Source organism: Scomber japonicus, chromosome 12 (genome assembly GCF_027409825.1).
Source record: "Scomber japonicus isolate fScoJap1 chromosome 12, fScoJap1.pri, whole genome shotgun sequence".
In the NCBI taxonomy this organism is placed as follows: domain Eukaryota; kingdom Metazoa; phylum Chordata; class Actinopteri; order Scombriformes; family Scombridae; genus Scomber; species Scomber japonicus.
In genome coordinates, this window is record NC_070589.1 from 24,355,534 (window position 1) to 24,481,839 (window position 126,306).

At 39.0% G+C, this 126,306-nt stretch overlaps 8 protein-coding genes across 11 annotated transcripts in view; 5 read left to right on the forward strand and 3 right to left on the reverse strand.

Moving 5' to 3' along the window:
• Nucleotides 1-1,029: 1,029 nt before the first annotated feature.
• LOC128369191 (transcription factor BTF3 homolog 4-like) lies at nt 1,030-6,135 on the forward strand. 2 transcript variants are annotated; one of them, XM_053330191.1, is made up of 6 exons: nt 1,030-1,112; nt 1,561-1,620; nt 2,926-3,039; nt 3,747-3,948; nt 5,259-5,318; nt 5,641-6,135. In XM_053330191.1, exons 2-6 carry the CDS (start codon nt 1,567-1,569, stop codon nt 5,685-5,687), a joined length of 477 nt encoding a protein of 158 aa, XP_053186166.1. In that variant the 5' UTR covers nt 1,030-1,112; nt 1,561-1,566; the 3' UTR covers nt 5,688-6,135. The 2 variants fall into 2 exon arrangements, with proteins under 2 accessions (XP_053186166.1, XP_053186167.1); XM_053330192.1 differs by having other exon boundaries at nt 1,036-1,112; nt 1,557-1,620.
• A 4,210-nt stretch (nt 6,136-10,345) lies between these two features.
• Nucleotides 10,346-43,610, forward strand: zfyve9a (zinc finger, FYVE domain containing 9a). Its single transcript, XM_053330172.1, has 19 exons — nt 10,346-10,481; nt 22,821-22,926; nt 24,123-24,230; nt 25,692-27,136; nt 28,561-28,660; nt 29,741-29,917; nt 30,019-30,182; nt 31,894-32,023; nt 32,427-32,549; nt 33,582-33,737; nt 34,772-34,996; nt 37,222-37,304; nt 37,462-37,566; nt 38,669-38,819; nt 39,018-39,098; nt 39,864-40,026; nt 41,262-41,367; nt 41,628-41,804; nt 42,725-43,610. The coding sequence occupies exons 3-19, from the start codon at nt 24,161-24,163 to the stop codon at nt 42,884-42,886; spliced, it is 3,618 nt and encodes a 1,205-aa protein (XP_053186147.1). The 5' UTR covers nt 10,346-10,481; nt 22,821-22,926; nt 24,123-24,160; the 3' UTR covers nt 42,887-43,610.
• Nucleotides 43,611-50,254: 6,644 nt separating this feature from the next.
• On the reverse strand, nt 50,255-68,783 carry cc2d1b (coiled-coil and C2 domain containing 1B). Its single transcript, XM_053330173.1, has 26 exons — nt 68,752-68,783; nt 68,367-68,471; nt 67,136-67,280; nt 64,042-64,145; nt 62,935-63,054; nt 62,382-62,528; nt 61,316-61,658; nt 60,644-60,762; nt 59,679-59,757; nt 59,272-59,352; nt 58,337-58,482; nt 57,763-57,835; nt 57,392-57,531; nt 57,146-57,272; nt 54,969-55,141; nt 54,707-54,832; nt 53,874-53,932; nt 53,470-53,586; nt 53,006-53,079; nt 52,505-52,563; nt 52,350-52,401; nt 51,833-51,932; nt 51,080-51,170; nt 50,743-50,865; nt 50,583-50,633; nt 50,255-50,437 (listed from the first exon to the last, which is right to left on the reverse strand). Exons 2-25 carry the CDS (start codon nt 68,427-68,429, stop codon nt 50,622-50,624), a joined length of 2,673 nt encoding a protein of 890 aa, XP_053186148.1. The 5' UTR covers nt 68,430-68,471; nt 68,752-68,783; the 3' UTR covers nt 50,255-50,437; nt 50,583-50,621.
• Nucleotides 68,784-70,113: 1,330 nt separating this feature from the next.
• si:dkey-222f8.3 (Poly(U)-specific endoribonuclease-C-like) lies at nt 70,114-77,814 on the reverse strand. Its single transcript, XM_053330188.1, has 7 exons — nt 77,741-77,814; nt 74,860-74,959; nt 73,473-73,584; nt 73,266-73,387; nt 71,996-72,108; nt 71,055-71,208; nt 70,114-70,851 (listed from the first exon to the last, which is right to left on the reverse strand). Exons 1-7 carry the CDS (start codon nt 77,749-77,751, stop codon nt 70,591-70,593), a joined length of 873 nt encoding a protein of 290 aa, XP_053186163.1. The 5' UTR covers nt 77,752-77,814; the 3' UTR covers nt 70,114-70,590.
• Nucleotides 77,815-79,113: 1,299 nt separating this feature from the next.
• pak1ip1 (PAK1 interacting protein 1) lies at nt 79,114-82,177 on the forward strand. The gene is made up of 10 exons (XM_053330185.1): nt 79,114-79,397; nt 79,812-79,974; nt 80,258-80,375; nt 80,484-80,558; nt 80,651-80,703; nt 80,812-80,957; nt 81,079-81,176; nt 81,354-81,453; nt 81,570-81,699; nt 81,937-82,177. The coding sequence occupies exons 1-10, from the start codon at nt 79,320-79,322 to the stop codon at nt 82,041-82,043; spliced, it is 1,068 nt and encodes a 355-aa protein (XP_053186160.1). The 5' UTR covers nt 79,114-79,319; the 3' UTR covers nt 82,044-82,177.
• Nucleotides 82,178-83,082: 905 nt separating this feature from the next.
• LOC128369046 (transmembrane protein 14C-like) lies at nt 83,083-84,996 on the forward strand. 2 transcript variants are annotated; one of them, XM_053330001.1, is made up of 5 exons: nt 83,083-83,116; nt 83,264-83,359; nt 84,340-84,441; nt 84,545-84,632; nt 84,758-84,996. In XM_053330001.1, the coding sequence occupies exons 2-5, from the start codon at nt 83,284-83,286 to the stop codon at nt 84,813-84,815; spliced, it is 324 nt and encodes a 107-aa protein (XP_053185976.1). In that variant the 5' UTR covers nt 83,083-83,116; nt 83,264-83,283; the 3' UTR covers nt 84,816-84,996. The 2 variants fall into 2 exon arrangements, with proteins under 2 accessions (XP_053185976.1, XP_053185977.1); XM_053330002.1 differs by having other exon boundaries at nt 83,100-83,116; nt 83,261-83,359.
• A 3,087-nt stretch (nt 84,997-88,083) lies between these two features.
• On the reverse strand, nt 88,084-94,703 carry LOC128369685 (serine/threonine-protein kinase MAK-like). The gene is made up of 11 exons (XM_053330764.1): nt 94,603-94,703; nt 93,324-93,378; nt 92,666-92,787; nt 92,456-92,535; nt 91,514-91,646; nt 90,515-90,686; nt 89,959-90,126; nt 89,278-89,547; nt 88,999-89,189; nt 88,735-88,912; nt 88,084-88,089 (listed from the first exon to the last, which is right to left on the reverse strand). The coding sequence occupies exons 1-11, from the start codon at nt 94,701-94,703 to the stop codon at nt 88,084-88,086; spliced, it is 1,476 nt and encodes a 491-aa protein (XP_053186739.1).
• A 4,709-nt stretch (nt 94,704-99,412) lies between these two features.
• LOC128368834 (guanine nucleotide-binding protein G(olf) subunit alpha) overlaps nt 99,413-126,306 on the forward strand; it is a 50,718-nt gene continuing 23,824 nt past the window's right edge. Inside the window, exons 1-5 of one of the 2 annotated variants that reach the window (XM_053329720.1) lie at nt 99,413-100,043; nt 111,565-111,637; nt 112,643-112,697; nt 112,911-113,030; nt 119,991-120,088. In XM_053329720.1, coding sequence (XP_053185695.1) covers nt 99,539-100,043; nt 111,565-111,637; nt 112,643-112,697; nt 112,911-113,030; nt 119,991-120,088 — 851 coding nt within the window. In that variant the 5' untranslated portion in view covers nt 99,413-99,538. Of the gene's footprint in view, nt 100,044-110,651; nt 111,159-111,564; nt 111,638-112,642; nt 112,698-112,910; nt 113,031-119,990; nt 120,089-126,306 lie in introns of those variants that run through there. The other variant, XM_053329721.1, reaches the window with a different exon arrangement.

Consider the following 126,306-nt stretch of genomic DNA (forward strand, 5'->3'; position numbering starts at 1 on the left):
AAAACATAAAAACATGCAATTTGAGAAATAAAAGTAAAACCCAATAATAGTAAACACATGGAAACATTAAAACATACCCTCCCCCCACACACTAATAATAAAAACTAAGTACAGAAAAATAGAAAGAGAGAGAAATAAAATACTAGAATAGAGCATTAAATATAAGGTTGCAGCATAAAATAATGATTTGCTTTAAAATCATTGAAAGGACATAGAGTGCAAATGAAAGATTTAAATGTAAAGTGCTTTGAAAGAGCTCAATCATAAGCACAGAAGAAGAGAAGTGTTTTTAACCTGGATTTAAAAATGTTCACAGTTGGGATTGATTTCAGTTCTACTGGTATGTAAACTATACATACTTGTATCATATAACAAGCAGCAAAGGCATTAAAGGAAAATATTTGAATTCTTCAGTCAATATGTTTCAATATAGTGTCTGATTTCTATTTTTAGTTGTATGTGTTGTATGTATTTCTTTTCTTAGTCCATTTGCAGCAATGATTTTTTTTTAATTATTATTACTTTTTTTTTAAAAGCAGTGATTTATTTATTTATTTATTTGTATTAAGTATTCATTTTTTTCAGTAATTATTTATTTAATTTTATGTTATTTTAGGGTTAGTATTAATTTATTTTATTTTATTTTATTTCAACAGTAATTTAACAGTGATTAAAGTGATATTTAGCAGCGATTAAATTCCCCCTGTAGGGGGGCGGTACATATGACGTCACATCCACACAACCTCGTGTTCCTGTCTGCAGCTTGAAACGGTCAAGCTAGACAAGACGACGTGAGCCGCAAACCGAAAGTTTGCACCAAAATAAAAGCCCGAAGCCATAAAAATGCATCAAAAATAACTTATTGAGGATTAAGCGTATAAAATCCTATCAATATAATACTTCAGAGCTCATTTTCTCTTTTTATATGTAATATTTTCATTACTTAAATTAAAAAACATTTCTTTATTGTCATTTTTGAGGATTTTAGTTTGAAACCAGAGTCGGAAGTGAGCATTAAATTGCCGCTGACTTAATAGCTGGTGTTAGCCGTGTGTCAGCCTCATTAGTGGCGAGAAGAACAGTTAAACGGACTGTCACTTTATTTAACAAAGGTAAAAACAACATCTTTATATTTCTAACTCTGGATTACACTCAAGCCGATTTGTTCTATGTTTTTAATTGACGTCTGATGTTTGCTAAGCCAGGAAATGAAAATTTAAAAAACGCGTTATTCCCAGACGCTATGCTAACATTAGCTCAATTAGCTTCCAGACGCTAGATAACAGTATAACTACTAGATAGCTGCTGTGACATTAGACATACATGTAATTAATATATTTCTCTTTTAGTCAAAACTGTTGTCTTTTGGTCAATATTATCAGAGTGGCTTCAGTGTTGGCATGCTGCTAGCTCAGTGCTAATGTGCGGAGATGAGTGATATTGCAGGTCTGATTGCCTAACACATGCTGTCTTAAAAAAACAACAAAAAAAACTTGTCCCGTTATATGAACCATGTGGTGATAAATTCATGTTAACAAAAATGTTTTTCCTCTCACACAGAACACTATGAATCAAGAGAAGCTCGCTAAACTTCAGGCACAGGTCCGGATAGGTGGAAAGGTTAGTATAATTGTGTGCAATTTTCATATAATATACATATATATTTATTTTACTTTAATCTGTGCAATTAGAATATCACCTCTGATATATTACCACTCAATACCAATATTACTCTTGTAAATAATGTCACGATTTTTTTTATTACATATTTTTACTATTATTGTTCTTATTGTTTTTGTAGTTATTATTTATGGTTTATCTTTTCTTATTGCTGCTCTTATATTCTATTGCTGTCCACTGCTCCTGGAACAATGCAAAGTTACCCATTGTGGGACTAATAAAGGAATATCTTATCTTAATACAGATATTTTACATGTTAATGCAAGATATACAAATTAAACCTTTAATTAAATCTACTGAGCAGCAGCCTCCATCAGGACTTTCAGAGAGGCTGCTCACTTTTGTCCTTGCCCTGTCGTCGGCTCAGTTGCTGCTTGTTTTAAGGAGTGTGATGGCATTCAGCATCTGCCAGGTCTTTCCTCCTGACCTCAGCATATCCTTTATAGTAGGAGAGCATTGGGCCCTCCATCTGTGGCCTCTTTGGCTTTGTTCACATTTGTTGTGAGGTCTTTACCTCGGCTGCACACTTGGTGGCGTCATTTGTCTAGAGAAAAGCTGGCTGTGCCTCTTTACAGATTACATCAGTGTCTCTCTTAAATCAACTTATTTATAGAGCACTTTAAAAACAACAAAGGCTGATATAAAGTGTGTTACAGAGACTGAGAAATACAATGAAATGACAGCATGGACATAATAATGAAGATTAATTATCTAGAACAATATACATGAAAATGAGATTTCAATCATTAAAACACAACCTTGCACAGAGAACTAATAATGATAAAAATAATAATAATAGAGAGTGAAAATAAGTTATATAAAAATAGAGTGACCAATGACATTCATGTCTTCTTGATGAGTATTGAAATATGTTTTTAAATGTCAGCTGTGGAGAGGATCTAATAACGAGAGACAAACTGGTCCACAGTTTAGTGCCAGTAGTATAGTTACTATGGGGTGAGCATGATGTAGTATGTTGACCATGTAGTTAGAGCTGCAATGAGTAGTCGATGAGTGTCTGACTTTAAAAGCACTGTGAGAATTACATAAACTGTGCTCATTTAAAAACAGTTCTTGGCCATTTGTTATGTTAACCAGGTTTAGTTTTATGCTTGTAACATCCTTTCAAAGAATGTCCTCCATAGATTAAAAAGTCTCTGACCTATCATTATGAAAATGTTTGACATTTTGGTCCATTCAGTCATCTCATCCTTTCTTTGGCATGTACACCTGTTCTTTCTTCAGGGAACGGCCCGCAGGAAGAAAAAGGTTGTTCACAAAACAGCAACAGCTGATGACAAGAAGCTCCAAGGCTCACTGAAGAAACTGGCTGTGAACAACATTGCAGGGATTGAAGAGGTGAGGCATCTCAGATAAGACTCAAAGGAAAACTAAAGTCACTGTTGTACTGTAGCTGCACTGTTTTTGACTTTGTCATGTTATGAAGAAAAGATAACAAACTAAAGTGTTCTCCTGTCACATCATCACCAGGTTTATTTTAAGTGCTTTTATCAAAGTGGCTTCCACAAAGTGTTCATCAGATAAATCAAAGCAAACAAACAGATAAAGCTTTTCACTCAAAATTCATTTAGTCTCATTTATTCATGTTTAGGCTCAAATTAGCTTGTTTTATTTTAAAGTAAATTATTTAAATAGCTAATGTGTTTACTGCTGAGTTGACAAAGATCTAAATTTTAGGACACACTGTTTTCGGTGCAGTTTTTTGGGGAAATTGTTCTTATCCAATCTGAGGGGTTAAATTTGATTGAAGGTTATCTTTTGTGTTAAGTAAAATCAACTTGAATGTTTTGTTTTATGCTCAGAAGCTTCTTACATTTTGTGCTGTTAAAATTGATGGTCAGCTATGTTTTCCATGTCAGTTTACTTCTGCACCAATTTATCTCTGTGTGAACAAGTTCATCACCTTTTAACACAGACACCAAATTTAGGTGTTAAAACATTAAACGGCACAGACGTAATCTCTTGACAGTTCGTAATCTTGTGTCAGACTAACGGTTGAGGCTCTAAATCCAACTGCCGTCTCTCTCTCTCTCTTTCTCTCTCAGGTGAATATGATAAAAGACGATGGGACGGTGATCCACTTCAACAACCCCAAAGTGCAGGCGTCTCTGTCTGCCAACACCTTCGCCATCACGGGCCACGCTGAGACCAAGCAGCTGACAGAGATGCTGCCAGGCATCCTGAGCCAGCTGGGGGCTGACAGCCTCAGCAGCCTGCGCAAGCTGGCCGAGCAGTTCCCACGGCAATGTGTGTACACGCGCGCATGCACACACACATACACACACACATGCACACTCGCTCTGACACGCTCTCACAAGGTCAGGGCTCTCTGCAGCCGTGTATGTAATCTAAGGAATATTCATTGAGGTTTGAGCGATCTGCTTTGCAAAAAACACGCGTCAGCAGATTTCATGAATACTTAAGAGGAGAGAACAGAAGCAGCAGGGCGGCGTCACCTTCCAGGACTTCATGTGGGGAACCATTATCCTGTTGGCATGTAAGGGTCGGTGTACACTCGACCAGAACTAGTTTATATAATAAAATCAAAAGTTCCTCTAATGAGTCACGATTTGAAGGCAGAGCAAATAACTGACCGTCATATATTAATATTGTTGCACTTTGGTTTTTTTAACATAAGTGTCAGAAATGGTTGTGTAAGACTGACAAAAGAGATCTGACCAATCAGGGTGTGCCATTGATTTAAATGTCAGTTCACTGGTTTCGATCAGTTACAGAAATAGCCGTACATAGATTCTGACATCAGCAAGGTGTGTGAGGAGGGGGAAGAGGTCTCTGAAGCTTTGAAACTCCCTGACAAGCAGTTCTGACTTGAGTATACTAAAGCTTTTACTGACATTTACTTTACCATTACACATACATTTCTATGTACTTAAGCAGATTAGTGTGACAGATTCTTTCAGCAGCGTTTTGTTTGTTTACAATCACTGGAGCAGTGGTGGAGATTAAATCAGTAAATGTTACACAGGGGAGAAACTGGTTTTTAGCAGCAAGGACGCCGGTGAAAGGAATGTAAGAGACTGGTTGATTGTTCAGAGGGGTGTAGACATCTTCTAGTCCATCGCTGTCTGTGTGTGTGTGTGTAAGCATCGAGATGATTCAGTTTGATGCGGTGGGCCTCGATGTGCGTGTAGATGAAAATAAACTCAGTGAAGCAAACAACAGAAATAGGAGCAGCTTTTTCCACATGACAACACAACTAATCGTGTAATGTTAAAAAAAACTGATAACACAGTGGAGTTACACTTGAGTACAGTTTAAGACCACCACCTCACCATTTAATAGCTGTCATGGAGCTTTCAGTTGTATCAAGTGAGTTTTTGCAAAAGCACAAGAAAGTAGAATTTATAGCTTTAGAAATTTTGGGAATGAAGCCATAAATTTGGGTGGTGGGGGTTGTCAAGAAAATGCAAGCAATGCAAAAAGCACTGAATGGAACACACACACACACACACACACACACACACACACACACTAAATCTGTTTAATCTATTAATTTATCCATTTTGCAGCTTAACTTTTGATTTTCTATTTTGCAGCAATGGACATGAAAGCAGTCAAGGAGGAAATCGCTGAAGAAGAGGATGATGATGTCCCAGGTAAAGATTTTTGTAATGTTGGTCATTTAAGACTTCCTCCTTTTTAAACATCAACATGGTAGAGTTTATCAGGTTAGTTTCAAAAAATGATAAACTTCATCAAATTTTAGTGTTAAAAAATGGTTAAATTATGCGGACAGTCTCGAGTTGGGAGCGTTAACACGGTCAGCCAAGAAAGAAGGACTTTGGATATTTTGATATATATCAGTGTTTTTCAAATAGTTTGTAAAAATGAAGAATAATCAGTCGTCACTTTTTAGTGTCACTTTTTTAAAATGCTGTGAACAAAACCCTGATCTACTTTATTTTTTCTCCGTTACAGATCTCGTGGAGAACTTCGACGAAGCCTCAAAGAACGAAGCAAACTGATGAATCCCCTTAGTTTTTCTTTCTCCTTCTTCTTCCATCAACCGTTTGTTTTTGTTTTTTTTCTTTTAAACCTCCTGGCAAACTCACAAAGGGCATTTCCTCTTGTGGGGAAAAACGGTTGTTAAAGGTGCAATGCATCCTCTTTGGAGACGTGAACCACTTGGGTTTTAGCCAGCCTCAGCAGCACGACACCAACAACATGCAGATACAGTAGGTTTATGATTTGTGTAGGCTGTGACATCGTGGACACGCAGAGAGAACGAGACCCAAGATCTGTGCCACTCTCAGCACCCAAAGGACTCGAACCGCATTAAAAATAAGCTTTCTACATGGTTTAAACGTGGCTAGTATTTAAGAGATTGTTTATTAAATTACAATAAGAGTGAATTAAAAGTTCATTTTACATATAGTGGTGATTATGAATTTAATAAAACATTTTTGGGCTATTGATGTTTCTCTTTTATTACTTGACTTTTTTTTTTGGCCGCTAGAAGAAACACTTGAGATGAATCCAAATAAACATAAAAGCAGTAGTATTTCCTACTTGTCTGCTTTTAATGGGCAGTCTTGAGTTAGTGAGTTATGTAGACCTTTATGTGTAAAGTATTTGTAATTGATTGCTCAATTTATAAATAGAATAAACACATAAGCCTATAAAAAAGCCCCACAGTGCGCCTCTTCCTTTACACTTCCTTGAATTCACAGATATCTGAGCTGTTACGTAACACAGTGCTGCATGGTCAATTATTAGTTCATACAAGCAAAATCAAGTTTTCTAACTACACTGAAGTTCAAACTACTTACTTTTTATATTAGTTTAATACTTACTCACCTACTCTGAATTTACAGCAGTGGAAAAAGTATTCAAATCCTTAACTTAATTAAAAGTAGCAATTATAGAACAACACCAAAATATACTTTTATAAGTATGAACCCTGCATCAACACCTTTACTTGAGTACATGTATAAAAAGGTATTGTCTGCAAAATGTACGTATGCAGCAGAATGCCCCACTGTCAGTGTAGTATTATATATTTTATTATTATTACTACAGCATTAACAGAATTTTGGCAAAAAAGAAGTACTTTAAACCTTTATATTTGATTATTTTAGTATTATTTTAGCTATTATGCTGTTGGGTGGTTCAATCTATAATCATACTTACATTAAATCATAACTATAGCTGTTAAATTAAGTGAAATGGAATTAAAAATGCATTATAGTGCAGTAGATAAGTAAACACAGCTGTTAATAACTTCCTGTTTTGGTTATTGCTTTTCATTTATCAAGTAAAAAATCTAAACTTTGTTGTTATAACTTTACAAAATCTGTAATTTTGGATTTTAGTTGCATCACTTTGGGTTCTTTTATCTTGAGCAATGATTAATCAACAATGAGAATAACTTAATTTACATCAGTAAAGTGCAGTTTGGGTCTTGTCTGTAAAAAAAAAGGAAGGGTTAACAGAGTTTGGGTGGGATGCACAGATCAGCTCATCCCACCACTGTCACATCCTGTTTCATTGATCATCTGTGCTGTTGCGCCGTGCTCTGCTGCATCGTGCTGATCAATGGGCCACTGCTGTCATCCCCTCCCTGTGTCAGCGGGAGAGCTCTGACAAGGTTACCGGAGGATCAAATGTGCCATTTTGGCTCAGGGGGGTGTAAGTACCGGGAGCGGGGCAGAGCTGCGGACCCGCCCCGGGGCTCATAGCACCATCTTCTGCCCGATCAGAGCCAAAATGTCCCTGCTGCTGCTGCTGCTGCTGGACACAGTACAGGCTGGATGAACCTGCAACAAGTCAGACAGAGACAGCAGAGTCCAAACAGGAAACTACAGGCTGTAAATAAGAGCCCGAAGACTACACTCAGTATTAAATGGAAAAAAAACAAGTCTGTGAATGTTTGTTTTTTTCTATTTCCTTCTAGAGTCAACAATTAAATAACCTGAGAGAAAATAATTGGCAGATTAATTAAAGATCCCTTATGCACCTGTTTTAAGATATAACAAAATACTCTGATTTATAAAAGTGTGTCTGATATGGTTTTTCCAATATGAAAAAGTTCAATTATCTCATTAAAATCTTTAAAATGACATCCAGAATCTATGGATATACAAATATACGTCATTTCAAAGGTTTAACAGCTGGATATAAAAAAGGTTTCCTACTTCACTGAAAAGTCAGCTCTCAGTATTTGTGAACTAGAGGCTTCAAGTTTCCATATAACACTTGTGTAAGTTGAATATTGGACCAGGATTGGCTCTATGGTCGTTGTGATGTCACAAATCAGGCAAATAAATCCACCCCTTAACATTTGATTTGTAATAAGCACAGAGAAACTTTTCTCACTTTCAGCAGATTGATGTGAAAACAGCCTTTAATGTCAAACTCTGCACATACACCATTCTGCACAGTGAAGCACAAACATCTGACTCAAGGAACAAGAATACAAACATTTTTAAGTGGAGGTGGAGTAAGCCTATATAAGTGTCATCCTAAATATGGATGTAGTCACTGTGATGTCACTGTCATTACTTTTGGAGCCAGAGGTGGTTGGAAATAAACTTAGTGCTTGCTTCTAGTTTCTTTAGGCATATCAAAATCTATGGTTAACTGTGTTAATACCAATACTTTGACAAACAGGCCTAAAAATATTAAAACAAAATGTACTCAACAGAAAAACTAAACATCCGACTCCTAAGAGGGACTTTTAATAAAACTGAAAGCTGAACAAGCCTTTTTTTAGGCCACAGAAATGTTAAAATTAGCATTGATGAACTGAGAACATGCTCCAATAGCTACGGCTATGCTTCACAAGGTAGTCACACCCGAAAGCGTACCCTGCTTTATCATCTATTTTACTTTAAATGGAACCATTATTTACCCAATTAAAATCACGCTGTATTGAAGAAGATTTGAAACTAGCGATTGAGACCATAAACTCATGAGGAAACTCTTTACTGAGGTAATAAATTAAGTGAAGTAGGGCCATTTTCTCATAGACTTCCACACAATCTGACTTCTTTTTGTGGAGTCTTCCTCTGAGGACCATTAGAAAGAAAGCAGGTTTAAAGCACTTTCACATTGGCTTCACTTTTCAGACCAGGAGCTACCAGCAACACTAACTGTGAGTAAACATGTATTATCAGTCAAATTTATTCAAAGTATCAAAATTACTCATAAAGCAGCAGAATTATATATCTTATTGCATTATTAGAAGATGCATCACTGCTACTAGCTACTATGACTATTAACTGATCACATGTTTGTACTTAATGTCTGAATCTGCAAGTTAACTATTAACTAAAGCTGTCACATAAATGTAGTGGAGTAAAAATGTAAAGTAGTATCAACTTTCAATTATAATTGCTGACATCTAGTGGGGATGAATGTTGTATTTCGCATTTTTCAGATGATATTTAAATAGATTTACTTTAAGCCGTTTCTTCAACTGAATGTTTGCGTTTCACTGTGAAGAATGATGCCTGTGCAGAGCTTGACACTTGAAGGCTATTTTAACATTAATCTGCTGAAAGTGGAAAGTTTCTCTGCACTCACTGAAAGCCTGATGCCTCAAAGCATGATTTATGCCATCACGACCGGTTTGGAGCCAATCTTGGTCCAATATTCAGTTTATACAAGTGTGATGTTGAAGCCTCAAGTGAACAAATACTGAGAATGGACTTTACAGTGAATAAACACATTGTCCCCAGCAGTTAAACTAAGTGAAATACATTTGCATATTTATATATTTTGAAATGTTTAATGAGGGAGAAGGAGAAGATGCAACTTTATGGATTTAATGAGATGATTTAACTTTTTTTGGCAGAAAAACCACATCAGCCACAGGGGCGGAGATAGCGGTGGCTTTTGGGCTTTTGCAGCCCCTAATGTTTTCTCAAAAGTCCCATATCTGTTTATACAAATCTGGTTAAAGTACATTTTTCTGAACAGTGACTTCAACCAGCTACTGACTGATTTTGAGTGAGTTTATAACAATTATGATTAAGAGTGAAACTTCTGAAAACATTCCAGTTAAGATAGTGTTACTGAGTGAAATGTTAAATAAAAAATGATTTTATTATGTTTTTGTTTTCCTTTTGATTGAATGCCTTATTTATTCTCTTATTTCTATGTGTATTCTATTTGTAAATAGTTAATAAGAACCAAGATAAATCATTACCATTACCACTAATGTTTGCAGTAGTCATACAATGCCATAAAATCAAAGTCTGCACAAATGAACCATCAACAAATAAAACTAGATTTTTAAACTTTTATTGAGGGAGAAAGAGGAGATTTTAATGAGATAATTTCACTTTTGTTGTTGTTGTTAAGAAAAACCACATCAGACATACTTTATTATTCAAAGTAGAGTATTTTATACACATCTGAAAACATGTCTGTAGAGGATATGTTTAAGTATTTTAATGCTCTTTATTCATCAGTAAAGGTTTGCGTTGAAACACATAACCGGACGTCACATGCTTGTCCTCCTGGTAGCTTGACGCTCCTCCTCATCTTTCCCAGTATTGAACCATCAGGGGAGGAGGAGGAGGAGGGGGAGGGATCCATGAGTGCTGTTGTCGCCCAACTACGACAAGCCTGACTACGAGCTGTACTTTCCGAGCTGCGCTGTTTGAGTCAGGCAGCAGAGTGGAGGGGGTCCTAACACCACACGGGGATAAATATATATACATACACTCAATAATAGCACCCAAAGGAGATTAGAGTATGACGGACACTGACGGAGGGGCTCCGCGGGGCCGCGCGTAAAGATGAGGATTCCTCCGGTGAGTAACTGACTCTGTTTTTATGACATTTCACAGGTCTGTTGTGGCTCTTACTAACGTTTCACCGCCATTGACCCACGAAGTCAGATGTGTGTGTATGTGTGCGTGTGTGTGTGTAGGTGTTACGGTATTTTAGGGTTTGTTTGAAGGTGGTCGTCAATTAAATTACACAACACGTTAACACAGCCTTGTTATATATATAATACGAGCTGTAGCTAAACACTGAAGCATAGCCAGCAGCAGCAGTAACAGCAGTAAGTAAGGGAGGGAGGAAGGTTAAAAACACGTTGAGGGAATTGGTTTGAATAATAATAAAGATGACTGCATTTTTTAAAATAGCGTCTCAAAACCGTTTAAAACTGGTCGTTAGCCTGTGGAAGCCAACCGACTCTCAGTAACGGTCACTCGGCGCACGACTGCCGGTGTTATGTGGAATTCTGTCCCCCTGTCGATACATGTTCCCTCTCTCACAGTGACGGTCACTCGGCTCACGGCTACCGGTGTTATGTCGAAGAATGTTCCCCTGTCAAAATGTGTTCCTTCTTCTCCAGTATAACCCCAACACCAGTCGTCTTCTGGGGAGGGGGGGTACTTAACCTTAACCTCAACCCCCAACCAGCTAACCATAACCTAACTCCAAATAGAAACACATTTTATTAAAAGGAGGGGAACATTAGTCGAGGGAGTAACAGACTTCGACATAACACCCGCTTTAACCATTGAGGCTAATAAACCAGCTACCTCATCCCACTGCTGCAGCCTGCAGCCTGCTGCTTCTTCACGGTTATTATTCGCCCTCTAAAAATCACACATTCTCACCATATTGTTCAAGCCACTTATTATTTTGTTCAAACTTACTTGTGGCCTTATTTAAGCGTTAAATTTCAGCTAGCAACTCTTTAGCTAACACAACTGTACACAAGTTTTTAGTGCAAACAAATCTCAACTGTGCAGGGTTTTTTTGCTGCAGGTTTAAGGTTTAAGGTTTAAGTCACCTCCTGCTTTAATAACACAGAGCAGTTCCCCATATGTTTACCCAGTCTACCTGTGAATAATATTTACCATCTGAGGCTGTGTTTGGCCTGTAGGCAGCAGGCACAGCCACAGGGTTGCATAATCCAAGCTAATGGTCATCTATCTACCTCATCATTTTATTAGTGTTTTTTTTTCTTCCTTTTTTTGTTGTTGCTTTGCTGGGCCTCAGTTGAAGCTCTGGAAGATGTATTTTTAAAGAAGTGGGGCCCATCCCATCCCCAGTGCCACCTTGAATAGTCATCACCAGTGAGAGAAATTGAATTTGTCATGAAGAGAAAGCCAGATCAGATAATATCAAAGTGTGCCCCCCCTCCACCCCTCCAACACACAGACACAAATCAGTGTAACATTCACATTACAGGCACGGTTTAAGCTGTGAATACCCATAATTGTCATGTCTGGTCCTGTTTGGCATCTGCCCCTCAGCCTCATCGCTCTGATTATCACATGTTGGATGTGAAATACATACATGAGGACATTCGATGAGGGTTTTTTTAACTACAGCCGTGAGAAGATGATATCCCAGTGCATCTTCAAGTGGTATTAAATCCCAGGGGGGTTGATTGAGTAGACTGATCCAACAGGCTCTCGTGTGTGCGCGCAGACTTCCCAGATGTAGGTTACTGTATGCTTTCAGAAAGTATTACAAGTCTCTCCCTGATGGCAGCCCAGCAGCCTGTCTCCTTTTTTTTTTTTGCTGTTTTTTTGTCTTGTGGTAGTTAAATGTAGATCAAAACATGAGGGAGAAAGGAAGCTCATAATAGCTTTTGACACTTGCTGTGAAGCAGAGCAGCTCTTTGTAACAAGAGGACAGCTACTGTCTCTTACATTTTTTTTATAACTTTCTTCTACAAACCTTCAACGGTTTCACTATTTCAACATGTCATCAAAGAGATTATCTCTTTAAATTTTTTTTGGAGGAAGTGTGACCTCTGGGGAGGATATAAACCTGTGGCTTGTTATTCTTTTATGAGTTTTTTTTTTTTGCTTTTATTTCTTTTAATCTCAAGCAGCGCCTGCAGGCAATGACAGAAATTAAACTTGCTTGTGGAGGTAAAACGGCTCCCAGTGCGCTCCCAGTCAGGGCGTTGATACGTTACGTAATTGTGTGTCATTCAGTCATGCGATCATGTTGTTAGAAAGTGATGTCAGTCCATTCTTAAAGGGAGGAAGTGATTATTTGAGGTTTCCTGTGTTCACCCTGAGTAGACGGCGTCTGGAGCACAGCGGTGTCTAGTATGGATCTTGGAGCGCTGTTTATCAGGATGTGAGCCTGCAGCCCGTGGAAGTTTATAGCAGAGGAGGAGGGAAACCTGATCCAGAGCTCTGATTTCTTTAAAGAAATATTTAAGAGGGGTACTTTTAATCCCAAACTATCCATGAATGAAGCTTTAAGTAGTTAGCTATTAGCTTTGAACTCATCCTTTATAATTATAGTACTTTATGTGCTGGATTATGCTTTACTTATATGATGGTTTTATTATTATTATTTTGAGGCTGTGCTGCATATTATCCTGTTTGTCCTGCACTAGTAACTTCACCAAGACAAGTTTCTAATAATGTTTGTTGTAATAGTGTAATTGGTGTAGAAAATTCAGGACCAATATGCATACATTTAAGAAAAAAGAATTAAGAATAATCTTAATTTACAAGTCAAAAATGATTTGAATTATACTATTAAAGTATTTTTAGAAAAACTAGATCCAAAACATGTTGCATAAAGGTGCAATTTTCAGCATGATGCTCACTTGCTGACTCCAGTGACACCCGAGTGTTGTGAAACGAGGAGCGCACAGTGATGTCTGCCCAAATATCCTCCCTTATGTATCAACTCAGCCAATAGCGGCCCTCTTGAGGTTATGCGTCAGCGCTGCATCACACCATTCATCATGCTTTAATGCACAGCTTGTCATGATTAATCCTCTGAAAGCTTCCTCCTCATCCTTCAATCTTACATATGCTTCAATATCTTTTTGAAGCCTGCGAGTAAAATGAGCTTATGATAAGACGCATTTATCCAAATTATAACAGTGTGTTGTCTGAAGGCTATTTTAGTGTAGTACATAGAAATACTATATATGTTTAAAGTAGTGTGGATTTTCAAAGTTATGTAGTGTTTTGAGTATGGAAGCTCATTCCTAGTCAACTCAAAGGACACTTACTAGCTTTTTGACAAACACATCACATGGTCTTCACGTGTTATGATACTGGAGCTAGTTTACATATGCTGATAAAGACTGTTCAATGTGGTTCAATGCTCCAAAAATGCATGTAGTAATCATAGTTATTGTTGTTATTTATATGTAGTGTTGGTTAAATGTACACTTACTTGCTTTTTTGACTGAGTTATCAAATCTATCACATGATCTTCACCTGGGTCAGTTTATGGCGACTGTTATTATGAATTTTATTATGTATTATGCATTTATAAAGACTGTTAGATGTGATCAAATGCTGGTTTAGATAATTTAGTCATTTATATGTAGTGTTTGTTAATGAACAAAATTGATTTTAAATAGTTTTTTCAGAGCATAAAATACATGTATTTATCTACAAAATTGAAAATCTTCCTTTTAAATTTTGAGGCAGGAAAGCTTTCGGAGACACTGGGACACTTAATAAGCCATTGTAATAATTCTTTCCAAATATATTTAGTTTTTTTATGTGAAACAGGAAGAATTACTGCAAGGTCAATTAAACACGTTGAGGAAGGCTGTGGATGACTTGAGCCATGTTGTGGTTTATATCATCATCATCATATATTTCCAAAACATCTTTCTCCCTCTTCGGAAAGCGTTTGGTCTCCACCCTCCCAGACATGAGCTGGTGACTCGTAACGGGGTTCGGACGCCTCTGGAGTTCTCATTAATACTTGAGGAGCCGAGACCAGAAAGTCTGAACGCTTAAGGAAGGCATTTATTCTTAATTTGAAGAAGAAAGTCAACCTCAGAGTTTAGATTGTAAAACAGCTTTAAATATACTTGCCCCAGATAAGTGTTTTTCATAATGGGTGTTTTAGAGTTGTTATGGCAACGAAAAGCACAGGTGTAATTCATTTAAAAGTGGCTTTGTGAGGCCCTTTTGTAAGCCGTGCCAGTAAACCAGCATGGACCACTAAGACCATGATCCTGGACATAATGCTTTTAGATTTGCATGGAAGCATTTCTAATAGTTTTAATTACACCTGTTTGATTTTCTTGCTGTGAAGTCAAAATGTTCACATGGAGAAAAAACCCCAACTATACTCAGGAGAACATAATGAGTCTCGTCTAGAACATTTTCGTAAACTACGCTTAATGTTTTCTGTGCCGTTTGCTCGTAGTTCCCCGTGTTCCCCGAGGGATTTAACAAATAGTTTTAACTCAATAAACGTGTCGTAGATTTCTCATTTCAGCGAATGAATGTCAGCTGTGCTTGAGGATTCTTATTGTTCGCTTAATTAACACCTGAAACTATGAGGCATATAAGGGAAAGTTTCAGTTAAGGCCCGCCCACACCAAGAACCAGAACTATAACGATAACTATAAATATATAGTTTTAAATATCGTTCTTGGGTTAGGGTTACTTAACTACAGTGGATGGTGGAGTCCACACAGCAACTATAATGACAATGACAGTGGTGAACGATAGGGCTGGGCAATAAATCCATATTATATCGATATCGTGATATTTTATAGCTATCGTCTCAGTTTTTGAATATCGTTATATCGTCATATGGAATAAGTGTTGTCTTTCCCTGCTTTTAAAGGCTGCATTACAGTACAAATGTAACTTTCTGAGCTTAAAAGACTCTTCCTTTTACAGTAAACCTTCAAACCTGTAAATATCAATTTAATTTTGAAAACTGACTGATGACTTAATTTATTTGAATGCAGCTTTGCTCCTCTCTCACCACGAACTGAGGCGCTTTTACAACATGTGGGTTGCAACACACTGAATCAGCACCCGCCTGTGAACCCATCTGGTTTTTCTTTCTTTGTACAAAGTACAGCAGCAACAGCTCGTCAATAATCAATTTTCGTTAGCTGCCGACACAGCTTCGTAAGTGTGGACGCTCACATCATTGTCGTCATAGTTATCGTTGTTAGTGTGGACCAAAACCAAACTAAGCAGTGTCAGTAGTGATGTTAGACTTGAAACAATTAGAGGATATACAGCTGCAAACAAGTTATATTAAAAAAAAACATTTCTACGGCAAAGCAGCCTGTAACTGATATAAGACGGATCATTTTCTACCCTGAGCTGTACGTCTTGGTAAACAGTCGAACAATACTGAGCTGTAAAAGTTGCTGTGTTGAAATATGCAAATAAAAAAATACGGACAGGGACGTTTCAGGGGGGTTTAACCCTCCCTACAGCCTCATTCAGACGCTGAGTCTTTCAGTGAAAACACAGAAAGAGGAACCAAATTTTGACCCTGGGAAAGTTCAGTGGTGGAAATGTTGCAAGCAGTAATAAAGAAGATGATGATAATAATAATCCAGTGAAGTTTGTTTTAGTCATGAGTTTCATTTCAGTTCATTTATGTATTTTAAATCCAGATTTGTTTATAATAAAGAAAGAAAAGAAGAAATCATTTTAAAAACATTCAAAATGAAGCTAAATCTAAAATATTGTAGATAAATATGGATAACAGCCAAAAGAAATGTCAAATAATCCCGATGATTGAGGGATTTCCACCTGACTGCTGAGGAAGTGAACGCAGCTCCACACAGGAAACAACAACAGGAAGCGGTCTCGTTCTGACAGCAGGGACTTTAATGAAGTGCCTTAGTGAGTCCGAGCCTCCTCGCTGTTTATGTCCTTGTCTTGTTTAATTTCGCCGGCATGTCAGGCCGCCCGGTCAGGCGTGGTTCATCGTGTTAGTAGTCCGTTAGGCCATTTCATTATTAACATGTCTGGTTTACACTGACTGCAGGCTGGAGCATGACGACTGGAGTGAGCGGAGGTCAACCGAGTTCAAAGTTTCTGTTTTTCTTTCTCAATTTGAATGTTACAGATCATCCTTATAGATATAGAAACATTTATTTTATTAGCACAGAAAAGTGTAGATAATCAGAAAATGAAATGATGAGTATAAGTAAACGGGTGAGATTTCCCTATTTATTCTCTCAGTGGCGACTTTGATGAAATCAGTCTTTAAAGTTCAACAAACTGTGTCGATGGAGCCGAAACAGTTAATTGATTATTTTATTTGTTGATCCAGAGAAAATAATTGATTGATTAACAGTTAATTGTTTAAGTAATTTATGAATTCATAGTTACCAAACTGTTTTTTTATAGCAATGTAAGCTGAGTGTCTTCAGTTTTGGTCATCAACTTGAACCCTGAGTAAATGTAAATGCATTTTTTCTTTTTACTATTTTTTTTCATTCTTCATTTAAAAATGTGTCGATTGAGAAAGTGATTTGCTGATTAATTGATAATAGAAATGATTAATAGAGAGTTTTTAAATATTCCAGTCCAGTTAGTTTATAAAATTAATTACAACTTTGATAATAACTGCACCAAACATGCATAGCAGAGTTTTGAGCTAAATGCTAACATATAACAACCGAAACAACGCCCCCCATCAAACGATACCTGCAGTCGATCCTTTTAGCACCCAGAGCTACAAGGCTACAAAATTTTACTTTTTATTTGGAACTGCTCACAGCCAATCAACACAAGCGTTCTTCGATTTAATGCGACGACGTGTGATTGGCCCTTTGCCACCGATCAGAGCGGACACGAGTATTAATAATTTGAAAACTTTAAAAATGCATTTGTGTAAAAATTTAGATATGGAGGAGTGGTGACATTTTATGCAATTTAATGCTTCTATTCACATGATGGGTATCAAATGAAGTATCAGTATCACTTTAAGGGTACTTGGATTGGTACTGGTATCGTAGTTTTTTAAACGCTACTCAGCCCTCGTGATAGCATGCTATCATGAAGCACAGCTGAGCCCGATGGTAATGTTGTTGGTGTTGCAGCTCTCGGGCTGGTGTCCAGATTATTGGACAATCCCAAATTTGGATGTAGAGATGTCACTGGAGGACAAGCTGAGGGATCACCGAGGCTCGTACAGTTCATGTTAAGGGGATCCAAACATCTGTATAAAAATTTCCTGGCAGTCTGTCTGATTAGTTGTTGAGACATTTCAGTCTGGACCAACCAAACATCACCGCTAAAAATAAACTTTTCATGGTTACAAGTTCAAATGAAGACATTGTAGTGGCTACTTGTCCTTAACTTGACATTTTTTTTTATATATATATGAATAAGAACAAATAAACTCACCTAAGGAATGAATCTTACATAGAGGGAAACATGCCTGCTGGTCCTTTACCTGCCCCAAGCTGCCCAGTACCTTCAAAATAAGTCACTAACCAGTACTCACATTAACTAAAATAATACTAATATTATAATCACACTAATTATGCTACATTCTTCAAAACAAACAGCAACAAAAAAATACATAAATTAACATTTAATTATTAAATCTAGCAAGAAAAACAAATAGCTCCAACACACATAATAAACATAACAAATGGACTCTTTTCTCTATTTTGCTGCTTTAGACTTTTAAACATTAGTCTGTAAAATAGTTAAATTTCTAATAAATGGGAGTATTTGTCAGTTTTGTTTGATGCAGCGACGTCTGTTACCATAATTACATTATCGACTTATCGTACAATACGTGGACATGACCTTGATCATTTTTGCTGACCTCGATGTCGCCCATTGTGTTTACATGCAGAGAGAGGTGTGTAGAGAGAGGGGGTTAACCTAGCGTGGCCAGGCTCACTTAAGGTGGACTGTTTCCCTTTGTCATTTTTATTATGCACTTCCATACACAAGAAAACAAAATATTTAAATTAAAAAGTCCGGTATAGACCTGCTCTATGTGTAAAGTGCCTTGAGATGACTTTTATTGGGATTTGGTGCCATATAGATAAAGATTGATTGATTGATTGAATATTATTGACCTTTTTTAAAAGATGAGAAAAAATTTAAATGATAAAAAATATCAATCTAAAATGAATAGGCCTGACTAAAAGCCATGATTTAAAGTAATTTTAAAAGAAATTCTCATTGTACTAAACTAAGAGTGGAGAAACGTCCGGCTGCTGAGTCTCTCCTGAGTTTTGCTGCTGCAGTGGTCGTAAATCTGTGTTTGTTTCTTTTTTTAAGACAGAAAAGAACTCATGTTTATATGAACTAGGGCCCGACTGGATTTTACTGGGTTTTAGGGGCCGATACTGATATTAGGGAGCTGGCCGATACTGTTACATGTACAGAATATTCACACAAACACACATTTTCTTTTGCATCGTATTAAAGTTGATTTAAGGAAATGGATCAACTATAGATAAAATGCTTTCTACATAACTTTCGGACTTACGGATATACCTGTGATAGGTCAATATCAGCCGATAATTTGAACTATTTAACTCATAAAATCCCCTTCTTTTTTTTTTTCTCGCCCCAACATTTAAAAATGGCTCCTGACCAACTCTTCTGGCACCTCCCAAATAGGCAAGTATGAGATTTTGGTCTTAAAATGACAATAATATAATTTATTGCAATTCTGGGGCCAGTATATCGTCCAATAAAAGTAGTCATGGTGACAGGCCGAGACGCAGCTTTAGTGCATTTTTTATAGTGAGTCATTTAGTGTTAAAGGCCCAGCAGCACGGCCACACAGGTGATTTCATGTATTCTGGCTCATGTTCAGGTGGAAGTCCGACAGAGTCGTGCTGCAGATACATCAGATCATCAAACTTTATGAACCAATGGGAGCGAGGAAGGTTCAGTTTCTCCTGAACGCTAACAGGATAGTTAGAGAGACACAAGCTGTACACACCCGACCCGTACCGTCCGAGGGAGAGGCAGCGGTAATAAAAACACGGGTGTGTGTGTGTGTGTGTGTGGATTATACTGTAGGTGTGTCGTACCTTTCATTTTCTTGTTCTACTTCACTCCACGTGTAATTGTTTGCTCCTCCAGCAGTTTTTGATGACTCATTAGTTGAAGGTGAGAGAGTCAGGAGTAGCTTGTTTTTACACATTTTCTGAAGATTGTCGAGGTCGCTGTAGGATTATTTTTCTCTCCACAGCTGAGGGTTAGGGTTAGGCTGACTCTCTCTCTCTCTCTCTCATGCACATATGTCTCTTTTAAAGCGTCTTCCTAAGTTTACACGTCTAAAAATACGACTCCTTCACGCACTTTGACTAAAGATGCATTATTCAGCTCCTCTGCAGAGTAATTAAATCTTAATCAGGGACTGGCTCCTGTCCTCATGTAGGTGTGTGTGTGTGTGTGTGTGTGTGTGTGTGTGTTGTGTATGTGTGCGTTTGTGTTTGTGTTTATGTGTGCACTATGTCCTCTTCAGGCTCACACATTGGGGGTGACAGGATTTAAGAAGTCTTGTTGAATATAGAGTGAAACCTGAACTGAGGTCGGTGTTGTTCGTCATGAAAAGGTTCAACTTTGGTGTTTGGATGTTTCTCCCAGTCTGTGACGGGGTCAGCTGATGTGAAGCTAATTTACTATTTATCCAAACTGGATCATCTCGAGCACTTTGTTGCCAGCAGATTTTTTTAAAATGCCTGCGTTCAGTTTTCAGTGGTACAAGAAAAACAAGGGTGTTACTGTTGTTATTGTTCAAATCTAAATGCACACATACCTGGCTTAAATTCCTGCATGGTTACGATCTGTGTAATCTAATAAAGTATTAAAACACCTAAAAATAAAACTCATTAACCCTCACATACAGTTCATATTCTGATTCATAATTAGTCTCTACATCCATTCATATTCATAAATTCCCCATCAGTCATTAATAAATGTTTGGTTAGTAATTAATGAAGCTGTCAGAGAGCAAACTGAGTGTATTCTGTTTATTTATGGGGGGAAAAGGACATTCACAATCACTATTTTATGATTAGATAACATTTTAAATAGAATATGAAGAATTTGAAGTAATATTTGTACATTTGCATGTACCACAAGGTTTTATTTCCATTTTTGTAAACTGTAGTTGACATTAGGTAAGGTGTTTAAAATTAGCCAAATTTGACCCTGAACAATATGTGTAAGGGTTAAAGGTCAATGCTGTGATTATTATGAGTTGAGCCAATACTACTACTTTGGTCAACTGGACCAAAACGGTCAAATACAGAAAGCTGGCATCAAATGTTTGATCACGTTGTTCCTCATTTAATTAAAATCTTGACAATATTTGAATATTATTACTTTGGCTTTTGTCAAATAAAGAGAAATAAAGAGGAGAAACAGTTCAGAAATTTTGTTGTCTATACCAAAAGTCAGGTACAATATAGTGCCACCAAGTATTGCTACATTTCACATGATACCCAGCGCTAATTATAGGACTTAATTCATATCATAAAGTATCATTATCTGACTCATTTAGCTAAAAATACATGTTATTATCAGACTGGTGTCATTGAATAGTGTTTTAATGTTCGGCAACTCAAGTGGTTAGCCTCAAACATCTTATTTCTTCTTTCTTTTTATAAATCTGAATTAAATAGCAAGATAAAGTGTATTTCTTTAAGATTTCACCAAATTTGTGAAACTAATACAATTACTTCTTTAAACTGAGATCGACTGACGTGTTTTGTTGGATGTCTGCACACAAACACATGCACACAGAGGTTTAATGAGTTAGTTTTAGGTTGAATCAGTGTTATTACCTGCACCTACACAGCTGAGAAAAAAAGGGCCATCGTATGAAATTCTTATTAAAGCGTTATTTGTTTTACTGAGTGAAGAGACGGCTCAGCGTGAGTTGTGCTTAAACTGACTCATCATATCCCATCTGGACTGTGCTTGCCTAAAGGTTTGTTATGTGCTCTAATTAAAGCTTTGTTGCTTTGTTCCTCTCTCACTGCTGGATTATTAATTTTGTGGATTTTTTGAATTGTCAGTGCTTCTTCTTTTCCTTATTTAAATAGCAGAGCTCTCCTTCAGACGTGCTCCCGATGTGGCTCCGACCCCGTGATGCGCTGTACATGTGTAGCTTCTTCCCTCCTCCGGTGCTGTCCCCCCCCCCCTGTCCTCGTGTCGTCGTTGTCGTCGTCTCTCTGTGCTTTGTGCTGACATCCCGCCCCGGCTTGCATCTTAAACTAAGCGGAAAATGTGTTGACTCTGCTCCTTTTTCTCCAAGGCCTTTTGCTCTGCGGAATATTTGGTCTCTGGTGTAATCCCTCGGTCGCTCTCGTCCTTATGAGAATGACCCTGAAGTTCAGCCTGGCTGTTACTCACTCGCAGCATCTCCACACACACACACACTCACATTCACATTCACACTCACACACACACACACACACGTACGTCATGTCACATCCCCGCTCCAAGGTCTCCTCATCAGCAAGGACAGCCTGGGCAGGTTTACTGTGCAGTAATTCAGGCTTTAGCTGTTTTCCATTCATGACTCTTGATTGCCTCGTCGACCTCGGACGGCTAATGGCTCGCCGTGTACGATAATGTACGACGCGCGCTGCCGAGCACACGTAAGACAGAAGCTGGGCTGTTTCATCAGCAGCTGAAGCGTCTCAGACTGATCTAAAATGTTCTGATTCATCGTCAGCCTGCCGCGTGGGAACGTCGATGTCGAATTGTTACATGTTTTTATTTGAACTGTGATTCATATTCTTGAAAATATCAAGATTACACAAAGATTAGTTTGATTTTGGATGATCTCACCTCGTGTTTTAAAGGTAGATTAAAAATAAATAAATAAATAAAAGAAAGAAACAGCCATGACTTAAATTTCTAATTTTACCCATTTATTTTAGCGACTTTTCATTTATTATATTTTATTAATCTTTTATTATCTTTTATTTTATTTGGGTGTTTTGATTTTTCACTTTTTGATCCGACCTCTGGTATTTCCTCATTGCAGATTCATGAGAGTTATGATAGCGTTTCCTCACTTCCCGTTTTTATTTTATTTATATTTGATTTATGTTACACTACTATGTCTAAAAAGTGCTTTACAAATAAAGTCTGATTGATTGATTGGAAGTTGGACTTACAATAGAGACGAACATTTCAGCCTTCAAAACTAACAACCATCAGTGTGTCCAGAAAAAAAGATCACTTTGAGATAATAAGTCCAACTTTTACTCTCCTATAATCTTCATATTTTGTATCTAATCATGTTGGGAGTTCCGTGTTTTTGCTCATCGTATCATCTAGTAGTAAAACCAGCAGTCAAAACAACAACATGCTTCATCACTTCACAGGTTGAAAGCAGCTCTTTACTGAATGGTGTTTCCCCTCCCCGTCTAGGTGTGGGCGCTGGGCGCTTGCCAGACTGGGTGAAGTGAGAACGGAGAGGGAAACCTGCTGAGAGAAAAAACACCGCCTGGGACTGCTGAGGAGGACCTCTGTGCAGGTGAGCACTGACGGAGGGAGGAGAGATATTTCGTGGTTTAAATGTACGCATGTTGTTCTACAGAAATGATCGACAATTAAAGTAAAGTTATTCAAAACTGTCCTCATGACGAAGGTGATTTTTACCTGGAATTTTTAGTTTTTATGCTTCACATGGAACAAACTCCCAGATGACTGCAGGTCCACTCAGTTCTTTTAAATCAAGGCTAAAGACTCCAAATTTATATCCTGTCTTGATGCATTTTATGTTTTATGTAAAGCACTTTCAATTGCCTTGTTGTTGAAATGTGCTCTGCAAGTAAATTTGCCTTGCCTAGATTACTTAAAGCGTGAACAGCGTGTGAAGCTCCTGTGATAAGAATTAGCAAATTATTGCATAATTATTATAACTCTTAGTAGTCGTAGTTTCATGTTAAGTCAGAGGCAGCCAAGTCCAACACCTGTCCGTGTAAGCACAAAGAGAATATGAGAAACTATCTACTGTCAAGGCAAACTAAAATCATGCTTAAACCCATCGCATACAGCTACATTTGGATTTAATATTTGCTCAGTGAATAGAGAGATTATCGTAGTCCTGATGGCTAAATCTCCAACGTCAAAAACAGAGAGTATAAAAACACAATCAAAAATACATCAAACGCTAAAACTGAATAGTACACAAAATGACGTCCTTTACTTTATAGTTAAATATTATAAGAATCTGCTTTGAGAAACTAAGAAAAGGAAAACCACAGTTCTCACAGAATATGGCTGAACTAGTAAACCACATAATCCTAAGAATTACACAGGTGGGTACATAATCTTTAAAGTGTTGCTCTCAGCAAAATCTGAGACGACAGTATCTCATTTTTTTGTGTAAAGGGAGGTTTTGTGCATGCTTGGCATAAGAGGAACATAAAGCACTTTGTTATTGCATTGAGTTTTTTTTGGACCATCATCGCTCTACTTGCCTTTTTATTATCACTGTGACACCAGAATGGTCACAAAAGAGAGGACAGCTTGAGCGGGAGATGAGAAATAAGAGCAAAAGATAGTCAAGAGGGGATGTTTCTGCTTAAAGAAGTCATATTAAAGTGGAAGAGAGGAGAAATATATGAAAAAAAGGAGATATGATTGAGGCCACGAGGGCACATCTGCATACAGTATGGAAATGTGAGCGGAGTTGTTATTGAGGACACATTTTTCGTCTGCTTCTAGGTTCACACGGCCGTCGGCAGGGTGGAGCTTCCTGACCCATGGAGAATTACTTCCAGGCAGAGGCCTTCAACCTGGACAAGGTGCTGGACGAGTTTGAGCAGAACGAAGGTGAGCTACAGGGCGAAGGACGGGCGCTGTGATGAATGTGGAGAGGAGACGGGGACGAGCAGTGTGAGTCAGTGCATCAAAAAGGAGGATGGGATGAGACAGATCCCAGGATTGAAGCTCCAGACGAGCTGCGGTTAAGATTCCATTATGTAACCCATGAGTAAACCATCAAGGTGTCAGACGACGTGAACCACCGCCCGATGAGTCTGAGTAACATTTATAGGTGGTGACTGAGGGTGGGCACTGGGCAGACAGGAAAACAAGGGACTAATTGGATTATCTGTTTCCCTCTTGGCTCGTGTGAGACTGTGTAATTGCTGCAAGACAAGAGCGTTGTCTTTTTTTTCTTCCACACTTAATGCTCACAACAAGTAAGGAGATTGTATTAGAGCCTTTCTGAAGCGGTGGTTCCGCTGTATTTATGGTAATTGTAAAAGTAAACTGAAGCTGTTCATCTGCACAGACTCCCAGCTCCCCATTATGAGCACTCAGCTTTATTTCAGAGGAACAACAACCGCTCTTTTTCTGGATTTATCGCCGATGACCCCAGAAAAATGCTGATTCACAAACACGAACACACACAAACACACACACATACACACAATGTATTTTAATGGTTGCTGTGAGCTCAGTGTGTATTTTGGCTGTGAGTGATTATCTGTGTGTCCTCTGCCAGAGATCCAGCTTGGCAGATTAACTGTGTGTTGTGTGTTGGTGTGTTAGTGCATTTGTGTGTGTGTGTGTGCTTGTGTTTGTGTGAGCTTGAACCTGGTACAGCACATAGTAAAATAGCTTAGCATGAATTCCAGTGGAGGGCGGAGAGGGGTTACACAGTCGCTGCTGACATGGCTACACCGTGTGAGACAGCCAGTTTGAATAAATATAAGAACTTCTGCTCATTTTACACAGCGTTCATATGTCGGCCTGACTGATGGCTCCCAGGGGTGATGGAGACGTTTGGCCCACTTTCTCAGAATTTCCCAGTCCATCCACACACTAATTTCCTATTCCATGCCAACCTCATTTCTCAATTTGTCCCCTGGTTTGTTCCTGCCATTTTTAGCTCTTTCGATCACTCGGGAGTGTGCATCTTTGTATTAGTTCTCTGTGGCAGTTCATTTGTGGCTTCCTGTCTCTTTATTGAAGGTTCATGATCGCTTTCCTGGTCGCCGTTTCCTCTTATTTTTGTGTTTCATGTCATGAATGTGACAAGAAATCTGCAAGCTATTCAAAAACAGAGGGACAATGCCACTATTGGATCAGCTGATGTTGTTTCAGGACTGTTTTTTAGACAAATGTCCGTCTAATACTTTTTTAATTTTTTAATTTTTTATTAACATTCACGATACAAGTCCAAATATTACAATAAATGAATACTGAAAAATAAATAACAAAACAAGACAAAATAAATCTGCAAATTATCATCTAATTCTCAGTTTTCCTCTTTTCTTTCTCCGCCAGATGAGACGGACACCCCTATTCTCTCAGATGCCAAGTGGACCCAGATCCTGGCCCCGCCGGCCCACCTGCTCTCTCTGAACCCTGCCCTGGCCCACGCAGACCTCAGCCCCCGGGAGAGTCCGCTGCCCTTCAAGACCCTCCCCGACTCCACATCCAGCGCCACCCCGGGGGCCGACCCTAAAAGAAATCCCGGCACGGAAACTCCATCCTGGGTCGAGGAGAGGCCGGCAGACGTCCACAGCCCACCGCTCCCCCAACCGAACATCGGCAAACTGGTGGGCACAGACAACCTTTCGCCGCCGCCCGAGACGGCCTGTAGCGCTGTGGAGAACGGCTGCCCTGCCAGCCCACAACTCGACGGGCTCAGCGAGGAGATAAATTCTTCTCCAGACAACCAGCCCACCGCCTCTGACCAGGAGGCTAAACCTCATCAGGAGGAGAGAGCTGCACCAGGAGGGGGAGGAGGCTCTGCCGTCAGTCACACTCACTTTACCTTTGAGGTAGGATTAGGACAGGAAGAAGCGCCGTCTGAGAAGATTCATCCAAATGTGGAACCGGTAACACAAAACGGGGAAGGTGTCAAAGAAAGTGTTAGTACAGCTGTTTTACAAGAAAGACAACCTGCAAACTCAAAGGAGGAGCAGGGAGAAAGTCTGCTGAATGGAGGGAGAGACGTTCAGGCTGTTTGTGAGGTGGAGGAGAACGGTGTGTCTCCTGACGGGGTGCGAGAGGAGGAGAAGGAGACGAGATGTGGTCCAGAGGGACAGACAGACCAGCTGCTTAGGATAATAAGCCTTCCTAATGGTTTGGAGCAGGAGAGTGGGAACCATTCCATGCTTAAGGAGACTGAGGAGGAGTACGAGGAGGAGGAGGGGGGATTTACTCCCTCTCCTGTCCCCTCCAAAGAGGACTCTGTAACTGAGGAGAAAGAAATGGAGGAGAGCAAGCAGGAGAGCGGTGATGGAGGAGCAGTGGGGTCAGGTAGCACTCAACCAAAACTCAACAACAATCGGCTGCAGCCGGTCAGCGTTCCCTACGGAGGGGCGCGACCAAAGCAGCCGGTCGCCCTCAAGCTGCAGATCCCACAGCCGCTGTCGGGCCAAGTACAGAATCAGCTTGGCCCGTCCGCCGTTAGCAAGAACAAGAACCTTGAGAACCAGTGTCGGAGAGGCACGCCGTCCGAAACGACGGTCAGTGTGACTGATCAGACTGCAGCTGGGGTGAACGGAGACAGTGTTGTCCACTCTCCTTCCCTGATGCCCTCAGAGAGCCCAGACAATGACCTCCAGGCGGGTCAGCAAGGTGCTTTGAGCAGGAAGCCTGCCAGCTCCCTCGGAGAGGTCGCGCCTGTGTGGGTGCCCGACTCACAAGCTCCTGTTTGTATGAAGTGTGATGTCAAGTTCACCTTTACCAAGAGGAGACACCACTGCAGGGCCTGCGGAAAAGTCAGTGGCTAATCTAAGAACACAAATAAGTACAAGACAGTCATTAGTGCAATGTGCCGCCGTGCTTTTCTGGGACAAGTTAGTAAAGTCAATTTAGAGTGTTTTTAAAAAAAAGTAGACTGTGCCATCAGAGAAACATTTCCAGTATAACCGCATTAATAATCATGAGTTTCTACAGTCTACATCAACAGTAAAGTTTAGTTTAGGTTTTCAGAATCAGAAACTCTATTCTAACAAATGTTAAACAATCGTTAAGGTAGAAATCCATCAAAAAAAGAGGCTGTGATGCAACTTCTACCCCTACAGTACTCTCCTTACAGACCGATTGATCAGAAGATTTAACATAATAACATCTGTTACTTTGATGTTATGTTATGAGTGATGCCTGCTGTCACTCTCAACATGTTCACACTTCTCCTTTGCGGTGTAACTAAGGACATTCTGGGAACTGAAGTCAGCTTGTCAAGGCAGGTTTTTAGAAAGTTTGGTACACTCAGACTTTGCTTAAATAATGCCATTGAAATGTATTAAAAACCACATTCTGGCAACCGTTTAATATTGTACTAGTTAGAATGAGGGGGAAAAGGGAGTGGCATCAGTGTTTCAGTTGAGGAGTGCTAGTTCGAATTTTCAGTGTAGTTCATTTAGAGCATAATTAACAAAATGTACTAATGACACCTTTTTAAAGACAAAACAAGATAAATAATGGGTAAGTGTGAGGGCCAAAAATTATGATTTGTGTGCAAGAACAACAGATAAGAAATACAGTGCAAGTTAATATCCCATCACTTCATCATCACTGTTCCTATTGTCTTTGTAGATAAACCCTCTGTGTGTGTTTGTGTGTAAGAAGCTTTTTAGCATTATGGCCACCAACACGTGCAGCGGGGTGTCGGCACGCTGCTTTAAAGCCAAGTCGTGGTCGCTGACACTGCACTGGAAAACTGCCGGACTGCTACTTAATTTCCCATGGTGGTAAACAAACAACACTCTGCCACTGGAGCAGGGAGGAGCTGGCACTGCAGTAATACTGACACCAGCACTGGGGCCGCAAACAATAGACGCAGCGGGATCCTCAGTGCATCCACCACACTGGTAGATCCACAAAAGCCAGCTCATGATGATGCTGTGAGGCTCCGAAATTAAAAGGATCCGCTGCCCTGTTAGTGGATAATGATGTATAATGAGCTGCTAATCCATTGAAAATAAAGTGCGCTGTAGTCAGCTGCAAGCTCCGGATAAGTACAGGAAATCAATATCCATAAAATGCTGCATTTGCTGCAACTTATTTTCAATTCTTCACTCTTTTAGTATCTGCACAGTGGGGAAAAACATGATTTGTATTGCAGTTTTGACCCTTTGTAGGAATGTGGTATAAATTATGTTTCTTTGTGTGTGTGTGTGTGTGTGTTTCTCTCTTAAAGGTCTTCTGTGCGACATGCTGCAGTCTGAAGTGCCGGCTCATGTACATGGACAGGAAAGAGGCTCGGGTCTGCATCACCTGTCATTCTGCTCTGACAAGTGGTGAGCACCTTTATCCAAAGTTAATTATTAACAGCTTTATATTTATGTAGCAAATGATATACTGTATGTTTAAATGCAGCTAAAGGGACTGCTCCATTAAAAATGAATCAAAAAAATAACTGAATTATTACAATCGAATGGAAGAGAAACGGAAGAAAAATAAATCGAATTGGTCGAAAAACATTTAAAAGATTCACATGGAAGTATTTGTATTTATTTGATCTACTCAACCTCTTGAGATTGAGTCTAATTAAAAGGTTAATATACAAAAATGGTGGTATTGGAAATGATCCACTGTAGAAATACACCTTTTTATCACTGTAGACACTGTAGCAAAAGCACAGGTGTAATTAATGACATTAATCATGACTCCCATTTCATACAGGTGAAATATTGTGTTTGTTATGAACTGAAACGGCTCATTTGGGCCACTTATTGAAACAGAACCTGATAATGAAATTAGTAACACCTCTAAATTTCTTACTGTGACAGGTTAAAGTGTCTGCAGTGAAAAATATTTACAGTATATGGACTTATTATTATTATTATTATTATTATTATTATTAGTAGTAGTAGTAGTATTGTACAGTATCAGCCTTAAAACAGTAATAGACCTGTGAAAATGACCCTTATTTGTTTTGGTCTATTGAATCATTTTATTGCAGATATTGGGCATTTTTGTAACTCATCTTCAACATTAACATTACTTTACTTGTTTAATGTGCTGCACAACAGTTAAAGCTAACAGATGTTTGCTGATAGATGCTCATCAGCTGTGTGTAAAGATTGAACACATGATCTTGACGTCAGGGGAAGAACTCTCTGATCTGTATGGAGTATCTTTAGATATCACACACTAGGCTTTTTGAGGCCGATCACCGATTAGTGAGTTTAAACAAATCGTTCACCGATCCGATCACGTGAGGGAGCAATATGTGTATTTAAATAACTTGTTAATTTACTGTTTACTGAGTATAAACAAAAGTATTCTTAAGCATTTTTGCCAATGTTTAACAATCAAGCACAAAGCACTCAGACTTACATATACACACTTTAATCTTTTATTTTTATCTCTGTCAGCTCAATCATGGGAGTCACAGGTAACTGGAAGCAACCAGAGTCCAAACCCCAACAACCCAGCAGAGTACTGCTCCACCATCCCCCCTCTGCAGCAGGCTCAGGCCTCTGGGGTGCTCAGCTCTCCCCCTCCCACTGTCATGGTGCCCGTGGGAGTCCTGAAACAGCCTGGCAACGAGGGTACGACCTTTATGGGGAATAAAAATACAGTTTTACATTGTGTTCCCATCACATTAAGTGTGACACAGAGATAAAAATATTGTGTGTTTGTCACCTTTTAGGGTCCCTCACACGGGAGCAGAGGAGAGTCTGGTTTGCTGATGGCGTCCTACCGAATGGAGACACAGCAGAGTCCCCCAAACCTCTGACGTCCAGCCCCGCCCCCTCGCAGTCACTGGCCATCTCCACATATTCGAACAAAACCTCCAGTTCAGAGTCCTCGGAGGTAGGCTTGGCACGAGAAGCATTCAGCCACATATAATGCTATTACGACTGCTTGTATGGTCATATTAGCTTCTCCATAGTTAGCTGAGGAGAGATAAAGAGCTCCTTCTGTGGGATTGTTGGTGGTTTACCAGCTGGGTCATGAACTGCAGTAAACAAGCAGTAAACAAAAGTTCAAAGGCTTAGTCAGAATTAGCTTCCCCAGTAGACTGAAGTGCTTAAAGCTGGAATGTACTGTATTTGGTGCACGGTAAGCTAACATAAGTGACTAATGAGTCAAGTTTGCCTCAAAACAAATAAAGAGAACAGCGGGTTGAGTTTTCTGTCGTGCTGCTCGACTCGCTGGGCTCGAATGCCAACTGTCAGGATGATTCACAGCCCGCTTAACGGAGTAATTGTCGAAGCTTTTTTAAATGGCTTCGACTCAGAAGGTCTGCTGATGCGACACAAACACAACCTGAGTATAAAATCAGACTTCTCACATGACACAAGACACCGTGACTCGACACACTGGCACAAACTCAGTAATGCATGAATTTACTGCCAAAGTTTCTGCTCAAGTGAAGACGACGGAAAAGTGGACTCCTCTCTTCTGTGCTTCTTATAATGTATCAAATAAAAGTGAATTAGGTTGGAGAAGGCAGATAGGGTTATTGAAAGGACACTCAATCAATTTTTACATGTGAAAATAAATGTAGTAATCATGGAAAGACGTCCTCATCTCAGCAAAACAGCTGCATGATTGAATGATGTGGTCTTTGTCTCTGGAGGAGCGTCATCGAGTGACCTTACAAGACTAATCTCAGCTTTGAGAATAATACTTTATAAACACAAAGCTGAACTCAGTTTGAGTAATGTGAACATTTATCACAGATATCTCCACCTCAGCACTATCGATTTTGACCTTTTTGGAAATTAATCCGTTTAAGTACATCAGTTCTAGGAATAACATATTTTTTTCCTATTACTATAATTTATCAAACAGGTAGATTTTTTTTTTTTTAAGTTCAGAAATGCTTTTCTTCCTTGCTGGCAGAAGTTTTTCAACGGTCATTAATCCTGAACCGAACTGTAAATATTATATCCATTACTATATTTATTATTAACTGTTCAAACAGTGGATGTGTAATGCTGCCTATTCCAAAAAAAAAGAAAAAAGTTTAGTTTATTATTACTTACTTATTTTGAGTTAAAATGTACACAAAAAATGATAGATAATGATAGTTAATATACAGTGGAGGGAGAGGCAGAAAACCCAAATTGACTTATGATCTTTATTGTCATTGCAAGTATACAGTGAAACTTGATTTGAGCAGTTCAATTGCAGCATTTAAAATAAATAAATAAATAAAAAAACATAATTAAAAACCATAGATAGATGAAACAAATATAGAATTAACACATCAAACAATAAAAACCCCCCCCAAAAAACTACATACATGAGCTGTAGCACCCCAAAGTGGACATTTGTCTGTGATTATAAACAATGTCATATACTTACTGGTATTATACCAGTCACACCTGATCTCAGCCACAGACTTCCTCTGGGATGCTACGCTCTATTATTACATCTACAGTGCCAGTCAAAAGTTTGGACACACTGTCTCATTGATGTGAATGAGAAAGTGTGTCCAAACTTTTGACTGGTACTTTATGTTTATAACCCACGTCTAATAACTCACCCCTCCTCTTCCCTTCCTCTCCGCCCTCAGGCAGCCCATACTCCTGTTGCCCCTGTGGGCAGCCCCGTGGGCAGCTCCCTCAGTCTGATCCCGGAGGACGGGCTCCCTCCCATCCTCATCTCCACCGGCGTCAAAGGAGGTACGGGAGGCCACATCACAGGTGCTTGCCCTCATCCTCACCATTCTGCTGCCTCCTCATCGCTCTGTCAGCTGCTGTGTTTGTGCTCGTTCAGTCTGGGTTTTTTTCACGTGCTTTTTAGTTCATGGCTCATGTTTCGACCACTCATTGCCAAAGAGGTAGAGAAGGGGATTTATATATATGTATTTATGTATTTATATACGGGGATGCTGTGATGATGTTTTAAAGGATTTAGCTGCTAACTTGGTCTGATCATCATTTTCCTTTTCTTACCTCATGCGTGACTCCTTCCTCCTGATTCTCACTCTGACATCTTCACCCTCTCTCTCTCCTTCGCTCTTCCTGTTTATCTAACTTTACCTTAACTCCTTCTTCCACCCACCTCCTCTTCTTCTTCTTTTACTCTCCCCCAACTCACCTGCAGACTATGCAGTGGAGGAGAGGCCGTCGGAGATCGTCCTCATGCAGCAGCTGGAGGAGGGAGGCCCAGACCCCCTGGTCTTCGTTCTCAATGCTAACCTGCTCGCGATGGTCAAACTAGTTAATTGTGAGTCACTCAGTCAGTTATTGTCTGCTCTTTAAAGTACAGATTTTTTGGGGGGGCTTTAATGACACGGCAGTTAAAGAAATTCAGGTCAAAACAGTGTTTATATAATTGACGTTCGGAGGAGCAGAAATTAGCACTTGGACCTACTTTTAAATTATAGATTTTAAGATGATCTAAGGGAATACATAAAATCCTTATTTGCACTGCATTTTTAATCATGCCTGATTTAGCTTTTTTTTTCTTGTGAATTACTGAGTAGCCATTACCAAACCATACCATAACCACAATTCAGCAATATTTGTCCCCCCCCCCCCCCCTTTTTTTTATGATGTCATGCCTTACAGCCCTTTTTTAAACATAACCTTCACCCATCTGTTAAAGCTTTTTGAGACATATGAGACTTTATTTAGACACAACAGGACCGTTACAGGCAGAGCTTTAATGCTAGCTCAGCATTTGGCACCTGAGGCTCGAGAAGGAGCGGTGTCACTGCTGAGAGCAGCGGTGAGCTGAATTGTACAGCGATATGAAGGTCATTTATTGTTCTCTCCCCGTCCTGCATCATTGATAGAGTTTAAGATTAATTTCACTGTCAAATATATTTAATAAAGGTTTCAGCACCGTAAGTGGGGGAAAAAAGACTGATCTGACATGAATTGACTCAATTTGGAAATTGGCGAGTTCAGTGTTTTGTGATTTATGAAAGTAATTTTATGCTCTTTGAACAAAGAAGATATGTATGTAATACATTTATAGAGTGCTCTTAATGAGGAAAAACAAGACATATTTAATCTCTCTCTGTGTGTATGTAACATTGTGCTCCTCCAACTATCAGTGTTGAAAGTTTTATAGAACTAAGATCTTAAGATTGCAGTCATGATTTCAACATAAAAGTGACTTGTTAGCTTTTTCAGACATGAGACCTGCAGCTGTGCCATCATGTAAAGAGTTGCATATCTGAAAAGGGCTAAAATTAAATGTTTATGACTCTGACGTAACTCTCTCCTACGTCTAATGTCTCCTGACTCACAGATGTAAACAGGAAGTGTTGGTATGTGACGACTAAGGGCATGCATGCTGTCGGCCAGGCGGAGGTGGTCATCCTGCTCCAGTGTCTTCCTGACGAGAAGACCATCCCGAAAGACATCTTCACCCACTTCGTGCAGCTCTACCAGGAGGCCCTCAGTGGTAAGAACACAACTCGCAGCTCCGTCGTGAGGCTCGGTGAGAAATTAGTCCACCTCCACCGTGGGCGCCTCTTAGGGGAGGTAGCAGCTCATTAGTAGTTCTGTCTGGAGGTCCACAGGTTAGCTCACCTGTCCGTCAATGTTGCACAGTTAAAAATGAGCTTAACCCTGCTGTAATGTAGTGTAATGAAAGAGGAAAATGTTCCAGCTCTACTTTTTTGCTCCGTTGAGACAACAGTCGCATCCAGTCGTCCTCTATTTGGAAACCAGGTTAGTGTCCACCGCTGTCTCGCCTTCCTCGCTGAAAACTGGTCCAAACATTAGCGTCCTGCTGTCAGGTTGCCTCCCTCCAGGCGTGACACCTCACCACCGCTTGTCTTGCATTTTTAACTCCATATGCTGCAGAGCAAAACGGCTAATATCTGGTGACTTTGACGGCTCGCTTCCCTCGGGCTGTTTCCTTTTTCATAGTCACGCCGGAGCAGTTTCAGGCTGGAGGAGAGGAGCCATATTGCGCGCGTCGTGTCGTTCCTGATTAAGTCGCCATCAGTCAGCCCTCGGGAAGAAGTGCTGGCTTTAGCAACTCTCAGCCGCTGAGTTTTATCTCGCCATTAGGGTTATTGTGTTTGCCATCTAAAGCCAGCGGTCCCTCCTATTGATAAATTAGTAACATGAACTCTTTGCGGGTAATATGAGCTTATAGAGCGAGCGTGCACAGACGTCAGAAGCCCAAATTAAGATGTTTTTATTTACTGTTGTTGAATTTAGTTAAGGTTCTTATGCACACAGTAGTCCCACAAATACGTAAAGAGCATCTTTCATATCCGTCTGTGTTTCTTTCCCTTCGCTGTATTCCTGTTTTCTCCTCTAAACACGATCACATTACTCTTCTTCTTCTTTTCTCTCCCACTCCCTCGCCTTCACTTCCATCTCCTGTTTCACCACCTCCTCCTCACATCTCCAATATCACCAACCTCCCCTCTCCTCTCTCTCCCCCCTCCTCCTTCCCCCTTCTTCTTCCTCTTCTTCCTGAAGGCAACGTGCTGAGCCACCTGAGTCACTCGTTCTTCACGCAGAGCTTCCTGGGCAGTAAGGAGCACGGTGGCTTCCTCTACATCAGCCCCTCCTTCCAGTCTCTGCAGGACCTGCTGCTGCCCAACCCGCCCTACCTCTTCGGCATCCTGATACAGAAGTGGGAGACGCCCTGGGCCAAAGTGTTCCCCATCCGCCTCATGCTGCGGCTAGGAGCAGAGTACAGATGTGAGTCCTGGGCTTCGTACTATGTGGTGATAGTGACAGAAGAATAAGGGTGATTTGATGATGTTAATTCAGTGTCTTTTAATGTGTTGACATACAGTTCAAAGTCACTTCAATGTTATCATCTGCAAAACACACAAAAACGCAACATGAAACAAACAAAAAAGTAGTTTTAAAGTTTATTCTTAACCTTGGAAATGCAGCTGACAAAACTGTCTCACCCCAAGAACAATTTGGGAGCTGTCCTGGAGCTTTTAATTACATCACATGATCTTTATCAGTATATGGAGTTTAATCATTATAGAAATCTAAATGCATATAGTTCATCTAGCCAGTATTACAGTGCTTTAAAGAATCAAAGACAAATTAAAAACATTGAAACCATACAGAATAAATGAAAACACAATCTATAAAAGTAATGTAGGCAAGAAGAAACAAAAATAGAAAAACAAATAAAAGAAAACGACAAAACAATCAAACATTAATAGTGGATTTAAAAACGTGCATCTTTAGAAGAGATTTGAATTTGATGCGGTCAGTACAATCCCAGAGAGATTTGGGGAGTGAGTTACAGAGAGTGGGGGCCGCAACTGAGAAGGCTCTGTCCCCCCAGTTTAAAATTGACAAAATTATGATTGTAGATCAGAAAAAATCACAAATCTGCTTTCCATTGTCGTCAATTGTCAATACTCATAATAGGACAGATTTCAGGCAGTACTAAGAAAGTGATGAGGTTCATGTTAAAGTAGCTGCTACTTATTTCTGGTTACCTTTTATAACATCCAACAAGATATCCCCACATGCAGGACTAAAACAGGATGTGATGGTAATGAATAAATGTTGATCAGAGCGTCTTAAACTGTAAGCCGTCTGTGGGGTGGACGCAGCAGATTGTGTAATGTCGTATTAAACACATTTCACTCTGTTTCCTTACTGATCCAGCACAACCGCACCACAGTCAAACTTGAACCAAAACAGGAAATACAAGCTTGAGTTGCTGGTTTCCAGTTGAAGTGAATGGGAGTGCCTCAGATTAGAGCATGATTAGGACATTTGTGTTCAATTTACTGCAATTTTCTGGTATTGAAATGAAGAAAAGTTGCATGTTTCAGTCAGACGTGAGAAACCGAATTTCACAAAGTTACATTATGTGATGAGAGAGAAAACGTGTGAATTATTCTCTCTCTCTCTCTGTCTCTGTCTCTCTCTCTCTCTCTCTCTTCCTCATTTGGTTTGATTCTTACGGTAAAATATGAAGATCCAGATTGATCCAGAGAGCTTATTATGTCAGCTGTCAGAAGACGTCTGCAGACATCACACCAGCTTGATCTTAAACATTTCTCACAGCTTCCCACATGAACCAGGAAGTCTTGTGAGGGTGTTTTTTTATCGGAGAGGGGCTCCTCTCCACCAAATCCTCCTCCTCTCACAGCCAGACCTGCCAGCACAAAGCGCCGCCTGGCTCCGTTTAAGCCTCTTGCCTGCTTCTAGCGAGCACGGATAGAATACATTAACAAAGCCACATACAGTTTGAAGCTCTTAAACACAAAATGTTAGCACAGCGGTGAAATTAATCCACCACACAAACAGCGCAGGTTCCTACAACTCTCACCGCTTAATTTAAAGACTGACCGGCACGAGGGTGGGACGCTCGTCAGCCTTAAAGACGCTCTGTTGAGCTGCAGATTCAGGCCGAGATTGGTTTTATTGCTAATGAGAGTTTGCGGCGAGATTTTATTTCCAGCTGTTTGTTGAGATAAGGCTAAAAATAGTCATCTAAGAAGCTTTTGGTTTTTCTGGAGGAGAAAAAAAAAAACAGCCTTATTTTTTCCCTAACTGCTGTATTTGATGTCAGTGTGGGGTCTCGTGTTGAGTTCATTTGCATCTATAAATGAAGTGGGAAAAACACGAGTTGAGTAGTTAAGATGAAAAAACTGGAAACCAACAGACCACTGCATCAATTTATACAACTCTGGTTTAAAGAAATTAAGAGAAATGAATCAAAATAACCTTTTCCGTGAGCACACGTGTCACTTTTCATGTTCAAAATGTTAAAAATGTTAAAAATAGTCTCCAAGCTGACATTAATCTGCTTAATACATTTCCACGACTGCTTAATAAGACGGTGAAAGAATAATTTGTTTCTTTGAAGTAAAAAATATAATCCGTGTTGGTGTCAAAACATTTCTGTTGTGCGTTTCTCACTAACTAAGTATTGTGTTTTGCAGTTTATCCGTGCCCGTTGTTCAGCGTTCGCTTCAGAAAGCCGCTCTTCGGAGAGACCGGTCACACTATCATGAACCTGCTCGCAGTAAGATCTTTGTTTTTCTCCTCCAGCTCTCTACTGTAATATATTTTTAATACCTGAAATACAGTTTCCATCATGGATGTCACGTATTTTAACCGAGTGTCTAAAATATCCTTGTCTCCTCACTTCTTCTTCGTCTGTCTTTCCGTCCGTGTCGTAGGACTTCCGTAACTACCAGTACACGCTGCCGGTGGTGAAAGGTCTGGTCGTGGACATGGAGGTGAGGAAGACAAGCATCAAGATCCCCAGTAATCGCTACAATGAGGTGAGCATCCCGCAGTCTGGTTAGTATTTCTAAACACCTGCAGTCCAAAAGAGTCATAGAATTGATGCTGAAATCGCATATTTAAAATGATAAACTCCCCATTATCTTTCTACAAACCTCACAAGTCATATTTGAAGTAGACTCTCTTGCTCACGTGTTCTCAGTCTGGTTGTTTATTCTGCTCCAGAATTTATTTGTTAGGTGTCAAAGCAAATTAAAACTATAAAAACCTTCCAGCTCACACGTTTAAACATAAAAACAGATTCCAGCTGTGTCTCACATACCAAGTTGAAGCTTTTTCTCTCCAGGATCACGGATCAGTTTAAATGGCAATAACAAAAAAAAAAAAAAAAAGCCAGAACCCCAAAAAACTCTCCACCAGCACAACAACATCAGTGGAGGAGGCACACACACACACACACACACACACACACACACATGTTCAGTCTGTGTAGGTGATATGTGATAAACTCTCCTGGGTCCCTGCTGCACAACATGAGGCGTGGGCTGCCAACTTGTTAAAACGCTGCTGCCTCGGGGTGTGAATGAATGTCCAACCAGAAGAAGTGATACACACACACACACACACACACACACACACACACACACACACACAAACACACAAACACGAAGCACCATTTGGCTTAAAGAGCGAGCCGTGGTGTAGAAAGAGAGAGAGAGGGAGAGAGGGAGTGTTGCAGGTTGTAGTTTGGCTGCTGATGCAGTAACAGATGGGAACCCAGTAATGTGAAGTGGGGACCGTTGCACAACAGCTTGCAGGCGAGCCTTTAGCGCAGCAAGTGGTTAAAACCCTCCAGATTTTCAGTTTTATTTCTGATTTGCAAAGGACGGCTTCAAAGAGGCGCAGAGGCAGGGGATTCGGCGGAATTAATATGTGGGGTCTTTCAACTATTGATATCCACCCATGTTAATGTCTCCCTCTGCAATCTGTCATCTCGGCACCGTCCCCTTTAACTGTGGGACTTTACTCACAAGCCCACTGCAATTAGGCTTAACCAGGCCGCCTCTCTTAAGCCCCCTCTTTCTCTGCAAACACCCGACGGGCAGCTTAATTAGACAAGGATGTTATGTGTCCTTGCAGCTGATGAAGGCCATGAACAAGTCCAACGAACACGTGCTGGCCATGGGGGCGTGTTTCAACGACAGGGCCGACTCCCACCTGGTGTGCGTTCAGAACGACGACGGGAACTACCAGACGCAGGCCATCAGCATCCATCACCAGCCGCGCAAAGGTAGCAGACGCAGAAACACAGATTTCTTGTTCTGTGTGTTTTCTCAGTTTGTCTGCAGGGCTGCGTTTGCTTTAAAAAATCCTCCTTCCTGTCTCTCTGTTTGTTTTTATTTCTCTCGTCTGTTTGCCTGAAAAATAACGTTAACTCAGTCGGTTGTTGAATCGTGAAGTTAATATGTGCTTCCTTCCTCTGTTTCAGTTACTGGAGCCTGTTTCTTTGTGTTCAGCGGTGCTTTGAAAGCCTCGTCGGGCTTCTTGGCCAAAACCAGCATTGTTGAAGGTGAGAACTGTGACAACAAACTACACGATGGCTGTAAAAAAAACAATAACTGTTGAGTTTATCTGTTATTTGTGCTAAAACTAAAATCATTTCAACAGCTGCAACTAAAGATGTATTTCAATATGAACATATGCTTGATTGTTTTCTTTTAATTGTTGAAGTTTAAAAAAAAAGAGCATCAGGCATTAAAAACTTCAGTATTAAATGTTTCCTGCTGTTCACTATCTTTATTTTCAGTGGTATATTTGCAAGAAGCACATCTATCCACACCTAGATATTATTGTGAGGGTCACTAGCATGTAGGTTGAGGTCAAAGGTCATGTGACTGTTATCTTAGGAGGATCCTCACATCTGGTTAGAGTCAAACATGTCACTTTATGTTTACATTGAGTCACACATAAAGACACATTATGTACACACTCAGTGCTATATAAGGCCGTGAAATCCTGAAAATCTCGTCAGTGTTTTGTCCGTCACACATGAATAAAGCTGCCAAATCGACTTGTGGTCTCATTGTTCTCCAATTCTTCACCTCTCGTTTGCAGAGAAATCGTCTTCTCAAAGTTAAATCACATTAAGTGTTGGTTCAGTCACGATCTTGCTCCGAGTTATTCACCCAAATCACAAATCAGCCTCAAATGTTTGAAAGCTTGAAAAGGAGAGAAAAGAGATTGAAAAGAGATTAGGCAAACAGAAACACTTAATTTGGTCTGTTTCACAACAATTAGTTCTCATTAATCCTCTGTATGTTTCCCTCCTCTTTAGACGGTGTGATGATCCAGATCACAGCGGAGACCATGGACTCTCTACGGCAAGCTCTGAGGGACATGAAGGACTTCACCATCACGTGCGGCAAAGCTGACCAGGAGGAGAACCAGGAGCTGGTCCACATCCAGTGGACGGAGGACGACCACAACTTCAACAAGGGGTGAGAGGAGAAGGAAGAGAGGAATGAAGAGAGGAGGAGAGGGAGCTGGAAGAGATGTAGATATGTCACGGACAATTGAACTGATAGCTTTCCAACCACTGCATTTACTACTTTGCTATAAAAACTCATTATGCATGCTCGGAGGAACCCTCTGGAGGAAACTCAGAGCGGGCTGCAGTGATGTGGTTTGACGCGGCTGTGAGATACAGACCAACGCAATCAATTTTACAGCAGTCTGATAAAATCTGCAAATTTAAATGTGACTTTGCACTATTAGATATAATTGAGGCCTTTCATCAGATACAATATCACTTCATTAGCAGCGCTGCGTATCTGCACAGTCACTGGTTTAACCCTTATTTAACCAGATCAGTTAACAGTCTGCCGTCGTGCTTCCATCAGCGTGATTATGTTTCATGAGTTAAACGCTGACATGAGCATGACGACTGGCTCACAGTCTGGGAATGTTTAGCGTGTTAGTTTAGCTTGTTGGCATGTTCATATTAGCAGCCAATTAGCATTGAACATAAAGCACAGCTGATGGTGATGGAGTTAGTTCATCAGATATTTGGTCAGAAACTGAAGTTTAGGAGAGATTAAAATAAAAAAAGGGACTTGCAGAAAGGTCAGGAGATCATCATGGGCTCATCAAGGGCTGCAAGTAATGATTATTTTCATCAATTTATTCATCTCCAAATGTCTTTTATCCTGACAAAAAGTCTACTAGCCAAAAATATGTAGTTTTTTATCACAGGAGACAAAAGAAAACCAGAAAATATTGTCTTCATGTGACGACTTAAAGCGATGAACTTAGTTTGGAGATGAAGTAGTTTAGTGATTTATTGTCTCTCTCATTGACTAGTCACTTAATTGGCTAATCAGTGTGTAATTTCATCATCTGTGGATTATTTTATTGATTACTCGATTAGTCCTTTGAGAAATGTTGATCACTGTTTCTCAAAGCAGAAGATGCAACTTCAGAAGTCTTTTTTCCCCGACCAAAAGTTCACAAGCCAAAAATATTAAGGTTTTTATCACAGGAGACAAAAGAAACCAGAAAATATTCACATTTGAGAATCAGATTTTCTTCATATGACGACTTAAACCTCAAGGAGTAATCGTCAGTTATTGTTAATACTCGTCTGTAGTTTGAATCTGAACAGTTCACTTGTTTACTGTATGTAGAGATTTGGTTTAATTCAACACTCTTGTTTTGTGTGTTTTTGGTGATTCAGAGTCATCAGTCCGATCGACGGGAAGTCTATGGAGTCCATCACCAGCGTCAAGATCTTTCACGGCTCCGAGTTCAAAGCCAACGGAAAGGTCATCCGCTGGACAGAGGTGCAGTACAACTGACTTTATTCATTTAATTCACTTTGTGTGGCTGCGAGTTTAAACAAGGCTGAATGAAATTAAGAAAGTAGGTCAAGAGTTCTTTACTGATCATTTTCACCTGATTTATGTTAAAACATGTTCGATGAAGCAGCTAAAACTTGGAATAAATACATTTCTTGACTTGTTTCTCTTCTGTACGTTTTCTCTATCACAAGATTAAATCAGCAGAGATGTTAATTAAAGGATCGTTTCTGTGATTCTTTCAGGTGTTTTTCCTCCAGAGCGAAGATCAACCCAACGGTCTGAGCGACCCGGCCGACCACAGCCGGCTGACGGAGAACGTGGCGCGAGCGTTCTGCATGGCGCTCTGCCCGCACCTCAAACTGCTGAAGGAGGACGGGATGGCCAAACTAGGGCTGCGGGTCACACTGGACTCTGACCAGGTGGGACGAAGGAGAAAGCGAAATGTTAGGAAAGGAAAGGATGCATTAGTGACGGAAAGATGACGGTATGGAGAAAAGAAAGACAGAAAAGAAAGGAAAGAGGAAATAGATGGGAGAAAGAAGAACCTTAAAGTGGAGGGAGATAGCCAGTGAAGTAAAGGAGAAGGTGGTGATAAACAATGTGAGAGCAGGAAAAGAAAGAAGGATGTAGTCAAGGAAAGGTGGCGGCAGGGAGGGAAAGGACAAAGAAAGGGAAGAATAGCCATGAAAGGAAAGGGAGAAGCTGGAAAGGAAAGAAAAGGAGGAGGGAAGAAGAAGCAGGGAGGAAATTGGAGCTGTAGGAATGAAAAAAGCAAGGATCAAGAAAAGGAGGTAGCAAAAGGAAAAGACAGAGGTCGACAGTGAAGAGAAAAACACAAAGGAGGCAGTAAAAGGGAGGAAGAGGTGGGGAAGGAACGGAGTAGAGATGTAACGAGGGACGGATGGAGTTTGTTGTTCAGTTAAAACCAAATTTCTTGGGTTTTGCAGCTTTTGGACATTTTATAAATAAACTATAATAAAATCATTAAATAATAATATTTAGAAGCAGGATTTAATAGACCCAGAATGTGAGATGAGATAAGATAAGTTCCTTTATTAGTCCCACAATGGGGAAATTTACATTACAGCAGCAAGTGGACAGTAAAATATAAGAGCAGCAATTAGAAAAAGAACAATAAATAATAAATACGAAAACAATAAGAACAATAGCAGTGAAAGATACATAATAAAATAATTGTGCCATTATTTAGAATATTTACATTTATAATAAACCAGAGATGATGATGATGTTATTGCACAGATTAAAGTGATGGATCTAAGTAGTTTTGTACGCTAACAGTAACGAGGATCCAGTCTAACGGTGGTCTCGATGGTTTCAGGTGGGCTACCTGGCAGGAAGTAACGGCCAGCCTCTGCTGCCTCAGTACCTGAGCGACCTGGACAGCGCTCTGATCCCCGTCATCCACGGAGGGGCGTGTCAGCTGAGCGAAGGCCCGGTTGTCATGGAGCTGGTTTTCTACATCCTGGAGATCATTTCCTAGGATCCTCCTCTTCCTCCTCCTCACCCACCAGGAGCGTCACCTCCAAAAACATCCTTTTTTTACCTTCCGACATCATCGTCCTCCAGCCTGGTCCTCCGTCATCTCCCGTTCAAAACCGTTTGCACTTCAAAAAGAGCCCGAAAAACTGTGCCGTGCCAGGCGGGGTAGCATTCCTCAAGTCAGCCTATGCATCCAAAAACCACCACCGACGACCGTGTGCTCTGCTCTCCAGAGGCCGCCTGGCGCCACCCTCCTCCCTCCCGACGAGGCGCCGAGCGGGATCGTCCGTCACACGTCCTGAGTAGCAGCCTCACCCCCGTCAGGTGCTCCGAGCAGGAAACGAACACCGGAGGTCACAGCGGGTCCCGTCACAGCACCCACGGCGGCGGCGGCGGTGTTCGCTGGAAGTCAAAGTGCCTCCTCGAGTGACGGTTTATCTGATGATCTGATGAGTTAGTTAACGAGGACGTCATGTGAAGTAGATCCGATTAAAGAATAATGAGGATCAGCCGCTCAGTGTTACAATCAGATGACAAAAACACATTTAAGAGCTCAGAGGAGAAATACGATTTTAATAAAATCATTAAATGGAGTTCATGTAGGTCTGCTGCACAGAAAGACCACAGAATTAGTTTTTCAGTCATTTCTGACTTTTGAACAAATATAATCAGAGCTACAACTAAAACTTCTGTCGGTTCAGTCTATAAAATGTCAGAAAATGATATAAAGATATTTAGTCTGTCATTGAAAACGAAAAGATTTATTTTCTGAAGCTGAAATCAGAGAATTTGACTTTTTTTCTCTCTCAATCAATCATCAGAAGGAACACACTTCTCAAAATGAATGCAACTATATATTTAATGTTCATAATATGTCTGATAGCGTGTGATCTTATTCTATAGATCTCATATTAAGTGATACATTTATGTGGAAGTTATTGTCGAGTTTGCACGACTAATAATAATCTCGTTGAGGCAGAATCCAACTACAACTGTTAATTATTGTCAGTCCTAAAATCAGCTGATAGAAAAGTGTTTAAAAAGCTGAAAAAAAACCTAAAAAAAGTGTTAAAAAGTCTTGAATAATAATTTCTTGAAACCGTGACAACCGTGTCGATCGTGGTGAATTGTGGAAACAGTTTAGAAATCAATGTTTCAGACTTCAGAGAGGCGGGTGGGTACTGTGACGGACCCTCGGACCTGCAGCGTGTCGTCATGTAGCTCCTCAGCCTCGTCATCACCCGTCTCTCCGGCGTCACCGTGGCAGCCGGACGTCCTGAAGCAACTGAACTGAGCTCTGCGGAGGCCTCGGTGTAGCACGGATGCTCTTTGACCTTCGAGGAAGAGTCGTCTCCACCGCTGCTGAAGAAGAAGACGTTTCCTCTGATGCTTAAAAAAAAAAAATCATCAGATGAGTTGGAAGGTGCCTCTGTGTGGTGACTTTTCTCTCTCTCTCTTTTTTTTCTTTTTTTTTTCTCAGTGCCTGCAGCAACGATTCATGAAGGAAAGGATAAAAAATAATAATAAAGAAACAAACATCTCGGCTTCACCTCTTTAAGCTTTACTCATCATCACTCACCAGATGCTTTACTTCACGGACAGATGCGTTGACTTCTTGTACATATTTTTATAGACAGAACTTCTTCTTCTCCTCCATTATAACCTGCGTCTGTAGCCTCCACCGACCTTCACACACAGTTACAGACAGTGTTACTGACTACTCTGAAGTCAACAAACTGGTTTAAAATAATAAAAAAGGTTCCAATGCTTTATTGATAAACTCAAACAATCTGTACATAAAAGCTGAAAAAGAAGCAAAAACAAGAAGAAACACCGTGTTTTTAAATCTCCACCAATCAACAACTTCTTCTTCTTCGTCTTCAGCATCATCAGCTCGTGTTCGTCCGGCAGTGGTTGGAAAAAATCAACAAAAATCACTATTTTGGTGTCTTTTTAAAATCATACAAAGAAAATAACTGAAGATGTAAAGAAATTATAAATATATATATATACATACATATATATATAGTAAATATATATATATTATAAATATATAAGAACTGTATTAAATGCAGAAGCAGTGCACTGGATTCTAAGCCATTTACAGGAGAGTGACAGCGAGCGACTGTCGTTTGTTTTGTGTCCTGAAGACGTAAAAATAAACGTTCAGTGTTCGTAAAGATCCGGGGTTCCTGCAGAAAGTGATCGACCTGAAGCTGAATGTATTTCATCTCACATTTTCTGCTGTTTCTCATCCTCCTCTTCCCCCCCCTGAACCTGATAAATCCAGACTTTTCACATGTGTGCAGACCTGCGTAGGAACCCTGTAGATCATCGTTGAATCTTCTGAGGCCTCAACCTGTTTTTAAAAGCGTGTGTACGGACATGATGGAGCTGTCGGAGGTCTAGCTGCAGTTATCTGATCTGATGTGGACTGTGCTGGGCTGGGCTGGACTCTCCGTCAGCGACATGGACCTGGGAATAAATATAAGAATGTATTCCTCCTGTTTCTGTTTCAAATCTGCAAAAACCTGTTTTTTGTTTTTCTTTATATATAATCGGACCTGACTAGACTAATCACCAAAAAAACTTTAAAAAAACCAACAAAAAAACATCCTGTCGTGTCAAAAAATGCTCTGTACAGTAAGTGAAATATATTTCTCCATCTTTAATCATGCTAATATAAAACCAGAAGGGGCTAAACGAGAAGTAGAGAGGGGTTTTTATTTTTTATTTTAATTTGAAGTATTAAAAAATCTCGTCATCACACGTGAGAATCTCCATCCAAGACCGACAATCACACCAATAATTCGACCTTGTAGCTGTTCTCTTTTCATTTGTTACAGTTTGAAATACTTTAGGAGCTTCTGTAGCAGAATAATGTTAGTGAAGCTGGTTTATTTTTATTTTTAATAAAAGGTCAAAGGTCATCAATTATGGGTTAATTACTGTGATCAATCACTGTGTGACGTTCATCAGCCACCGCTGCTGCTCGACTCTGTTTTTATAAATTAGCGTAATGAAGAGGAGACATATGAGGATTTATTTTTCTGACTCTTTCTGTTACTTTTATTGTTTTTTGGCATTATTCTAATGATCAGACGTGTGCAATATGTCCTAAATCTCCCAAAAAAAAGAAAAAAGGTGCAATTAGTGTGACTGAAAGTAGCTTTTTTTTCTCTTTTTTTTGTATTGAGTTGTTAAGATGTTACTATTCAGACTATTAAACACTGCATGCAAACAGAAACAAGCTTGAAACGGTGACGAGAGTGAATCAACTTTTGCATTTTAAAACAGTTCTATCTTCTAAGTTTGTGGATGAAACTAAAAACAAAGATCCACTCGTTCAGTTCTGTCATTTTTTTGTGTTCAAATTTCTTTTTTTAATAAACATCAGTGAAAAAATGTTTTTAAAAAAAGCCAAAAACCCTGTACATCTTTTTTTTTCTTTTCACTATAAATGTCAATAAAAGTGGTCTTTATCAAAAAAACTGTAGTATATGTAAAATAAAAACTTATAGAAAACTGAAATGAGCTCTGCTTTCTGTTCAAAAGTCACGTTTGTTCCTAAATTTGCAACATGAATGGTTCAGTGACAAATAAGGTTTGTTAAAATATATAGTTTGTATTTTTGTTGATTTTTATGTTATTCCAAATGACGTTTGGACCATTTTTTACCAAAAGTAAGACTGAATGCTGCTGAAAATGTCAAATGGTGTAACCACAAAAGTGATAAATATTAAATATTTTATCCACCTACAGTGTATTTAAGTGGACTTAAATTAAATGCCCCCTTTTAGAACAATTGTATTCCATTAGCTTTATCTAAAATAAAAGGTTATAATGTCAGATAATGCCAAACTAGTTGTGTTTTTAATCAAGTTGAATTATTTGGTACAAAGTTTTTATGGTTACACCACTTAGACATTTTTGCCACAATCCTCTAATATATTCTCTCAAAATGTATTAAAAGCAGAATTTTTATGTTGAGTCAACAAAAAATAATGTGTAAAAGTTCTTCATATGTTTATTTTCACATCTGAACCTTTTTAAATGTGATTAAACAACATGGACACAAATGACAGTGAACAGATTAAAACAAGAAATCTTTTAATGGTACATTTTTGAAGCAGGAAATGCAAATTCAGTCCAACAATAATTAAAAACAAAAATAAGTCCTTCGATTATTATATTAATTATTATTTTAGCTTACTTTTTGGAAATATAAACAAAGTGACATCATCGATCTTTGTAAACAAGTAGGCGATCACAGAACGTAAACGACGTGAAACCATTTTAATTATTTAATTATTTAGTCCGAAGTTTTTAATAATAAACTTAAATTGAGATGTGAGATTCATGATTTCAGAATAAAAACTACAAACAGAGAAATGTTACGACCACAAACATTTGAACCAAATATAAATGTTATAGACAGTTTTGAGGTAAACCTGTTGGAAATGGGATTCATGTAGTTGGCTCAGTATGGTTGCTATGGCTTCTTAACTCTTAAAGGCTCAGTTCACTCAAATTATTATCTCATCATTTTATCATTTAAAGGATAAGTGACAATTTTATGTATTTTTCTTACATGTGCAGAGAAAGAAAGTGTTAAATGTGAATCTAAAGCCTGATATATCACGTTGCTCTGTGCCGTAGACCTCCATTATCGTCCAAAAGCTACTAAAATCACGTCAAGGAGTCACTCTGCTGCACACGGTGAAACGTTTCTTCACCACAAAGAGTTTCGTACACGTTAGTTTAAAAACCGCGATCATGTTTTCAGTCTCCGTAGAGTAATTCTGTGTAAGGCGTTTTTATTAACCTTTATTTTACCTTACATGAAAAAATGAGGGAAAATAAAATAAAACTGACTAAATACAGTTAAACAGATAAGATTACAGTGAAGTAAAAACATTTAATTAATTAAAACAAACAGCTGTAGTGGTAAATAATCTCATTTCAAGGCCTTTTTTTCCTATTTCAGTTCTGACTTTAGGGTTAAAAAGTGATGAAATATATAAATGTGTTTACGGTGATTCGCTCGCTTGTGCATTACAAACCTCTTTATTAGTTAAAAAGTCAGTTAAGAGGTTGCACATGCTCTGCAGCGTCCGCCTTACACAGAACTACTCTACAGAGACTAAAAACATGATCGCTGTGATTTAATCTAAATTAAAGTGACATCATCATGTACAGCATTGATGTGTTTTTTCTGGATACTAACGGAGGTCTACTGCACTGAAGAATAAGAAGTATCAAGCTTTAGTTGATGAGATTTGTTGATATAGAAAATCTTCAGCTTTACCTTTTAATTGTCTAAATTTTCATCAGTGTGTCTTTAATCACTGACTGTTTCATTGGGTAGAAGAAAACATGGGAGAGAAACTGAGAATAATTTGTAATTTGGGTGAACTGGGCCTTTAAAACACTAGGATTCCTTTCAAGACTCAGTATCTTTGTCATGAGAGTATGCATAGTTTAAAAGAGTAACGCAACACATTTATTAAAGGAACCAACATACTCGCTTTCCTGCAGAGAGAAGATCGACACCTCTGATTTCTGTGTGTTAACGTTTGGAGCCGGGCGGCAATTAGCTTAGCTTTAGCATAAAGGCTAAAAGCAACACCTTAAAAGTTCACAAATTGTCACTGTGAGGCTCTCCGAACCCACAAATGATCATTTTTATGTTCATGTCTGTGTTCAGTTTTAAACACACAAGACACAGAGAGTTAATAAGTGAGTATTAGAGACCCTCGTAAACAGACAGAACCAGGCTAGCAGTTTCCTACTGTTTCCAGTCTTTATGCTAAGCTAAGCTAAGCTATCTGCCTCCTGGCTACAACTTCATATTTAACACACAGACATGAAATCAGTATTCATCTTCTTAATTCTTCACAAGGAAACAAATAAGAGTTGAGCTATTCCTTAAACTTAAATATTCAATATTTTAAGGGATGCTATTAGTAACATTTTTTGTGGTAGACGCGCACATCTGGAGTAAAAAAACAAAAGAACTAAATGTGTAAAAGCAAGAAGAAGAAAAAGTCTGCACGCTGCAGCTCCCAATGCAGGTAGATTTAATAAGATACTTTTTAAACTTACCTGCATTGGGAGCTGCAGCGTGCACTTTTTTCATTTTTTAAGGAGACCATTCGTAATAATGGATGTTGCCTTTAAAAGATAAAAAATATATTAAAATATACTAAAACTCGTTTTATTTACCACACTAGTTAAATATCAGCTGAACTCATCTCTGTTGCGATTCTAACTATGGCTGCAAATAAGTATTTTCTCAAATAATCCTTTTGTCAATAAAATGTCAAAAAAAGAGAGAATCGTAATAATTTCCCAGAGTCACAGGATTCATCTTTATGTGTCTAATTTTGTCTGAAACCTCCAAAAAAACATCACAGATTCATCAAATTTGAGAAGTTGGACACAATTTTTGGCATTTTTTGCTCAAATAAAAGAATAAAATGATTAATCAATTAACAAAAAGTTTGCCATTAATTTTCTGACGATCAATTAATCGACTTCTAACGTGCTCTTCAGTGTAAACAACCACAAACATATATATATGTATATATATATATATATGTAATATAATATAATTCTAACCATCCTAAAGCTGTGAAAAGGTTTGAAACATGTAGTTTAGTGTCCGCAGTTAAGAGGACGTATTAAGGTGAAAAGTGTCCCAAAAAAAAAAAGGGAGTGTGGTCTATAATAAAATATTTAATTATTACATCATCGTACCTTTTATCACAACTTCTTGGCTTTGCTCCTGTAAAACATCTGTGAAAGTGCCGCCCACCCGCTCTCTCCCTCTCTCTCTCTCTCTCTCACTGAAAACCAGGAAAATTGTGAAAGAAAGAAAGAAAAAAAAGAAACCGTTGTTGTCCCGTCACATATATTAAACTCTCTTCGTGTTGTCGTAGTAACTGGTTTTGGCAGCTAAAGGCAATTCAAATACGCAGGATTTTACAGCAACAGTGATTACTTTGGTATTAGTGCATAGGTGCAGTTCTAGATACCAGAGCTGTATATGAGGAATATGTGCACATTCTTTGATATTATATTATAACTAAAGTCGGGTCGGGGCAGCAGGATCAAGGTTAGCTCGACACTTGAGACTTCAGCGTGAGCGGAGGACACACTGCCCCCGCCGCCGCCGCTCCGCTCCGTCCTCCAGGAGCTCCAGGGAAACTTTCAGATCGATAAAACTTTTGCCTTGTTTCATTTCCTCTGCAATAAATCTCACAGGAAGCCTTCGAGTCTTCCCGATGCAATCTAGCAATCTGTGAGACCTTCCCCCGTTGCTGTGACAACAGATATTTGTCCATCAGCCGGAGTCCGTGACCGCTGTGTGAAAGGGAGCTCGTGTGTCTCGCAATGTGCAAAAAGTTTTAAAGAAGTCGAACGACCCGTTTAAGTCTGAGTCTGATCCGAGCTAAGAAGCCGAGCTCGTCGGATCCTCGACTCCTTCCTCTCTCCTTCCTCCTCCTCATCCTCATCCTCCTCTGAGTGTTTCTGATTGAGTGCCTTTAATCTGCGGACAGAGATGTGGTGTCAAACACAACCTCAAACACTTATATTTAACTGAGCCTGGAGTAAAACGCTATTATAATAAACAGTAAACATGATTTTTACTTCATTTTCATTCATTTCAGGCACAAAAAAATGTTAAAAATTACCTGTAGCTTGTTTGATGATGTTTAATCTCAAAGAAACATCTAAACAAGAACCTTGGAGACAAAAACAACCTGCATCAGAAGTCTTCCTCAATCTCAGCTCTGTTTTTAAAGATAATTAAGCAGCATGAATAGAAACACTGTGATGTGTATTTAAGGCTACCTGTGACGAATCGATCACCAGCCAGCGCTCTGTGCTCGACTGCATGTCCTGACCGCTCAGAGGCTCCCGCAGTCGGATCTTCACTTCAACGCGACCTCCTGTCGGCTTACGACCGTCCATCACCTGACACGAGAGCCACGAGGAAACAAAGAGAAGCATGAGAAGCTGATATTTGGCATTTTTGCATATTCGAGAGGGAAAAGTCATCAGCTATTGTGGCGGCGGATTCTGTTGCCGCATCTTAAACCACATGACCTCTGTTAGCTCGTGTTCTCGTGGATCAACAAATATTAAAACATCATCATTATCATCAGGTTTTTTTCGTGGTGCTGCTCACCTCTACAATCTCTCTGATTTCACTCTGTGATTCCAGTTTCTCCATCTTCACGTGGGCCGTCCCGACCGGCTTGTCGCTCCGCAGGAAACCGCTGTGAGATGACACGGAGAAAACAGCGTCACCACGGCAACATAGAAAGACACACAGCCGCCTCTCAGCTACTTTGATATTTTATTTTATGAGAGTAGGGCTGGGTATTTTTATTTACTATTGTTTTATTCTTAATTACTAAACATGTTAATTGAGAAGGTAATTTGCTGATTAACTGATATGACTAGTTACAACTTTGATAATAAATGATTGAAACTATTTACTGAGTAACAAGAGTCCACAGCTGCTCCAACAATACATAGCAGAGTTTTGAGGTTAATACCAACATATAACAACCAAAATAAAGCGCTACCAAGCCAAACGATGCCCGCGATAGACCCTTTTTGCACCCAGAGCTAGAAAATATGACTTTAATGCAACATGTGGCCCACTGCCACCGATCAGAGCGGACATGAATATTAATAATTTGAAGACTTTAAAAATGAATTTGTGTAAAAAATCCAATCATTTAGATGTGGTGGAGTGGTGACCTTTTATTTTGATGCGTATCGAATGAATGACTCAGTTGGTATCAGTATGACTTTAAGGGTACTTGGGTTGGTACTGGTATTTTTTAAATGATGCCCAGCCCGAGCAGCATGAGTGAGGATGTTGTTGCCCTGCAGTGAGTCGGGATGTCTGGGACATCTGGCTGTGACTCACCCTTTGTGCAGCAGCTCCAGTTTGAGGCCTTTCGACGTCACAATCCTCCTGAAGCCGCGGTGGTTTCGGTTGATTGACAGGTTGAAGCTCTGGTTGTATTCTGGTTAAAAGATGATGAAAAGATGATGAAAAGGTGCAGCGGCGACAATCACCCAGCAAACCAAGAATGTCAGACGATTCAACCATAAATCCAGCTTGAAACTTTAAGCCTGAAAAAGGGGGACTCCACAGATTTAACACATCAAAATCTCAGGGAGTACTACTACATATGCTAAAAAAAAACCTGTCATCAAATTAACATGATGAGCACAGCAGACACCAAAAACAACAACAACAACAAACAATGTTCAATGATGGTGTTACCTACAAAGGAGATACAGTAAAGCAGACTGGAAGAACGTCATTCAGATCTATTAGAAGTCAATGCCACACACAAACACACACACACACAAACACACACACACACACACACACACACACACACACACACTGTCTACAGACATCTTCACATTCTCACCTGGGGAGTTAGTGTTTTTGATGACAGCTGTTTTGTGTTTCTGTGGCTGCTCCTGTTGGTGAATAAACAGAAGTATGAGAGTATGAAGCGTCTCGTCTGAAGCCTGTGATGGCCGTGAAATAAAAAAAACGAATGTGTAGTTTGAGTTTTCTCACAGCGCTCGGGTAGGGGAAGTCAAACTTGACGTAGGCATCCAAATCGTTGGTTTGGATTCCTGCAAGAAGAAGAAGAAGAAGAAGAAGAGAGAGTTTATCACAAAGTATAAAACAGTATTTGGCTTTTTTTTTAAAAAGGCAAATCTTAAATATCAGACTGAATTCAGAGTTGTTGGTTTACAATTACATTTTAAGCTGTAATCACATAAAGCAACTTACGACTTTAATGCAACTTAGAACTAAAATAGGAGTTTAATTCATACAGAAAAACACAATGAAATCAACTGTGGAGTAAAGAAAGGCTTTTATTTGAGATTTAAGGCTTCATTTTTCATCACAGAAGAGATGGAGCTTAATAAATCAGAACTAACTAACACCTGAAAGCATAAAATACATTTTCTGGATATAATTTTATACATATTATTAAGCAAACATTTTCCTGCTGACCTACTGTAGAGTATAAAAAGACTGATATGTGTGTGTATGTGTGTGTTATTTTACCGCTAGGAGCAGGAAGATTCATTCCTTTCACGATGACAACAACCATGTCTGTGCTGCTCAGCTCTGGGAATATCCTGCAAGTGAACAGAGAAAAAAAAAACAGGAAGAAAAAGAAGAAAGAGACAAAGAGAGAAAAAAGATACAAGTATTTTATTGGCACGATGTTTCAGCAAAGAAAAAAACAGAAAAAAATAAATAAAGAAACAATCAGACGTGAACTCTGCTTAAAAAGAGTTAGTATGGTAACGTTTTATATTTACTTTCTCTCTATATATATATATATATACAAAATCCAGAGGGACACCAGAATGACAGTTGAAAAACACAACTTTACTTCACTATATTTAGACTGTCAGAAATAAAGTATATCAAACATATATAAATAACATCTTCTACCCTTAAAACTTTTGATTGACTACATGTCAGAATTGAAGCTAATCTTTTAGTCATTTGTCCGTACCCACCTGACTGTGCGAAACGACCTCTCCTCAAAGTGATGTTTGGGAGGGGGCAGCCCCTTCGCCTGAGACAGTTTCAGGACCTCCAGACTCTTCTTACAAGACTCAGCCATCTTCTCAAACCTGGAACACATTAATCAGCTTAAAATAAATCTTCATCTCATTAAGCGACTGTTGGTTCAGACCAAACAAACAACCTGAAAACATCCGTCTACAGACTGTCATTTCTTATCTATGTAATTGTATAAACTGGACAATGGATACATTTAGGATATGGATAATCTATTTAATTCAACATATAAACAGATTTATCGCTAATGAAAACACTTATTTACAGTTTCTGGTCTTATAATAATCTCAGTTTGTTTATAAACTCATAAAAATCGTCTTGAGTGACACATAAATCTTACTTTGTTGTTTCTGTGACGTTCCCCAGGTGTGTGAACTGCTTGGAGTGAGTCATACATTTCTAAAATGAGGAAAGCCAGAAGACATCTCAGACATCTCGAGGAAAAGAGCGAGAGAATAACAGAGCAAGCAGCCAACCAGACGGGGAATAGAACAACAAAAATCTGTGTTTGGCATCCGAATTTATTTAGAAACTGCTAAATATATCAGAGAGATGAAAATGTTGAATTCTGGGGAGATTTTGGGGAGCTTTGAGTTTCTTTAGAATGAGGAAACTGAACCTAGTGCAAGCAGAGTAGAGCAGAGTCGGTGCGGTGCTAACATGTCTGAAGAAGTTTACTTATAATGTTTAATAAGATGTTTAAAATAGAAAGCATACATTATATTTATTTATTTATTAAATTAAAACTGAGACGTCTCTACAGGAGAGTTTTCTCATATAGCTATAATCATATTTCTCTCTATTTAGGGAATAACAAACTTTTTCATCAGAATAATAATAATGAGTATATTTACATGCACATTACTGTCACACTTTTATTGTCATTTAGGATGTGACGTTCACGTGGAACATTAAAAACCTGGTTATTTGGATCTCTAAATGTGATCACAGCAGCATTCAGGTCTCTGAGGATCTATCTGCAGTTCTCAACACCTGAGCCACTAATTTCTTTACCAACAGAGGAATATCAGAAACCTGGATCAGACGTTTAAGTGACACAATATCCTGGTTTCTATCCATATTCAGGTTTGCATAAACTGGACGCCACCAAAAACCTGAATCTAAATGTGCTCAATCTGGATTAATAACTGTTAATCAGAAACTATTTCTTACGTCGCGCTGCTCTTTGAGGATCTTGGCCAGCTGTGTGTAAACCTGCTCGGCTTTCTCTGAGATCTGAACGTCACTGTGGTGCACCAGAATGAAGTCCTCGTCTTCGTCACCAGGGGGCGACGGCACCTACAGGTACAGCACAGAGCGGGTCAGCTACTGCACACCTTCTCACACCAACAGATACGAGTGACACAAGTCTGAATCTCCATCAGTGAGCTGGGTAAATGAATCAGAGTGAGTCTACAGTCTGCTGAGCTCTCACCGTGCTGATGTCCACCGTCTTGCCGCTGCGTGCCGCCTCGATCATGGGGTCGAAGCCCTTGGCGGTGCGGAGGAAAGTCTTGGCCTGCTCCATGTCGTTCTTCTGCTTCGCCTGCAGGGCCGCCTTCATGTACTGCTTCTTACGACCCTCCAGGAACTCTAGCTGCTGAACCGCTGCAGGATGAAGAAGAAGGAGAAGAAGATGGAAAGAGTGATCAGTGTGCTAGCTGACGTAAACGATTAATCACTGAGATACAACCAATGTTACAAGGGGCGACATCTATATTTGACGGCTGAAATGTGACAAAAAAACAGGTGAGCAGAGCGGAAACTATATTAGTTCTTTTAAAGAGATTCAGATTCAGAAACTCGATTGTCTGCAATGACAGAAAATCATCTTAGACGTGGCTCAGCATTCAAAACTCAGACATACAAAACAGAATATAACACATGGTATGAGTGCATACAAAGTGGCAGAGTGGGCATTTAAAGTTATAGTTTATAGTTCATCTTATGATATGATATTATATGATAAAAAGTGATTATGATGATGCATTACTTAACTGATCCAGAAAGAAGAGTATGGTTAATTAAATGATTTTAGACTGGTGCATTTCTAATACAAACTGGTGAAGGCTTCAAACAGAAAGGAGCTCTGAATCAAACTGAACATTTAGAAAAAGTTGTCCTATTAAAGACGGGGTGGAGATGATTGGCTGACCTTGTGTTGTAATCATGGATCTGGATGTAAGAGTTCATTGAAGTCAGACAGGTTTACATATAGAGCTTCATGTGATTCAGTCTGCACATACTTGTACCGTGAAGACAAGAAAGACACTAAAAAGTTTCTTGACCGATGATTAAAAGGAGGAAGATCGAATGCTCTTTGATGTGAACAATGTGAATGTTTCTGAGTGAGCTCTGGAGACAGTGCTGTAATTGTGCACATTTAATAAATGAGATACTATTTCATAATCTGTTTTCAATCTAGACATGTTTTTATTTCCCCTGTAGGGATTACAGATACTGAACAATGACTTATTTTGTATCAAAGAAGCAACTTGTGTCCACAGTGTGTCTGCACAACTGCACTTTTTTTTTTTCACTTAAGGCAATAAGCAATAAATATGTCATATAAAATGTTTCTTGGAGCGCTGGAAGTGATACAAACTGAACCGCAGGAATATCACAAACACATTTTTACTGTTTTATCTTCAACAATGGCAGCGGAAATTGAACTGGTGAACATGATGGGATAGGATTCAGATTAATTCATTTGAGGGAACAGAGTTGTTTGGTCTCAGATAATAAAAAAAGTTGACGTAACTTCTGGTTCTGGTTTGAAAAGATAGTTAATGATTTGTGTTTCCTGCATTTTAATGTGATGATGGGACCAAGGAAAAAGGTAGATCCATACTTTTATCCATCTGCTCTGTTAAGTGTAATATCTAGCGTTGTTATTCTTCAATTCTTGAGTAAGGCGTTGTATCAAATGCCAGACTAGTGAATAGAAAATAAAAAAGATAACTTCAGTGAGCTCCGACAGTACACTTACAAAGTCATGAATGAAACATCAGTGAACTCATCTCGACCCTTCCTGAACACACCAGCAGCAGCCTGTGGTGCTGCGTCTAAGCAGTGTTGTTGTCTCCTGCTGTTAAGTGATCAAACATGTTCAGATTCACTGAAGTTAAACTGACTCCCTGTGACTGATTTCACAAAAGGCTTCTCTGAGTGTTTGGCTCCTGTTTGGACTAAAGATGTTACAATACCATTTTATTCTTTCCTGATACCGATTCTGATACCTGAACTACCGACCCTATACTACAAACCCTGTATGGATGTGATATGATTCCTGTCTTTTGCTGTAATGTGTCTTAAAATGCTTTGTAAGACTCCTCAGAAGTGAACATGTTGCCTTTTTACTGGTGGGACAAATTGCTATTTATTGGATGTCAAATCATTTTTTTTGCTGTTGCCAGTGCCAGTGTTGCCAGTGCAGCATGCTGTGTATGCTGCTGTTTTTGGAGCAGTGAAGAAGAACTGATATCCAGGACAACTGCTGTTTAACGGGGTGTGAAACTACTTTAAAGTTTATTAATAAATTATAAATATTTGATCCAGTATTGAAGGCATTTCTGATACTGGTATTGGTATCAGTCTCTAGTTTGGGCTGACCTGTTGGTGAGAGTCCTTCTCTGGATGTTGTTCTGTCAGGTGAAGCTGACGGAGTCCTTTTCCGTCCCTGACTCGCAGCAGGAACTTCTAACGTTGGTTTCTTTATTTCTGGAGCAGCCGGCTTTGACTACAACAAACAATGAGCACCTTTCAGACTTTTTACAATCTAATACAAACAAATCATTATTAATCATAACTGATTCAAACACAGGATCCTAAATCAGAATGTGATCATGTGACGCTTACCTCTTCCTCCTTCTCCTCATCTTCTTCTTCATCGGCGACTTCAGTAGCATCAGTAGAGGCGAGCTTATTGGCGGCCTCAAGCGCAGCGATAAATCCCTGCTCAGCTCCTGTCGCCTTCTGGCCTGGGATTGGAGGAAAGCCTGTATAATAAAAAGAAACGCTCATTATAAATTATATTACACTTCTTCGACACTCTTTTCTACATAGACTTTGTTGGTCAAGTACAAAAAGACGTCTTGAGGCGCCGACAGCTTTTACGGTAACACCCCGGGTCTACAGAGGCGGAAGCATGACGCTAATCCAGTTTCACAGAGCTGAATATAGCTTAGAAATGAAATGCCTTGAAAACAGGAATCACAGAAGAATCTCACCGGGGGGAACAGGGAGCTCGTCAAAGTTGACTGCTTTTCCTGCTTTGTGAGCTCGGATGGCACTCTGGTATTGCTGCAAGAGGAGGAGAGAGGTTAAATGTTGTGAAACAGCAAAACTCAAGCTTCTGTAATTTCAGCCACTATCTTCATTTCATATCTTCAGGATGCAGCATTTTTTGAAGAGGGGTGAAAAGTGAAAGGGTTTGTTACTGCATTAAGATAAAAGTTTAGTGCTTTTTCACTTTTTTCTTAATATTCAACATCACTACAGCTTTTCTGTGCTCTTATACAGTTCAGGTCATTGTTACAAACATGGGAAGTTTATCATTGTAACTTTAATTGTTTATATTGTTCAAACAATGTAGAAATAACTCACTGAAGCAGTAAAAATGTCTTTAACTGATATACTGATTACTTTGTACTTTCCCCCATTGACTGAACTTACTCCTTCTATTTCACTCTGTGACCGCTGTAATAACAGAGATAAACAAACAGCAAGTCCACACCTGACCACAGCTTCATGTTATGTTTTAAGTTCTCTGCAGGACATCAGGAGAAGAGTTGCTTCTCCTACCTTGGCGATGCGGTCGTGCATTCGGGCCTTGCGGTCGTCTCCGCTGGCTTTAGCCTGAGCAGACGCCTCCACATACTTGGCACGTCTCTGCTCCAGCGCCTCCAGTGCGTCCTTCGGGGCTGCAGGAGCTGCGGCAGCTGCAGGGGCTGATGAGATACACAGAGGGAGTGAGACAACATAGTTTATAATATCAGAGTTCTTTATCTGAGTAAGTTTGGGAACTGAAAACTAAAGAAAGTTGCTATTTAACACCAATCAAAAGAGGTTATGGTATACTGACTTAACTGTAAGCCTGAATAGAGTTAGAAATGTTTCAGTATTGGTGCTGATATGATTCCTGATGTATGGCATTGACACCAAAACAATACATGCACTTTCAAACAAGCTGAAGTTATGGTTTAAATAGTAAAATATCTGTTTAAAGATTAAATTAACGAGACTAGAAATCAGACTTGCATTCAGTGCCAACTTCCCGTACTGGATATTTCTCAATATGACCGGTCTTCATAATAACTGTGTAATAGTATTTCCTCTTTCTTTAACAGGAAAACTATTGTCCATTGTTATTTCATCTAGTTTCATGGTGATGGCTTCAGTAACCTTTAACTCCACCACATGCAGCCTTGGTTTGACTCTGTGTTTACTTTAAATGTATTCTCCTGTGCCATTATTACATTACGCTGTCTGAAGGCAGGCTAATGCACAATCACGCTGCACTCGTACACCACAAGCAGCATGTCGTCATTTTCCTGAGATCTTCAGTAAAACCTAGAGCTCACATTAGCTGCTAGATAGAGATACTGTTGAGTGCAGTAAGTGTGGGGGGGGGGGGGGGGGGGGGGGGGCAAAGAGCATGACTGGTCAAAGAGAAACTTATCTCGCTGTAACAACACATTTGGATACATACAGCTAATCAAAGTTGGAAGTATTATAACCTGCAGGAGCTGCTGCAACCGGTTGGATGACTTCTGTGTTTTGTTCAGTCGACGGTTCCTTCATCCCAGCGGAGCTTCCTCCTGCACCAATGACATAATAACACAAGATAAACCTGACACATACCGGAGACGATACTCCAGGTTTCTGTTTACAATACTCCAACATCATCAGCTGCTTATTTTATGAACGTATTTACTGATGAAACCATTGATTAAACATTTCCTCCAATCATCCAATTTCAGGAAATCAATAATTTGTGTTAAAAATGTAATTTAATTTAATTTAGTTCTTTTTATTTCCTTCATGATTTATCATATTTCACCTGCACAATCACAAGTTATACTTTTGTGTCTTTTAATGATTTATTATTATATATTACTAGAATAAGTCATATTATGTTCCTTACCTTGTCCAGGAGATGGAGGAAGTTCACTCAGGTCGACTGCTTCTCCTTTCTGCAAAGCCTCAATCACTGCATCGAACTTCTGCAACACAAAAAACAAACCCCCAAAAAAACCCAACTCTGTCAAACATAATAATGGTCTTTGTCAACTTCCAAATTGCTGACATGTTTCACATACTTGAGAGAGAAATAGGCAGCAGGAATGTGCAGCCAGAGCCTGAGGCAGCACAAATAATCATGTGTCAGTGCGTGTTGGTATTTTAACTGAAAGTCAGATGTTTCTGCTAAATGAAAAAACAGCAAATCTGGAATAATTTCATTACTCTCATCATCGATGTTTGTTAAATAAATCGATAAATGTTGGTAAGTTATCGAAAGACAATAAAAATATGATTAGCTGTCTTGAATAGGAACAAAAAGAAGGCAATCCTGTAAAGCATCAGGTTAAAAGTGTGTTATTATAACAGCAGCTGCTCAGTTTGCTGCTACAAGGCGTCATTATCTTTATTTAACTTGAAGTGATAGTTGAAGAAAAGACTGAATATTATTGGAGTTTTACTCAGTTATACAATTACTGGAGAACTATATAAAAAGAAGAAAGAAAGAAGGAAAACAGAAGTTATTTAATGCAGTTTATGTTGTCAACATCTGCATCATTCTGGTTAAATAAATATTTCTTAAAAACACCAAAATATTCTACTTGGCTAAAAATAAGTAACTAAAATGTTTGAGATGTTAAAACCTTAACCTTAACCAGGAAGCTGTCACTTTAAACATACTGTACGTGATTTATGAAGCACGTTTCTCCTCACACGACACTTTCCTGTCACTGCCCTTAAACATGAATCCACCCTGAGGATAAAATGCTGACAAACATAATTTAGAAGATTTAAAACACAACGCTACGCTGACAGATTCCCATAAAGGAGGCTCTGTCTCAGTCGACGGTTGTTTTCCTACAAACTCACCTTGCTGGTCTTGAAGTAAAGCATAGCTTGCTCCGCATCTCCCTGCTTCTTGGCTGTCAGCGCTGCGATCTTGTATTCTTTCTGCCTCTCCAGAAGCATCTTCTTGGTCGCCTCATTCGCTGTGGATTCACGAGACAGAAGCACACAACAATTACCAGAGTGAAACGCTGTATTCATCACATAGTCAAACTATTTCTAGAAGCTGCAAGACAATGATTTAATGTTTACTTGCTTATTGGGGAATGCTGGGTCTCTAAATTAAAGAGTACGGTATAGACCTGCTTTATGTGAAAAGTGCCCTGAGATTACTTCTATTGTGATTTGGTGCTATATAAATAAAACTGATTTGATTTGAATGCATGAGAAAAAGGGACAATGGTTATGATGTACAGCTGGAACAATTAGTGAGCAAACAATGCCAAAATATTCCTTAGTTTGAGAATTTGCTGCTTTTCTTTGTCTTAGTTGATTGTAAACTGAACATCTTTAGGTTTTGGACTGTTAGTTTGACAAAACAAGACATTTGATATCATCAACTTGAACTTTAAGAAAGTATGATGGTCATACAGATCTGAATGAATGTAAATGCTTCCTGTTTTTAAAAGTAAGGCTCGGTCTCTAGTAAACAACATTATCACAGATTGAAGTTGCTTTAATCCAAGTGAAACTGACCATCTGTCAGACTGGCTGGCGGCAGGTCAGCGGGCTCCTCCGCCTGCTGCTCTGGTGATGGGAGGCTGCTCGGAGTGAGCAGGGTGGTGGAGGACGAGGGCTCCTCTTCACTGCTGGGCGTGACGATCTCTGGCACAGCAGACGGAGACGTCGCGGCCTCCGACTCTCCCTGCTGATCTGAAGGAGTAGGTCGAGGACGCGAGGGTACAGGAGGAGCCGGTCGTTGGGGAACGGTGGGTCGAGAAGCAGGAGCTTTCGGGGCTCCCGTGGCAACAGGCGGAGGGATCTCTGCCTCATTCACAGGTCTCCCTTTTTTGACAGCAACTAACATCGTCTGCAGAGTCTGTGGAGAGCAACAGAAACAGTCTATCAAATGAGGTTTTACAGATGTTTGAAATCATGTTTAATAAAAGGAGGGATTACTGAAATCTAGCAATTCAAGATATCAATTAGAAATAAAAGAGGAATTTAAGGGGCAGGTATATTTTATATTAAAATATATAGTTTGTGTGAATTATAATGCATCCATAAGCAGGATGCATCTTTGCTCACATCATTTACAAACAGTATTCAGTTTTGTGTTGTTTTTAACTTGAAAACTGCTTTTAAAAGATGTTTTTTCACTTATTAATTAATCTAACAGCTTCCACTTGAGATACAGACACTCATATGGGTAAAGAGGTGTATGACAACTCTTTTTTAAGATTATTTTGCCACTTAATATACAGAATGAGTTTTAAAAGCGTAAACTATATATTTGGTTTGTTTCATAAAAGATACATTTAAGTCTTCATCAGGAACCACTGGGCTTGAGACTGAGTGCCACAGATCAACTGGGGAGGTCAGACATTGAGAGGAATCACTTCCACTTGGTTTTGGATCCTTTTATGTGATTTGTTGGCAGTAAGGAAAATATAAGACACCAGCTTTTTCCTTCATCTTAATGAAAAATGACATCAAGTTGTCACATTTATATTTATTGTACTGGTTTATATCACAGTCATTTATTGGGAAAACGTTACTATAATCCACATAAATCATCTCAACAGGCGGCAGTCTCACCCACCTTCAGGCCTCGATCGTATCTCCTGGCTTTGGAAGTCTCTCCTGCAGTCTTGGAGTTTTGTAAGGCCGTCTTGTACATATCTATTCTCTCCTCTAAGGTGTGCTGGAGGCTGCCGGGTGCTGCTGAGGAGACCTTCACCTCCTGCTGCTTCACAAAAACCCCAAAAACAACAGCGAGACACTGTCAGCACGATATGAAAACAGCAAATCTGCTTTTCTATATTTCATCGTTCATCACTAATTTAAAACACGGGGCGCACATCGTATTCAAAGCATTTCAAGAAGACTGAAGTACAGATGGACTAAATGTGACAAGAATGCACCGCAAGAGAGACGTTATAAGACATTACCAGACAAATCATAAGGTTAACAACTATTATTTGGATGCACTACTACAAAAATGCTGTAAACACTCAGCAGGGAAGGAGGACAAACCCATCTGTCCTTTCCTGTTTGAGGAAATAGACAAAAATGTCTTGTTTGTCTACAGTTTGACACATATGTTGTTGTTCAGTGTCAGTTTCCAGACTGGCAGAGAGCAGCGTGTGTTGTACCTGTGGCGTTGTGGACTCTGGCGTAGCAGCTTGAGAAGATTCAGCGTTGGCAGAGGATGTGGGGGAAGGAATTACAACATCTCCAGCTTCCTCCTCACCCACCACTTCCTGCAGCTCTGCCTAATGTAGGGGGGGCGGGGGGAGAAATACAGCGACTGATCAAAAGGCCAACTTTTGATTGTTCATATACAAAGCCGGATATCAGAGTATAGAGAGAGTGAGACACAGTTTCCATTAGAGGTTAATTTTTTGTTTTCTCTGGTTTCACAAACAAATGCAAGTGTCAGTAAATCACCAACCATCATTAACCCCATAAAAGCTGTTTGTTACTGTTACCATGGTTACTGTGGTATCTACACATGCATTTCTATAGCGTTTAAAAAAAAATACAGAACAAGCAAACCTAACATGTCAAGCTGGTCAAAGGTGGTTCAGTAGTGTGGTGGATAGCTATACTGGTTTATGGTTATCATGACATTTATACTGTGTTGGTTTTACTCTCGTAGTTTTACCGGTTTAAGTCTTCATAGTTTTTTATTGGACAAAATAAAGTAAAGTTAACTTGGAGCTACAAAAAGGATAAAAATGCTTGTGCAGCTAAGTGTGTCAATAAAAAGATTTTCCACAAAGTCGGTCAAAAATGGAAATAAAGTGGGCGTTATCTTTTTCTATTAATGGTAGAGCAACCTTGAATGAACCAAGACATGCAACAAATTCGTCAAACGGGAAAGTATGCCATGACGTGATGTTTCTCCGATTCTGATGTTAAAAATTTCAGCTCATGCATTAAAGTAACTTTACCATTAAAACATCAGCAACAGAAGTGATTAACTTACGCACTCTGTCATTGCAGCACAGTACCACTTATTTTTGACTAACAATAACAGTTATATCCACCATTTATCATTTATCACATGTTAAACTTGACTTTACAGGATCACGATGAGTGTGTGAAGGCAACACGACTTTTTGACAACAAAAAAACTCATCACAAGCACAAAATTGTTCGTAATAAAATACTATCATGGTTGCATTATGTTAGTACAGCTTTTGACAGAAATTCTAAAAGAGAAACTTGGGAAACATAAAATATACACAAACACCAACCAACAGATCTTCATCGTCTTCCAAATTGTCGTCATCCTCATCGTCATCCAGATCTCTCATGCACTCGTCAGCCATTTTCGCGATGTCCTCCATGGGCAGGGGGGCTGTCACATGATAAGATAGTAATAATAACGTCAATGAAAAAACTGTTAAACCCAACTAGTATAGCTTTTCTCTCTGGATATCACATGTGTAGAGATATTTGTCAGTCAGTGCAGGAGGTTTACAGCAGCTTACATGTATCATTAATATACCACGTAGCCAAAAGTATGTGGATACGAAGAAAGTGTCCATGAGCTGACACCAAAAAACTGTAACTGTATCACCAAAAGGACTCTAGACGCCATTGTCTTCATTGTTGAGAGTGTTGATTTCCTAACAAAGAGCCACTTGGGGCCTGTAACGTCATACTTTCTCTAATGTTGTACAGAAGATATTTTAAAAAGGGAGCAACTAACAGTGTTTTGAGTCCTTTGGGAGACAGAAATAACAGTTTGAGGAAGAACTTTACCTGTCTCAACATGACGATAACCCCAGTGCACAATGCCGGGTCCAAAAAGGTGAGACAGGTTTACCGGTTTGGTATGAAAGAACTTACGGTAACTGGCCTACACAGAGCTCTGACCTCAATCACCCAACACATTTGGGATTCTCTGCCAATGTGGCGCGTCTACTACGAGCCGAGCCCAGCGCTCACCCTTTCTAATGTTGTTATTACTGCTGGATGGGAGAAAAATCTCTCCCCAAAATGTTGTGGAAAGACGAGTGGATGAATGTGGATCTAATGTCCTAGCAGATGTTAGCCTTGATTGAGGTTACGTTCATATTACATGCTGAAACGGCCCAAAATAAGATGTTTTTTTAGAGGCTGCTCACTGCAAAGCCAAAGGGTGAAGCTTGGCCTAGTCCCGCTCCACATCTAAACTCAGCTGGACCCCAGCTCTGGTCCAGCCCCACCCAAACTCACTCATACCCCTTGGTAGTGCTAGTTCAGTGAGAACCACTTGGAAAGGTGGCGGACAGACACAAATCAAAGCAGCTATTGGCGGCAGGGGTCCTCGAGAAAGAGGACGATGACTGAGAGAAGGACCACGGCCAAGTTCAAGATGGCAACACACCCTGAGAGACTGACCCCTCCACAAGCTCCAGCGGTCTTGGAGCAAAGTTTGGTGGAGGATAAGCAGGAAGAGGGCACGGCGGCAAGATGTGGAAATAGAGTAAGCCTACACAGCAGATTGTGGTTCATGCAATGTGGTTCACAACAAGTTTTTCGAGTTGTCGTGTTGTTGGCTGAACTTAAACCTCATGTGACAGTAATTGCTTTGAGTTATTCAAATGAGGAGTTTCCAAAAAGGATTTGGTGGTAGTGACTAACTACAAACAAAAGACAGTAGAAGATTAATTCAGCGTTTTGATTTTGTTTATAGCTGCAAAATTGTGAAACTAAGCCAAAAATAGCTTTGTGGTTAGTTTCAGGTTTACGGTAAGCCCACATTTCATAAAGTCATCATGTTTACTGTCTGCCAATTTCTGTCTTTGCTTTCTGACAAACAGCCTTGAGCTGAAAAGAAAAAGGCTTAATTTATAATTAACCTTTTAATGTCTAAAATAAACAAAATTTAGATCATACGAACAGTTTTATTTATTATTGTCATGTTTCTAATGTGCCTATTTTCCTTCAACACGCTGTATGAACGTTGAAGACATGAGGAACCTTGCTGTGATGCACTGGTGACGATGATACTTCGCTGGCAAGACACATGAACAATGATTTAACTCTCTGTTTAAGCACTGGCCAATTTATATTTTAGCTGTTTCACCAAAATAAGAAAAAGTGGGTCATGAGTTGCCAAAGTGGCCCATTTTAGGTCTACTAATGCATATATAATATTTGATTCATGAACATATTTATTTTTGATGTATTTGTTACATATTTAAGGAAAATAAATATGTAATACGCTGTTTGAACTGGCTTTGAATCTCTCTGTGACTGCACGCTGCCTTTTGGATGAGTAGATCAGTTTATTATAAAATCAAACACTCTGGTTTAGATTTGTCCTGCATGTGTGTAGAGGCGCAGTCTGAATAACACATGGCATGAAGTTCAGGCTAAAATAAAAGAGGGGTGGCACGCAAGTCAGCACAGAAGGGTGGAGCTGGACCAGGTCCAGAGAAGTGGAGCTGGACTAGGTCCAACCATTTGGCTCTGCAGTGAGCACAACTTGATTTTTTTGCCTCTAAGTGACTCAGACCTGATTTTTTTTTTAACGGAAATATGAAAAAGACCCTTTCTCTATGAGTTCTGGGCCACATATGTGTATGTGGTCCTACATCTGATTCATATCTCTGGCTATACAAACAGACATGAATATGAACCATCAACATGAATAATGGGTTATGACTTTAGCACATTAAGGCCTGTAATGTGGATGTAGCCTGAGGTCTGGATCCAGGCCGGTAATGCTTGACTGATCACATACTTTTGGCCCTGCAGACTCGATACGAGTACAAAGCTCTCTCCACACATCAGTGGAGCACAATGACGTATGAATATTAGTTCAATCATAGAAAATAATACGAATATGTTCAGTGGTGGAAAGTTACAAGGCACATTTACTTCAGTAGTGTACTTACTTGCTAATTTATGAAAGGGAAATACTCTACTTTTCACTTCACTACATTTATTTGACAGCTAGTCTCATTTAAATAAATGTTCAAATGATCAAATATTTAACCAAAAATCAAAGATCAGAGAAACAGCTTTGTGTAGTAGAACTTTTTTCTTCTTCTTCTTCCTCTTCCGTTAACATCTCACGACCCCTCACATTTATCTGGTGAACCTTATATATGACACCTAATGATGTCATATACAATAATTTAAACTACTACTTTTACTGCAATACTTTAATAACATCAAGCTGATAATACTTATGTACTTTTACTTCAGTAGGATTTTTCATGCAGAACTTTTTCTTATATTGGGAGTATTTTACATGACTCTATTTGTACTTTTACTTCAGTAAAAGATCTGAGCAGTTCTTCCACGGCTGAAGATGTCTACAAAGGTCACTTAAATCATAAACACGGCACTCACTCTTCCCCTTCTGCTTGGCTCTTCCTCCCGCAGCAGCTTTATTTCCAGTAATAGCAGCGAGTTCTGCCTCCAAGTCCGGGTCGTCCAAATTGTCCTCCATACCCATCATCATCTCCTCAGGGTTCAGGTCTACAAACAGACCCATCTGAAACCAGGAAGCAAGAGATTAATTTAATCTCATTGGCAGCTGTTGTCAGGGCTACAGATGTGCTGGTTTCTACGATAGACTACAGCAGTATCAATAACACTAAATATTTCCATTTCCATTTCCATCACTGTGATTATCATCATTTCCAGAAGAAACCGTGAACACAGAGCAGCTCTCTTGCCTTCGTCAGCTAACTGTAGTTCAGTTTAACATTGGACATGCTCCCAATAAACAAATTACTACGACTATCAGCAGTTTGATTTCATTTGGCTATAACTGACCTGTAAGAGCTCAGCTAAACCACTGTTATGATCTGTGTGTGCTTACAAATGTCTTTACCTGTTAAAACAGTATTTGACTAACTTTGCAGATAACACTCCAGGAATCTATTGATCAAGTTCATCAGGAAATATTCATGAATTTAACACGGACACTGAGCTGTATTTAAAGTGATATTCAGTCAGTTCTGATTCTGGAGGGCACTTTTACTGGCACACAGAGTATTTTATTATTATTTATTACGTATATATGCACATATTTGTTTTATTAGTGCAACTTTTGGGTAATTTTCTTTAATACGTTATTTCTTTTGAGTTATTTTGAGTTGTTTGTCGTTATTTTGTGTTTCTATGTCATTATTTTGAGTTTGTTTCTCATTATAATGACTTACACATATTTTTTGTATCACAATGACAGAAATGGGCTTCCATATGTTTCTATATCATGTTATGTATTGCTGTCTTGCTGTGGATACAGCTGCTGTAAACCAAGCAATTACCTGTGAAGGATCAATAAAGTATCCATCTATATTTATCTATCTTGCACAGCCCTGTTGTTTTGTAAGCAGAGTGCAACAATGCTGCAAACATAGAGAAACACAGCTCTGTCATCATGGTGTGAACTCTTTATTTAATTATATTTTAGCACTAATAGGAGGTTTTCAGGAAATGTGATTATAATGATAACACCATTGCAACATAGCAGGAAATAGCAGGACATTTTGACACCTCTCTAGGCCACAGCAGGAGTATTAAACCTTACAATAAACAATAAAACATAAAGGCAGATGGGTGTTGTGGTTACCTGCTTGGCTGCAGCAGCGCCCTGTCCTTTGGGTGCTGCAGCTCTCTTCTTCTTACCAAACATGCTGCTGCTGCTCTTTAACAAGCCCTGTGGTCCAAAATACACCTACAAACACAAGCACATTGAAAGAAAAGCTGTTGTGTAATGCCATCGGTGTGGTGTCTGTAGTTTAAATCATGTGAGCGGTTGTCAGGTGCCTCCTAAAAACAACAAGAGCTGCCAAACAGACGGAAACGATTAGCAGAGCGGCTAGCTGCTGTAGCTAGGTCATGTTTATCCAGCTTCTGACTAGAAAAAAGTTAATTTATGAGAAAGTATCAGGCTGTAACTGTGAGTACAAGCTTTAGAGATGGTCCTATAAACTTTAGAAAGAGTGAGTCCGTACCTGCTGGTTCACCACTTCATCAGAGGAGCACTTTCATTTCTGAGCTTTGACATGATAGCTGGATGTTGAGTGCGCATGCGCAGACGGAGGGAGCGTCCCCATAATGAGTACACTGTGAAGCCCTAAGTGCTGTCTGTCAGGCACTTTATACATCAATACAATGCACAAATAAAAACATTAAGTGTGCAATTTAGTCCTTTAATTTTACACTAATTTCGTGGAAACCTTCTATAGTATATATAAAGCGTTTTTGTTATTATATTTTACATAACCTCCTGGGAACCAAGGAAAAAAGTGTCCTCCAATTTCAGTTTTTTTGGTGAAAAAAACATCTTACAATATTTTTAATTTTACAGGACTATTTTAGTGTGAAAAGACAGCAAAATTTAAGCATATTATGGCTGTGTAGTTATATTAAAAGAATACATTTAATTTGATTAAGAAACATAATTATTTATCATTCAGGATTGTTTCACTAGCTTGTTTGGTGTCAATTTATAGAGAAAAGAAATGAATTGGGCTCCAGTTTATAAGGTAATTCTGACATCCAGGAAGCCCTGCAGGTAGCACAGGTTTGAATCTGATATTATGGGAAAAAAACACAGAAAAACAGAAAAATTAAAGCAGTAAAAGGACCTAAATGTCCACAACAGAGGCCATGACAACATATAACATGGATTATTTTCTCATTGACCCTAAATCTTATGTTTTAACAGACCTCTATAGACCTTAAACTTCAAAAATGTCTCCAGCAGGATCTCTTATGTCAGCAGTGATTTGTGTTTTTCTTCGTTTATACACTAGCACAACCTGTATCTATAGCAACCATAACACAATCTAATGGTCTTTTTGTGCAGTTACATACCTCATACAAGTGGTAAAGATTGCCCAAAAAGTTAAATGGGTAAAATAGATTTGGTTTTTGACCAGATACATGACACAAAGACACCTCTACCAAACAACAAAGGGTTAAAGACAAATAAAAAACATGACAACCTGATAAAAACAAGATACACGCAGCTAAAAGAAAAAGAAGAAAGCAAGATAAGATGCACTTACACATTGCAGCCCAGTTAGTTGGTGGCACTGCCAACTTTTTGTATTATGCTAGGTGTTTGTTCATCTCTTTGTGTAATTAGAAATAATATTTACAGTGAAATTTTCCTGTGGAAGAATTTCTCAATCTTTCAGTTTCATTTTATACATTTGAAGCTGCTTGACAGGAAGTCTGCCTTTCCAAAATAAATAAAAGCTGTTTCTCCAGACATTAAAAACAGGTCAATATTCTGCTTTTATTCTATTTCACAAACTAAATGGCCCCTTTTCTCTATTAGAGGAAAATGAAAAAGTCAGCACTACTGTAAACAAGAATTTTATTTTCTTAATGAATGAATACAGAATATGACAGAAATGTGATTAACAACAATTTATATTTCTTCTATAAAGACAACCTGAATCAGACGGTTTAGGCTAAAACCAGTTTAAGCCTGATGTTTAGTGCAAAGAGAACCTGATCCAGATTGTTTTTAGGGTTATACTGCGTAGAAATGAAGTAAACAAAAACATATTATTGCTGCCAGGCACAAACCTTGTATGTCCACAACTGTTTTAAGAACATTTTAAAAATCAATGGATCCAATGGAGTGACAAGATTTAACGACAAGATCTTTTTTAGTGGTTACATTTTTTATAAAAACCACAGACGGGTGTAAAAGGTGAACAATAGTATTGATTTTTGAAAAAACATAAAAATGACGAAATATGGAGATACGAAGTTTCTGCCTGACAGCGACGATATCTAAGTTATACACAACAGCTGAGAGCTGCAGTGATGTGATATTACAAATCCCTGTTGTTGCTGCTGAGCAGTTTGGGGAAGGACGTGCCAATGGATTGCCCGTGCCGATAGACGACCAGCTCCAGGACGTACTCATCGATTTTCACCACCACAGAGGTCATCTTCTCAGTCGACATGAGGAAGATGATGGTGAAGAGAGCAAACTCGAACTCAGGACTAACTCCGATGAAGGAGCCGCCAATCGGTTTCACCAAACCCTTCCAGCTGAACTGCAGGTTCAGGACATGATCGTCTTCATCAGGCTGTAAAACAACAATGAAAAAAGTTAATTAAGGAAAAGTTGATTAAGGAGAGATGGTGGTAGACATTACAATATTACTAAATTCATACTAAAGTGACTGAATTAAGATAAATCACAGCACACAGATCAGGTTGAGATCCTGACAAAGACTTTTTTTCAGAGCTTTTACAGAAACACGATGCATACTGCACGTTATCTTCTTACAGAGTCTTTGTTGTCTCTGGCTTTGTAGCCTTTGTAGTCAATATGGTTGTGCTTCTCCTGCAGGTAGAACTGGATCCAGTTATGAAGACCCATCACCTCCCGGCCATATTTGGTTTCTCCGACAAACACATGTTCAAATCCGCAGGAATCTTCACTGCAGTGGAAATAAAATCATTATTCTCAGACATCAGTTTATTACACGTCCATGTATTTATCTCACATAAAAGTTACTTGGTGACACAACTGATTCCTGGAAATGTCTCTTTTGAAATGTGTTTGCTCAGCTTTTTATTTTCTTTCTAAAAATGAATTTCCTTTTGTGTTTTCTGTCTGTAATTACATGTTTTTAATTGTGCTGTTGCAGCCTGTCTTGTTCAGGTCTCCCTTGAAAAAAGAGATTCTTAATCTCAACGGGACTCTTTGTTAGAGCTTTAGTTCCTCTTATCTGCTGTTTCCATTGAACTTGAATGACTGATAAAGACTAAAAACATACAACTCTCCTTTAAATAAACCGTCAAATATTACAAACACTAAAAAAACACTCCAAAAAAGTCAAAACTCCACCCAGTGAAGTTAAACCATCTAATGAGATTTATTCTTTAGTGTGACTGTTGAAATTGAGGTTAATTTACTGTCTTTGCTCTCAAAGCAGATGTTAAGACCACAGTTGTCACAAACTACTATTTGACAAAAACAACAAGGGGCTCTGACAGGATTTAAATGTAGATTTGTTCAATCCCTCCATTTATCCATATGTACATATTATCAGATACTTTATTGATTCAAAAGGATGCACAAAGGATCATCCGTCTCCTTGTTCTCAGCTTCAGCTGCAGAAAACCAGTCCTGAATGTCAGCTAACCAGTCATTCTGGAAATGATTAAACCCCCACAGAGCATACCCTGCTCTTCAGCTCCCCCTGCTGGCATCTTTAAACTCACCCTCCGCTCCTGTCTCTGTGGTACAGGCGAAACCAGATGTCATACAGCTGCCTCTTGAACTGCGTGGTGTCTGATGGCGACTGCCCCTTCTTGACCAGATACTTGTGAGCAGACTATGAGTCAAATAAAAACAAAACAAAAAACAACATATGGTGGCTTTAAAGAGAAAGACAAAGAGGTAAAAGAAACAACAGCAAAACTATATAGTGCCTTTATGACAATATAATAAAAACGAACATATAGAAGACAGAAATGGTGTGAGTCAGGTTTGACACCTTTAGTGCAAAATCAGATTTTTGACCAAGCATCTTTATATTGATATTGCAACAATATTGTAGAGGTAACCATTGTTGCTTTCACAATGAGATTTTTCCATAAATAATCATCAATAATGTAAATATAAAGACTAAGTGGGCAAATAAAGGCTACAACAGTCTGGTAAGTCCAGAAATTATATCACATTACTGTTATATGATGCAGATTTGAAGGAAAAGACAACACTTACGTCATATCACGTTATTATATCTAAATCTGAGATAATATTTACTCCCATGTCACGATATCTGTATAGAATTGATAGATTGCCAAGCTCTGTTGTCAATGTCAAACTTTAAACTATGGAAGAAAGAAGAGAGGTGAGTATCTGGGGCGTCAAGTTGCCTTGTTGTTAAGATACATATAAACTGTATAACCACAGCTTCATACATTCAATACTGGTGGGGACCTTTGTTGCATCTCCTCTCTCTCTTCTCTCCTTGTTTTGTTGAATAGCTTATTAATAAACTAATAATAAACTAAAAATGTTTATGTATACTGACAAAATAATACAGTAAAAAGTTATGGTAATGGTATATTGTGGTAGTAGTTGGTATACAGTAGAGCAGAATCCATAAATCAAGAACTCTTTTGTGTGCTCTAACGCTCTTTTGTATGATCATAAAATTTTCCATTCTTGTGCTTAAAACGGTAAAAAAAAAAAGCTTTCTGTGTTTCCTGAAAAAAAATCTGCTCTTCGGTGACTTGGAACTTGATGACTGGTTTGGTGTTCAGTATATAACCTAAATAACGAATAAGGATGATGCTATAGGAAGTAATGGCTGATCCCACTTATTTTAAATCCAACTTGAACTTGTCAGTAAACAACAGCTTGAAAGTCAGTCGGCGCTGTGGGAGGCGTCCAGGAGTGTAAACAGCAGCTGTGTTGGATCAGCGGATTGTAACTCTGTTTGAGCAGTAATGACAGACGTGCTTTAGAAGTCTTTTACGGCACCTTCATGAGATCCGTCTCCACTATGGCGTCAATGAAGAGCCTGTTCTCTTTGAGCTCCTCTGATGTAACCGTCTCTGATACACCTGTGGATGTCTCGTAGTTGTCCAGCAAGTTGATGAAATCTGTGTGGGAGGAAGTTTGCTCTTTAAGAAAATGTACAAAACTTAGTTAGAGCAAAAGAGAAATGTGATGAGACCTGCTACCTACGGGCAAACGTCTTGATAGTCTTCAGTTTGTCCTCGTTGACGTAAGTGAAGAGAGGAGCGCGGGCCTTGTCTCTGGCGTAGTTACTACCCTGAGCCACATAACCTGCCCGACCCTGAACACAACACAGAAAACACAAACCGCTGTCAGCCTGCTGTAACATCTGTGTTTCAATATTACTGTAAAAAACTGCAGGAGGACACAAAGTTATTGAGATGTCTTATAAATATATGTACTTCTCTTTATGTGGACAATAAGACAATAACATGCAAATATCAGCAGTCCGGCACAGGTATAAGCAGCCTATAAATATATTTAAACCTACTATAAGAAACATATGTCTAAACTTATTGGTCGTTTGAGTCTCTTATTGAGTAAAATAACTGATTGACCTCAAACCTCTTTGAACCAACTATTCACTGATAGGACAAGGAAGAGAGTGAGGAGCGATGTCGCTGACAGCTCTCATCCTCTCTCTGGCCAGTTTGAGCTTTTGAGCTCTGGGAGGCGCTACAGAGTTCCTTGGGCAACCAGGAATATTTATAAGAGGTCTTCTATCCCAAGTGCAATTAATATTTTAAACACTTTCAAATGATCAATACACACACAGGAACTGATATGCACTCATATTTTATGCTTTACATATTTTATGAATGATTTTATGGAGGGTTAGGGTCTTATGTAATGCCTGTCTACTGTTTTCACCATGGTGCACAATACATTTTTATTCTATTCTTAATCTGACAAACATTGGCTGGTTTCAGCTTCTCAAATGTGAGAATTTGCTGCTTTTCTCAATTGAAAATATTTGTGTTTCGAACTGTTAATAGGAAAAAACAAGTCAAATACCACCTTCTGTGAAATCACGATTGGTGATTTTAATGTATTCTCTGAGATTTTACAAAGTTAACTGTTCATTATTTAACTTCCCTCAACTGGTTAAATGTGTGTCAACATGTTAACTGCTGTTCAAATTGTCTTTTCTTTTGCTTTTTTGTTTAAGCTTAATTTCCTGTGTGAAAAAAGCTATATAAATGAAGTTAATTATTATTATAATGTACATACTATATTATTATTGTGATGCCATAATTCACTATATGGTGCTCTGTATTATCTGCACTAAGTGTTTCATGGTGGAAATGCAGAACTGTGTTGACATTGTGGTTTTAAAGGATTTGACAGCTCTGGTGTAAACTCAATAGTTCACACATTACTTTCTACTACTAATTTTTTTTAAACTCCAGTGTGGTTTTCTCCTGCGACTGACACCACAGAGCGAGTCTTCTGGTAAAACTGGCCTCGGGCCCAGATGAGGTTTGCATTTATTTCCTGTATCTCTGAAGCGTTTTGCATTGCAGAGAAGCGATAATGTTTGTCTTCTATTACAGACCTGGAGGGAAATGATGTAATCCGTCCCCGGCTTGAGACGGTTGGTATCTAAGTGCCAGAGTTGGTTTAGCACCTCGGTGAGCTCCTGGTTGGCGCTTTGACTGCAAAAAGACAAAAAAACAAACCAACTGTGAATTTAGTGGTAGCGCACGAGTTGATGAAACAGAAATAGCACAATGGGGCTTGTTCTGTTTCTTATACATTTAATCACAAGGTGGCGCCATAATCTGTAAAGTAAACACAGGTGACACAAATGATGGTTTGACTATTGAATGATGTAATTATCCTACAGGATGCCTTGTTTGACTACAGGATGATTACAGGATGTTTGGGAATGTTTGAAAGGTGGTTTATTTCCCAATATTCCTGTTTGGCCCCTGATGAAGGTGTAAACTGAAACATACTGTAGGACTACAACACTGTTTGAATAAAGGAAGAAGGAATCCTGCACTTCAGAGACAATACGCCAACTTCACAGCTGATATTTTAACTGTCATGGCAGGAAAAGCATTCATGTTGTGCTTCTGTGAAAAAGTATTATTTGGAGTTAGAAAGTTCAAAGATTAACAGGTAGTTAATCATTCATAGAAACGATTAACTGAGGTGTTATAACCTTCAACCGACTCTGTGATATTTCTTTTATATGACCGACCAACAGCGGCCTTTTACAACCGCTTACATCCAAACAGTCACACCTACAGTAAATTCTGCTCCTGCACAGTAGAGCTGCAACGATTGCTCGATTGACAGCAACTATTGATAGTCAATTTATAATTTTTCTACAATCTCAAGCGTCACAAATGTGAAGATTTGCTGCTTTTCTTCGTCATATGAGACAGTAAATTTAATATATTTGAGTTTTGGACTGATCCAAGTACCCTTTAAGTGCTACCAATACCAATTGAGCACTTCATTCGATACCCATCACATGAATAGAAGCATTAAATTGCATAAAATGCCTCCACTCCTCCACATCTAAAGGATTTGTTGCATTAAATCAAAGAATGCTTGCGTTGACGGGGTGTGAGCAAGTCCATACAAGTAGTCATATTTTCTAGCTCTGGAGCAATTGTAGGTATCGTTTGGCGGGAGACATTTCAATACCACTTGGTGTTGATTTATTTTGGTCAATACCTTAAAGACATTTAATTACATCTCCTTGAGCTATGGGAGATAATAACAGGCATGTTTCAGTTCATAGACTAAACCAGTAATTGAGATAATAACTGGTAGTTTAATGATAATGAAAATAAGTTTTTTAGTTGCAGCTGTACTCCAAAGCATCATCTAGTCTGCTGTACTCCACTAGTAAGGATAGAAATGAGGTGTTTTTTTTGGCAGGAATAAATGATTAAAGGGAAGTGTGATTTTTGTTTCTTTGGAGGAGTTCCCTTTTTTACCAACAGTGATTAATTCAGCAGTTAAACCAATCAAATGTGTGATTGACTCATTTAGGAAACCTCCTGCTCATCATCACGGGACTCTTTTATAAGAATGTGATTCATTCATTCAGATAACTAACAGGAAGTATACAAAACCAGGTTTGTATAACAACATGTTTCTTATTTGTTGCTTTGGGTTGTTTACATGTGACATGTTCGGGGTCTGAACAACATTATGTGAAATTTATGTTGAGTCACTGCAGTTAGAAAATCCCAAAGCATAAATGTGTGTATACATGCTGCTGACTACTGCATGTCTGAAGTGTAAACATGCACTATTTTATTGATATATAAACAAAAGGGTCTATCAGAAAAGGGATGCACACTCATTCACTCATTAAAACCTGCAACACTGATCTCAGGTTCTCCTAAAGTAAATCACCTACAAAGTTTAATTTGCATTTTTTAACAATAGAGCCTAGCCTGAAGCTCAAACAGCAGCTAGGTGCCTTCTGTGATATTCTTTCATTGTGCTGCTGGTGTTGCTTTTGTTACACACAAACAATACCAGCAGAAAAACTAGCAGACCAGCATTGAAACACTTTAGCTTTGAGTGTAATGACCACACCTCCATCATTAAGGTACCACTGTGCGGCTCAATGTGAAGGTTGTAACACGAGACAGGTTGAAAAATGCAGCTTTTTTGTGGCAGTGACACAAATATGATTCGGGGCGAGAAATGAAACTATGATAAGTTGCGTTTCCTCCTCAGTCTCATCATCACTGTGCAATGTGCATCATCTTTACAAAACGTATCTGAAAAATGACAATAAAAGCCACCACTGTTGCCATGTGAGCAGAGTTTGGCACATTGTAAGAAGATATGACTAAGAAGCAAATGACAGGAAGGGGCAACTTCTGAGACAGAAACTCCCCTGTTCTTAATTTAGCATGGACTCAATGATGAATATCACAAGGAGGAACAGCTACAGCTTTACTGCTGCAGAGTCTGTTTCTAGACAACTATATCCTGTTTGTTCTGTTGTATAATTCAACCCACTAATCACAACCAGAGCCTCTTGCACCCCTCTCTCTTTCTCTTTCTCTCTCTCTCTCTCTCACACACACACACACACACAGACACACACACAAACAACACACTGCATACAGACCTTTTCACTGCACAAACCTACTATCTGCACTGAGAGCAGCTGTTTCTCTCAACCATAAAGAGCAAGAGAACAAGAAGAACAAAACTAAACCTTTTCTCGACATGAGCAGCAAGAAAAACTCTTAAAAAGTGTCATGTTACAATGTGGCAACGAGTTCACATCAAATATTTCTGCAGTGAATTGAAAACAATGTGTTAAAATTGTTGCAAAGAAGAAGAAAATAGCTGATAAGAAACACGCACTGAACAGGAAGCAAAGAAGAAAAACGTGTAAATAAATTAAACTCTGGTGTTTTTCCTCTCTCTTCATGTTGATATACAACTCTTACCTTCTTGCCATGTCTTCGTTGAGTGGAAAAAGTTACTCTGACTTGTCACATCCTCTCAGAAAACTATCGTTTTATGCAGACAGTTAACTGAGGCGTTAATCATGACGTTGAAGGGAAACAGCCAATCACAAGACAGAATAGCACCTGTGTCCCTCCCACCTGGCCTTATAACGGCGGATCCCTGCTGTGGCATCCTAATAATGTATACCCTGCAGGACTTTTACAGTACCTATAGGTCAAGCGTGCTTTATATAGAGGTAAACTTATTGTACAGGGAAGAATAGCTTCTAAGTCACTTTCAGTAGATCTCTCTGAGGTTTATTGTAAAAAAAAAAAAATAAGGTACTAAATTGCAATTTTTGCACCCTGAGTTCAAGCAAATTAAACAATAATGTGGATATTTTACTATGAATAGCCTCTAACATGAAGCTCAGTTGTTTCTCTGGAATCAAATGTCCTGGAAAATTCACAAATATGTGTGAAAAAGTTGTAATTACAGTGTTTTTGGTTATAACTTACTATATTATTGAAGCTATAGCACTATAACACCTATAACACACGCTATAACACTTCTTAATTAACTCTAACCCCACCGATATTTAATTATTTAAAGCATGATTAGGAATATGATTAATAAATGGAAAATGTAATTGTATGTGACTAAATGTTTTGTCATTTAAATGCAGGTTTTTGGTTCAAAGTCAAACGATTTCATCATCTGTCTATAAAATTGCTCTAAATTAGGTTATAAATGGTTCAGACAAATATAAATGGGTGTTTTGTTGTGAGATTTCCACATAATTATATATACAATTACACACGCAAATCACATATTTGAAGTCTTCCTCCGCTTCTTGTTCTTTGGATGTTTGAGCTTCACTGTGCAGAATGAAACATGTGCAGAGTTTGACACTTTCTCTGTACTTATTGAAGATCAGATTTTAAGAGACGGGCCTGCTGGCATAATTTGTGAAATCACATCTATTTTGGAAGCCAATTGTGGTCCAATATGCAACTTACACAAGTGTTATGTGGAAACTTCAGTGCAAACCTCCAGTGCGCAATGGGAGACAATGAGAAATGACTTTACAATGAAGACATCTTATGTCCAGCAGGTAAACTTCTCAAATGAAACATATGTAGGCCATATATTCATATATTCTGGATTTTTAATGATGGAGAAAGAGTAAATGCCAATTTAAGGGTTTTAGTGACATTACAAACTTTTTGTGGAAACGCCAATCCAGTCAATCCAGCAGGAGGCGGTAATGAGACATTTGAATTTTCTCCAAAATCAAACGAAGAAGAAAAATAAGGCAGGCGTGGAAACTCGCGCAGGCGCAGTAGCTTCACACGTTGTTTTGTTTTTTATAATGTGAGCAGCTAGACTAGCAGTCAATAATCTGGTGTAAGCAGTTTTACTGTGCAGTCTACGTTGTTTATTGTATCATTGTTACTTAGGTGGGCCTCTGGTGGGACTGTCATTAGCTGTTTAGTTGGGACCAAGTGGCAACATTTAGAGAGAAAAAGGCTGAAGTTAGAGGAAAGCTAACCCGCTAACTTAGCTACAAGTGGCAGCATGGCAGCTGTACTGGAGCTGGTCGCTGGGAGCTACGAGCAGGTCACTTTTGGATACAGAGTGAAAACTGATGAAAAAGTAAGTGTCACTGAGTTATATTGGTGTCTTCGCGAGGCTGCAACATAATCAAGGTTTTAATAATATTATGTTTAAGCTGTTACATATATACTCTGTGTAAATCATGTTTCAACTTCAAACATTTTATGGTGGACTGCTGTAGCATATTAACATAATTGAATAGTGTATATTAAGCAAATAATACGTTATGTGTAGTCTATTCTGTTGGTTATGTGTAGTCTCTATTCTGTTTTATTATTCTATATATTATCTCTTGTACATTCTCCATCTAATGGTTTCATAGACAATATCACTGAATCACCGGTTGTTTATTGGCTCAACTCAATTATCCTGCTTGTTATAACATGTCAGTTCATGCAGAGACTCGTTAGTTCCCAGTCCCTTCATGTTTTTATGTTTGTTTCTTTTTTACAGGAGTGGACGTCCAAGGCAGACTTCACACATCATGCCCACACTGCTTCAATATCAGCTGTGGCAGCCAGTGAGAGGTTTGTTGTCACAGGAAGCAAAGATGAGACTATCCAGCTGTATGACATGAAGAAGAAAATCGAACACGGAGCTCTGCTGCACCATGATGGTGAGTGTCTTCCGTTCAAGGCGTCTGTGTTTTAACGTTAAGTCACATGTAATAAATAAATGTACACTGAAGGACATGTAGCTGTAACCTGGTTCACATCAGCTTAACAAAGTAATTAAACAAGTGTAACTTTCCATATGAAAATGAGCTGCAACTGTCTTGTTTTATTAACCAAAAGTCCAAAACTCAAACATAATTTGTTTACTGTCATGTCTGACAAAGAAAAACATTAAACAACGTCAAAGGTCTTTACACCTGACAGTGACATCTTTGTATTGCACAGGCACCATCACCTGCCTCGAGTTTCATGGAGCTCATTTACTGAGCGGAGGAGAGGATGGACTGATATGTGTGTGGAGCACGAAGAAGTGGGAGTGTCTGAAGTCTATCAAAGCTCACCAGTGAGTACGCAGAGAGGTCCTGCAGAAGCACTGAGAGGATTGTGTGTGTAATTATTGTGATGAACGTGGTGTAGACGAGTCATGGTGTCTTATTTTTCTTTTCCTCAGAGGTCACGTCACATCGCTGTCCGTCCATCCTTCTGGGAAACTTGCTCTCTCGGTTGGGACAGATAAAACGCTCAGGTAAAACTTGCAAATCTCTTGGAAAGTCAGTAAGACAGGGGATTTATTTAAGGTGGTATTAATTGATTTACTATCTTTGTTTATCTTTTTAGGACGTGGAATCTAACCAACGGAAGATCAGCCTTCATCAAAAACATCAAACAGAGTAAGTTTTCTCTTTAATTTTGATGTTAATAAATGGACTGTTTGAGGTTTATTCAGAGATCGTTGTATGTTTGAGTTGACCTTCACCTTTTCTCTACACTTTAAACAGATGCACACATTGTCAGGTGGTCTCTAGATGGGGATAAATATGTGGTCGTTGTAAATGATGTGGTGACTGTCTACAACCTGGAGACGGCCTCTGTGACGGGGACGATCCAAAACCCAAAGAGAATCTCGTCTGTTAAGTTCTTAAATGTGAGTTTTCTTATCCACCAAGAAATGCAAGTCTGAATAGATGATTGGCATAATAAAATAATATATGTGAGTATAGCTCTTGTAAGTTTATAAAGGTGTTATTATCCTGCTTGTTCTTCAGAACTCCATCCTGGCTGTTGCAGGCGATGATGAAACAGTGAGGCTATGTGATGTGGAAAAGGAGAAATGGGTGTGTGAATTCAAGGCTCATGAAACCAGGTAAATGTCAGTGTTTTCTATGGCACACACTCACCACCAACTGTTTTTAGTATTATATGCTGCAGAATGTAGCACAATCTATTTATGTTTTATTGATTAGAAATGAACAGTTATACCAAAATGTGTCTCTTGAATAAGTCAAAATAGAGTGAAACCTGCATTCTTTGATGATTTCAGGGTGAAAGCTGTTGACAGTTTCAACATGGAGGATTACTGCGTGTTGGTGACGGCTTCAAACGACGGATTCATCAAAATGTGGAAACTCCATCTGAAAGAGGCATGTCACTTATGATGTTTATGAGTATAAACAAAACCTAAAAATAGGGGTTGATGATACCTTAATTACTTGCCAAGCTGTCAATGATCTAGCAATATACCTTTGCTGTCCATCAGGAGCTCGAGCCTCCCACTCTCCTGGGGGAAGTGAGCACAACAGCCAGACTGACGTGCCTTGCCGTGTGGAAACCTTCATCAGTTAAGCAGATCACTGAAGAACCAGCAACTAAGGCCACGACATCTGAAGGTGACGTCCTGCAAATACAAACTTTTATTTCACTTCATCTTCATGTTAAAAAAAGAGAAATATAAATGAGCTGATATAGTGATGCCCATTGTGGCAATAAATCCAAGCCCCAGTGCAGAGATGGAAAAGAGTGCACATATTTATATTTTACCAGAATCTATATCTAAAAAACTTGATGGTTTCATGTACTGTTTCTGTGTTTGTGTTAACGCTTTATTTGGTTCTCTCTGTTTATAGAAGTCGCTCAGGAGCTTTTAAAGACGAAGAGAGTGCGGATAGCCACAGAACAAGTCATCCTAGAAGATGAGAGCAAACCCAAAAAGAAGAAAAAGAATAACAAATAAAAAATGTTTTATTACCCATGGACTGTTTTCATCTGGACTTATCTGGTGTATTGTGCTTTTGCGTTTGGTTAATACAAAGAGGCAATGAAGCCTTGTTCTACAGCTTAAAAAATATGTGTGCTGCCAAAAACTGAAAAGAATAATGAGAAAGAATGAAAGTGTTGTGATATATGGACTGTTATATCTGGACTTGACTTGCATTTGCTCATGCCTGCCACAGGGAGATGATAAAGCAAAGTTGAGTGTATTTTTTTTAAAGGTGTTAATGATAGAGTAATACTTCAGTTATTCATTTTGCACAGACAAGTTGCTATGAATAAAAAGCATTTTGCATTTAAAGGATGGACTAAAAATGTTCAAGTGTGTCCTAGAACAGGTTTTTTTCTCACTGTAACCATTCCTCCTGTTCATACTGCCTGTTAAAATATCTTCAAATGTGCTTTAAATGTAAGTGATACAGTCTACAGTCTTTTAAGCAGCAAATTCTCTCTTTGTGTTTCCCTGTTGGGTTGCAGTGGAAGCGTAGTGAAAAAAAGGAGGACTTTGGCACTAAACAGATGTCCATATTTAAAGATATCTACTTGATTTGACTCATTTGGACGGCTGAAGATTCATATTAACTTCATATTAAACTTTAAATGCATGTTTACATAAAGGAGGACTGTGGACTTTGTCCTCCATCACTTAAATTATAAGTATTATTAATTATCTAATGGTTAGTAAGAACAGGAGGAATGATAATGGCAAGAAAAACTAAAACAACAACAAACAAAAGAATGTATTTAGTTACCTAACTGTTGTGTTTCCTGGTTAAATGAGGGACTTTGGCACTAAAATTGGCCAAGTGCATCATGAAGCCATCCTCTAATGGCCAGTATGAACAGGAGGAATAATTATGGCAAGAAAAGCATGGTTAAATGTTCATCTGGCCACTTGACAGACTTTTAAAATTAACAACTTATCTTTTTAAAAAAAAATCCCCAATAACGTGACCCGGAGGTGACGCAATCACGTTCGACGGTTGCTAGGTTGCGGAAGCTTCAGATACCACTTTCAAACGCTTCAAAGCTCAGGTACGGTGTATTTTCTGCTAATTTTACATTAAACCGTATGACAGCTGTTATTTTGAAGCCTATGTGAGCTGTAAACTGTTAATACATTGTGGTTCAGTGCTTTTTGGTTAACTCTCTATCTTTTTTTAAACTCTATTATCCCAGCAGGAGCGTCAAAGTTTCGGGTCATGGCTCTTGACTGGATCGGCTTTAGTTACGCCGCTCTGGTGGTGATTGGAGGATTCATTGGTTATGTGAAAGCAGGTAAAAGTCACACAATTACAGCTGTTTTTGTTCATTGGTTATGTGAAAGCAGGTAATAGTCTCACAATTAAAGCTGTTTTTGGGCTATTTTCAGCTACTACAGCTTTCTTATAGGTTAATAACACTTGTATATATTAGAATTGATTTAGGGGGGGTTGTTGTCATGCCTCCCAGAATCGAATGTCAACTGTCACCCAGGGAAGCATCCGTCACCAGGGTTACCACCAAGGTCATGAAATTCCTGGAAAAGTTATGAAATTAGAAAAACTGTTTTCCAGTCCTGGAAATAGTTTGGAATTAGGTTAATGTTTTGGAAAAGCTTTGAATTAGGGATGACCTGCTCTGATATCAAAGATAACAGATATAAGACAGGCTGCATAAACTTCTGAAAAGTTGACAGCTCTGGTTATGATGTTCAACAACAGCCTCAACAAAGCTCTCCAACTGAAACAAATTTGGGATGGGGGCAGGTAAAAACCCTATACTGTGCCCTATAGTCACTATGTGGGCCAAACTTTGTTAAACTACTTAAATTAAGTCATGAAAATGGGGTAAAATATTATGGAATAGTTATGGAAAAGTTTTCAAAATTCAATACTAAAAATGTGTGGGAACACTGCATGACAGAAGAAGCTGTGACAGTCCCCTGACATTAGCTTCATTTGAGTTTTCAGTCTTCAAAGTCTGACTAAAAACAACAGTCGGGTGCACAAATAATTAGTGAAACAGGTTTTTCTTGTCATAATCATACTGACCACTAGGGGATCCCTTCATAATGAACATAAGTGATGGTAAAAGTAATGTGTAAAAATGCGTTATGAAGCTTCAAATTAGTCAAGAAATTCTGCCAGAGATACGTTACAGTCTCCCAACATTTTATTAATAAATTAATAAAATGTGTGGTGTTTATTTCATTCTAACAGTGGTCAATATAACCTACTAACAGTATCTAAACTGGTCTGAATATGATTGCTCCGCAGGCAGCGTCACCTCTCTGGTCGCAGGGCTGCTATTTGGGCTGCTGGCTGCGGGCGGTGCTTATCTGGGCTCCCAAAACCCCAAGAATGTCTGGCTGTCACTAGGTGAGCACGTTTAGTTTGTTTTATTAAACTGTTACAGTCTTTCTGCATCTTTTTACAAAACACACAACAACAAACTGTTTACCTCCACTGGGGGAAAACACAGGCACCACAGGAGTGCTGACTGGCGTGATGGGAATGAGATTTCTCAGCTCCTGGAAGTTCATGCCTGCTGGTTTAATGACTCTGGCGAGGTAATCCACCTTTTTTTTTTCCTTTTTTACTTTCACTATGACTGTTACTGGTTTAATAATTTACAATATTCCACACCTTGTAGATCATAAACTGTCCTGATATAAATGTTCTTATCTCTTATCAGTGGACTGATGCTGGCAAGGATCATAAGAGGGATGCTGAAGAGGCCACACAGCTCCTGAAAATATTAAATAAAATGCATTTTCTGTGTCTGTACATAGTTTGAACGTGTTTTTTCCACTCACTTTTCTTGGTTGTCTTTTTTATGACACTGCTTCTGTGTAAAAATGTAGTTTATTGTTAAAGGAAACGTTCTCTGGCCAACAAAACTCATTAAAAAATGTTATTCTGATGTTTACAAAATGTTCTGTCTCTTTAATGATATGAAGCATTTACACACTTTGGTGTTTTTTTAAAGTTGTATATGTATATCTGTACTGTATCTGTTGCAGTAAAATAATACATGTACACACTTTAATGAAAAAAAAAAAAAAAACTTTATTTCATTTTATAGTCTATTATTCAAAAACAGAACTGGCAGTAGAGGTCACAGGACATTTAGACAACACTGATATTTAACAGTGTGGCAAATGAAACAACAGCCTAGCAGGAAATGTTGCTGTGTCCTTTTGGCAGCACAAAGCGTGTCTCCTCTGGAGTGCAAATTCCTGAGAAAAGTTTAGTGGGAACTTTTTCCCATGAGTCACTGGTGGAGCACAGCTGTGCTACCGGTGGCCTCCGTATTTGGCGGTCCAGTCCACTCGTCCGTGTATCGACTGGCTGTTTGTGTTCCTGGGGAGGCTGTTCCTCCCTGTGTCGCTGCTGCTGGAGCAACAGATCTGAGAATTCAAAGATCTCCTCCTCCATCCACCGAACTCTGAGAGGAGGAAAAATATGTTTGGGTTAAACTTCAGTGTACCATTTATTTTTATTCATAGCACTGTTTTTTTTAAAGGATTTTTTACCTTCATTTGAAGAGGTCTTGTTTTTGGACTGTTTGATTTTTGAGTCAATTCTTAGATCAGCAGCAGACGACAGATCAACTAAAAGATTCATAGAAAAAAAAGTGGGTGGGAAAAAAAACACAGGGGGGAATATTGACTCCTTTTTAACTCCAGGGGGCGATAGACTGAAACATGCTGAAGGTTAACCCTTAACCCTTACGTACTGTTCAGGGTCTAATTTGACCCATTTTTTAACTTTGGAAGAAAAAAAACATTAAAAACTTAAATTTTAACGTGAAATGTGAAATCCTCATGTGATCCAGAATACAAAAATAGAAATATTTTACAGCTTTCTAAAATGTTTTTGTACATCTGATACAGAAGAGTACACACGAAATTATATAAAACTAATTATTACGGGATATTGAGAAAAGTCAGTAAGGTTAAAACAGGCAGGAGTGGAAAATGAGAACTGAAAAATAATTTGATTGTTGCACCTAGTAAAGAAAAACATTCCCACACATAATTTCAAAATATTTTGTATATTTTGGATTTTATGAGTTGTATCTCCTAGGATACGTTGCCCTATTAAAGTAGACAAATTATCATAATGGTAAACATTTTAATGTTTTATCTGATGAGTGATACATTTTTGTTCTCCCTGGTCAATAACGTCTCACCTGCTAGTTTCTACACTGATTTTTATAATATCTATGAAAGTATAGGCCTACCACAAGCTTCACTTCTACCAATCCATTTATCAGTGTACTCTAAATAGGACAAGGCACATGCAACTGAACAACCACCTTAACCAGTTCAAGCCATTGACTGACTTCAAGCACTTGAACATCTGGGCAAAAGTACTCGGGCCTCTGCCAATCTCCAAAATACTGCTCCACATTGACTTTTTAAAGGTTTAGTAAGTGTAGCTGCAACTCTAAACCTTAAAACACATCTTCCAGTACAAGTTCTAATTCAAGAGACACTAAATCAACCAAGTCTACACGACTGTTATTCTTCCTGTTGCAGACAGAGAAAAGTTAAAGCTCTTTGATGTAACTCACTGGCAGAAGCTCCTGATATCGGTGCCAGTGTAATCCTCTGTCTGGCTGCTCCCGGGTCACTCTTCTGAAAAGGTGACGCTGTCCTGGTCGGTTTGTTGGAGCTGCTCGTGAAGGAGTCTGGAGAGGATGATGTAATCTGTTACTTCCTCACTCCACTTATGACATTACTTAAAGCTGCCTTTGAATTTCCTTTAGCTTTAAGAGAGAGATAAAACTATACATTTCACTTTACAGGCTTTGCGCATGCAAGAACATTTGTTAGATACCTTTCAGGAGATCAAAATCATCCAGAGTCTTTTCTTTTAGAGGTTGCTTATCTGTTAGTTTAGAGAAACTAAGGTCTAAAATCACATCACGTCACAAGACACGAAGAAAAGAGGAGAGAAAATATGAACGTATACTTTACAGCAGATCAAAAGAAAGTGAGTTTTCTCTGGCCTAATAAATTCTAGTTCAATTTTTTGCTCTGACTGCTTCACACTTGCATAGAAGTGTAAGCAAAAAACGCTTTCTGTGTAACGGCTGACTTATTCAAACACTCCATAGCCACAAAAAGGCCAAAAGAAGATAAAATAAGGACTGTTAGGACTGTAATCACCTGCTGTATTTACTAAACTGTATTAACATGTCTGGCAGTTTGTAATCTATTTAATAAATGTTCCTCCACTTAGACGTCATTACACTGTGATAGGGATAGAGTGATAACATGTATGCCGCTAAGGTTCTCCCAATCAAAACAGTAACAAAAGATGGAGAAATTACAGATTTGTCTAGTTTGAAGACTTTTGGGATGATATAAGCACACAATTTAACAAATTACATAACATAGGTCTTGTCAATTTGAGATATTTTAATGCGGAAAAGTTGCATACTGCACCTTTAAAATCATAATAGAGTTTTTAAAGTATCTTCTAACTCTGCAGAATGTGTAAAATGAAAACTGTATTAAATATGTATATAAATATAATCTGTATTAAATAGTATTTTTGAACAAATATAAGCACTGCTTGGACTATCAGATGGGGTTAAGTTTGTTGCATCAGGTCAGAACAATCAGAAAACTTAGACCCGGGTCTCAGATGAATCCCCATGAATTTTCAGATAAATAATTGTATTAATTTATTTAAGGAATACCACTATATGTAACTTTATATAAACATACTGTAAAAGCCTTTTCTAGACAACCAGAAAGCCAAAATATTACATATGAATTTTAGTGTATATTTATTCTGTGGTTAATCTCTTCACATACAGAAAACAACCTCCACATGCTACTTTAAGCACATTAAGACACCACAGATATGATCTAACATTTATTCTTGAATCTGTCTCACCTTTATGAAGAGGGAAGTCCAGCCCCCGTCTGCCGCTGGTTAAACATGAGCTGCCCCACAGGTTTCTGCCTGCAGCCTGGCTTCTTACTGACAAGTTACTTTTTGGTTTCATGCCTGAAAAGGACAAAACAGCTCAGAGTGAAATCACAGCAGCCCAGACCTGATGGAAACATGCCACAAGTGATTTAGATAGATTAAGATTTGTTAGAGTTGTAGAGTTGAGATTTGTTTCAATAAGAAAATATTAACACTGAACGTGGCATCTTAGCTGCTGAACTGCTAGGCATGCTAACTCAAATTCACCATGACTTCACCACCTCAGTCGGGTTGTAGCTGCTGTAGCAGTGGGCCATACTCATGTCGCATTGGCTGTGAGCAAGTCCATACAAGTTGTCATATTTTCTAGCTCTGGGTGCAAAAAGGATCGATTTCAGGTATTGTTTGACGGGAGACGTTTTGATACTACTTGGTATCGATATATATCATATACGTATAAGTACTGATACCCAGCCCTAGTGGTTGTAAAACAATAAAATATTGAAATCAATCCTAAAACATACAGCAAGCTTGTTGGGGTCTGATATGTGTTCTTGGTTGTGTGTTCCTCTTAAAAGATGAGCTGCAAGTGTGACCAACTGCAAGCATGAGAGGGAGGCCTGGCTAACACTAATGTAAAGGCCATTACAGTAGCCAAGTCAGGATGATTCATGTGTAGACAGAGATTATCAGGTGTGCACAAGCCTTTTCTCTAAACTGTACCAATAAGATGTGTAGAGTGTGTTTGGGCATCCTACAGTATTTCTCGTCTTTCTCACCAGGTAGGTATCTGGACTGGCGGAGGTAGTGCTGCTTGGCAGACAAGGCTGTGGAATCCGCTCTGTTCAGTCCTTTGTTGCTCGTTGGCTTTCCTCCCGTACAGCTCTTTGACTCTGGAGATCTAGATAAAAAACATTTTTATTATATTTCTTTCAAAACACCTGTAAAAATAAACAAACACTTGACGTGACGATGAGGAGCGCTAACCGACAGTTGGATGCATCGCTGTCCTTCAGAGAGCTGATGGTAGGTTTTTTGGAGATGGAAACTCCGGTGTCTACATCGTCGGTGTTGTCCCAGCTATCGATTGACTTGATGGACGTCTGTCCCCATCGTCGACGTCCAGTCCTTGCTCTGGTGACGCTGTTCTCTGCTCCTGTGGGAGTTCCTCGCGCCGGCTTTGAAATGAAGATACGAGGAATAGAAAAATGTTAAAACCCAAAAAGAAGATCACACTTTGATTTGCAGAATCTGAGCGGTACTTACAGTGGGCCAGCTCATCGGGGGCTTGTTCTTAACCAGGCTGAGGGGTTCTTGCTGGCCCTCTGTCTGCATGTGTGGCTCCTGGGGAATCTGGATCTGCTGAAGCGGCTGGGGGAGAGACTGGCTGCAGGTCTGTGACTCGGTCTTATAGAGAGACAGAGGCTTCAGTCCTGTGTTTGTCTCTGCCACCCTTACCTGGGCCTTGTGCTGCTCCGAGTACTTAAGAGGGGCACCAAGCGCCTGGCCGACATGGAAATATGGATACCGCAGTGCCTGAGGAAACAAACGGTACAAACCAAAGGAAACACATCCTCAATTACAGCTTTTTAGTTTATGTTAAAGCTCAAGCTCAAACCACTGATGCACATTTCTCACAAAGCTAAAGGCTGAAATTTGAAATATTTACTGAAAACAGCGAGCAGCATTCTCAATTTTGTGCTTCCTGTCTGTGGACGTGCAGTGTGGAGTTTGGTTTTACAGTAAGTGTCAAGGTAAGCTGATTGATTCCCACTTGGACCTCTCGATAAAAATGGATCCACTTAAGGTGCTGAAAGGTTTTCGGAATAAAAGCATCCACCAAAGGACTCGTGTTACATTGCAAATGCCACCCCAATATAATTCACTTCTCTTTCCTTCTTCTGTATCTATTCCAACCATTTTAAACTTGACGTATTTTAAATGTACCTGAGCAGCGCTTGGCCTTTTCTCCGGGTCCCACTGCAGCATGTCTTTCATCAGTGTGATCGCTTCGTTACTGGCGTTGGGGATCAAGGATCTGAGGCTGGTGGGGACACACTTTGGGAAACGGAAGTTCATTGAGGTCGCCAGGTTGTAACCTTCAGGCCAATCCATCTGAAACAACAAATGGATCATCTGTTAGTTTGTGTGTCTGCAGTAAATCTTTGACAGTATCAAACAGTCAAAGCTTGTTGGTATCGACCAAAATAAATCGATACCAACTAGTATCTAAACATCTCCCGTCAAATGATACCTGCCATCGATCCTTTTTGCACCAGGAACTAGAAAATATGACTATTTCTTTGGACTATTTGTTGGTTCGACTTTTTGTTACCACCTCCAGATCCGTGTCACAAACATTTATAAAAATAGCTCCCAACAACAAAAGGAGACGTAATTCTAACGTGATTTTCATATTTTGACTATATTCAGCATCACAGAACAGCAGGTGACACCACGATTTGTCACAAAACACGATTCAACACCTGATCTGTTGACTCACCTTCTTCAGCGTTCCCAGCACCTGACAGATTTTGAAGATCTCGTCCACCTCGCTGTTGCCAGGGAACAGGGGTCTGATGGTGTAGAGCTCCGCCATGATGCATCCCACGGCCCAGATGTCGATGGGCGAACTGTAGGAGTTGGATTTGAGCAGAACCTCTGGGGCTCGGTACCTGTCGTAACATTAGTATGGAGTGATTTAACTCTTGTTTAAATCTATTTTTCCTCTGGTATTTCATAACTATTTTATGCTCTATTAACAGAGTTTCCCAACAGAATGTCAGAATGACAGAGTGTCTACGTACTATCTGGTCATATACATGTAATTTTATTTGTGGCGCTCATATCATCAGAAAAATAATACTTAAAACATTCAGTGATTTCTTTTTGAGGAATAGTGTCATGGTTTCTCTAGATAACCAACAGACCTCACTGTGAAGAGTTTTCTGTTACTTTCTCTGAAAAAATATTCCAATTTTAAAACAATGGACATTTTGGGGAAAGAATTTTCAATGTAATTTAATATAACATTTAATTGAACCCAAAACTATCTGTATAGCTAGCTACCACCGAAAGTGAGTGAGAAAATATGTTTCATTATATTTTGGGTAAATCTGTGAACATTTAATTAAATTTGTACTTTTTGTTATACCAGAAGTTGCTCTCTCAAATCATCTGAGATTATATGAGATTTCATATCAACAGAAAGATTAACACTGAAGTTTTAAGTTGTAAATTAACTCTTAAATTAACAACAGATTCAGCTCTAATAATCTTATTATTCCTTCCTCTCCATCTCCTGATTGATTATTGTGGCAGTATCAATTTAATTCACTTTAATCTTTTTATATAAGTGATATTACAGCAGTGTTACTGTGAGTCAAAACTTTGATTCAGGTCAGAAAACACATCACAGATCTATAGTATATCATCAGTTAGTTATATATGTTGATGTTTTATCTCACCCTTTCATATTATCCTGTAAATAAATCAATCTCACCATCTTGTTGACACATAATCGGTGTAAGGTGGCTGAGAGCGGATTTCTCTAGCAAGTCCAAAATCAGCAATTTTAACGAGCTCGGGGCCCATACAGAGCAAGTTCTCTGGTTTCATATCACGATGAAAATACCCTGAAAAAACAAACAAACAAGAATGATTCAAATAACACTCTGATTCTCATATTCGTCTAATTTTGCATTATTTTATGAGACAAATTAGCTGCTACCACTATTACAGCCACAGATATACGTCAGCCACAGATATACTTTTTTTTTTAGAAATTTGAAATCAGATTTAAAACATCTCTGACAAAAAAAGATGTTTAACCCCACAAAGCACATCCAAGCCTTTAAGGTAATGTAAAGAAAAAGAGGAAGACAGGAGGAGTTTCTTACCGTGCTTATGCACAAACGCTAAGCCAGACAATACTTGGAACATAATGTTTCTTATCTCATTCTCAGAAAACATCTTTTCTTCCCTGGCAGCAGCAAAGTGGTGAAAGACAAAAGAAAGAAAGAAGGGATAAAGAAAAAAAAAACTATACAAACAATCATGCCGTTTTAAAATGAAAATGACACCAACACCAACAAGCAATAAAAAAAGTGTCGATTTCTTTCTTTTTTTCCTGAAAAGAAAAACTTTGCTCAGTTAGAATTTGATATCGCTCTCACCTCCTCTTCTAACTGTGGCACAAAAGAAATGAGTCATTGTTGGTTAGAAAGGAGAAAATCCTTTGATCTTATCAACCGTCCTGCATTCATATCTTTTTCAGATTTAGTCACGTTGTTTAGTGTTTTTTCAGTTTGCCCAATTTTGAACTATTTATATAAACCAAAACCATGCAGACCGCTTGATAACACAGCGTTTTATGAGAGAGAAAAGACAGCAGAGTCTGCTTTTCTTCTGTTTGTATTGAGAAATCTTTACTGAAGTCACCTACCATGTTTATGAATAAAGGACAGTCCCTGTAATATCTGATATGTCATGTTTCTGACGACTGACTCAGGAAACAACTTGTTTCTGCAAAGACCAAGACCGACACATGATGACTCAAGCCGTCTCCAAATAATTCCCACATTCCCAACGGCAATTCAAAAAACACACTTCAGGATTTTTTACCATAAAAATAACTCTCAGTATAGATTTGTACCTTTCTTTCATGAGCTGATAGAGGTTTTCTTTCATGTACTCGAAGACAAAGTAGAGGTGGTCGTTTTCTCTGATGACTTCTTTCAGTTTCACCACATTGGCATGGTTCAACTTCTTCAGTGACTTTATTTAGGAAAGACAAACACAAGTGAGTGATTAGAAACTCAGTAAAGTATCTCAAATTCTCACAGATAGTGTCTGAAATTCTCTTTCACACTCATCTCCCAAAGGCTGCTGTACAGAAACAGAACCATTTAATCTGCCAAAATGATTTCTCACACAACTGATTGTCTGTTTTTTTATACACAGGCTCAGATAGTGTTAGTTTAAAACTCATTTATGAAACATATAGAGATTATAATACACTGTGTGTGCAACAGAACACAGCATTTATCACACTTTTAAACATCAATTATAACTTAAAAACAAATCTCTATGAGCAAATAGATAAATAATAAGTAACTAAATATCATTTTATGCCCTAAACGCTTTACTGGACTCGTCATTGGACTAAATTGTAATGCAATAAAAATAAGTCAAAGGTTACTGATCAGGTATGCCAATTATTGGTTATACTTATTACACGTATTGATTAAAATATACTGTATATTATACTGGTTATGCTGTGAAATTGTGATATTTTCTTTCATGATTCTCACCTTCACCTCTCGCAGATTCAAGCACTCCTCCCAAGAATAAAACTTTCTCTTCATCCTGTTAAAAAAAGATTTTCATGATTATGATTATGTCTAATCTGACAGTTGTAAAGCAAGGCAAGGTAACTTTCTTTATTTATCACATTTCACACCCAGGGATATTCAAAGTGCTTCATATCATTTCAGCAATGCAATGATAAAATAACGACACCAATGTATAAAACATGTTACACTGAACATATATTAAAAACATACATATAAAAGCATCACGTGACATTAAAACATTGTTCTGACTGTGCTAAAAGTCCGGGTTAGTGCTCAGTCAAAGATGTAGTAAACTAAAATCTTTGCATATTGGCATCCACCCATAGCGGCAAAAAAAAAAAAAAAAAAAAAAAAAAAAACTTAGGTAACACCCAGAAGTCATGTAATCACTAAAGACCGGTACTTTAAAGATATTATTTGGCATTTTTTCCCTTTTTGGATGGTAAGATAGAAAATGGAGAAAGAGACATCAAAGACAGGAGTGCTGCAGTTACATGATGCTCCAGGACACCAAAGACAACCACAACTGTGTTTTAATAGCAGTTCTGTATTTACTTTAAATCTGTCCTTATATACTTATTTTATATATAATACACACCTGTTGGGAACCACTTCATGAACTATATATTATTAAAGAGATATTATACTATTGTACATTGTTTTAATGGGGATTACGGGTCACACACTGAACTTGATATATAGTAAAAAATATCATCCAAGACATTATCGCTTCACTGTATTTTAAATATTACTACACTGTGTTATACTTGTAAACCTCTTTTAACCTTTCTCAGCATTTCTCAATACTCAATGACTACCCAATACTCACTATGTGGGGTACTTTCACTCCTTTCACTGTCATCAGTAGGATCAGCTTACACTATAACCTTACATTTACAAACAGTGCCTGCTTGAGCCTCTGGAAACATTCATTATTCATTCCAAGCCAAAGACAATGACTCTTTTCTAAGCAGCTCATCCTTTGATATATGTCCAAATAAGTATATGTGTCAAAAAACCAAAACAAAAGTTCATAAGATGAAGATGATCAAATTAATTTCATTAGCTCATTTTTAATTTGTAATCTATTCTAGTTGTGTACTGAGCCATGTGAGACTGAAGCACCTTGTAGCAGTCACTGAGGGTTTAATCAGCTTATCCCCTCGAGACAAAACAACACAGTGTGTCCCGGGTGTGTTTTCATGTTTGCGGAGGCAGACTCTGGAGTCACTCTCACCTTTTTATAGCTACCAGCTCCCCAGTCTCATTGCTCTTGCCCAGGGTCACGCTGCCGTAGGTGCCATCGCCCAGCTGTTTCAACGTGGTGTAGCGGTTCATCGTCCACAGCGGTCCCTTCCTCTCCTTCAGCGAGGAGCCTTGACATTCCCACACAGTCCGACAGTCGGTCATTGTAAGCATGGAAACATCCCTTCACAGATCAACAACTCTGTGCTGCTCTATCCTGCTGATACTCACTGGCTTTTAATCTAGAAACACAGAAATAAAACATGAGCTTTCATCCTTTTACCTTTCTCTCTGCAGGCTGCTGCTACCGCTGCTGATGTTTACACGGTGAGGCTGAGTGGGAAAGTGACGCGGTCTCGATCCTGCCTGTTGCTGCTTGTGTCTCACCTATCCCTTAAGCTAAGTCTGTGCTGCAGACGGAGGAATCCCCTGTGAGAGGAAGTGGATTAAGTTGGCGTGTGATTAAGAAAGTGTGCCAGGACTTGGCCTCACAGTAGGAGGTCATTTTCAAGTTCACACCATTTAAAAATAAGATCCATGCTGGCTCATTTGTGTTTGATAAAGCGTAATGTGTAGTGTGATCTTTAACACCAAGAATATACTCATGAATCTGATACTGAGATAAAAGGCTTCATGTGCCTTTTTCTAACACTGATTGTATAAAAGTGAATCAGTGGTCTTTAGAGGTGGGTTTGAATCCAGTTTGTTACCTCCAGTGTATTTATAAATGACAAGACTCAAATGTGGAGTCAAATTTGTGCAAGTGTAGACTAGTTAGTCAGGATGGCTCCACTTTCTGATGACCGCTCTCTGATAAGGCGCCATTAGAAAGTGTCTAAAAGTTGAATTAATTGTTAATGGTTGATGAAATAATTTACTAACACTTTACAGGTCAATTTTTAGATGTGAAGAACTTTTTGGCTGCCAGTTTGTGAATATTTTTGTGAGCTGGTGATTCTTTGATAGAGGTAATAATAAGGCATCAGATCTGCATCTGTAAATGCTGAAAAGTCATTAATAAAGAATCATGTATGTAGCTCTCTAGTAAACCATCACATTTCCAGTTAGAAATGTTAACATCTTTAAGCAATGAGTCACACACTTCTCACTCTGTGCAAGTTTAAAGTTAGCAAGTATTCTGCAATAAAAAAATGAGCTATACTGTTATTTTATGTTTCTACTAGTCATCTAAGTCTGAAATTGTAAATGTTAATGAGTTGGCAATCCATTTATTTGGTCCACATGTTCTGGAGCTCCTATCCAGAAGGTCAAATAGTCAATTAAAGGTGTCTTTATGGTATTGGATATTGTTGGACAGCCTCAAACCCTATTTGTTAACATTGCTTTATTTATATTTTTAGACACAAAGAGGGAGTTTGATGCTTTAAAAGACTGTAAATGTGCCAGATATACACTTGACATGACTAACTCAGACTGTTTCGAGCCTTCTTAAAGCTCAGATAGACATTTAAATGCATTCTTGCTCAAAATGATGGAAACACTGTGGATTTTAGCCTCTCATCACTTACACTGAAAGTACATGTGAAGGAGATCGTTTAATATCCAGTATGATTAGCTTTAATGAGTAAAAACAGGAGCTAGAGAGCAAAATAAGCTAACGATACTGTTATAATTCATAGTACGACAAAGCAGACATTTTAATCTATATTTTTTGCAGTGTCTTACGTAACATAAGTAACACTTAGTCATGTATACCCACCACAGAAGGCATATCCGTGAGGTGGAGGTGTCGACACACTGATGCTCGCTGAGGAAAGATCCTGTCCGTCTGCTCCGTTGGTTGGCCAATAATTTTCCTAGGATGGCAAAGTCATAACCCGCCCCACTCCGCCTCTGATTGGCTAGTACTCGTTGGCCGAGTTGGTTGGGTGAGTATGATTGGTTAGTGTTAGGGCAAGAACGTCAGTCTAACCATAGACTGGTCTAAACCAGAGTAGGGCGGGTCATGCCTTTGCCGTCCTAGGAACAAAAAAGAGGGCGGCTTCCTGTCTCCTAGGCAACGCATAGGCCAGATTAAATGACATAATAATAATGCACTGTGATAGACCATATATTAAATGCAGTAAATTCAATAAAATATATTATATAATTAATTAAAATCATATCATCTTGTTTTAAAATGATTACATAATATATAATAGGAAAATAATACATACACATACATTAATTATAATGAAATAATAATCCAGAAGAGCTGAAAGCATTGTGTGTGGCAGGTATGGAATAATAGAAGAACTCAAATAAAAGTAAATACTATTTTCGGTTGGAAAAATGTTCTCATAAATAAAGTCCACTTAGTGGTGGATCTGGAGCTCTCAGTCCTACCACATGATCCTCAGCAGATAAAGTTTTCCATGTATTTAGATATACAATAGTTTTCCATTTTGGACTGAAAGTTGATTATAACTGTCACTGACAAAACAATCTGACCATAGCACACATTTGTTTACAAGGTCAAGAGTAAACTTTCCATCTTAACTTTAAAATTACAGAAAAGGAGATGAGTAAGAAGTCCTTAGGGTGCTACTTTTCCATGACAACTATGCAAACATCATTTGCTTTTTAATTTTTTTTTTTTTATATATATACAGTGTAGAGGGGAAAAAAGAGTAGAGAGTGAACCTGTTAGGAGAGGTCTTGAAAAATGTATTTGGCACTATAAACCTTCCATACACACATTTAATAAAGAGTATCCACAATGTGAGCACTATATAAACCAAAATATAGAAGGTGTGTGAAGTTTAATAAAGAGATCAGAGTGTCCAGAAATTAAGGACAAAGGAAACAGCAGTTTATATATTTTAAAAAAAAACTTTTTAGTTGTGCATAGTGTTGCTATTGAGAAATTTAGCTGAGATATTACATGTAGGACACATTGCCTCATCCACCAGCTGACTGTCAAAGATCTGTGAGGCTACATGTGTTTTACAAATGCGCCATCTAATGGTTCATTTTCAGCACAGCATCCAATTGGGGGTGCTGGCCCTCATTATTCAGGTAATCCCCTTTACAAAAAAAAATTGTTTTAAATCCAGAAGCAATTATAAATGTGATAATAAATGTGATTTATTTACAGGAATACTTGAACTACACTTGACGGAAAAGCCAAACTGCCATGTAGCACAAAAGTACAAGTTATTTAATTTAGATAGTTTTGAAGACGCTTGCCTCGTGTTTAAGGTCTTACATGGGCTTGTACCTCCCCAAATGAACCAGGTCACAATGCAGAAGGATGGTAGCAGTGGGGCAACAAGGGCAACTAGCAGAGGAGTCAGTGCTGTACAATACAGAGGTAGCAAGTTTTGGTCAAAAGTCTTCTCATTCAGAGCCACCCACTACTGGAATAGTCTATTGAATTAAGAGAGAGCACTAATTGCCTAACCTTTTAATCATAAACTTATACATAAAAACATAAACTTGCAATCATGAGTCTCTATAGCACCGCCTTTACACACTCTCATTGGTTTTATAGTCTATATATCTCTTTTGTATTGGCAATATTAGATAATTAATAGGTAATAAACCATCAATGGAATATAAATGAAAAGTCTGGCATTTAAACTTATGTGAATTAATGCGCACTGTCCCTGGAAAATGACTAATAATAATTACTAAATATACTTTGTGGCTCAGAATGGCTCCATTATAGTCAGCAAATTGATAAATAATACTTCAGAACAAATCACCTTGATGAATATAACTAATCAAAAGACTGACCAATGTGAGGCTTAAACAGGGCACATATCAGCATGTACACTCACAGCCTCTTCATCATGTACAGCTGTGCAATCTAGTTCAATCCAATACAACAGGTCTGCCTTAAATTCTGCATTAAAAAAAAAACGTTTAATCATTGTCAGTTTTTGTTAACATTGTCAAAAAAGTGATTATTCTGCTTTATGTTTATTATTGACGTCGTACTAAGTGATAGTGGTGTACTGAGCTGCATTATATTGACTGGTGTTCCTAATATTTTGTCCTGCATGTTGTCATGTATGTTAATGGAGAGGACAAAATATAAAGAGCACCATTCAGCATAAGGCATCCTAATTCACCACCACCATTACCCACTATGAGCTCAATAATAAACATAAAGCAGAAATATCACTTTTTTGGATAATGTTAACAAAAACTGAAACAGCATAAACTTCATAATTGTATAATTTATATCAGAAATGTGTTAGATTGAATTAAATTGCACAGGTGTACCTAAAGAGGCTGGTTAGTGTATGTCACAAAGTAATGCTTAAATGATTATAATCTGATTAAAATAGTTAAAACAACATGTTAGAAGTTTTAATCTTATTATCATATTTCACAATACTCTTGTGGGTAGCGTTTAATGTTTTTTAAAGAAATATTACTGTAGCCAAAAAAAACAACCCCCCACACACAAGAGACGCCATGTGTGATTTCTCTGATAATAAAGAGCAGGTTCTCTATCTACAGTGCAGTAAGTGTCCTCAGACATGCAGGCATGAAATGTGAGGAATGAGAATCATGACCAGCATTCTCGAAATGGCCATACTGTAGTAACATGACGTGCCGTGCATTGCACCTAACAACTGTGCAGTCAAATTGTTGCCTGTCTGCGCAGCGGATATCCGCGTTTTTCTCCAAGGTTGTGCTTTTGGTTACTTACGGTAAGGTGGACCCGCAGTGTCCACTAAAGGATCAGGTGATCCACTAACTACGAAGCGAAGGCTGACTGGGGAAAATGCAAAATGACATATAGCAAATGTCGGAGCATAATTCATTCACATTTTCGGCTCGATTTCGGACTTAAATCGCACCGCTGGAGCTCCAATGTAACGATGGCACGTTAGGACTGGTGGCGTGACTGCGATTTTTTTTTTGATATTTTAATTTATGATAAATCACATTCACAGACAAATATTGGTTTCAACATGGGGCTGTGCTACAGTTTGCGTCCCCGGCTCTTCGGGGACCTGAGCGGCTCTATCTCCAACGCTACCTCGGACTCGGACCAGCCTCCGGACGCGACCCGCGCCGGGGGAGCGCGCCAGGAGGACACCGGGGGATGCGGGGAGACTTCGGCGCTACGCGGCGGCGACGGCGGCCCGGTGCGCCCCGGGGACCCTGCCAGGCTCCCGGCCGGGGAGCACCGCCGTGGAGACACCGGCACAGACGGTGTACTCATACAAAACGGAGGTGGCGGTGGAGGAGGAGGTGGAGGAGGAGGTGGTGGTGGTAAGGGGACAGGGAAGGACCGCGGCCGACGCTTGCAGCTGCTTCAAAAGACTAGCACCCAAAAGCAGAAAAACTGGGACAAATTGCTGGTGGAGGAGAAGGAGGCCCAGAAGGAGGCGAAGAAAATCAGTAAGAAAATTGACATTGAGCTGAGGGAGCTCAAACGGGAGTATAAACAGACGCATCGGCTGCTGCTGCTCGGTAAGTTGTGTCCCTCTGTGTTGTTGTTGGACTAGGAAGGTGTTTTATTATTAGAAACCAAAAACGTCCTGGCCTTTCCAGAAATTATGTCACTGCTCTGGCGAGGCCTTCTGCCACATCTGTTGGCTTGGCTGTGAAGACTACCCCCTACGGCTGTCAATGACAAATGATGAAGATGGACGGTAGCCGCACACTCACTGGGCCTGCTGTCCTGTTACTGTTACATTAGGGCTTATAGGGGATTTTTAAAAAATGCCAATTAAACATACTGTAGTTTATCCAAATGGACAAGTAGCCTATACACTCATCTATAGAGACCCTGGATACTGGAGTATAGTTTATAGTATAATAAAGGAGTACAAGAGTGTGACATCAGATAGAAAACAGCCTTTTGATTTACTTTGTCACATTTACAGTAAGGTCTAACAACAAAAAGGAGAGTGAAGTATCATACCTTGTCATATAGAGTATAGTTTTAGTAGACGTTAGTATAAATATCTATAGAAGTCATTTAACCTATACCTATTTGGCCATGCCTGCTTTGGAAACTAGTATAGTGTAGTTTAGTACATTATTTCAGTGTGTGTGTAGTAGGTGTCAGTAATCTAAGAGTATTAGTTGCTTAAAAGAAGTATATATAGTGTAGAATAGTATAATAACCTGGGTATAGTGGCCTAAAGTATAGTGTAGTCTAAGTTTACTGGTGTGCTATAAATTATAGTTAAATAGTGTGACTGTAGGATAGACATATTGTGTGAGTATAATGATGTTATTAGTAGTGTAGTGTGAGTATAGTGGCCTATTGTATGGCCTAAGTTATCGTTGTATGGTGTGAATATAGCATAGTGTAAGTATAGTGACGGATTGTAAGTTAATAGCAGTATAGTGTTAGTATAGTGGCCTAATGTACAGCGGCGTGTCGTAGGTTGTAGTGGTATAGTGTCCTCGTATATTGTGTGTAAGTTATAGTTGTGTAGTGTGAATATAGTATTGTATAATATAGTGTAAGTATAGTGATGTATTGTAAGTTAATAGTAGTATAGTGTTAGTATAGTGGCCTATTGTATAGCCTAGTATAGAGTAAGTTATCGTTGTATGGTGTGAATATAGCATAGTGTAAGTATAGTGATGTATTGTAAGTTAATAGCAGTATAGTGTGAGTATAGTGGCCTATTGTATAGCAGAGTATCGTAGGTTGTAGTGGTATATTGTGAGTATAGTGGCCTATTGTATAAAGTAAGTTATAGTTGTGTAGTGTGACTATAGTACAGTATAATGTAGTGTAAGTATAGTGACGTATTGTAAGTTAATAGCAGTGAAGTTTGAGTATATTGGCCTATTGTATAGCCTAGTATAGTGTAAGTTATAGTTGTACAGTGTGAGGATAGTACAGTATTATATAATGTAAGTATAGAGACGTATTGTAAGTTAATAGCAGTATAGCGTGAGTATAGTGGCTTATTGTGTAGCCTTGTATAGTGTATAGTGTAGTGTGGTATAGTATTGTGGTCTATTGTAATTTATAGTAGTATACTGGCCTAGTATAGTGGAGTACTGTAGGTTGTAGTGTCAGTATACTCTTTCGATTGAATGTGGTACATTTACAGTAAGATGTCTTTTAAATAAATATTCAGTGTAGTATGGTAGAGACGAGCATAGTATAGTGGAGTAGAGTATACTAGAGTGTTCTACATTTTAATATTGAGTATAGTTAAGTAGGATTTAGAATCATGTGTAGAGATCACATAGCTTTTGGCTATTGAGACATACTTGCTGTAAAAAAAGGTATAGTGTGATATCTGTCCATGAACAGTAAAAATAGCTGTCTGGTTAACTGTTGCACATTTACCGTAAGCCTTTTAAACAGATAAACGTGTAGCGCAGTAAAGTAGAGAGTAGCAGCCTGTAGTAAAGTAGAGAAGCATAATATGAAGTATGGTCTAGTATACTTTAAAAACATGTACAAATAAGGTCATTCATAATATATAAGTGTAGTGTAATATTAGGGCTGGGCAACCGACATTTAGAAACTCTAATCGACTTAATCTTGCTCATGTCAATTAATCGTGGTGTTCACTGTTGCCATGACAGCAAAGGTTGTATATCTTTAAGGAATTTGAAAACTTTTCTCCAGTGATCAGTTGAACTCAAACCATGATCTTTACATAGTTCTACTCAAGTAAACTAGACATTAACCACAGCGTCACACCTTAACACATCATTATTTTCACGCCCTAAAGATACTCATGTGCGAAAATATCACAAAACTACTGCGAAAATACATCATTGTTCATCAAGGGTGGAGATAATCGTTTATTAATCGTAATCGAGGTTAAAAGTTCAATTAATCGTGATTTTGATTTTTGCCTTAATCGTCCAGCCTTATGTAATATAGTATGGCAGAGTGTAGTACAGCCTCAAGTTTAACATAGTTGAGTGTTATATAGTGTAATATTAAGTATGGAGTAGTAGTGGAGTAAATTATAGTATAGTGTACAGTAGGTTGTCGCGTACTTTGTTGTTGAAATGATCAATCAAAAGTATATACTTGGTAATGAATTAATTCCATGTTTGATAAAGATGCATCCGTTTGATAAAGATACCAAACACCGGCCTGTCAGAGCTTCACACACAAAGACAAATGCTGGCTTTAGTGTTGTCATACCTGTACATACCGCAGCTTTCCTTATCTTGCTATGTGTCATACTGCCATAAATAATCAACGATAAGGCCTCAGTTATGGCAACTTTTAAGGTGGGTTTGACATTATGTTTGGCATTTTATAGAGTAAATGATTACTTAAGTTTATTTAAGAACTAAAAAATCACAAGGCTTACATCCATTTTATGTTATAAATGATGTTATCTGAGACTCGCTGGCATCCCATTATTGGTGTTTTATATGTTTTAGGCTGTCAAAAGACTTTTTAAACGTCAGTCAGCAGCATTACAGTACTATTCCTGGACAGTATGTTTCTAGATGGAGGTGTTTCAGACCAGACCTCTTCTACTCCTCCTACTTTAGGACATATTTCATCCTCTGCACACAGTTAGCAGAAAGGCTCCAATACACTTTTACTAATTTACCCCTCCTGCTGCTTTAAGGAGTAGAAGTAGAAAGAATTGCATACCCACGCAGTCATTATTTATTTGGATTGAGCTTGTGCATTGTGTTATTTTATCACACACACAGATAGTTACCATCTCTTGCAACCAACACTGGAATTACATGCAGGCTAAAAATCAGAGGCGAGTGTTAAACTTGCAAAAAATGAGCTTAAGTGCCACATCCGCTACCCTGATGAGGAAAGCAATGCTTGAATTTTGGCATATTTACAATAAACACAACCATAATTCATCTGCTTTCAGTTTTAAAAAAGTTGCATTATCGAGTATGATACTGCATGTTTAGTATCTGCTTTGCTTTAAATAGTGAAAGAGTTGGTTACTTTAAATAGTAAAGTGTGAACAGTTTAATTTCCTCACACAAACAAAGACAAGTGTCAGTGAGACATTCTCTCTGAGCGTTAAAGTTGCTACAGCATGTTTGACCTGTGTGATTTTAACATGTCATTATGGTTTAGGCGGCTTTCTTCACCGCTGTAGAATCACATTTATTTTCAGAGCTATCTGTCCTGGTTCACCCAGGAGCCTCAGCGCGAGCCACAGGCCACTTCTGGTTTTTCTTAAGAGGCCTTCGGGACTTTATACCCTCCAGGTCTCCAGTAGGACTCCTGTTGCATGCCAGAGGACTGAGGTGGTTTGTGTTCCTCTGAAAGTGGACACCTTTCAAATAGTGTTACATTTCAAGGCAACGTATGCTAGCTAATCTGGGTCACTTTATCTGTTTGTATTTGCTGCAGGTATTTAGTTGAATAATGATAGCCATAAGGAAGTATTGTTTATCCTAAATGGGCAGCTGTGTGCAGCTTGTGCGGGAAACCATCGTATTTATAGTCACTTACATTTTTGAATATTTGGTCATATGGAATCAAATTTTTGGTTTCTTGTTGTATAAACCACAAGTTCATAATTCACCGCAGTCAGAGATCATAATCATAGTAAGATAAGTTTCGCAAATGTCTCATATGTGTTTTGGAAATAAATGCTTGTAACTTACAGGATAAAAAAACACGCTGATGATTGATAACTCAGACACAGCTACTACAGTTTGACAAAATTCAGCAAGATTTGGGATAGGATTTGCAATAATGCTGTAGAAATAATTAATTTGTATTAAAGACTTCATATTTTCGGTTTGAAGGACTATTTTGATGTTCAGATTGGTACAGTTTCAGAAATGACAATAAAAAAGTTAGTCTGGTGGCAAATTTGTTTAACGTAAAGTTATTCAATAAATATGAAAGCTAATTTACATTTGTGACAGGCAGGCAGACAGACCGCTATAATAATGAGCAAATATCACCTGCTTTAATTCAAATTAGGTGCAGCCGCAACCGCTGAACTGAAGCTTTGCAAGTTGGATGCTTCTAAGTGGCCCGATAGGAAAATCAAATCAAAGTTTTATTACTATATTAAGTTTTCTTTAAAAAAAATGTTTAAGCGTTTTTATACATTGAAAATAATGTAAAAGTACATTTTAATCAAAAAGGCCTTCTTCTGTTTCTTCTCTGTTGCCATCATTTCTAATGGGAGTATTTGAGTTTTGGACTGTCAGTTAGAGAAAATAAGCAATTTGGGCTCTTATAAATTGTTATAGGCATCAATCAATAAATCGAGACAATACCCACCAGATAAACTGATAAAGAAAATAGCTGTTAGTGTCCTAATTTAACTGATGGTATAATGGATATGAATCTTATGATATGTCCCCCAAAAAGGATCTAACCATATGTCAGGCTCCTTCTGAAGTCTTAAAGGAGGCCGGCTGTTCCCTTCATATTTAACAGATCAAGGTAGTTCTCTAACTATCACCAACCACTGCAAAAGAAGATTGTTTATATTAATCAGAATAAAGGCCCAGTTGTGATGGGAATACTGGAGTTAAGTTGCCTTAAAATAGAACTTGTTTGTTTTTTAGACGTGGGAAGTCAAGTACATGATATATTTCGTGTTCATCAGGAAATTTCCGCTCAAGTGGGTCATTATTACGGACCCTTCTAATGAACACAATAAACACTGTCCTATTTTAAGACACTGCAAAAATGTCACTCAAATCAAATCCAATGTATTTTTTATTTTTTATAACAAACTTATTATTAAACATGTTTGACCAGAGGACAAAAATCTAAATTCCTTTTATAGAGTTCCTTTAGTAAATGAATACAGGAATACAGGGATGGGAACTGGAAGCCAAGTTCCTATTATTTCTTGGAAAGGAAGTAACTTTATTGTTAGGTCTCTTGGATCAGATTCTGTACAGGCCTGTGATAATATCTGTTACAGCTTTCCTAGATGTCCTTAACTGGCTGTTTCATATCTCAGCCTTATCACCCTTCACAAGCCAGAACAACAGGCTGTTAGCAATGTAGAAGACTCGACAGAAATGATCACTGAAATGAAGTAGGGAAGTTTGTAGCCAGTGAATACCTTGTTAGAAGTCATTTACTGTCCTGTTTTTTCTGTCTGTGTTCTTCCCCCTTAGTTTTTTTGGCTTCTATCCAGCATGTGAAACCATAATTTGGAAAAGCTTACTCATCCACAGAGACATATAGTGAAACATATAGCCCTGTTGCCCCTCCCCTTTAAATACCAGTAGAGTCAGGTGAACTTTGCTTCTGTCTAAATGGGTTTTATCATTGACCATTGCTGAACTTTGCTACCAAGTGTACAGAGTTCCCAGTTAACATAACGGCTAACAGGAGATACTGGAGTATGAATTATTGTCATATTTATGACACTGATAGCAGGGCCGTGGCTTGCATAATCTGAATGAAACTACACCAGAAGGACATTGGACTATGTTTTCTTTTTTTTTTTTTTTTTGCTTACTGTATAATTTACGCTTTATCAAGAGCCTCCGCCCTAAAAGAGTGTGCTTCAAAGTTCAGGAAAAAAAAAAAATCAAGCAGGCTAAATTTAGCTGGATATCATTTGGAAAATGTGCCTCCTTTTTACAGCACATGCTTCAATTATAGTTGTAGCTTGTAAACAAGTGTGGAAGGTTTATTTATAGAAAAACTCTATTAAGTGGCAGATACTGTTAGATTTACTGTAACAGTCCAAAGCAAAATATCCCATGTAGTTGAGTATGTTTAATGCATTTATTAAAGGATAATAATATAGTAGATCCTCTGTCATGTTTCCAAAATGCAGCTGTACATTATTGTGAGTTGGTTATTGTTAGCAAGTATCTTTAACGACCTTAAACTGCCAGGATATTTGAATTAAACTCCAAGCATTATAGTAATGTTGTTGCCCTGACAATACTAAAAACATATTTATCAGGCTTTGAATCAGGCAGAATTTACTTGTAGTTTAAATGACATTTGCAGTGTTGGCCTTAACTTTAACAAATTCACTCCACCTTTTAGTCGAGTTCAGATGAATATGCAGTAGGCTAAATATAAAAATCAGGCAATACTTTGTCAGACTTCCTGAAAAGGATGATAATTTATGCATCAGAACCTAATTCCATATCATTCATAGTGAGCTGACAGTTGCATGGGTTGCAATGCTGCCTCTGACCACTAGAGAGTGATGTGGGCCAGTCATTTGTTTTGACCTTGCTTTCTAAGGTGGGGAGACATGATTTTTTTTCACTCTCTCTCTTTTGGTAGGGGTGGTGGGAAGCAGTGGTGGTTACATTTTCACACCGCCATAAATGAAGTGAACATTCCAGTCTCGATTTGCATGATGCACAACTTTGCAGCGCTCATTTCACTACATGGAACTAGTATTTGCATTGTGTTTGCATAACGTGGACAATAACAGCACACTCCTTGTTATATGTTACACAAATAATTACTAGTGCTTGTCTCATGATATTGAATGATCTACGAGCGTTGATGATGTTGAGGATACGGTACAGTTTATTTGAAATGAGCTTTTTTCTAACCTGAATGCAATAGAGTGAGAGTTAGCTTAGCATTAGCTCAATGCTGAGGCCTTTGCTGCCAAGTTTTAGCAGTTGCTCTTGAATGAAACACTTTCCAAATTCATTCTCTGTTTTACACTTGCATACTGACAGACATATTAATAATGAAACATGACTGCTTCTGTTACCTACATATAACACAAAGGAAGTTCAGATGTGCAGTGTTGCTTGCTGACATGCCTAACCTTAACCAGCACACACACCTCGTCGTGGTCGATGGTGAGAGGAAGCCACAGCAAGCTAAACAAAAAGGTCAGACAATAGTCATAGTGTGACAGTTTTCTGTTTCCTTACAGCAAAGACTGTGAAATGCACTGACGCAGTTTTATTATTGTGGTGCATATTCTAATTTTTTTTTTTTTACACGTTTTGGATACAACATCATCATATGTCACAAACCTACTGATCTCAGCACACACAAGGTGTTATGTAAGGACAGACAACAGGCATTGTCCCACAGCATTGATCCAGTGGTGGTCTGTAATTTGAGGTTCATTTATAGTACTTGGTAGTTTTTAAATTCTGGTAAAGGCAGTAAATATCATTGTTAGCAGTTTCTTTAAAATCAATTTTTATTTGTAAAAAAGATGGGGCAGTTGTGAGACAAGTGTGTTAACTTTGTCTCTAACAAACATTGTCATTATACTGACAGTATACTGACATTTTAGGAAAACCTAATTATACTTTATGGTATTTGCTTTGGTATTTTTATTACTTAATGTGTTAACTATAGTAAACTGTTAAAACATATACTGTAATGTTCTGTGCTACAACCCCATTATGACTCAGTTCTGACTTTATAGTGACCCAATCACACTGCATGCCACGTTTATCTCTCATCACTGCACTTTTACAGTAAGCTGATGTACTGTACAAAGGTTAGGATGGTGCTGTGACTTGATGTAATGTGTACTTTTGATTAGTTAATCTAGCAAAGGGAAGATGATCTTTCCACACTGTGACTGAAAAATGCTGTTAGCCAGCTAGTTTAGGGGGCTCAGAGTTTTGCTCAGGATACTTAAACAGCTGGGGGAATGAGTCCAAGCCACTTTTATTAAGGGTTTGCAGAACGCACAATGAATAGCAAAGGTTCTTGACCTTTTATGACTTGTGATCGCACTTTCAAAAATACTCAGTTTGTCTACTTGCCAGACCTTATCTCAGTTTCTGACCAGTTCAACCAATATTGTCATTCCTTATTCTCAGATCGATTTATTTGAATATTTTTTGTGGCCCAGACAGGTAAAATGCACTTTGTGACCCTTAAGTTTATCACTTGAGTCACTGAGCAGGGCCCGGCCTTCCAGGTAGGAAACCATTGGTCTATAGAAGAGTTAAATTGTCATAAATGGTCCTTAAAATAGACACTAATAAGATAAGATATTTTCCTTGCCACTCTTTCCTTAACTACTCAAATCATCTACTCAGTAGTACAATATAAAAATAACCCTTTACAGGCTAAAGTCCTGCATATATACTTTGAACACAGGTAAAAGTTCACTTATTATCATCAAAATGCACTTAAAAGGAGTCTATTAAAAGCACCCACTATGCACCAGAGTGTCAGAGTTATATTATTGTACTGGTCGAGGTGAAGCTGATGTTAACTACTTAATTTACTATTTGGTAGTTAAGCATTACACTGCTTACACTGCTTATTTTATAAACGTATCATATGTTTTTAATGTTAAATCTTAATCTGCAAATGCTGTAACTTACATCTTCATACAAAACACACCATGTTGCAAAATATGAAGCATTGCTATAGATGAAAATGACCAATACTTTACATAAAGCAGGTAACATTTGCTCCAGCTCAACCACCTGCCACATTAAAATGCTACTTCTAACATAACATGTATAGTAATGTAAACCTCTTTGCATACGTATGATACTGTAAGTATATTTTGCTGGAAATTCTTGAACCTATGACTTATACTTGTAATGGAGTATGCTTACAGAGTGGTGTTGCTAATTTTACTCATATAATAAAAATATTCCCCCCCCCCCCCCCCCCCCAGACCTGTATTTTAAAAACTGTAGAGGTAGAGGAAGCCAGTGGTGGAAGAAGTATTCAGAGCCTTTATTTAAGTAAAAGTACTAATACAGAAAGTAAAAATACTCCTTTACAAGTAAAAGTTCTGCATGAAAAATCCAACTTAAGTAAAAGTACATTATGAGCTTGATGTAGTTAAAGTATTACAGTAAAAGTAGTGGTTTGGTCCCTCTGACTGATATATTATTATTATATATGACATCATTAGATTATTAATAGTGAAACATCAGCGTTAGAGCAGCATGTTACTGTTGTAGCTGCTGGAGGCGGAGCTAGTTTACACTACTTTATATACAGTTACAAAGGGTCACCAGGTAAATGTGAGGGGTTGTGAGATGATTAATAGGAGAGGAAAAAAGAAAAAACAAAGTTCTGATACACAAATCTGTTTTCAGTTTTAAGATTTTTGGTTAAATTTTGTCTATAGTCATTGAAATGAAACCATGTGAGAAGTTTAAGAGGGAAAGACTCACTATTTGGTGGCGCTGTTTTCAACTAATAGACATCAGAAATGTGACTCTGAATACACACTGCTTTTTTTGTAAGACGTCCAAAGTCATCTTTAACAACGTGTTATATTTCAAAAGCTTGTTATATTATCCACTGTGTCAAATCTTCATCTGAAAATGAACTAAAAGCTGTCAAATAAAATGCAGTGGAAGTAGAAAGTACAACAATTCCCTCTGAAATGTAGTGCAGTGGAAGTAGAAAGTAGTATAAAATGGGAATAATGTCATTTTTAAGTAGTATTTAAATACAATAGTTGGGTTATTTTTTTTGTGTAATGTGAGTTACTTTGCACAACTGGGTGAAGCCTAGTTTTTTATCAGGGCCACCTCACTGACTGGAGGCCAGCTAAAGAGACCCAGCCCCTCTGTGAGGCAGCATACAGCTTGGTTTCCACCCCTCCAACCCCGATCAGTTTGATAGCACAGGACTTTTAAAGCGAAGGGACTACGACTAAATTGGGGAAATGGCTCCTTTCCTTATTTGCCACATAAAGTTATAAAAAAAATGCTCTATCAGTTTGCGGCGGGGTTGTTAATGTTACAGTTTAACGCAGAGGCTTTTTTCTTTTTTTCTTTTTTCTTTTTTTTTTGTTTTCCACGGCTACTTCCTGGTGCCACAGAGAGAGGCAGTGCTGAGTTAAAGAGACAGAAATACTGATAGAAATTCAGATAGAAAAAAAAACACAGAGAGAGAAGAGAGAGGGGCTGGAGAGAGACGCGATAGGAACAGTTCACTTGGATTCCCAGAGATTGAAAAACCCTCTCTCTCTCTCTCTCCTCTTTTTCTCTCTCTTCTTGGTTCTTATTTATTTATATATTTTTTTTAAGAAAAAGGGGGGATCTATCTAATCTTCGTTGTAACGAAACCGGCCTCGTTATTTATTATATTCTTCGTCGGGGTGTGTGTGTGGTTTTTTTTTTTTTTTGGGTAAAGCTCACACACACACACTCACACACACACACACACGGTTTTGGATGACGGTCGGCTGCGGCTAAAGCGGAATTGTAACGGGGGAACATATTCCTCCCTCTCTCCGACGGAGAAAAAGAAAAAGAAGAAGGAGAAGAAGCCTCCTCGCCTTCGCAGAGATTTTTCTTTCTTTTTCTTTTCCCCCCCTTCTTTTTTTTTTTTTTTTGTTTTTGGGGGAGGGGGGGGTGTACAAATCGGACTCATTCCTTACATTATTTTTCACAAACCTCCCCCCCTCCCAATATCCTCCTTCTCCTCCCCCCCTTCTCCTCTCCCCCCTCCACCCTTTCGTCCTCCTAGAGTGATATATATTTTTTTTATTATTATTTTTTTATTCTAACGATTTCACTCATAAGGAAAAGGGTGATCGGGGCGACGGAAGAAGATGGGTTGTTTGGGCAACAGCAAGACTGAAGATCAACGCATCGACGAAAAGGCACAACGAGAGGCAAATAAAAAGATAGAAAAACAATTGCAAAAGGAAAGACAAGCGTATAAAGCCACACACAGGCTTTTGTTACTCGGTAAGGAGGGCTTGATTTATTCTTTATGTGATGGCAGACACGGAGAGAAAAATGAAAGCTAATAATCCCCCCCTTCCTTTTTGCTTTTTTTTTTTTTTTTTTGCTCGTATAGCGAACACGTATATCCCTCCTTTCTGTTTGACATGTATTTATTTGTATGTGTTGCGATGGGGTTAAAAAAAAGGAAAAGACAGAAAAAGAGAAAGATAGGATAGGAGAGAGCGAGCGAGAGAGAAGGGGGGGGGGGGTGTTTACGCTAAACCAGGATGTCCCCCCCCCCTCCTTTTTTTCGTGTTAATATGGTAACATTTTCTGCATGTGTGTGTTTTTTTTAATGGTGTATTTTGTATGTTATTTGTCTCGTGTGTGTGTGTGTGTGTGTGGTGTGTGTGTGTGTGTGTCGAAGGTGCGGGAGAGTCCGGAAAAAGCACCATTGTGAAGCAGATGAGGATCCTACACGTCAACGGCTTCAACGCAGAGTGAGTTTATATATATATATCTATATACATATATATATAGATATATCTATATGTGTGTACACTTATTATATTAAACAGCTACATCAGTGACACACACACACACACACACATATATGCTACAAAAACCCCATAATGTTAATGCTTATTCTGGTAATGAATAAGACTGTGGAGGCCAGAATATATCGCCTGTGAATGGATTTTCCCCAGGCACTGCAGCGCCTGTTGGGCCCAGTATCCCATGCAAAGCAGCTAATATCTCCCCTCCTCCTCCTCCTCCTCCTCCTCTCTCACTCTCTCCCTATCTCTCTCTCTCTCTCTCTCTCTCTCTCCCTCCCTCCCTCCCCTCCGTCTTCTTTTTTCCTCCTTTTTCGTGTACATGTACAGTTATCATACATATGTGAGGATCTCGGTGTCACACAGATGCCAAATTCACTGTTTCCTGTTTCATGTGAGAGAGGGTGAAAGGTTGTGATCGACACAGGCCTATTGATGATTTGTTTTGCTGCAAGGCCCTTGCATGGCATTGATCTTTACCAGTGGTCTATTTTAAACAGGCCCAGTGCTTGTCAAGAGGTCCTGTAACTGTACAAATATCCTCTGTGTACATTAATTCGAAGTATTTATCCAAAGAGGGGGGGGGGGGGACGGGTGGGGGGAGCTGGGTTTTTAAGGTGATATGGGGGGTATGATCTTGCATTTTTAAGATTTTTAAAAAATGGAGAAAATCTTAAACCACGGCGCACCATATCGCCTTATTTTATGCATTTCACTGATACCCCCCCACCCCTCCCCCCAAGCCTGAACACCTGTATTGTATTCATAATTGTACTAAAATCCAGTCTTAACCTGGCAGTCACCCTCGCCTCACTTCATCATGACCACCTTGATGATATGATCTTTTGTGGTGGATGGTTGTTATTTGGGGTTGTTTTTTTTTTTTTTTCTCCCCCGTAAACCCGCTGCCTCACTCGCACGTCTCTTGTTTTTTTGTGTCCCCCAATGCAGAGAAAAGAAACAGAAAATCCAAGATATTCGGAAAAACGTGAAGGATGCCATAGTGGTGAGTTTCATCTGTATCACTTCCCAAATGTGCTCAGCGTCTCTCTCTCCCGTTGCTCAACCGAATCCCACTGCAATCCCATTTCACTGATTATTATTATACGGGAGCTTACAATGAGATTTTTTTTTTCTTCCTGTATTTATCCTGATTAATGCTTGTTTTTTTGTGTGTGTGTGTGTTTTTTTTTTTCCTCCCACAACTTCTGCTTTGTAGACTATAGTGTCTGCGATGAGCACTTTAATACCCCCAGTTCCGCTAGCCAACCCAGAGGACCAATTCAGAATCGAATACATCAAAAGCATAGCACCTCTCTCCGACTTTGACTATTCACAGGTAAGATGTTCATAAAGTTTGTGTGTATGTGTGTGTGTGTGTCTGTGTGTGTGTGTGTGAGACCATGAAAGCTACCATGGTGTATGTGCTTTTTGGTCCTTCTAACATGGGTTTAGATGGTACATGATGAGTGTTTTACTGGTTTTAAGAGTCCTGTGTGCTAATCATGTAGATTTTGCTGATGTAGCTTAAGAGGAACCAGATTTAATTTTGACATTTTGACATTTTGACACAACACACCCTAATCTTTCCTCATTTTTACTCCTGTTTTATGAAGTGGTTAGGGGTCTTCCTTGTCCTCTCTTAAAGGGAAGTGTCAACTAAAAACCAGCAAGTTGAAGCTGATTCGTGTGCTGCAGAGTGTCGTAGGTTTGATTCCTCCTCCTTTTGTAGCATGGGGCCCAAATTGCACTCGTGTATGTGGCAATTGGGAACGCTGAGTCTGAGCACATGGGATTCTTTTCGGTGTGTGTGTGTGTGTGTGTGTGTGTGTGTGTGTGTGCGATCAGGCCATTCGATAGCGCGAGGTCATGTGTTGGAAATGTAGATAATGTTTTACATAATTTTTGAAAGTGTTCCTTGTTTGACACCGGCTGTGAAGCACAGCTAAAACAGGAATGACAAATGAATGTAGTGGCTACAGACAGACAGAGAGACAGACAGACAGACAGACTGCAGGAGGTTAAAGAGGGGTTTTTTTTAAACTTTTTTTGTTAGCGTGTTGATGAAAATGTTACTATCTAATGGAGGAAGTTACAAGAGTTATTCACCATTTTGTACAATGATCAGCACTTCTTTTGGAGTCAACAATGATCCCCATTCTTATCACTACAGTACTGAGCCATTTTAAAAGCGTTTGTTTGGCCTTTTCTTTATATAACACAGTATTTTAGAGATACAGTATGAAATGTATGTGATTTTGATGCTCCGCTGCTGTTTTGTGTATTAATGTCATAATTGAGGCCTTGTGGACTTTTTTTTGGGGGGGGTTCTCTCAGTCATCAGGTGTGATCAATACCCTCATATATTACTATGCTTCATCCTTAAAGTGGTATTGTTGTAAAGTGGTATTTTTTTGCTTTGCCACTTTGCAGGTTAGCATGATGTTTCTCAGCCATCCCTCTCAGCGGCTTTATTTAATGGTACATCACAAGAATCCCCATTTAAAAGGCTTTGGGGTGTTAATTTCCTGACAGGCCCCACTGTGAGTGTGTTAACAGGGAAGCAGTAGTCTGTGCTGCTCTGATGGTGTGTGTGTGTGTGTGTGTGTGTGTGTGTGTGTGTGTATGTGTGTGTGTGAGGGTCAGGGGGGCCATGGGGAGAGCCGGCGTTGAGTTCCCAGGCCCGACCAGGCCAAAGGGAACAACATGGCTCTGTTTGGAGTGTCTGCGCTTGTCATCGGTCTCAGGCTTCACTTGTGCTGTCAGTGTCACCACTACATTGTCACTTAGTGCCACCAGGCATGATATCCAATACAGCAGCGCAGGAACACGGCCAATCAGTAACCTGTGGCTTTCACCTGTTGGCGCCGTTTTGAAACATGGAGGCATATTTTACCTGGATGATGTCATGGTCAGCCAAACTGTTGAGGATGAACATGATGCTGAGTACATGTTAGAAGTTGAATTGCCAGGCTGTGCTGCTGCTGCTGCTGTCGACAGAAAAAGAAGAAGTAGAAGTTATTTTTGGATTTCCTAAATTTGACTGAATGACTTGATGAAAAGGTTGTGAGTGAGAGGCGCATAAGGCAGCAGCTAATGTTGATGTTTTCACTCACAATTAACCTGTTCATTTGTTTTTATCACCATTCTGGTCACAAATGCCAATCATAGTGGTCAAAGGATCTCCAAACTTCTTATTTTTCGCTGAATAGCAATCCCAAACCCAAATATATTCAACCTACAGTGATGTAAAACTGAAAAAAAACAACAAATTAGTGTATTTTAGAAGCTGAAACCAGCAAATATTTGGTTTTTAAGCTTCATAAATGACTGAAGTGATTATTATGTTCTGTCAATTAACTAATCTCTTCAGCTTATGATTTATTTGCACACTTTTCCCACACCAATTATAATAGTTTTGTCTATAAAATGGCAGAAGATGGTAACAAATGGCCATCACACTTTCCCATAAGCCAATGTCTATAGGTGAGGTCACTTTTATTTTATAAATGTGTGAATATACCAATAAGGTGCTGCTCTTCAGATGGCTTGTTTTCTAGTATAAAACCTAAAGATGTTCAGGTTTTGGAAGCTCTAGATTGAAATCTTATACTGTTTTTGGTATCGTTAGCTTAAGTTACAGTACATCAGATATCGTTAGCTTAAGTTACGGTACATCAGGTATCGTTAGCTTAAGTTACGGTACATCAGGTATCGTTAGCTTAAGTTACAGTACATCAGGTATCGTTAGCTTAAGTTACGGTAAATCAGGTATCGTTAGCTTAAGTTACAGTACATCAGGTATCGTTAGCTTAAGTTACAGTACATCAGATATTGTTATTTTGAAGTGGCGGCTAACTAAAAAAAGTGTTTCCAGTCGGTTCCGGTGAGTGAACAGCGTGGTGGTGGTGGTGGTGGTGTTGCGTTGTGTCATGGTCTGTTGGAGGCACAGTTGGTGGAGAAGTTGGTGTGTCTCTCTCTCTCGTCTATTAAACCTCACATCTAGTTTGTGAATGGTGACACTGAATCTTTGATTATTGAGGACTCGCCCTCTAATATATGATCTTTCTTACACCACAAGCTAACTAAACAGGCTTTGGAAATACACCGCACACACACACACACACACACACACACACACCCTGCTATAACAGCTTTTTTATTTTATTTTTTTAACACAGTAGATCTGGTGTCGATATCCCTTTTGAAGTTTTGAAATTAGATTGGCGTGAACCTTCGCTGACTGGCAACTTTGTAAAACAACAATATCCCCTTGTCCTGTATGTAAATCAGCATGCTTAGTTTAGATGGCCTTTAGTCCTTTATCATCAAAGCATCCTTTTTAAAAAACCTTTTCCCCTCTGTAGCAACGGACGGGATAACAGCAGGGCACAGTGGAAAAGAACGCACGGATACAAACGGTCGTCTATGCAAATGGAAACAAATGCCAGTGCGGTAGCTATGCTAGCCGCCCCGACAGCGTCCATCAACTGAAGTGGAGCAAATTCAAATGAGCCCTGGCCCCTGTTTTTTTTTTTTTTTTTTTTTGACTATGTAGCTTTCTCTCTATCAGACATGTTAAAGCCTACATATAATCCTCTAAATTTGATGCTTAAAAAAAAACCCCAGCAGGTGACTCTAAATACTGAATATTAAGTGTCATTTGAGACCTTGTTTAAATGTACATCGTGTATTTATCTCCCCCCAAACAAGACAACACAAGGATTTAGAGTTTGTTCTTTTGACTTTTTTAAGATATGAGTTACAGTGTGTGGAAGGTGAGCTTCTCTGTTATATGTGCATTACCTCAGTGCAGCCCCACCCATTTCTGTTGAGCTGATCTAACTTTTGTTGCTCTCGGTGCAGAGTTACTGTGTACTGCACACACACATGAATCGGGTAAAATCCTTCACATAACACTTGTTCACACCGGTGGCTGTCAGCGAGTGTGTGTGTGTGTGTGTGTGTGTGTGTATATGTGTGTGTGTGTATAACTTTATTTAATATTGTCTGATGTCAGTTTACAGGCCAACCCAGTAATTATGACTTTCTATTAAGGAACATGACCTGCTTCTTCTTCTTCTTCTTCTTGCTCCTTTTTTTTGTGTGTCCTCTTCAATGCAGCTGTTTTTTGAAGGGTAACGTGTTTTTTTTAACGCGGCTTGTTGTTGGGGGGGGCGGGGGTTCTTGGAGATTTCACAGCTTCAGTCCTAGAAGTTTGTTTTTCCTCTAATTGATTACTTGTGGATCTGTGATGTGGGGCAAAGGGTGGCGAGGAGGGCTGATCCATTTTTGGAACCATGTTATGAAAGATGAACAGTCTCAAACAGTCTCTCCTTTTGCTTTTTGCTCTCTCTCTCTCTCGCTCTCTTTTTTTTTTTTTTTTTTTTTTTTTTTTGGCTAAATTTGCCTGTACTGTTTAACTGAAGTAACCCATGAAAGTCAGGTCTCTGTGCTCGGTGACTTGTTATCTAACACACATATATTCTATTCAAATGCAATAGATGTGGCGACGATGGTGATTTTACTGAGGACTTGGCCCCGGCTCGGTCGGTCGGTCGGCAGGCTGTGTATGTATGGAGGGGATTTAAGGTTATTGGCCACCGCTGTACATTTTGCTTCAAGGCCAAAAGGTCCTTTTTAAAAAAAAAAAAAACTTCACCCAGAGGAATTCAAGCGTTTTCCCTCGCGACGCAGAAGATGGCTGACCACAACTCCTCGTGCGCTCCTCAACTTTCTGTTTTTTTGCGAAGTTGAATCAGATTTAGGCCATTTTGTTCTGTGTCAGCCTGACCTATATGATTCAAGTGAAATATTACATCACACACCTCCCTAACTTGATTTTAACATTGAAACTAAGTAAGTTGTAAAAAAGCCATCGCAGAATCGGCCTCATGTTTGGTGATTGGGGGGAAAAAAAGAAGAGGGTGGAGAGGGGGTGGAAGTAGAAGTCTTGGGGAGGGGGGGTGGGAGCACAGGAAAGAGTTAAAAAAGCTTGTGTTAAAGCAAATTCCCTCCTGGTCTCTTTCTGTGTTATCAGTTCCTCTGTAGGGCACTGCAGCACACACTGCATTTATTCAAAGGCCCAGTGTCACACGCCTCTGTGGAAAAGAGCCCTGAGGACCATACTCTGCTTTTTTTTCCCCCCTTCTCTCTCTCTCTGCCCCCTTCCACCCTCTACCCCTCATCGTCTCTCCATCAAATCCCGATGCTTAATTTGGGCTCCTTCCTTTTGAGCCCCTCGTTTTCCACCGGTGTAAAAAATTTGGTGAGTCCTGCAGAACTAATAGCAGAAGAATGTAATTGGCACAGTTAAATCTTATTGATATTAGTCGAGGTGGGTGTTGGGAGTGTGACTGCAACACAAGTGGAAGCAAACACAGGCGAGAAAGCAAATATGGCCTCATTTCCCTTTTGTGTGCGGCGTTGCAGGTGAACGCTTCGTTGTCGTGAAACTTAAAGTTATAATAAAGTGACGGTATCTGGACGTTGCTTAAACGCAGCGAACACGATAGCATCGCAGTGTTTAGGTGTACTCCTGACTTGTAGACGAAGTGTGACACCACATTCATCTGTAAAGGAGGAAAAAGTAAACAAATATTAATATTAGTCTCTCTTCTGTCTCTCTCTCTGTGTGAGACTTCAGTCGACTGGATCAGTGGATTTCCTTCAATGTTGAACTTAATCACCGGATCTGCCGAGAGGAGATCTCCCGAAGCATGTGATCATTTATCAGGCTCTCCCTTCTCCCTCTTGGTTCGGGGCTACTTTCACCCTCTCTCCACAGTCAGAGCGCAGAGCCAGTGCTGAGTGCAGAGTCATGTGGTGGTTCCAGGCTAGAGGAGGAGTCCATCTGAAAGACATGTGCACAGGAGGCGACGAGGGATATTAGCCCAATCATCTTTGTTTAGGGCATACAGAGCGTCCTGGGAAATGTCTCAAAGTCATTGATAAGATGAGTCCCCCCCCCACCCCCCCCCCCCTCTCATAATGCTCCCCATTGTCCAGGAGTAGGAAGTCAGCTGAAGCTCTGAGACTATGTATAGTCATTTACAGCATCATGCCTATGGATGGATTTTGCACAGCTATATGTATTTTTAGGAGATGAAATTAAGCGTTTCAAATATATTATTTCTATATTTTTCTCTTCTGCATTGTTATCTTTAACTGGATCACCATTAATTAGCAGAATCCAAGAGTGCCACCTATGCTGCTTTAGTTTAGAGTTGAGACAGCGGAGCTTGTGACCAGAAAGTCATGAGTTTGAATACAGGAGTCGCCGGATAAACGAGTGTTTGAGGGAGTGAATGAGAAAACGGGAATCAACTCGTTTTCCTGCTGCTGGAAGTGCAAAGTAAATAATACTAGTAATACTTGTTTTGGTGTGTACTTGATTAAATATTTAAAAATCTAAATTTCAGCTTTTACATGAATCTTGATGGAAATACATCAATGTGATCCTATTTTGTCTGTATGAGAAAGTGAGTATTTTTATTTTAGCTTAGCTTAGCTTAGCATAAACACTTGCTGAAGCTGAGGGAACTACAATTCTCTTTCGATGGTTAGATTCTTGAACTATTTCCACAGTTTCCACCAGCACTTATATGTAGCGTCTCTCTGGCTGTAGTGCGGCTATCAGATTGGGTTCTGGGAGGTTTTAGAGGCTTGATGGTACCAAATATGGTTGGTGGCACTTCCTGGGACCAGGCTGATCTACCTGAGCAGCTCCTGGACCAACAGTAGATCCAGGAGTTGTACAAGTGGTAGAGTATGGCGACTGTGCTTGGCAGAGGTTTTGTATGGATCGTATTTATTGTGTCGTCGTCGTGTCGTTGCGGCTGTAGCTGAGGAATAGTGAGCATCTAGTTTTTCTCCAATCACTCCAAACCTGCACTGCGTGTCATGGCAGCACAGTTTTCAACAACTATGAGTCACATTTTCCAAGTACAAAGTCCAATTTCTAAATATTTGGAGCGGTAGTAAAATGCTACATAGTTGAAAGTTATTAAAACTAACACATACTAACCTGTGCTCACCTGTACTTCAATGTAACGTGAAGTATCTACTAAGGTAACAGATATAGAGACTGGTGTGTGTGTGTGTGTGTGTGTGTGTGTGTGTGTGTGTATGATTTTGGGGGTTTGTGTTGAAGGTCTACATGATTGCAGATTGTTTTTTTTTATCCTTTTGTAAAGTAAAAAAATTGAAAATGAAAACCACAATACATGTTTTTGTCGATTATGTGTGTTTTTTTTAAAAAGAAATATTGATTGTATTTTCTTCATTTTTCTTTTCACAGGAGTTCTTTGATCATGCAAAGAAGCTGTGGGACGATGAAGGAGTGAAGGCATGCTTCGAAAGGTCCAATGAGTACCAGCTCATCGACTGCGCACAATAGTGAGTTCAGACATTAAAATAATACTTTTTGAGCTTTGGGAAACTTTACATGTTCATACAACATCAACTACATACATACATACATACATACAGGACTTAATCTGTTATTTGTGCAGCTGTAACACACCGAGAGCTAAACAACTGAACTGGTTTACTTTTACAGCCCTTATTTAAAAAAAGATTGTCCGTCCTCTTTTGTGCCGTCGTGTTTGAGGTGAAAGCTCTGCAGTGTGCGCTGGTGTCAAGTCATATATGAACACGGCAGAGATATGTTTACTCTGGGTGTGGCAAGGCGAGCGGCAGTTGCATTCGTCCTTTGGAAAATTATACATATATCTCCTCAGCGTCAGCACGTGTGACATTTCACCATGGCGATATGCAAAGTCCGGTCTGGCCAGTATTAAAATGCCCACCTGCTGAATTCAGTGGGATTTGTGTTGATGTAACATTTGCTTGTAAATTTAAAAGCGTTAATAATGTTATGGTTTAAAATGTGTTATTTGTGTGGCGGTGACAGTAACAAAAATCCACATGTGGAGTTAAAACGGTTCATTTTAACGTCTCCCAAACCTGAGCAAATCTATGTGGGTCATGATTGGGTTTTTGGCTATCACCTGTGTAGAGTTTTTCACAATGGTACAATCCTCCAGATACTGTTAGGAAATATACTGATAACTGCAGTGTGGCAAGGCGCAGAAACTGGTGCCTGTTTGCACGGTGCCCCAGATTATTTGTAAGGGTCCAACAAGTACCTCGGGCCACCGTAGGGTTGCTGGTTGTTACACAGCGGAGGGGGCCCCTCTTCTTGCCTGTAAAAGGAAGTTTGGATATGCAAAGTGACTCACTGATTACAGTGCTCTCCTTCTGCTTCCTCTCTGACTCACCTCTGGATTCACATGTAAATATGAGGACATGGTACACGGTACAGACTCAGGAGTGCGGCCCGCTGAAAGTTGTCCCCTCCCATCCCAAAGGTTGGCTCTCTTTATCTCTTAGCGCTCAGTCAAAGGCACTCCTCTTTATCAGTGACTGGGGGATATTGTCTTGTTGTCAGTGATCTGTGAGCCCTGCGTTACATGGGTGTAGTGTCAAGATGTTTTTAAGATGGTATAGCACGTAGACAAACAGACTCTGTACTCTTTTTTTTTTTTTTTTTTCAAATTCTTTTCTTTCCTTTTCCCCCGTTCCTTGAACATAAATTTGACTTCGGGTCAAGTCTTCCCTCCCTGGTTGCCCTGCCTCCATAAGAAAGGAGAGAGATAGTCAGGTGATGGTTGGAGAGTCACATGAATCTGTAAGGTGGAGCTGTTACAGTCCGGGGCCTGTGTTTGTCTTTGCTGCTCTGAGTCAGTCTGTCTGCGGTCGGACTGCACAATATTTAAATCCTGTGTTCATTTAAGTCAATATTCCAGTATCACGACGACACCACGCAGTATTGTGCTATTATAAACCTTTAAAATCGTCTTTTATGCCCCTGTTATAATTCTGAATGGAGGCTTAAATCTGAATATTCAGTGTTGTAATAACTAAAACCGCAGAGGCTTGAATATACAGCCATCCTGTGACATGAGTAAACATTAACAGAGTGAAATTAAGACATGGAAAGTATAGAAAATGTCAAAAAATGAGTGCTGCTGGACAGTTTTCTTTTCTTTTTTTCCACATTTTCTTGTTCACTACTTCAAACTATCCAGTGTTTCTTTTTGTTTAAAGGTTATAATACATCCAAAAAAAAATGGTGCCAAAACATTGATGCTTATTTCTCAGTTTGGAGTCCGAACGCTTCTCTCTATCTGCACCCTCCTCCTCCTCCTCTTCTTCCTCCTCCTCCTCCCCCCCTGAAGTCATTCATTTTTTCCTCCACATTTGATTGCCTCTCTCCCCTGCCCTTCTTCGCAGCCCTCCTATCTCCCGCCTCTCTTGTCTCTCCCGATTGGTTCAAACAGCCGATGAGGAGTCGTACGTATGTTTGGCCAATAAATCATCATCAGGCTAACAAGTTTATATTACTGGTGTGTAAAAAGGAGATAAATAATGACCGTAAGTCACAGCTTCATGTGGTTTAGATTTTTGAAAATCTACAAATAGAGAGAGATAGAGAGTAAAAGAGAGGGGAGGAGTGGGGGGGAGTTTGATTTTTAACACCGTAAATAATCTTAAAGGAGTAGTTTTTAGTGGCTTTTATTATACATGTGAGAAAATTAGCTTGTAGTTGATTTTTGAAGGAGTTCACATGTATTTTAGTGCTGTGCAATGACATAAAAGTCCAAAATGAATCAGCAGTGCCTATTGTGACTTTTTTTTGTGTACATTTTTACATCTAAAACTCATTTTACGGTCGTGTGATTCAGTAAAAATATCTCGGTGATCTCCTGTTGTCAGTGTTTTTTGTGCTTGATTGATGTCTGGAATTTGTCAGACTGCGTGGCCTCTCACTTACTTCCTCTCTCGGCATTAACCTCCGTATGAACTCTTTAGTATGGTAGGGCATTCGTAGATACTCTGTCCTACATGGCAGCCGACCTGTCTGTGTGTAAAGGCGCACACACACACACACACACACACACGGACACACACACACCTATTGTTGTTATGACCACTTAACTACACTACCCGCTCTCTCTCTCTCTCTCTCTCTCTCTCGCTCTCTTGGTCGTCACTATCCTGGAAGTCGTTGCAGTGCTGGCAGCAGACGGCTCCAGCGGCCAACTATGTTGAAAACAAGGGAGCAAAGTTCACAACGTTGAATTTTTGGTTTGTTATTGACTCCGGTATTGTTTCATGAATTATCTGACTTTCTTTTTTAAGTTTAGGAAGATTAGGAAGAGGCGTGTTGGTTTTTTTTTTTTAACACCACGAGGGCCTGTGTGTGTTTATCTCTCATTACTTACAACTTTTAACTCATCTCTTTTTCTCCTTTTTAAATTTTTACTCCTGATCTTCAACACCTGCTCTATCTTTCTTTGTGTGTGTGTGTGTGTGTGTGTGTGTGTGTGTGTGTGTGTGTGTGTGTGTGTGTGTGTGTGTGTGTGTTGAACTTCCACGGTTTTGTGTGTTTGTGAAGTAGGCCACATCTTGTGTCATGAACATGATAAGAGCGCTCTCACTCAGTCACACCGAGAGTAAATTAAAGAGGAAGTTGGGCCCTGCATGCGTGCGGCTGTGTTTTTTTTTTTTTTTTTTTTGTGGGAGGAACAGATTGGCAGGCAGCAACCTTACATGCTAACACAGTCAAACACAATAGATATACTGTCATGAAATCACTGTCAGATCAAAAAGGGAGGGAGGGGGAGGGGGAGGGGGAAGGGCGAGAGGAGGGGGGGGGGGGGGTGTTTTAGGTTTTCTGTACCTTTCTGACTTATTTAGATGGTGTGAAGGCAGATTAAATGCTCCTCTGTTGTCCTTCAGAGACCTTGTTGCTCCACTGGCAGATATTTTTTTTTTTCCAGCAGGCCTGACAGTGGACGGCCCATCGGACAAAGGCACAGGAAATAAGCATGGGCCGATGGGGGAGTGCTTGTTATGCCAAAGAGCAAGCATCGATGCTTTTGGAAATCCTGTCACCCATCGATCCGCCCCCCTCCTGCATCGCACATTTATACGTTTTAAGAGCACAGATATGTGTCTGCCCAGCTGATTGATTATGAGCTATTTTCAGCCGCGGCCGGCCAGTTCCATTGCAAATGCTTTTTGTGATGTGTCAACGGCAAAATCAAACACTTTTTCACATGCAAATCTGAACTCCAAGGCCTCTTTTTTTTTTTAAACCTCCTCCCCTGGGGCGAGTGTTTGTTGCAGTCCCCAAACAAATATGACACAATTCATATACTTAGGTGTTGTTTTTTTTTTATTAGTGTTAGATGGTGGGTCTATGGAGGTCTTTTTCCTGTGTTGTGTCAGGCCGCATGCAGCAGAGACTGGGCCAGAGATGAGATGAGGTGCTGGATCTAGATCTGGATCTGGAGTCTGAGAGTGTGACTAAAAGAAATGAGGCTAAAAGAAACAGCTGAGCGACACAGCTGGGGGTTTATTCCTGCGACTAGAAAAACCAAAAACGAGGCCCGGGACACAGAAAAGAGACAGAGCTGATGCTTAGGTACAGGAGTGTGATGATGATGATGAGGAGGATAAAGCTGAGTTTGAGCTGATTGGGTTTATTTTTATTATCTTTTTGTGATTAGATATGCCTCTGGACACAATGAGTGGGCACCTATAACCTCCCTCTGTTCATTTTCTGTCAAAAAATCAACTATTAAAGCAACTCTGAGCTTTTTTGTGTTAAGGATACACCTGTAGACACTGCAAGACATTGATAAGAATGATGGATTTGGGAAATGTTTTGCTGATTGTTTAAAAAAACCCTGAATATTTCCTATTTCCAGCCTCTTAGTTTGAAGGACTTGATGGTTTCTTTTGTCTTATGTGATTTTAAACTGAATATCTCTGGATTTTTAACCATTTCTCAGCCAACAAAAACACCACCACAGACTTCAGGAAATGGTTTTGGACATTTTTATCTATTTTCTGGCATTTTATAACCCAAAAGATTAATAGAACTATCTAGAAAATAGATACATTTGAGATTTTTTTTTTGCTGATTGTTCAAAAATAACCTAAATACATTTCCTATTTCCAGCCTCTGAGTTTGAAGGATTTAATGCTTTATTTTGTTTTTATGTGATTTTAAACTGAATATCTTGGATTTTTTTTAACCATTTCTCAGCCAAAAAAAAGCAGGAAGTGGGTTTGGACGTTTTTTTAATCTATTTTCTGGCATTTTTTATAAACCTAAAGATTTAAGTGGCAGGTTATTTAATAGTGACACTTAGTTTCAGCTATACTTACCTTACCTAAAGGTTACTTATACTTTTGTGCCTCTCTGTTTTATTTCAATCTCAATGATCATCCCTCTCCAGTCAGTAATCCCCCCGCCAATCCCATCCAGAGTGAATGGTGATCACTCCAGTAAACACAGACACACACACACACACACACACACACACACACACACACACACACACATACACACACACACACATATACGAATGCACTACGACAGGAAGATGAGACTTGGCCCTGACTCACCCTCCGCACTGAAACAAATATCAGATTGTTCTTGTTCTAGCCGTCCAGAGATATTCACGCTTTTTTGGCCCGTCGCCCGTCGATCCTAATGAGGATTAAATGAAAAAAGAGCAAAGATCAAAATATTAAGGGGAGAAGAAGAAGAAGTGTGGGGTATTATTCAGGGGCGGATTGGAAAGTGGGTGTCATCGCACACTGTTTAGAAAAAAAAAAAAGAAAGGAAGAAAAAAAAAAAAAGATGGTAATCACAACAACATGTCCTGACTGTAACTGTGCTCAGAAAAGTGAACTGAAATCACTGCAGTATTTTTAAAATGCGGAAAGAAGAAGAAAAAAAACACATTTGGTGAATTTGAACTTTTTCTTTATTGGACGGTCAGTTTAATACGCTGTTATTTGGCAACTTGTTGATTCATAATTAAAGATTTAAAAATAAAAATGTAAGCACACTGTCGTCCCTTCTGTCAGGAGGAGGATCTGATCAATTATGGAGTTAGTGTTAATGGATAAATAACCCTTTACATACTGATCATATTCTGACCCTTCACAGTAATGAAGAGGGTCATTTTAACCCTCTTTATAATTAGTCCCTATACCAAATTTAGCATGCATGTACAGTCGATCTTATCAGTCATCAATAAATAGATGATTCCTGCTTCATTAAAGCTACAGACAGCTGAGAGAAAACAATCACTATATTATGATCTTATGTTATCTAAAACACAACAGAACATAATTAATATGGATTTTATTAAAAGTGAAGGATGAAACAACATTTTTGATATATTAGGTTTCATTATAACCATTAAATCCATCAATACTTTTACATTTTTTTCTATTTTTGTGTAGTCTGGGCCACTTTAGCAAAAGTCATACAATCTGAGACGTTAATTAAAAGTCATTCGGGCTGTTTTTACTGCTTTCAGATGTGAGCATGGGTCAGATTTGACCTGAACAGCATGTGAGATGAGATGAATGCAGTTTTTAAACTCACTGCCTCACTTATAATAAAATCAAATGTGCGTTGATGATTGTAGGTGGAGATCTAGTGCGGTGTGGTGTGGTGCAGCTGGGACGGGACACCCAGCAGTCCCACACACACACACACACAGTCCTGGAGATGGAGAGGGGGG

Excerpts from the sequence above, each read along its gene's own strand:
- LOC128369191 (XM_053330191.1), top strand. The coding sequence starts at position 1,567 with ATGAATCAAGAGAAGCTCGCTAAACTTCAGGCACAGGTCCGGATAGGT. Across the intron at positions 1,621-2,925 it reads AGGTCCGGATAGGTGGAAAG|GGAACGGCCCGCAGGAAGAA; the intron begins GTTAGTATAATT and ends TTCTTTCTTCAG. Across the intron at positions 5,319-5,640 it reads AGAGGATGATGATGTCCCAG|ATCTCGTGGAGAACTTCGAC; the intron begins GTAAAGATTTTT and ends TCTCCGTTACAG.
- zfyve9a (XM_053330172.1), top strand. The coding sequence starts at position 24,161 with ATGGAGAATTACTTCCAGGCAGAGGCCTTCAACCTGGACAAGGTGCTG. Across the intron at positions 24,231-25,691 it reads CGAGTTTGAGCAGAACGAAG|ATGAGACGGACACCCCTATT; the intron begins GTGAGCTACAGG and ends TTTCTCCGCCAG. Across the intron at positions 32,550-33,581 it reads GATGGTCAAACTAGTTAATT|ATGTAAACAGGAAGTGTTGG; the intron begins GTGAGTCACTCA and ends CCTGACTCACAG.
- cc2d1b (XM_053330173.1), bottom strand. The coding sequence starts at position 68,429 with ATGTTTGGTAAGAAGAAGAGAGCTGCAGCACCCAAAGGACAGGGCGCT. Across the intron at positions 64,146-67,135 it reads AGCCAAGCAGAAGGGGAAGA|CCCCCCTGCCCATGGAGGAC; the intron begins GTGAGTGCCGTG and ends ATCATGTGACAG. Across the intron at positions 55,142-57,145 it reads AGAAGGACTCTCACCAACAG|CGGTTCAGCAGCTAGAGTTC; the intron begins GTCAGCCCAAAC and ends TTCATCCTGCAG.
- si:dkey-222f8.3 (XM_053330188.1), bottom strand. Across the intron at positions 73,585-74,859 it reads ATTACATCATTTCCCTCCAG|GGTCGGGCAGGTTATGTGGC; the intron begins GTCTGTAATAGA and ends TGTTGTGTTCAG. Across the intron at positions 73,388-73,472 it reads GACTATCAAGACGTTTGCCC|ATTTCATCAACTTGCTGGAC; the intron begins GTAGGTAGCAGG and ends CCTCCCACACAG.
- pak1ip1 (XM_053330185.1), top strand. The coding sequence starts at position 79,320 with ATGGCAGCTGTACTGGAGCTGGTCGCTGGGAGCTACGAGCAGGTCACT. Across the intron at positions 80,559-80,650 it reads GGGACAGATAAAACGCTCAG|GACGTGGAATCTAACCAACG; the intron begins GTAAAACTTGCA and ends TTATCTTTTTAG. Across the intron at positions 80,958-81,078 it reads CGTCTGTTAAGTTCTTAAAT|AACTCCATCCTGGCTGTTGC; the intron begins GTGAGTTTTCTT and ends CTTGTTCTTCAG.
- LOC128369046 (XM_053330001.1), top strand. The coding sequence starts at position 83,284 with ATGGCTCTTGACTGGATCGGCTTTAGTTACGCCGCTCTGGTGGTGATT. Across the intron at positions 83,360-84,339 it reads CATTGGTTATGTGAAAGCAG|GCAGCGTCACCTCTCTGGTC; the intron begins GTAAAAGTCACA and ends ATTGCTCCGCAG. Across the intron at positions 84,633-84,757 it reads GGTTTAATGACTCTGGCGAG|TGGACTGATGCTGGCAAGGA; the intron begins GTAATCCACCTT and ends ATCTCTTATCAG.
- LOC128369685 (XM_053330764.1), bottom strand. The coding sequence starts at position 94,703 with ATGAACCGCTACACCACGTTGAAACAGCTGGGCGATGGCACCTACGGC. Across the intron at positions 92,788-93,323 it reads TGAATCTGCGAGAGGTGAAG|TCACTGAAGAAGTTGAACCA; the intron begins GTGAGAATCATG and ends TCCTAAATAAAG. Across the intron at positions 88,913-88,998 it reads AGCGATGCATCCAACTGTCG|ATCTCCAGAGTCAAAGAGCT; the intron begins GTTAGCGCTCCT and ends TTTTTTATCTAG.